The following is a 123621-nucleotide window of genomic DNA, read 5'->3' as shown; positions in this document are numbered from 1 at the left end:
GTAATTCCAGATCTTTCTCACTCAGTCTTTGTGGCTCAGCCTAGCCTCTGGGTTGGGATGCAATGTATTATTGGCTTATTGCCAGCTAGAAATTAGGAGAACGTCAGAAGACCCCATGTTCGACTTCTGCTTCTAAACCACAGACTGGCTGTGTCCTCTTGGGCAACTCACATTACAGGTGAGCCATCATTTTTTCTCTGTGAAGCCTGATTACCTCTCCCTTAAGTGCCAATAAGGCTGTTGTGAAGGTCAAATGGAAATGGTGGGTGTGAAAACACTTCTTAAACTACAGAGATCTCTGTCGACTGTTAATAGTGGGTCATTTCACTCTCAACAGTTCGCGGAAACTTTGTGTCCTGGTACTATGCCAGGCACCTGGCAAGAAGTGGAGTGGGACATAGCCCCAGAAATCAACAAAACGTACGTTCCTCATCACATGGCTTACATAGAGCCCCCTCAACAAAGCTGAAGTCCATTTATTTATGTTTTTAAAAAGTGACTAGGAAGGGATTAAGGTTCTATTTCCAGGAGGTATTTCCCCCAAACGAATGTGCTGATGAATTATATCCACCTGGCTTCATTTCTCTAAATAAATGTTTTATTTACCTTGAAAATGTATTTCCCCTGTGAGTATTGCTGTGAACCTCTTGTAACAAAGGGGGTGTCTTCTTCCCCCCTTTGCACCTCAGTGTTGTGCTGAAGTGAAAGGGCACTGAGTCCATGAAATCACCAGCAGCCTTTCAACTCTGGAGACATCCCTGGCTTCTAAACACACAGCTGGCAGGTGCATATGAAACATTGCTCCTGCTAACTTTTCCTCATCCTGCACACTGCATAGGCAGCTTTCACCTTTAAGAATCATTCCTAATTTTGACAGATTCATCATATTTGCATGCAAAATTTTGCCAATTTCCTCACAATTTTATTTTATTTTTTTACGACTTTCCCAGTTTTTCAGAATTCCTCTGACTCTAAGGTTCTCCCTTCTTCTCACTTTCTTTCTACCTGAAAAAAAAAAAAAAAGATAGGAATATTTCTTATATCTAAATATCACCCAACCTCACGTTCAAAGCTGCCAAACTCTGCTGTCCTAACTTGCCAAAAAGTTAGGAGAAATTTTTTTTGTTGTTTCATTTTTAAACAAAGAAACAAAACTAACTGCAATACCATAATTATTTTTGATAGACCTATGAGTATTCATACATGTGGGCTCCTATGTGCATTGCCTCGTGGATGTACAGCAAGGAGGATATGGCAGAATATGGAGTGTCTGATCCATAAATATTTATTTTCTAGTTTTTATTTATCATTTTAAATCATTTTTTAATTTTTCGATTACAGTTGACATACAATATTATATTAGTTTCAGGTGTACAACATAGTGATTAGACATTTATATACCTTACGAAGTGATCACCCCAATACATCTAGTACCCATCTGACACCATACATAGTTTTTTTAAGCTTGAATTTTACACACACACACACACACACACACACACACACACGAAGTCAGACAATTAAGTTCGAGAACTCATCCTAGAAAAAGTGCCACACACCTCATTGCTGAATATCACTACAGACCTTCGAAGTACTCCCCTTGGGAAGCTATGCACCGACGCCAGCGCCTAGTCCACCCTTCAGAGCAATTCTGAAACTCTTTCTGGAATGGCCATCAGAGCCATTGTCGTATTACCCTTGATGTCCTGACTGTCATCAAAATGACTTCCTTTCACTATTTCCTTTATCTTCGGGTAAAGAAAGAAATCATTGGGGGCCAGATCAGGTGAGTAGGGAGGGTGTTCCAATACAGTTATTTGTTTACTAGCTAAAAACTCCCTCACAGACAGGGCCGTGTGAGTTCGTGCATTGTCGTGATGCAAAAACCATGAATTGTTGGAGAAAAGTTCAGATCGTCTCACTTTTTCACGCAGCCTTTTCAGCACTTCCAAATAGTAAACTTGGTTAACTGTTTGTCCAGTTGGTACAAATTCATAACAAATAATCCCTCTGAAATAAAAAAAAAGTTTAGCAACATCGTTGTAACAAGTTCACAAACTTAATTGTCAGACCTCGTATGCAGAGGGTGACAAAAAATGTATACACATTTTAAGAAAGGAAAAGAACTATATTAAAATAACCACTATGAGCACCTCTTGTAATTGCAGAAGTCAAACGTGAGTTGTATTCTTCTTTTGTTATCGGTATATGTTGAGTACAACAATTTTAATACAGGTTTTCCTTTCTTAAAATGTGTCTACATTTTTGGCCATATATATATAGCATAACTTGAAGCTGGTTAGGTGGCAGAAGAGAGGAGCCCAGAGCTTAACCCCTCTGCTACCAGCCACCTAGGGGGAGGGACGGGGGAGGGGCACTCAACCAAGCCCCATCACGTTTAGTCCCTAAGGGCTATGGCTAAAGACACCCCTAGGTTTGAAGGGTGTGGAGTCAGGAGGATGGGGATCCCAGAACCTGGGGTGCAGTCAGAGGCAAATGTCCTGGGGGGTGGTCAGGCTATTTCTCAGAGGCCCACAGTCCACCTAGCATCCACATGAGGACCCCCTGCCCCCAAAAGGCTCTGCAGAGGCCAGGCCCAGCCAAGGGCCACTGGGGGACAAATCTTGGCACCTGTCCCCAGCGAGTCCAGTTCCTCCCTGAAGGGGGTGGACAGGCTGCCCACTTTAGATGCCCGGTCTCTTCACTCTGTCTTCCGCTCCCTGGGGCTGCGAGGTGTGGGGCAGGCTGGCAGCGCACTGCCTGGCCCTGGCGAGGCCTTTACTGGAAGGCCTGTGACATGGGGTTCTCTGATTCGCTTTCTTGGCTGGATGGAGACTTGCTGCTCCAGGGGCTATTGGTACCCAGGGCGGGGGAGCCGTTAAAGCTGTCCTCGTGGTCAACACCTGTGGGTGCAGCAAACCGGGTCTTCTCCAGCCGCGCAATGAGCCTCTGGTTCTGGTCCCCACACTCCCCGCCCATTAGGCTGGGCTCCCCCACCACCTCGACATCTTGGCTGGAGAGGGCGATGGTGCTGGCTCGGCTTTTCTTCTTGCTGTTGTTGGTGGGGGTGCTTCCGCGCGCCTCCCCCTCCCCCCCTGGTGCTGTCCCCTAACATCCGTTTCTGCGGTTCGCTGGGCTGCTGCCCGCGGGCTCCAACAGGGGACGCTACCATCCGCGGCCACTCGGGGAAAAGCCGGGTCTCGAGGCAGCGTGGAGGGCTGAGGCTGTGCGACCGGAGGCGGGACGTGAGCTCCTGCGTGGCTCCTGTCGGACAGCCCACACCAGGTGATTTTTGGGAGAGGTGATCTAACATCGGGGTCCTAGGCACGCGTGGCAAGGATGCTGCGGGATGAGCTCCGCGTGCTCCAGATGCTGACGGGCCACGTCTGTATCCACGTCATGCCGTTAAACGTGAACTCCAGATACAACCGGCCCTCCATACACACCCGGGTGAACAAGCGTTGGCCATACCGGGTCGCCATGCTGTCCTGGTTACAGTCGAGGGTTACGTGTTGCTGTGGAATGCCTCCTTGGGGAGCCGTAGCACCCCAAGATGCTGCGGAAGTAGCCCTGGATGAGGGTGTGGCCAGGGTCACCGTCCTCAAAGCATTCAGTTGTGAAAGCGTCCCAGCAGGGACTGTCACAGGCCTCTCTCCGGTTTTGAAGCCGCTGGTAAGCTCTCATATTCTGTAATCAGTTTGGTTGCCATATGGCGCGTGCCTTCCAACCCTGGACTCCAGGGTACATGGGCGGGTGGTTACCTGGGAGGGTGGGTACCTGGGAGGGTGGGTACCTGGGAGGGTGGGTACCTGGGAGTCGCCCCCCACCAGGATCTAGCCTGGGGCCGGATGGGAGGGGGAAGGCTTTGTCCTTCGGGGGCTCCTTTGCAAGTACAGTTTGGGTGACTTTGAAGAACAACCTGGGGGAACAGAGGGGGGTCAGGAGAGGTGAGGGTGGGGGGCAGCTGCAAGCCCAGTAGGGCCCTGGCAGGGGTGAGGGCTGAGGGGGCCAACCTCAGCTGCTCATGTCCCGAGTGGGACAGGCAGGTGTGGCTGGGAGCTCCACTCCCGGCTGCACAAAGACTCAGGTGCACAGCCTCCCCGCCCGCCCGTCTCCTCAACCCCCCACCTCAACCCAGGCAGGCACATCACGAAGCAGTGGGGGAAGTTGCAATGGCCACTGGGTCTGGGTGAGGCCAGGAGCCAGCCTGGGGAGTGGTGGGGTGTGGGGAACCAGGAGCCTTCTTTGTTTGCAAGTTCTCTCAATGATGGCTGCTCCACTGTTTCCTCTCTCCTCCTCCTTCTGGGCTCTCCTGGTCACCGCCTCTTGCTACCTCTGCCTCCAAGCAGCCTGCCACCCCTTCCCCGATCTCCAAGCTCCTCTGCCAGGGCACCAGGCTAGGCAGGGCCTGGCACTCACACTCACACTCGCACACACACAGAAACAGGTAGCGCCGGCCTGCTCCCTGCCTTTTCTCTGTTTCTCTGTCTCCTTTCCTCCCCACTGGCTCTCAGAGTCTCTCTCAGAATGAGGCCCTGGGGCAGGCAGAGGGTGGACCTGCCACCCTGCCTCCCCCCTCCCCTGTAAATAGTTGTTACAATATTACTGACTATATTCTCTATGCTGTGATTTATATCCCCATCACTATTTTGTGACTGCCAATTTGTACTTTTAATCCCTTCACCTTTTTCACCCTGCCCCCAAAACCCCCTCATCTGACAACCAACAAATTATTCTCTGTAACTCTGAGTTTGTTTCTATTTTCTTTGTTCATTTGTGTTTTTAAATTACACATTTAAGTGACATCATATGATATTTGTATTTTTCTGTCTTTCTCCACAATACCCTCTAGGTCCATCCATGTTGTTGCAGATGGCAAGATTTCATTCCTTTTTATGGCTGAGCACTATTTCACTGTACATATGTATCACTTCTTTATCCATTCATCTCTTGATGGGCACCCTTAGGTTGCTTCCATATCTTGACTATTGTAAACAATGCTGCAATGGACTTATGGATACATATGTTTTTTTGAATTAATGTTTTGGATTTCTTCGGATAAATACCCAGAAGTAGAATTACAAGGTCCTTCTTTGTCTCTTGTTATAGGCTTTGTTTTAAAGTCTGTTTTGTCTGGTATAAGTATTGCTACCCCAACTTTTTGTTTGTTTCAATATTCATGAAATATCTTTTTCCATCCCTTAACTTTCAGTCTGTGTGTATCTTTCGATCTGAACTGAGTCTCTTGTAGGCAACATATGTAAGGGTTTTGTTTTCTTATCCATTCAGCCCTCCTATGTTTTTTGACTGGAGTATTTAATCCATTTATAATGAAAGCACTTGTTGATAAATATGTAGTTATTGACATTTTATTACTCTTTTTTTTTTTTAAAGTGGTGAAAGAGTAGTTTATTAGAAGAGATAGTACACTTCAAAGAAATACGGACCTGAGCAGTAGAGACTGGATCAGGGCCCTGACTAATCTTTATTACTCATTTTTTAAATCTTTTTTCTACTTCTTTAAGAAGAAGAAGAAACATTTAACATTTAAAGTAATTGTTGATAGATATGTAGTTACTGACATTTTATTATTTACATTTTTTATTTTATTTTCTTCTTAAATAATTCTATTTAACATTCTTTGTAATATTGGTTTCGTGATGATGAGCTCCTTTATCTGTTTCTTATCTGGGGAGATCTTTATCTGTCCTTCAATTCTAATAATCTTGGTTGTAGGTCCTGACTTTTCATCACTGAATATTTCCTGCCAATCCCTTCTGGCCTGCAGAGTTTCTGTTGAGTCTTATGGGAGCTCCCTTGTAGGTAACTAACTGCTTTTCTCCTGCTGCTTTTAAGATTCTCTCTTTGTCTTTCACTTTGGACATTTTAATTATAATGTGTCATGGTGTGGGCCTCTTTGGGTTCACCTTGTCTGTGATTCTCTGTGCTTCCTGGCCTTGTATGTCTATTTCCTTCACTGGTTAGGGAAGTTTTCTGTCATTATTTCTTCAAATAAGTTTTCAATTCCTTCCCCTCTCTCTTCTCTGTTGTTATGCTTGATATTGTCCCTGAGGCCCCTTAAACTGTCCTCACTTTTTTGGATTCTCTTTTCTTTGTGCTGTTCTGATTGGATATTTTCTTCTACTTTATCTTCTAAATTGCTGATTCAGTCCTCTTCTTCATCTAATCTACTGTCAATTCCTTCTAGTGTCTTCTTCATTTCAGTTATCGTAGTCTTCATTTCTGACTGGTTCTATTTTTATGTTTCCTGTCTCTTTGCTGACGTTCTCACTGAGGTAATGAGCATCCTTATAACCAGTGTTTTGAACTCTGCGTCTGGTTGATTGCTTGTCTCCATTTTATTTAGTTTTTTTTCTCTTTTTTTCCTGGAGCTTTGTTCTGTTCTTTCATTTGGGACATGTTTCCTTGTCTTCTCCTTTTGGCTGCCTTCCTGCATTTGTATCTGTGTATTAGGTAGGGCTGCTATGTCTCCCAGTCTTAGTAGAGTGGCCTTATGTAGTAGGTGTGCTGTGGGGCCCAGTGGCGCAGTCTCCCTGGTCACCAGAACCAGGTGCTCCAGGTGTGTCCCTTGTTATAGTTGATCCATGGTTGTTGTTTGCACATCAGTGGGAGGGACTGACCCTCAGGCTAACTGGCTGTGAGGACTGGTCATGACTACAGTGGTGCAGGGGCTGATCCTACGGAACAGGATTCACTTTAGCAGGGCTCTGGTGCCTGTCCAGTGTGCCCTTTGGGTGTGTCATTTGTGAGGTGGTTGGGTGCTCTGGTGTGGTCTGAAGCTAGCCACCTGGTGTGTTGGTTCTGGGGCCTCTCAGGAGGGCCTCTGTTGCAGGCCCAGTATAGCTGCTTCCTATGCCCTGCCCAGGGCCACTGGTATGATGTACAAAGTGATCTGCAGACAGTTGCCACTTGTGCTGGGCTCGGAGGCACCTGAGAGAGAGACTAAGCTGTGCATTGAGACCAGCTGCTGCTAATGCCAGGCTGGAGCTGCTCAGCCAGGAGCACGGGACACGCCAAGGGCAGATGCTGCTTGTTTGGGGTTTGTGAACCTTTGGGAGACTTTCGGAAAGTCCACAGCATGAGCCCAGACAGGACATTTGTGTGGAAAAGCCACTGGAAGGAGTTTGGGTGTACCCGAAAGCTGGGTGGGGTGTGGTCTCAGAATCACCAGGGCTGGGCCAATGATCATTAACCAGGTTGATGGAGACTCAGATATGGCGGCCGCCTGCTCGAGTATGCTGGGAATGGGGAGGGCCAGCAAAGAAACAGTGGCTTCCGTGCGCTCCTGCTTCCGGGACAAAGCTGCCTCTCCATTCCTCACTCTGAGACCAGACAACTCGGTTCCTCCCCATATGTCCCTGGTGCCTTTCTAGCTGCTGCCCCAGCGCTGGAGCTCGGAGCGAGTGAGTCCATCAGTGGGTAAGTCCATGCTCGGGCCTTTTAAGAGGAACAGCTGGGAGTGTAGCTGCCCTTCATCTCACTCAGCCACAATCTCTGCTGGTTTTCACAGCCAGAAGTTATGGGGGCTTCTCTCCTCAGCACTGGAACCCTGGGTTGGGGAGCCTGGTGGGGGGCTGAGACCCCTTGTTCCTCCAGAGAGGACCTCCGCAGCCAAGATGTCCCTCCTGAATTTTAACCGTAATAGGCAGGTATCTCTCACAATTGTATTTTGTTATCTTTTCTTTAGTCCCCATCATAGTGATAACTATTTTCTTGTTCCTAACTTTAAAACGTTCCCTAGCGATGTATTGATGAGATACAATGAGTTTTATCTATTTTTAAATGCTTCGAGTCTGAGCGCCACAGCCCACGTACACCAGGCTGCATTGCTAGAAGGGGGCCCGGCCCCAATCCTGGCTGACTTCTGCTGCTCCCGCTGCAGGTGCTGCAGAGTACGTGCCGCTTGGCTCTGGAGGAGACAGCTCAGCCAGTCTCAGAAAGGCCTTAAACTGCAGAACTGTGAGTAGAAAACAATACTCTTGCTCATTTCCATGAAGAGTTTGCAATCATGAATGGATGTTTAATGTGCTCAAATAGGTTTTCCACACGTACGGCAAAGATTACACATGTTTTCCCTTCAGTCTGCTCAGATGGAGGATTGTGTTGGTAGGTTGTCACTTGCTCGTATCGCTAGCTAGCCTTTGAGTGGGCCATGGGTCATGCTTGCCAATGTGTGTTAAGGAATTGAGTAGAGTTATTTTTAAGTGCAGTTGGCCCACGGTTCTTGGTTGGGTTTGAGTTTTATGTTTTGCCAGCTTTACAAAATGATTTGGAAATTTTTCTTCCTTGTCTACCTCCTTCTTCTGATCAGAAACCTTTAATATTATTTAAGCATCTCTCAAATTGTTAGAAATCTGCTGTGAAAATGACGGGGCCAGGGGCTCCTTTGCAGGAAACCGGTGAATTCTCTGAAGACTTCATTTGTTCCATGTTACCTGGCCTATTTGGAATGTTTCCTTTCTACAGGAGTCAGTTGGGTGATGCACGTTCTCCTCCAGACTCTCCATTTATTTGCATAAAGTTCAGGAAAGCTTGTCCTTACCTAGTTTTTACTCCCCTCGTATCTGTAGTCGCTCCTTCCTTACTATTTTCTATTATTAATAGTTTGTTGCTTTTATGGTTATTGTTGGTCTTTGATGTTGAAAACCCAACTGTTGAATTTATTAATTAGCTCTATTTTTTTCTGTTTCTAAGTAAATGATTTCTGCCTTTATTAATTTTTTGTTCTGCTTTCCTTAATTTTATTTTTTTAATTTCTTGGGTTGAATAATTAAATGATGCATTTCCACTTATAGTTGCTAATCAGTGTATTGGCAGAGGAATTTCTTCTGAATGCTTTTATAGTCGAATTCTGTGGATTCTGGTATTTCGTTTTCATTGTTATCATGTTTAGGTATTTTGGACGTGCAGTATTGTGGTTTTGATTTATTCTTTGACCAAAGTGTTGTTAAATGGAAGTTTCTTAAATTTTCTTGTGACATGTTTTTATAATTGGTTTTACTTTCTAATTTTGGTTTTTAATTTCTGAGTTTTTCTAATGCTGTCTGTAGCATTTCTACTCATTTGGTATTTAGTGAGGCTTTACTTGTGGCCTAAGAAAAGGTCAATTTTTAAGGACTGTTACATGAACACTTGAGAATGTTTGCATATATTCTGTTTCCACGGCGTATAATTAGACATATATTAATTAAATTCACCTTATTAAGTATTTAAGTCTTCAAGATTGTGATGTATTTTGTCTACTTTTATCTCTTATGTAATGAGTGCGGTGAATTAAGATTCTGCTGCCAGTATGCTTCTATTTGTCCCTGTCAGTTTTAGCTTCATAAATGTTGCTTCCAAAGTATTTGGTGCATAAACCTGACGTTTGTTCTGGCTTAAGTTCAAATCCTGGCTCTATCAGCTATTAAGAGTTCGACGTTGGTTGAGTTACTCTATTGAGCTGAGCTGCCCTTGTCTGGAAAATGGGATAATGATTCATACACTGCGGAATCATGAGGAAGCTTGGGAATAATGCCCGTGAAGCGCCAGGTCCGTAGGCCACGCCAGTGACCTGGTGCGGCTCTCGTTGTCCTGTCATTGGTCTTGTGCTTCTACTCTGTGAGCAAACATAGTGGTTGGCTTTCATTGCGAACGTGCGATCAGCAGTGCACTTTTTGAATGGTTTCTCTACCTCTCTGGGGGTTATTTGTGTAAATACGTCCACCACACATACTAGTTTGCGTTACTCATGCTAATTTAATGCTGTTCCCTGAGTACCACTGCTAGTTCTCAAGCTGTCATTACTGTTACTACTGCTGCTGGTATTGCTACCCTGCGATAATTCTACTTTTCTGCTATTTCTACTCTAATACGACTTCTAATACAACTGCTTCTGGTGTTCTTACTGTGTTGTATCACGACTGCAATCATGGCTCGTGAATAACAATTATGTATGAGCTTTTTAGTATAAAGGAACGTGGGACCGGAAGCTGGAAGATCCGGCGTGATTCCAGTTTTGCCACATATTCAGAATAACTTGCTTGCTGTCTCCAAGCACGGTTCCTCATCCGATGGGTGAGGCTGTCAGTGCTTCCAGGGTTTCCTCACAGAGTTGCATGACGTTCAAGTGAGATAACATTTGTGAAAGCCCTACGAAGACTCTAAGGCTCTTGAGGTCCTCTGAGATTGTAAAATCCCTGTGTCTGTCTTTGTTTGCCCCAGAAAGGCCTGGCAGGGTGTGTGTGTGGGGATGGAGGTGGGGAGGAGGTTAACATTGATAGAAGAGCATAGGACTGAGCTCCTCCATTTGCACCTCTAGTCCCAGACCAAATGCATTTATGCAGAGAGAGGATCACGACGGCCTTGAAATTCTGGAGCCACGTTGATTCTCTGCTGCTCCTGAAGGGAGAAATTAGGTACATAGAGGCCAAAATATGAGTAACACTCTGCCCTTTAGTATATTGAGTCTCAAATTTCCAGTTGAGTCCAAACTAAATCCAAGATAAAAATATATATCTATAGATACAATAATTAGTTTAGGTTCCAAAATTTATTATTTCATACGTGAGGACAAGAAGATGGCTTCTGCCAGGTTTCCAGGAGAGCCGCTACACACCAGAATGATACTTTTTTGTAAGAAGGAGTTACGTGTGGTTTTCATTAGGGTTGCCAGTTCTTCCGTCCGCGACAAGCCTGTTATTTCCCAGGGAAGTTTGCATTTACAGTCGCCGAGCCTTCCAACTACAGGACAGAAGTGGTCCTGTGTCTGCAGGACAGAAGTGATGTCATAAATGAGTTGTGAACCTCCAATTCTGGGTGGATTACTGACAGCTGGGTGGGTTGGCCCAGGGATGCCCTATCTGAGCTTTCATTATTCTCATATTTATTACATGAGAGAGTCATTCCTAGCATTTGTGTATTGTATTAAATGAGATCTTGCATGCAAAAATGTTTGAAACCATGAATGCACATAGTAAACATACAACAAATGTTGTTATGATTAAAATGAAGATAATCTGTATCCTGCAGGGGGCTTGGCTATTAAAGGGAGGGACCACATGCCTGGCACATTTTGGGTGTTTTGGAAATGTTACCATTTTCTCTTAGATGTTCCATTGTAAAAGATGATGTACGTGGTGCTAATGAGAGCCAACCACACATTAGGATTTTGGGGGAGTAATTAGGAGAGAGAGTTAGGCAGCTTAATTTACGTACAAACACTCGTATGAGTGAGTTCCCACACGTGAACATGGCTATAATATTGAGTGTGACATAAGAGCAAACAGAAGTGAGCTCCGGATCAAAGCATGCTGGACAGGTCATGCCCTGTCACAGACAGGCGCTCAGCTTGCTGCTGGGCTTGGACACAGGTGCCTCATCTGGAGCAGGAGTCCAGGGAGTGACCTCGCCTCCCTGCTACGATGCGTCTCGTCAGTGGACCTGATCTAAGGCAGCTTGTTTCAGAGGGCTTCAGTGGCCAGGTAGAATGTTCCGGGTTGTCAGCAGTGGGAAGGATTAGTGTTCAGTGGGGTGGGAGGCCAGGTGAGTAAAAGAGAGTCTAAAGTCTGAGGTGGCAGGTGGGCAAACTGACCTGGAGAAATTTCCGAGCTCAGGTGTGTGTTGCTAATCCAGGATTTTATCAGGAGAGCACGTATTGTGTTGGGTTAGGGGGTCACTGCCTCGTGATCAGTCTGCACAGAGGCCAGGAGGCTGCATGGACCGGGGTAAGAGGAGCCATGGTTCCCTGGAGAAGGCACTTTACCACTGCATGTCTGGGAGGCGACTGCTGGAGGGTGGCCGGGCTGTCCACGTCAGCCCGAGCAAAGGGAGTGACAGCTGAGTGGTGGCTCAGGCGACATGAGCACCTTTGTCCCTGGCGGGAGCACTCCAGAGCAGAGAAGGGTGTCTCTGGATGACTGATGAGGAAAGTGAGTGCTGGCACATGAGAGGTCCACCGTGAAATGAGAACAGAGTCACCTGGACAGATGAGGGGTGGGGACAGCTACGGGGACTTTATCTTGTCTTCTGTGAACCTCGGTCACTTAAAAATTGTCCCTAGGGCTCGCCTGTATTACAAAATCATATTTTTACGGCTCTGCAAGTCCACGAATCGATTTTATAGGTATATGTAATATTTGATCCTCAAATTCCACAGAGGAGGATATGGAGCCTGGACAGGCAGAATTTGCTCAGGTTCATGCGGCTCGTGAGAGGGGACACCTGGTGTGATGGGCTTCAGCGATGGGGCTCTTTTTCTCTAAATCTCTTGGCCTGAATGTCCTAAATTTATCCAGCCTTCCAGGGGTCATCAAGGGGTTGATTCTTTTTTGAAGCTCATTTATGACCATATGTTTATTCAACTGTTGCCTGCAGGCAGCGTCTGGCGCTGTGTGGCTGTGTGTGCACACGTACCGGCTGAAGCAGGTGTGTGTGTGTGAGTGTGTGATGTTTGCCTGAGCGTGCACCTGATCCTACTCCAGCCAACCAGGGGCTGTTACCACTGAGCTTATCCAAACACCCAGCACAGACGTTTGGCTGTAATGCGTGTGACTGAGGCAGGGCTGGGATGTGTGGTATGAGGGGGCATAATTCCCTTTCATTAAGCCCTGGAAACATCTGTTTCTCTTCAGCCTGTTTAAAGGTTTCACTTTATTAGATATTGGTTAATGATCACAAAGCCATTTGCCATTAAAACCAGGTGTTCCTCCCTGTGCTGAAAGCTGCTGAGTGGGGCTAATGGCAGAGTGACAGGCCGTGCAAAAGTGTGGGCGTCCCAGAGCGAAGCCCAAAAGCACTGAGGCAGCAGAGCATTCAGCTGAGGGCCCCTTGGCTTCCAGTGTCCTGACCCCAGTCCTGCCAAGTCAGGGTCATTCGTGTTTCATTGGGTGGGGGTAGTGTCCAGTGTGGTGGAATGTCACATTTGGACACATAAAGCACATGCATGCTGGAGTCAGTGTGGGACATCTGCGGTGGCCCTCTGGTCTCCTTAGTGCCAACACAATGGACCGCTTGCCCTTGGCTGCTGAGAAAGGTGGTGAACTTGGATAGCTGCCTACCTGGTTCTCCAGGAGTAGAAAACCCCGACTTTGCTGGAGCCAGGCCCTGGGAGGAGCATTGGAGTGAAGTTGCAACCACCAGCACCACCGCGCTCTCGGGAGCTCTGGTGCCGTGCAGCGCCGTGAGGTCCTACCCAGGCCCCCGCTGCTGGCTATGACGACGGGCAGCTTACGGCTTCTTCATGGTTGAGGTTAACGCCAGAGATTTTACAGGGAGTCTGGGACGGAAATGTAAGAAGTCACGATTCTTTATCCTGTTTCATTTCAGTCCTGCAAATGTTTAATGCGTCCCTTCCTATATGTGTACAGGGTCCTGAGCAGCACAGTGATGGAATGAAAGGCTGGGATGTAATCCTTTGAGAAGCTTAAAAAAATATTTTTGATCATCTAATCAAAAATTCCGTTCGTATCTGCTTGACTTTAATGACTTGAGTTATTTCTACTCAGTACCTATTATAAGCAGAAAGTTCACTTTTCTTCCCTCAGTGTGTCCAGAAGGGAACGGATGGACTATGGCAGATGGCCTGTCGTTCAGGCAAGGACTGTGCACCCTCTCGCTCAGTGGCCCTGCATGTTGGTTGCGCATTAGAACCAGGGGAACTTTAAAGCATACCAACCCCAAGGTCAGCCATACCCCAGAGAGTTAAGTCAAAACCCCTGGGGCTGAGATGGAGGCGTCATATTCTTTAGTTCCTGGTGGTATCAGTGTGCAGCTCCCCTTGAGAACCAGTGCCCCAGGGCTCAGAGAAAACAACAGGTGTGTCATATTAGAGAGACCAATTTTACTCCAAACAGCCAAGTGATTTATTTTTCAACAGCTTGGTTTGGCTATAGAGTGTTGTTTTTGGATCTTCAACATGCAGCAGTGAAAAAAAAAAGTCCTTGAACTTGAGGGACCCAGAGCACTCAGCAATGTTCTGTTTCAAATATCCACTCACTTGCCATTTATTCAGTCAGGTTGGGTGAGAGCTCATTCTGTGCTGGCATCGTGCTGGACAGAAGGACGGTACGGCTAGTTCTCCTCCACATAAAAATGTCATAATCTAGTGAATGGGAGAAACAGGGAAACCAGTGACTCCAATCCAGATATACACAGAACCCCAGCCTCAGACGATGGCACCTGCTGTAGGTAATGGCTCCTCTCAACACTGCTCTGACCCTGGGGCTGTTTTCTACGTGAACATGAGCTAGCTGCCTCTGTCCTTGGCACTGAGACACATTTCAGGCCCCTTCTGTTGGACAGTTCACGCACCTGACCCATTGTTATGCTCTTTTGCACTCATGTAAAAAATCTAAACCTCTGTGTGGTAGATATGACTGTAAATGTATTTCACTGAGAAGAAAGGTTGGTTTGTTAGTGATTTGTCCGTTCCTGGGTAGCAGCTTTCTTCATGGCCCTGCTTTGGGTGAAGAGGCCGCCTCTCCCACAGCGACTCTGCTGGGCCCCGGCAGCCACAGCCCATCTGGCTTCCTTATTGCAGAAGAGAAGGGTGTGTGGCAGGCACTGACTCGAGTCCAGGTTTTCATAGAGCGGTAGTGCGATGGGCCACACAGGAGAGCTGGGGTACAGAACATCCTAAAGGCTGCACCCGGTGTGTAGGGGGCCTTTCCCTCATCCCCTTAGACTCCAGCCTCCGGTGATTGATTTGTTGGCAGCAATGGAGTATCTTCTTCCACTGATGTGCCAGAAACCCTGGCCTCCTCCTAACGTTCCATTCCAACCTCTCTAAATCTGGATATTTATGCAGTGATTTTCGAGCCTCAGGTTCTGCAACTCTCCTTTGCACTTAAAAATTAAAGTCTGTGTATTCATCCCAGTCAATTCATCTTTCTTCCTTTGACATTTCATCCAATGGACAGCTAACCTAGGTAGGTCTTTAAATCATGACTCCTGGCCCACAGGGTCATATCAAAGACCTGGGGCACTTATGCTGTATATCTGACACACCATTAATGTTTTTTCCTTGGGTGACGTTACCTTCAAAAGAAAAGAAAAATTACAGCAAGTGTGCGGGTATTTATTGGGAGATTGAGTACGGCTTTGTGCTCCCCTCAAAGTTACTGGGTGAGGTTGGTCCAGCTTCTTGGAATTCCAAGGCCTTGATCTTCTCACATGTGAAATGAGAGGTTGGAGTTGTATTCCAGACCAAATTTGAGTTTTTGCACTATAGCTGCACAGGATGTGATGTGAGACCATAAAAAAATCCATCAGTCAGAGACAATCAAAACACTGACACTTGGATGGCTCATCTGCCTAAAACACTGACACTAGGAAGGCTTGCAGGCTGTTCTTCAGTTCGAGGTAGTTGTAGAGCTACCTTTCAAAAATGGCGCGCTGGCCCCAGTGGCGAGCATCTCTGACAGGCCAGTGTAGCACGATGCTCCATGCTCCTTAACCTCCTAGCGCCCAAATGTCACTTGGTGACGTCATGTAGAAACCTGTGGCACAGTCCAGCTCATAGTGCACGCACAGTAAACGTGACTCCTGCCTTCCAGCCGTTCTTAGTCTCCAAGGATTGGACTTGTCTGATGGCATCCACACGGGCTGTTGTCATCTGGCCACAAGGTGTCAGCTTCCCAACGGTTGTGAGTGACAGATATTTGTGCTAGTTTAGTGGCCAGGTGTGTGTTGGCTTTAAGAAAAAAAAAACAGAGAGAGAGAGAGAGAGAGAGAGAGAGAGAGAGAGAGAGAGAGAGACAGACCGACCGACCGAGACAGCAGTTAGGCTTTTTCTCTAGCTTTTTTGGCTGGCTGCTTCCTGCTTCATAAATCTGGGGAGGGAGGTGGGGGTGCGGGTGAGCTGCTGGGGTCCCCAGCCTGTGGCGGGGTCGGCCGCAGTGCCTCTCAGGCCAGCTGCTGGCCCATCTGCAGCTGGGGCTGGCTCCGCGATCAACGGCCAGAACACTGCGCTGGAGCCCTTTACTGCTTCACAGCAGCTGGTGTGAATGGCAGTGGAAAATAAACCCTTCTCTTCCCCAACAGCAGGAAAACGCTCCCTAAGACAAACAGCCTCCCCCACCCCCCACCCCTGCCAGCTCTTCCATTCTGCTTGAAATCTCAGGCCTGTGGGATGGAGCCCCATGGCTTGAGGTTTTCACTTTTCACCATCTGCCTTTTCACTTGGGAGTCTGTTGGATCCCCAGGATGCATCCATGTTGTTTGGCATTCAAGTTCCTTGCCTCCTAAGGACTTAGGAGCCCAGGAGAAAGGAGTGGAGTTGAATTAAGAGGGAAAGAAACCTGTTCATTTTCATTTCCTTTGGATTTTAATTTGAAAAACATTGTTTGAAATGACAGAGCACAGACAGCTATTCTGTGAGCTGTTAGAAGCTGTGTGTTTGCCTGGATCAGCTCGGTAACTCAGGGACTGGGGACAGGCCGTGGGTCTGTGCGCCTTCAGCTCACCTGCTGCCCTCAGGTAACTCAGGGACTGGGGACAGGCCGTGGGTCTGTGCGCCTTCAGCTCACCTGCTGCCTGCAGGCCCAGCACACAGCAGGCCCCCTGGATCTCACTGAAACACCCCTTTGTTAAACTTGTCTCTACACCCCTGAAATTCTGGAACATCAGTTAAACAGCACAGGGATTCTGATACGAGCTTAGCTAAAGAGCCAGAACAAGGATGTACTTGTTCTTTCACTCGGCAAGTATTTTTAATAGATGCTAATAAGTGCCAACCACTCTGCAGTCTTCAGTTAAGACAAACCCCAAACCCTGAAGGGGTTCAGAGCCCTGCGAGAGGAAATAGAACTCTGGGCAGTGGTGCTGTGGTGTCAGGACAAATGTGTGGAGGGTCCTGGGGTGCAGGGGAGGAAGCTGCCAGACCTGCCGCTGGGGAGGGACATCAGGGAGGACAGGCCTTCCACACGGTGGCCATGTGGGGGTGGGACTGAAATTCCCAGTTCATTGCCGCCTAGATCTCCAGGAAGCATCTCTTGACATTTTAGCCCAAAGGGATTTTTTCCTTCCTCTGGGTTCTAATAGTTTAGTTTCTAAAGCTTGGTCACTCATTCTGAATAGATGTCTCAGTTCTGTCCCTAGAGGTTCTGTGGGTAAAGATCATATGTGACACATCTGGTGTCCCTAGTTTGTATGCTTGGCAGGTAGGTAAGTGGTACGTGCTTCTTCTTTGCCTGCATAAACTCCTGGGCAGGTATCCACCTCAGTCAAGTGCTGTGTCAGGGCCTGGCCAGCTCAGGACCAGTCTGGACAGATGGGGGACGGGGGAGCGGGGCCTGAGTCCACTGCTTGCAAAGCATCCTTAGTCATGGTGGCCGTCCCGATGGAGTTAGTATTCACCAAGGTCCTTATCCTGATAATGTTGAGCTGGGAAGGTGAGCGCTCACATGAAGAGCATATGTTCGAGCTAAATGGAGCCTAAATTGAGGAAGCTGGGCAGACGAAAGAGGAGATATCATATGAGAAGGTCATGGTTCATGGGCTTCCTTATTCTACCGCCATCGTGTGCCACCTGGTTTCTCCAGACTTTGGCATCTTCATAATTAGTGGCATTTGTGAATAGCATTTTTATTGAGTAGAGAGGAATTAATAGTACACATATGAGTATGTAAAAATACCTAGCACAATTACTGTCAGAGAGAGAGCTAGGTTAGGATTCATTATATAAAGACATTTGTAGAAAGGGAGCCCATTGATTTTTTTCTTTTTTCTTTCTTTTTAAAAAATCATAGCAACAAGTGTACATGGTTTTTAAAAAATCAGAGCTCAGGACAGATGTGTAGACCCCTGTCATACCCCTCCCGAGGCCCCAGGGTCAATTACTCGAGATTGTTTCAGCTATTTCTTTTGGTTTAAAACTTCAGGTTTCTAAATAACATATATTTGTTCTGGTTTTTTTTAAAATTGAAAAATTCTCATTGATTCCAACGATGAGCGATGACGGTTCAGATGTCCTACCATATGTTTACCACACGTAGCTTATATAAAATAATTGATTTTTGTTCTATGCACCTATCAATAATGCTTTTTTGAAAAGATGTTTACGATCCCACCCAATATCATCCAATACATGGAAAGTATGTTGATTCCATTGTGTCACTGTTGTTGAGACATGCTTCTGAGGTCTTCCTTCCTGCCCTAGCCCAGAAGCCATGTTAACCTCAGAAGGCTAGGTTCTGCAGATACCAGCAATCATGGTTACGATTCTTATCTGAGTCCTGGCACTTTGAAGATACTTGCTTCTTCTCTCCGAAAGCTTCTCTCTCTTATCTTTATGATTGATATTCTGAAACTCTGCCATGATGCTTCTTGCTATCTTTTTTCTCCCCATTTATTAAGTAGGTCACTTTATTGCTTTCCTGTGGCAGCAACAATGAGCACAAACTGGGTGGCTTAAACAACGGAAATGCACCCTTCAAGGCCAGCAGCCTGACATCAGTTTCACTGGACTGAGACCGCGATGTGGGTAACCCCGGGCTGCTTGCAGAGGCTCAGGGGAGACCCGTTTCTGGCCTCTTCCCACTCCTGGTCGCTGTAAGCATTCCTTGGCTTGTGGCTGCATTGTTCCAGCCTCTGCCTTTGTGGTCACTGTGCCATCTCCTCGGTGAGTCAAATCTTCTTCCTCCTTCTTATAAATAACATATACAAGTCACTGCATTTAGGACCCACTTGGATAATCCAGAATAAGCGCCTCATCTCAATATATTTAACTTAATCACATTTTCAAAGATTAAAGAAAACAAACAAACCATATAACTTTCACCGGTTCCAGGGGCTAGAACACAGACATCATTTGGGGGCCAACATCCAGCCCTCCACAGTCACGCAGTAGGGAACTGGAGTTCTTTGGCTCTAAGATGTTTTCTCTTATGATTTCTTTACTAATTCTTCCCTTCCATTTACTCTGCTTGTGTTTTCTGAAACTCCTATTATTGAGACATTTGATTTCCTAGATGAACCCTCTTAATTTCTTAACTTCTCCTACTTCGCATTTTCTATTAATATAATTTTTATTCCAATTGCCAGGAGGTTTTCTCAAATGTAGTTTCTAGCCCTTTTGTTGTTTTTTTAGTTTTATGTATTAAAGTTTTCATTTCTCAGAGCGCTGTTGTTCTGTGTTCGTACTGAGCAGTATTCTGCTCCTGTTTCATTGGTGTACTGTCTCTGAAGATGTTAATGAAATGGGTGTTTACAGTTTTCTTCTGTTCATTGTGCTGCCTCAGTTTCCTTTTCTCCTTGTCCTTAAGTTCCGATGTGTCTGTCCTGCAGGAGGACACGCTCAGGTGTCTCGTGTTCTTGGTGTTCTGCTCATGTTTAAGAGTCAAGTACGAAAAAGCTCGTCAGAAGGGCTGTGCTACGTGACTGGGAAGCTTCACTTAGTAATTGTGCCTGGGGTGAATATGACTGCGTACTCGGACCCATGTCTTTCCTCTCGGGCTCATCCATTCTCAGGAAATCCATTGTCCATCTCCTGCCGAGGGTGTGCTGGGAGCCCAGGAGAGAAGCAGCTCGGGAGGACTTTCTCTTGCCTCGGTGGCCTCATCCATCCCCTGTGTCTTCAGCCTCATGCTTTACCTTCTCTCTTTTCCCTACTCCTGTGTCTGGAGACTCTGGTTTGATTTCTCCATCAAGTAAACACCCAGCATGACCCAGAAGGAGGACGGCACAGCGCAGGGTGGAGCGGTTCTGGAGGCCGCGTTCTCTGTACGGGTGTCCAATCAGTGCTTCTGTTCTAGGCTTTCCTTCCTCCTCTCGCTTCTAGAAGTAAGTGGAGCCTTCACTTTCTGAGAGTTTCCTGTGGAATGTGTCATTAATAAACTATTGACTTTTACTTAGCATAACACTTAGCTAAGTGAATAAGTCAGACTGAGGACGACAAACACCATCTGATCTCACTTATAGGTGCAACCTAAGGAACAGAATAAATGAGCAACCCAAGCAGAAATAGACAGATACAGAGAACAAACTGATGGTTGTCAGAGGGGAGAGCAGGAAGGGGCTGGGTATAAAAGGGGAAGAGTGAAGAAGTACAGTTTGTTGTTGCAACGTAGTTTGGGGATTTAGGGTACAGCATAAGGAATATAGTCAATAATATTGTAATAACTATGTGTGGTGTCAGATGGGTCTAGATTTACCTACAAATTGGTAGTTACAAAATAATCATGGGGACGTAAAGTAAAGCACAGGGAATATAGTCAATGATATGGTAATAACTATGTATAGTGCCAGGTAGATATTATACTAGTCAGGGGGATCACTTCTTAAATTATATAAATGTTTAACCACTATGCTGTATACTTGAAACTAATATAAACTAATACTGAATGTCAACTGTAACTGAAGAAAAAGAGTTTAAAAAAAAAACAAACCTACTGACTTTTAAATACAATAATGTTAGTTTTCTTGTTTGGATAAACAGCAGACACTGAGTGCATACAGTGTGCCAGTGAGCAGGCGGGGCATAATCTGAGACCTATGGACGTTGGTGAGATAGAATCAGTGGAGGAGACATACAGGGAATTATTAAGAACTGAGTTGGGGAGAGTCAGGGCAGACTAATCAGAAAGGTCTCTGTGTGCTGCACGGGACAGACTGAGTTCATCTGGGGGCGACGAGGCACGTACGAAGGGACTGAAACAGAGAAGTGGGCTGTCTGGGAGAAAGTTGAACGCAGGCGTGGTCACCACCTCCCTCCCTCTTATTCTCATTTCTTTCCCTCTTTGCGCCCTGCTTCTCTCACAGTCTTTCTGATAATAAACACTTTCATTTATAAATCTCCTAAGTGGATGTCTTTCCTTTGAAGTATTTAAGATCCTTTAACTAATTTAGCTACTCCTGCTTTATGCCATTTGTTTTTTTAGTAACAAGTGCAGAGTTTGATTTGTTTGAGGCAGATTTTTTTTTATTATTAAAATGAACAGTTCACACCAATCAAAAGAAGTCAGTGCTTTGAGTAGCTGAAAATAGACATCGAGCTTTGGAACATATTTTGATAACTGAACAGGAGGACAGCTTCAAGATTTGTGACTAAAGGTTGTCCAAGATTCCCATATTTTAAAGATTTGCAGGCAAGCTCAAAACCTGTTTAAAATAAGGAACTCCCGTCTCAAATGCCGGTTGCACTTGTGCTATGTATAGACAGTGCTTATTTTATAAATGTCATCCAAGGGAAGGTCAGAGCTACCCACCTGGTCCTTATCTGTCCCAGCTATGAAAAGAGAACGTTGTGAAAAGAGAGCTTCCAAAAAATTCACGTCTCTGGCCATGTATGAAAAAAAAAGAAAAGAAAAAAGAACAGCAGGAAAGGACGCCCAATATATGGAACTGTGTTCCAGGTGCTGTGCCCAGTACCATCCCCGGCAGTAACCTCACTTCATGCGATGGGGACGAGAGGCGTGTCACTTTATTACCGTCTTCAAAGGCAAAACCCCGGCTCAGAGGCTGGAAGGTCCAGATCACAGGGCGGAACAGGGTGCGTGTCTGGGGGAGGCGCAGAGTCTGCACCCCAGGGCCGCCTGGGGTTCCGCAGCTGCATTTCGGGTTCCAAGGGAGTCAGCATGAACCCAGCGGTTCCCGTGGTGCACTCCCGAGAGGAAAGGGCCCTGGGAGACGCTGTGGTTGGACGGGAAGGCGGGTCCCTCTCGTGCTTCCTTGTGGGCAGCGGGGTCTGCCTCCCTCCAGCCTGGAGCACAGGGTCAATTGAAACCCCGTGACGTGCCAGGAGCCCCATCTGCTCCTCCGTCTGAAATGGGAATATTTTGTTCTCTCTCTTTCTGGAATCTTGATTTGGTCTTTCAGTGTTTGCGTGGCAGCCTTCTGCCCAGAGGCCAATAACGAGGAAAACGTATTAAGCGATAAGGGGGAAATCAGTGAGACTGACATGAACGAGGGAGGAAAGTGGCAAACGGGAAACAGAAAACCCAAAATCTTGCTGAAATGTCCAGTCCAGGTGTGATGGGGAATGAAAGCCCATTCCTGAGTGATTCCAACAGAACTGACGAAGCCCCCACGTGCGGGCCGAGGGCTGCAGCCGCCCCGGAAGACGCGCGGGGCTGGAGACGCCGCCGGGCGCCAGGTCCCGCTGTGGCGTGTTAGGGACGCTCAGATGTTATGCGAGCCGGCCTGACAGCGGCTGCTGCCCCGCACGCACCGTGTGGGCGTCTGCACATTGTTGGTTCAAGTCCATGGGCAGAGCTGCACCTCTCCATTATAAGAATGGGAGGAAAACGTTTCAGAGAATCATAAAATTAGAGCTTGAAGCTATGGGCGTGGTTACGGGGTGGGGGTGGGGCGGCGCGGCGATGGACCAGGAAACACCGCATGGAGAGGCGAGAGTCACCCCTGGAATGTGCTGCTGGTTGACCTCCAGAGTCTCCCTGAAGCTGCTTCCTCAGCTGGAAAATGGAGCCAGGGCTGGTTCCACGGAGAGTGGATGCAAAGAGCAAACGAAGCGGCAGGTTTAGTATGCTGGTGGGGGAGAAAGGTGCTAGTGGTCACCTACTATGAGCTCTCATTTTAGAGCTGGGGAAGGGAGGCCTAAGGAAGTAAGCTGAGAATTTTCCTTTTTTTAAAAAAGCAATAATTGTATAGCTCTTTGCATTAATTAAAGTGTTTTCAGATGAGTTGTCACCCGTGGTTCTCATGGTGACCCCTGGATGTGTGACAGGCTGAGCCAGCCTCGTGTTGCACCTGGGAATGCAGGTGTGTGGCTCTGGCCTTGGCATTTCTTGCAGGAGTGTGGCCGTCGCCTGTGGGCCACGGACTCCCTGGGCTGGACAGGAGTCAAGGCAGGTCATCTTGTGCTTGACAACCTGCCCCGTGGGGGTCTCAGCGCTGCCAAGGAGTCTTCCCAGGCTGCTTGGGGGGAAGTCAGCACCCCACTTCTTCCACGTTTAAAATCAGACTTTGATGCAGATTTTTTCGGATATGCAGAGGGCTAAATTGATTTCTTTAAAACTTTGAAACTCTTGAGTTATGCTCTGGTTCCCTGATTTGGCACAAGGGGAACTGTGAGTCGGAAAGGTGGGGCCACCACTGAAGACACTCGTCCTCGAAGCGGCTTCTAACTCTTCAGACAGCACTCCTGCCCCAAAACAGAAACTCATCCCTTGTGGGTCGTTTATGGATTCCCCGCGGTGTCAAAATAAAGGCTGAACTTCATATCCAGGTAGGAGACAACACATGTTTGGAGTGTGGTTGTGAAAGTATTTACACAATGACAGCAGGTCATTTAAAAATCTCTGTTGTTTTTTAACATCAGGTAAGAAGTTGAAGCACCATACACATTTCCAATCCTATCTTAATTTTAAAAGTTAAGGCACATTAAAATCAGTAGTACCACAATTATTCCTTACGATTAAAGGCAAATGGGAAATGGGCTAATACATGTCTCCTGTTACAATTTCTCGGGTTTCAAAGACATGGGGAGACTGTGTCTTTGAACATGAGGGCACTGTGTGCAGCAGCAAGCACTCACTTCCCCACGCTGGGAAGACAGAAGAAAGAGAACGTTCCTCCTCACCCCTATGCCAAGGGGTGTGGAAAACGCACCAGGGCTGTTCTTGGCTTCAGAAAGTGCATGAGAGAAGTCGGGTCCTTGCTGGGCCAGGGTCTGCCCTGAGGGAGGCCGGGCTTGGCGTCCACCACGCAAGCAGGGCTCTCCATTCCAGAGCAGGTGCTCGCCGATCGCTGCACCTTCGCAGAATTCCCGATGCCAAGTTCAGCCTTTGCTGGCAGAGCAGCTCCCTGGCCAGGGGGCTTCATACCATGTCAGAAGCGGCTTTCATTTCTTTGTTTTCCAACTCAGAAAACATTTTCTTTCCTCTTTGTTTTGCTCTCCCTGTCCCTTGCCTCTCATTTGAGTTTGCTTGTTCAGCACAGCAGTCCTCCTTCCCGACAAAATAACCCACGTGTCCTTCCAGATGTTGGAAATCTGAAAGCAGTCTTGGCTCACCGAGAATTTTCTCTGAGAAATCACCAACTTTGTCCTGAACAGCAGGTGTCACTGTTGCAGCAGAAAACCCGGAGGGCCCCGGGCCAGCCCACAGATATTTTTACCCAAAGGAGAAAAGGCCCAACAGGAGACACAAACTTGGCAAAAGGAACTCCAAAATGAATGAGAAGCCTCATCAAAGGCTATAAATTATCAGCATGTCTTTAAAGGCTGAGCTGTCGGCTTTGAGCACCCGTCCTTCTGGGAGAGGCAGTGGTACTGGGCCCAGTGGGTAACTGCTAATGACCTCACAAAAATCGGCAGCAGCAATCAGGTCCTTCATGCCAGGAGGAAAATCATTTTCCTTGCTCAGGAGGGAGAGAAAGGAGCTGGGACGAAACCCCCTTGTCTCCTGGACCACAGACCTCAGGGGGACAAGAGGCAGGTTTGCGGTGCTGTGCTGCTGTCTGGAGCCCAAGTCCTAGATTTCTGATGACGATGTCATTGAGAAGCTGTACTCTGGACTGCACAGTGTACCTGATTCACCCAGGATGCCCAGGGGGACGCAAAGCCATGCTGGATCCTACTGGCCCTTTGGCAGCTCAGGCTGGCATAGACTGAATGCAAGAACAGCAAAGCACTTGTCACCCCAGCTTCTCCTGAGTTTCTGTGCACAGGAGTGTGTAAGACCAGTCACTCACAAAGGTGCTAAGGCACACACAACTCAAAACCATACCTTTGCATGAAAATGTGCTTTGTTCTTTGCAGACGTGGCCGTTCATCTAAAGCCAAACATCATGAAATATAAATAAGAAGGGTACCTGCCTTCCTGCACCCATGCAAACTACCTGTTTCAGGAAATGGGACTTTGAAATGCTAGCATGCAGCCTTGCAGCATTGCATAGCACGTAAATAAGCCATGTTCCCCTCATTAATAGAGAAAACAAAGGAAATGAAGAAAAATTGGGAGAGACTGAGGCTGGGACCAGATGCCGACAGAGTGTGATCCCTCAGCTTCCCAAACAGGACCCATCTTGCCGTGGAGGCCAGCGCCGGGGGCGGGCTGGGACCTGCACTTGCTAGTCAGTGGAAGCCAAGCTCCCCAAGGACACGAGCGGCGTCTGCAGCACGTGGAGACAGAGGGATCGTGTGGTGTTGGCTTCGGGGAAGAGAGATCAGAATGTTTGTCAACTCAAAAGTACTAGGTTCTGGGGACAGCTCAGCGGGAACACATACAGCTGTCCTGAGAGAGGGACGCAGTATTGTGTCAATGCTCAGATTCAGCTCACAGACCGGGGGTGCTGGTTGTTTTCGTAACACATCCAATGACATTTTTCATTTAAAAAAATTGCCTTTAAAATCTGTTTTTTTTAAATATTAAGCCATTTCTATTAATGTTATATATGTTGTATTAATTTAAGAAGTCACGTTGCCATATCCCTATTCCTTTCTTCTCTAGTGAATTCTTCTATTTACCTGTAGGTTTCTCATTATCAAGTTATACCATTATTTCACGCTTTTAAAAATTAATAGACTTGGTATTTTCGAGCAGTTTTAATTTTATAGAAAGTTGGGCTGCAGAGGTGGTCCGTAGAGTGCTCATGTACCCCCTCCATCCTCTGTCACAGTTTCCATGTTATTAACATATTTCTTTACTGTGGTGCTTTTGTTACCATGGAACCAATATTAAGCAGTCTTAACCCAAGTCCATAGTTTACATTAGGGCTCGCTCTTCGTGTTGTACATCCGATGGGTTTTGGCAAATGCATAACGTCATGTAGCCACCTGGACACACCATACGGAACAGTAACACTGTCCTTATCGTTCTCTGTGTCTGCAGATTCATGCCTACCCTGAAACTGGGTTTTAATCCTGGACCTGAACTAGACAGCTGTGTAGCCCTAAGTTAGCCATGTGATCTCTCCGAGCCTCAAGTTCCAAATCTGTGAAATGGGATTTATAATACTGTCTGCTTTATGGGGTTGTTGTCACAAGGAGCAAGGGAGAAAAAGACTATAAACACACTGAGCATAAACCCTTACGTATGGCAAATGCATGTTAACTATTGATTAATGCTACATAACGTGGGTCAGCGCTTCGTCCTCCTTCCGCATTACAGAGTTGGATGGCTGGAGGACTCTGACTTCAGAGGTGACAGGGAGTTCCATCTCCTGCCCCCCTGTGAGAGGTGACAAGGGTTGTCTGAGGGCTGCTTCGTGCAGGGTGCTGAAGCTGGGTGTCACTTACCTAGGGCAGAGTTTTGATCTTCATTATTACAGCCTGTCTAGGGCAGAGAGAAGTGATGTACGAGGCCTGCATACTTGCCTCATTTCAGACAAGACCAGAGTGGTCAGGAAACTTTATCCTCAGGTGACACAGCTCATTTTATGCCCGGTCAGGTACAGCCCTCAGTCTCCTGGGCTTCACTGAGGCAATTTCCTGTTCAACCATGCAGCTACCACTGCTGATAACCTCGGTTTGAAATACAGAGAGCCTTGTACAAGAAGGTGGTGTTAGTGGTAAATCTCAAATGCGTGCCCTCAGGCCTCTGGATAGGATCAGGGGTTTAACTCTTCAACTCCAGAGTAGAATTTCTGTAATGACTCTGCCTCGTCTCTATTCCCAGGGTAGGCTAAGAATTATGAATTTTCCTCCGTGTCCATCAGAAAGAAACGAGAGCAGTGCCATTGGACAGAGTCCCTGTGGAGACCCTGCCCTGCTCTGGCAAGGTGACCGGTGGGCCCAAATGTCCAGACACTGACCTGCAGCCCTGCGGGTAGATGTGACCAGTGCACAAATGGCATATTTGAAAGTAAATGTCATAGAGCTGGAGATGACCCTATGGTTTGGGGCCAGCATTCACTCTAAATGGCATATCCCTTTCTCCTCTCCCTCTGTGCTTCCCCTTCCCCGGGACCCCGGGTCCCTGCACCCAGCCTGAAGTTGGTGCAGAGAGAACAGCGTCGGTGTTCACACACGGCTCCTCCAACGCCGTCAGAAAAGCTGCGATGGGCTTCACCTGTCCCCGCCTGTGGTTTGGAGCATGCAGAGGGCTGGACTGGCTCCCGAGTGACCATCCCCCTTCACGTGCTGTGATGAGGTGACTTGATCCTGCCATCTAGCGGTCGTGTGAGGCAGAGTGAGCACGTGGCATGGAGGTGGCCCAGTGCTCACAGCCCAACAGGGGAATCTCAGCGCCACCCCAGTGGCGCCTGGTCCTGGCTGCGGCCTACGTGGGCTGCTCACCTAAGCTGTCTGTCTTCACCTACTACCAGAACTTTGACTGCAGTGGTCCAAAGTTCATGGCTAGCAGATCACATATCTATTTCTAACAATACCCAGAGCTGCTTTAACTCTGTGTGAGAATTGCAAGAGAATTAGTTGAGAAGGGCCAAACCCACACTGTGGAATGAGAAGAGAACTACCATGTTTCCCTGAAAATAAGACCTAGCTGGACCATCAGCTCCAATGTGTCTTTTGGAGCAAAAATTAATATAAGACCCGGTCTTATTTTACTATGATATAAGACCGGATATAATATAATATATAATATAATATAATATAATATAATATAATATAATATAATATAATACCAGGTCTTATATTAATTTTGCTCCAAAAGACGCATTAGAGCTGATTGTCTGGCTAGGTCTTCTTTTCAGGGAAACACGGCACACATTTTATTAGGCGTCTTTCTTCATGCACAAGTTTAAGTACCATCTAATACAGTGGCTCTAAGATTCGCATCCTCAGCCAAGTGTGACCAAGGTAGTCATTTCTATGGAGTCTCTTCTAAGTTTACCTGGTTCCCGTAGCCAGACCCTGCCAGTCAGCTTCTGTTGGTGCTTTCTGGCCCCATGTCAATAGATGCTAGGATGCTTCTTCCCTCTATTGTGTTCTTAAATAATTTTCAGAAAGTCCTTGGTTTCTCATTTCAGTTGCTAAAAGAATGGTGAGAATACCTCACTCTTATCAACTGCATTTCTACGAGTATAAAGGCTTCCTTTCCCCCATCTGCTTTGCCCACCTCAGCAATTGACTTGATAGAGTGGGGGTTGGGGTGGGGGGTAATTATTTCCCTTTCTGTTTGAGTGATTTCTAGCACAGTTTGTGTCCATGTGGCTTTCACCAAATGGCCTGACCTGTCCCACTATAAACACTCTGTGTTTCCTTAAATATTGGAAGTGTTCTTTAAAAATCTGTGGAGTTTGCTTTATTTGTATTGCTGTTAGAAGGATAACTTCGCGATCTAATTTGGAGGTAATAAGAGATCCCCATCCTTCCATCTTTGGACATTCACCATCTTCCTTGGTACAAGCAGCTGAGGGCTCCAATATCTAATCAGTTCCTGTGTTTGTACTGACAGAGGAGCAGGGAGTCCCCTGGTTGGCCACCCCGTGTTTCTCGTACTCCGGGGCGCACAGCACACTTCACACACTCCCGGTCCTCCGACACAGGCTTTCTTCACCCACCTAGTTTGCTGATTGGTGATGCTGAGGCTGACCTTAGAGCCCCACCTTGTCTGTGAGCCTCACGCCACGAGCTTGTTTCCACCCCAGGTACCCGTGGTTCTCCCAACTCTGTCAGGGCAAGCATCCTTGTACAGGTGAGGGAAATGTCTCCCCTTCAGCCCTCACGTCATCTTCTGGGAAATGAGTGCATTTTATTGAAATCACCAACTGAACATTTTAAATGGATAATCACTAACAGGAGATAAAAACAGGCAAACATTCCAAATAAAATTGCCACCAAGGGCCGCTGGCTGTGGACGTTGCTTTTGGCTCCGCACTGTTCAGTCTGGAGAACCCTGGGTGCCCGAAACTAGGGTGTTTTTCCTGGGACTTGTACGAGGCGGGGGCTCTGGGACCCCCTCTGTTGCCTTGGCTCTGCTGTTCCCGGGGTTCTGAGCACAGAGGTAGCCAGGAAACTCCCAGTTCTCCGGCTATATTCTCTAGGTTCTTTTTGAAGTAGGTGTTGGGCATTTGGAAGGGAGAGTGAGGCAGAAAACGGGGAGGAACTTGGAAAGAAAACATGTAAAGAAATAGTATATAAAAAAGTCTAGAATAATGTCCAAATACCCTGAAGTTTTGTGCTGGATTTTGTATGTGTGTTGACTATAGCTTAAAAGGGGTGGGATGTGCTAGGAGAAAACTGGGCTCCTGTTTTTTTGTGCTACTGAGACAGGCAGTGATTAAATAGAATGGAAATACACAGTGTTGAAGGGGGGAGAAGGGTGTGGCGTCCTGGTGCACAGCTTGTGTGAAAATAAGCTGTTGTAACCTCTCTGTAGACGACATCAAAAGCTTTAAAAGTGCCCGTTGCTGTGAACTGCTCTGAGGGATTTATATTAAGGAAATTATTAGTCAAGTGCCAAAATATGCATACAAAAAGATGTTCATCAATGTGTTTTTTAAAACAAAAATGACCAAGTTAATCAACTATACTCTTAATAATTTAAGGCAGTGTAGCAAATAATAGCATCACATGCATGTGGAGCCACTGAAATAACACTGACCATTATATGAACATTATAATGAGCACATGATGAACATAACAATGGAATTATTAATGTGAAAACCGGATAATAGATCACAGCATACGCAGTGTGATTTCATTGTGTAACATAAATATGTGTATTATAAATCTATAGAAAGTAAAAGGGCAAACTCCAGAAAAGTTAAAGGAGATTAAAAAAAGACACTCCCTCCACCAGTGGGTTAACATGAACCACAGCACGTTGACTTTAATACCCCCCTTATCTCTGAAGAGTTTATACAGAATTATTTTCCTGTTCTCCCCTTTTTGCTTTGTATTTTCTACTTTTGCAAAGAAGCATGCTTTACCTCTATACTAAAAGTAATGGGAGTTAAAATAAAAATGAGGAAAATGTCAACCTGAATTTAAACATCCTTCCCTTCAAAGAAGAAATCAACGGTTATTTGACTGGCCTGTGTTTTAAAAATGATTTCTTCATAAATTTAAGGGTTTTTGGTTTAGGACCCGTTGAGTCCCCCAATTCTTTCCAATCTGCAGTTTGGAAATGCCAGCTGCCATCTGTCCAAGTGTTGACCACAATCATTGAGAAAGTAAAATTGTGCTTAAAAAAGAAATACAGAAGAGAATTCTGAGACTTAAAATACAGAGAAAGCCCAAAAGCCATTGCTCTTCCTGAAAGAAGACCCAGGGAGCTCATGCTGTCTGTTGGTTCCTGTTACCGCCCAGCATTATCTTGTGTATCACTTTCAACAGAGACGTAGTTAAGGGGCAAATGGGATATTTGCCCCCATGTCCCCAATGATATTCTCTTGTCTCTGTGGGAAACACTCGAAGGTGCAGTTCCTGTTCTTCTGGATTCAATATGTTTACTCGTTGGTTCACCCCTGAGTGTGAACTAAGCAGAATGAACAACTCCCCGCCCCCCAAAAAAGTAGTTGTGACCACATGTGCGTGCTGGCTGAATATCAGGGGCGCTCTTGGTGTTCACGTAACTTCCAGTTAAACCACTGGGTTTGGTAGAGCATCTTTTGCAGCAGAAAGGTCTGTAGCAATGCAGGACCCGCTCAGAGGATCAGCCTGGACTTCAGGCTGATTTCTACTTCTCTTCCGAGTGGACCTTCTTTAGCTTGATGATGATGGTGTGGTTGGGTCCCGAGTCCTTGGATTCCGACGGAAGAGGACTTGAACCTCATCAACTACATGTCCTTGGGCAAGTTCTTCCACCTTTTGCGGCGCGGCCCCCTACGTCACAGAATGGTGGTGACGTGATTTATCTTGCCCAATGGGAGATCCTATAAGGCACACAGGATGCCTACGTGTTCTAGCAAACACATATGCAGTCAACCGTCATTCTTACAAATATCATTAATAAAACAAAGTTAATCTTGGCCTTTAGATAAAAACCTGCTTCGTGTGAAGGCAGTTTTTGAATATGAAATAGTCTAAACAAAAGCTCATTCAGAAGCCAGTGCAAATATTAATTAGCAGTCTAGCAAGAAGCAGGTCACAATGCTGAAAGCCAATATGCTCAAGTGTCTCCTAGTTACAAGACAGTAGCACCTTGCTAATTTGTCATTATTCAAGGGCCCCTGGCGCTGAGAGAGATGACAAAAATCTGTATGAAGAAGAAATTCTCACTGACTAAATCAGGCTTCTGCAGTTTTGTAAAAATGTGCGACTTTTGTTAGCTTTTCTTTGGCGTTTTTAATGATGTTTGTATAATTGACAGTGTCTTCTGCAGGTGAGCACTTTCTTCTTCAAATCGAGTGCGACAAAATGTTTTTATCTTAAGTGACAAAATCTCATTGTGGACCTGGGACTAGAGACTTGTCCAAATTTTATTTTTTTAGTTCAACTACCTAGATATTTTGCAACAGGCCCTGTCTTCAAAATGAACTCATTATTGCATTGTCGTCAGGAAAACGTCAAGATTATTTGGCATTTCCTTGTGACTATGGGAGAGTTGAGCAGATTGAACCCAATGAGAAAGGAAGCGTGAATTCAGATGAGTTTGTATTTGACGTCTGATTGCAAACGGAGTGAGTGACCTTGGGACATACAGATAAAATGGGGACAGCTTTTCCTGGCTGACAAGGTTGATGGAGGGAAAGTATGCGATGTTCTGGAACATTGCAGCACCCGCACACGGAGATACGCAACTTCTCTTGTCACATAGATGCTTGTTAAGTATATAGTGTTGGAAAGAAGAAAGGCTCAGGGGCCAATTCTATTCTCGATTGCAGCCTCTTTGCCCACAACAAATATTTAGAGAAACTGAGAGCTCCCAAATGTTTTCTGTAGGACCTACTGAAGACAGACAGGTACTCATTTTTAACACAGTGACTCAGTGAAAATTCAATTTACCAATGATTTGTGCAGCAGCCCTTCCAGGTGGCCTAGTGTGCCAGTCTCATCGTAACCGTGAGCTCTGCTGTTAGGGGTTTTGGACTGAAGTTTCCTTCAGATTGTTTGGCCACTCCACATGTGTGTGGCAATCCAGAATTAAAATCCCGGAGAGCGGCCAGCATCCTACACCATTTGCTTCTTTGTTAACAGAGGAACTAGTTCTTAGAGGCCACGTTTCCGGCCGGACGTAGGCCTGAGTGATTCCTATACGTGACCTGCGGTGTAAATCAGCCCGTTCTGAGGACTGGGGCCCGGGATCTGCCTCAGTTCTATGTGCACGGAGCCACGGAATGTTGAGCAAGACCCTCTTCCTCTCTGGTCCACTTCCTCGTCTGCAGGTCCCATGTGAGGTCCCACACTGGTCATCCATCTGGCTGTTTAGGAAGTGACATGTGCCCAAGTCTAGGTTTGCATCAGAAAGTCGCTTGCTCAGGAAAGAAATCGCAAGGGAAGAAGTAGTTGTAGACACTCCTGCACAAGAGCTTTTAGTAATTAGCATAGTGTGACAGGGCTCATATATATGCTCTACCGGAGGGACAAAACTCAGCCGAGAGTTTGGGCAGTGGGAGAGTCTTGTGCTCCATGCATTTACAGGCAATTTACCTCTTCCCCCATTTTTAGCAGATAGTAGAATTCCTCAACTGACATACTTATATTCCCTAACATTGTTTCATATTCTTTTGTCATAAGTAATATTAAGAAGCTCTGCTGGTCTTCCAAAAGGTTAACGCATGATTATGTGTACTTAATAGTTTGTCTTTCCCTATGAACTTGTGCTTATAGGGATCCACCATAATGAAAAAGCCTCTTTTTAGCAGCCCACCTCTTGGTTCTCATGAAATCATATTTATAACCCAGAGGTATAAGACATAATAATAAGCCAACATTTTATGGTGCACATTTTGTGTCTGGCTTTGCTTTCAGATATTTAGCTCATTTAATCCTCATGAAAAATTCTACAGGCTTGGGAAGGCAGTATTATTGTCTCCATTTTATAGATGGAAACACCGAGGCACTGAGAGATTATCATGCCCAAAGTCATAAAGCTTGTCCCTAGTGGCAGCTGGAGGGGAACCAAAGCAGGTCAATTCCAGTATGTGTAGAACCACTACATCGTATTGTCCTCATGAAAAGTAGAGTTAATTTGGTTTAAACACACAGGCTTGGGAGCCAAGAGCCCCAGACTCTAACTCTCTTCTCTGTGTTGGCACAGCCCAGCCCCCCCCCGTCCTCAGACCTCCCCCTTGCTGTGGCTACACTACTCTGGTGTTTCCCTCCAGTCTTCTGGCTTTAAATAGCATGTATGCCCCGCAGTGCATATCTGAGACCCTCCCCCAAACTCCAGCTTTCTGTGACTAGCCATCTATGTGATATCTCTTGTTGGATATTTCACTGGGTCGCCACTTAACATGTTCAAAAGCAAACGCCTCCTTCCTCCCCCCTCCCCACCCCAGGGAACTGCCTCCCCATCTCAAATGACTACCATTCTTACAGATGCCCAGTCAAAGCACCAGGAAGCCAGTCGTCTTGGGCTTCTCTCTTTCTCTCACGGTTCAGCTAGAGATTCCTATTGGATCTATCTTCAAAATAAATCCAGAATCTAAGCCCTATTTCCAATTCGACTTGCTGATCCAAACTAACTTCATCTCTCACTTGTATTATGATTGCTCCCAATTTGTCCAGGCTTCTTTTGCATCCATAACATGGCCTATTGTTGCCATGGGAACCAGAATGATCCCTCTCTGTGGAAGTCCCCTCATCTCAGCCCTCTGCTCACAACCTTCTGATGGTCTCCATATCGCACTAAGTGACAGCTTTCTGACCTGACTCCCCTCCACTCCCCTGGCCAGCGTCCCCCCGCCTCTCCTTCCATATCACTGGGGCCGCCCTGCTCCTTGGACATGACGAGCTGGTACCATCCAGGGTCTCTCCCTTCGGTTCCTTCTTTTGGACACTCTGCCATCAGATCTTCCCCTGCCTCCCTCGCTCCTTCCCTCGCTCCTTCCCTCCCTCCCTCCCTCCCTCCCTCCCTCCCTCCCTCCCTCCCTCCCTCCCTCCCTCCTCCCCTCCCTCCTTCCCTCACTTCCTCTCTGCTAAAACAACACTATATTATGGAGGCCCATCCTTGGACACTCAAATATAGTGACCTCCCTCCCTCACCACACCTGGAAATTCCCTCTTCCTCATCTTGCTTTGTTATTCTGAGTGGCATTTAATAGCATCTGAAGTGCTCCATCGTTTTGATTGTTTCCTGCCTGCCCCTTCCCGTCCAAGCCCTACCAGAATGCTAACACACAAGGACCGGGTTTTATGATTATTGTTGCAGAATCTGTAGAGCCCACTGTAGTCAGGTAAAAGTACTTACTGAAGAAGATAATGAGTTAGTCTCCCCCACACCTCCAGGTTTCATGGAACACAGCCACCTCGGCTCAGCAGCAGGGCACAGAGACCACGGGGGCTTGAGCTGAGCTGTCAGGGGAGGAAGTTGGAACCAGGTCAGACCTGGCGCTGGGCTGACTCCTGACCCTAAGAACCAGGAGTCTTAGTAACCTTGTCCCCGTGTGGTCAGGGGGACAAGTGTGGGGACAACTTTTGTTTGATCTGTGCGAGTGTCAAAATCCAGGGCGACCTAGTCTGAAAAGGGGGATGCAGGGGTGACATTTGCAGTAACGATATCAAAAAGTTCAGTCTGTTTGGATTGAAGGGAAGTCTGTGAGTGGGGTCCGGGCAGTGCACAGAGCTTGGAAGGGAGTCGGGACCAAGCAAAGTGGCGGGGATGGAGCGAGTCAGCACTGTGGGGCCCCGTGGAAAGTGTGTGGGGGTGTGCTGGGTCCCCACAGACTGTGTGTCTCGTCTGGGCCAACACCTCTGTTGCTAAGCCCAGACTTCACCGGAGCCCACCTAGAGCGTCTTGCCCAGGTGCGGGGGTGGGATTTCGCAGGAGCTGTAGGCAGCACCCACACCTATCCCTCCAGCATAACAGATTACCTTTCTGGAGGTTTCTCCAGCTTATGTTTATGGTATTTACCTTCTGTTGCTTTCGGTTTGTTTGTTTATTTAAAGGAAGATTAAATAACCTCATACAACATCATGACTCTTGAAAATAGAATGAGTCTTGAGATTGTTTTTACACGGCGGTAATGAGGTAAACAAACACCTCTGTCTCCTGCCCACCTCTCAGGTGGGCCTGCTGTCGGCGTTCTCCTGTTCCATCAGCCTTACCACGGCGTACACCTCAGTCTTTCTCGTAGGCACATGTTGTTTGTAAATCTCAGGGGCCCCTCCAGGCCTCCTCCTCCAAGAAGCTTCTTTGTGCATCTCAGGTAATGTTCACTCAGCCCCAGCTGGAAATGTGAAATATCGTTTTCCTTCCTATTGTTGTCCCAAATCACTCCAGTTCTGTTTGTGGCCCAGATGTTGGCCGTGGGCCCAGGCCCACTGCCTAGTTGACTTCTCCACTTCGATATCTCAAAACAAAGCATCTCCCACTTTAAGCTGAAGTTTCCTCTCTTCAATGCTGGTTTATTTCAGAGAGTGACACCAGTATCCATCGTGGGCTCTCTCATTTGGGATGGCAACTGTTTACTCCTGAAAATGGCATCAAAGCCAGGGGCGGCCTTATTCCCAAACAACACGTGCAAGCACAGTCTCTACCTGACACGTTCAATAACAAAACACAAAATGTCCTGCTAACCTGGCACCTGGGGGAAGGGCAGCGGAAGGTCCCAGTCTCTGCTCTGCCACATCCCTCTGCTGTCCCCACCCGTGACATGTGGGGTGCGGCTACAGGAGGGATGTGTTTCCAGCAGCACCAGGAACCATGTCCCCCAAATGACTTTGTGCATGAAAACAATGAAAATGCCATTGCTTTACAATTTTCAGAGATATTGTCCTAGAAATACGGAGAAATCATCTTTTTAATTGCATCAGTCGTCCCTTAGGAAGTGTCGGAGGCCAAACCCAAACCCAGTGTGCTAGAGGAATCTCAGAGACACAAGCAGAGCAGCACCGTGCACTGTCACCTTGGGGACACTTGCTGGCAGGTATCTAGGAGCTTCAGAATTCCAGGCCACGCAAAGCCCAAGCCCCACCCACGGTGGGGGAGCCGGGCGACCTCCCCACCGCACTTGTGACTTCAGCGGCCTCACGTGTAGCATAAGCACATGTGGAATACATTCAGTCCCTGCTTAACTGTAAGGAACATGACCTGTCTCAAGCCTTTGTTCTGGGTGGGAGGTGACAGCCGCGAGCTGAGCCTCACAGAGGAGCAGAGCTCAAGTCCGCACTCCTTGTATGGGGTGAGAAACGTGGGGCCAGGGCTGAGTCCCCAGGCTCCTGACACAAGTAAATATAATTACTCTCCCAGGGAACTTGTTAGCAACGTAGACCCTGGGACCCGCCCCAGACCTACCTACTCGGTTCAAATGTGTGAACGTGTGCATGTCCGGAAACCCCACAGAGAAAGTTCCAACCAGCAGGAACTCACAGTAAGTCACAGAACACAGGGAATGCACCACGAGCAAACTTGAGCAGGAGCAGGAAGCGATGGGATCACTCCACAGAGGTACCAGATATATCGCCATGATCAGGGACCAAGTGTCCTAATGCTGCTTCCGGAAATGTCTGAGTCGCCCGGTGATGTTTGGATCTATTCTTATAAAATGAAATTCTACCTCAGTGAGCCTGTTAGTGGGCCCTGCTGTTTTGCATTTCCCACACTCTCCCAGGTGTCGCCATTGAGGCCCATCTGTGGACCATGAGTTAAGTAGGAAAATTTTGCTATTGTGTTTAATACGCTGTATTTAGTTTTCTATTGTTGCTATAAAAAAATTATCACAATTTGGGGTCTGGGCACAACCAGGTTTATCACGCCCCAACTCTTAGGTGAGAAGCCCGAATCCTCTCAGCTGAGTTCCGTGTGTGCTCCAGGTCTCAGGAATCCAAAATTAAGGTGTGGGCCAGCCAGGCACCGGTGAGGAGGCCCCGCCCGGGAAGAACCCACTTCCAAGCTCAGTCAGGGTTCTTTGTAGTTGTAAGACTAAGGTCCATTTCCTTGCCGAGTGGTACCTGGGGCCACCATGAAGTCACTTTTTGGGAGCGCTACCTCTCAGAGCCACCAAACATTTGTTGAATCCTCCTTACCCCGGAACTGCTCTCATTTCCTCTCTCCTGCATATTTCTGCTGCTTTTTTGCCCCCTGGTTTATTGGTCAGTTTGTTTAACTGATATTCTCTTTATAAATCACAAGTGCTGTTACCTAGGTGATGAGGTTATCAACCAGATTTTACCTTAAACTGAAAAAAATCCAATAATATCTCAGACCCAGAACTCATAGCATTATTGAACATATACTGGGGGTGCCGAAAAAATGTATACAAATAGCTGTGTTCATCTTTTGTTATCAGTGTATATTATTACAATTTTAATACACACCTTCTTAAAGTGTGTATACATTTTTGGGGTACCCCCTGTATACATAATGGGGACTTTTATAGATTGCAATACCCACTATACCTAAATAAAACAAAAAATAACTATAACCTTGTTTAAAGTTTCTCAATAAAGTTTTACAATTTTTCTCAGAAAGGTTTTATAAAAATTTTACTTGATTTGCTTCCATTATTTTATAAATGATATATACATTGTACTTTTTAATTTAAGTATAGTTGGTGCACAATCTTATATTGGTTATATTAGTTTCAGGTGCGCAATGTCGCGATTTGACATTTTTATACCTCACAATGTGATCACCCCACTAATTCTAGTAGCCATCTGTCACCACACAAACCACAATCTTATAGGAGAAATTCTCCCCTTTTAAAACTGCACGAGGTTAGATTGGCCCCACCTGGATAATTTAGGCTGCTCTCCCCACCAGAAAGCCTGTAATCTCAATTACACCTGCAAAGTCACTTGGCCAGTTAAAGTGATATGTTTATAAATACCAGGGATTATGGCATTGACATCTTTGGGGACCAGCTCTCTACATCATGTATCTTAACAGATACTAGGAAAGCTTGATAATATCTTTAAAAGCAAGACAGTCAAAAATAATGTTTATTAGAAAAATAAGTGAAATATTTAAAAATGAAAGAAATATAACAATTGCAGTTAGAGTCTATTGGGGAAAATGGAGGGAAGCTTGGACACAGTGGAAGAATTAGTGAAATCACATGGAATGTGGCAGAGAGAGAAATGGATGGCACAGAGCAGAGTGAAGCTGAAACACATGCAGAAGAGAGTAAAATGGGTGACTTGAATCAAACTGGAGTCCCTGAAGGAGAAAATACAGAGGCCGAGAGAAGAAGCAATAATAAAGGATATAATGACTTACAATTTTTTTCAGAATTGTTAAAAAATATCAGTCCTTAGAACCTGAAATCTCATTAAATCTCAGGCAGGTTAAGGAAAAACGAATCCTCGCCTAGCACCAGCGCAGTGACACTGGACAAAACAAAAACTAAGAAAAAGATATTTAAAACAGAAAGAAAAGAAAGGCTACATTTACAAATGTGGCAATTTGATGGGTATCTGCTTTCTCAAAGGCCACAGTCAAAACTGAAAAATAGCAAGGTTTTCAATGTACAGGCAAAATAAAAATAAGGAATACATTCACTTCTGGACAAATAGATGCAGAGAGAAACTGTGGTCAGCAGAATGATACTTCAAACATTGCTGAAGGAAATTCTTTCAGACGGAGCAAAACGATTGCACAAAACTACGGGAAGAAAAGCAAGTGACTGAAAGAGAAATACAGAGGTCAGTCATCTCTTGTGTTTGTTGATAATTCTGCCACATTCATTTTTATTCCTAAAAAATAATGCTTGATTACACAAAATTTTGGATTTTATAGAAATAAAATTATATTACAAGTATTCTTCAGCCACTTGCTTTTTCTATTTAAAAATCTGATCCTCAGATTCATTGATTCTTTGAGTATAGCTGCAAATTCATTTCCATCACTGCCTAATATTCAATTTTATGAAGATTGAAAATAAGAGAGAGAAAACGAAGAGAGAAAATCAATGATAAGGTAAGATTATAATTACTGTGTAATACCCATGTGAACACTAAGAACAAATAATTTTAAAAAGAGACAAGCTTTGAATATGCGCTTCACAGAAAAAGACATTCAAATCGCCAATAAAGTATGAAAAAAAGCTCAATTGCATTAATCAGGGGAATGGAAATTAAATACACAATGCCACTGGACATTGGCGGTAATTCTAAAGACTGACGATATCAAGTGTTGGCAAAAGTGTGGACTAACTGGGTCACTTGTATACTGCTAGTGGTAGTCTAAACTGGTAAAACCATTTTGGGAAATAATTAGCATTATCGAGTATAGTCAGAGGAAACCAACCTATGGCCCAGCAGTTGTGAGCCTACATGTGTGCCTTCACACACAGCACATGGTACGTGCAAAATGTATGAGAACACGGTAGGACATTGAAACTAACCCAAATGGCCTACAGAAGGACAGACTAATGCAATTTGGTATCTCGTAAAATTGAATATTAGGCAGTGACGGAAATAAATTACAGCTATACTAAAAAAAATCAATGAATCTGAGGATCAAATCTTTAAATAGAAAAAGCAAGTGGCTGAAGAATACTTGTAATATAATTTTATTTCTATAAAATCCAAAATTTTGTGTAATCAAGCATTATTTTTTAGGAATAAAAATGAATGTGGCAGAATTATCAACAAACACGAGAGATGACTGACCTCTGTATTTCTCTTTCAGTCACTTGCTTTTCTTCCTGTAGTTTTGTGCTTCGTTTTGCAATTGTTTTGCTTCCTCTGAAAGAATTTCCTTCAGCAATGTTTGAAGTATCATTCTGCTGACCACAGTTTCTCTCTGCATCTATTTGTCCAGAAGTGAATGTATTTCTTATTTTTATTTTGCCTGTATTTAAAGGCCTATTTTTGTTGGGTATAGGATTTTATATATATATATATATTTTTTTCTTTTTTCTTTTTTGCACTGTAAAATGCAGTCCTGTTATCTTTTGGTTTTTCAGGGTAACTCAAAAATTTCCATTGTTGCTCCCTTGAATATAGTAGAATGCTTTTCTCTAGCTGTTTTTAAGAAATTCTTATTGTCTAGTTTTTAGCAGTTTGATCATATGAGCTCGGTTTTGTTAGCTGCAATTTTCTCTGTATTTTCCCTGATTTGAGTTTGTTGAGCTTATTGAATCTGTGAGTTTATATCTTTGGACACAAGGTTTGAAAACAAGTTCATTATCTTTTCACGTATTTTTCTGTTGTGTTCATTTTCTCTTTTTCTTGGACCCCAATTACACACAGAGCAGACGCTCTACATTTGTTTTGCACCTTTTATGCTCTCTTCTCTTAATATCGTGATTTTTCTTCCACTCTGCTCTAGCCTGGCTTTTCTTTTATCCAATGTGCTGTGTGACATTGTGCGAGTGACACTGAAGTCCTCCCTCTCAAACCCGAACACTCCACAGATATTTCTGAAATCGGGTTCTGTCTTCCACTGCTGTAAAAACCAAAGTTGGCAGCTACCTTGCTGATAAAAAGGTTGCCTTTGTACAGGCAAAACTAAGCCACATGTAAACAGTATCTGGTTGTTGAGTTGTCTTCTTGAGTAAGTTACATGCTTTGGTAGCACATGTGGTTGAATTTTAATTTAAATTTGAATCTCTACTTGTTTCATAAAGTATTGTTTAAAAGTTGTCATCATGACACATAGTTGAAAAGACAGAAAGTTATTTGTATACAAGATATGGCAAGTTTACAAACTATATGACAACAGCAGACAATAAATATTGGCAAATATATTGAACAGTACACTTAACATTTGAAACTAGGCAAGACTAATATGCCTTGTATGGGCATGTCACACACGTAGGTAATTTTTGATCATCAAATCCTTCCAGTTGAATTTGAAGAGAAGTTGCTTGACTTTGAAAAATAACGTGATTATTTTAATCCAGTATCGAACACAAACAAGACCCTGTTATGCCTCTGGTCAACATCATAATGTGGCTGTTAAACAGGTTAAAGGGTTGCTGTCACCCACCCAGGTCAATAAAATGCACTGTGTCGTCTGGTAATCTACGAAATAACCTGAGACCCCTGCGGACTTGGAAGGCTCTGCACAGAACTTTCCTAGGCTCAAATCCCCATTCCGAGTGTAATTCTGAAGAAGAAACTGGTATGTCGGTAGAATCCCTTGGCTCTTGTAACACAGCTTGTTACCCTGCCTACTCGCTCTATTTCTGATGCAGGTTCATTGTCTTTAATCCAGACACTAAATCATGTAGTTCCTTAAAGGTCAGCCCCAAACCCTGTCCTCTTCCCGTTCTGTCTCATTTCTCCTCAGGCACTTTCAGCTATGTCCCCGGTTTTGTTACCAGCAGTCACCGACGATGTCCAACGATGTGTTACCCCAGATTTCTCTTGAGCGCTAGTTCCATATATCCAAACGACAACATGATATCTCCATCTGGGATTTCCAAGGCAGCTCAAGTTCAACATTAAAAACATTGGTTTCACCATGTGTTTACTTCAGACCATATCAACTGCATGGAACGGCGCCGGCGTTTCTTGTCTTAGGAAAGCCAGAATCACCTACGTCACCAGGCAGATCCAGCCTGTGGCCTGTATGGCCCATGAGCTAAGAATGGTCATAAATGTTTATTTAAAAAAATTTTAAAAAAACAGAATAAAATAAAACAAGAGGAATATGCAACAGAGTCTATGTGTGACTGGCCTTCAAAGAGCGATATTTGACACTTGCCGTTCGTTGACGTGCCATATCGAATCCATGACATAATTTTACCAGTTTGTCTTAGGAGTTTTCAGAAGTCCTTTCAGTTCTGTTTATCACCACTGCCCCACTACAACAGGCAATCTGATAATCTCTTACCTCAACCACAGTCGGTGCCTAATTATGGTGTTTTTGCCCTGAGTCCGCTCAGAGAGAGGAACTTTGGTCCTATGCCTCCCGAAAATCATTCAGTAGCTTTGCTTTGGTCCCCAAATAAAGACGAACCCTTAACATGGTTTATGAGACACACGGAAGTCACTGTCGTATTCTGCGCTTCAGCCTTCTTGGCCCTATTTCAGTTACAAAACACGCCCTTCTTCCTGCCACAGGACATTGGCACAGATGCACTTCCTATGTCTGGAACGCCCTTTGCTCCTCACCCCTGCCCCAGTCAGACAGCATTGCTCCTGCATAGCTCACTTCCGTTCTATCGTCTCTACACCGTCTGACCAGGCTGATTTTCATTCTTCCATGTTTTCTCTTGTAGCTCTTATAACAGATGTGGTTACAGAGCTGTCTTCTGATTCCTGGTATAATTCTTTACTTTTTTTGCTTTTATTTTTATTTAAATTTACATACAGTAAAATCTACTTTTGGATGTAGAGTTCTATGAGTTTGGACAAACACAGAGACCTCTGTAGCCAGCAGTAAAGTTACAGAGTAAACCCTCTCGTGCTGGCCCTTCCGCCCACACTTCCATCACAGCCTGTTCTCTAACCCTGTACTGTTGCCTTTTCCAGAATGTCGCATAAATGAAATATTACAGAACGTAGCACTTGCAGTCATTTCTTTCACTTATCATGATGCATTTGGGATTTATCTGTACTATGGCATGTATCAATAATTTGTTCATTTTTATTGCTGGGTGCTGTTGATGCACCGTATTTTATTTGTCCCCTCACTGTTAAAGATCATGTGGATTTTTTTCCGTTTTCGGTGATTAGTAGTAAAGCTTCTGTAAATTTTTCGTGGCTTCTTGTGTGAACTCGGTTTTTCATTTCTTTTGAGTAAACACCTGACGAGTGGGATTGCCTGGTCATGGAGTCAGTACATGTTTCAATTTATAAAAAAACTGACAAACTGTTTTCCAAAGTGGCTCACCATTTTGCCTTCCCCCTTGAGACAAGTCCTCAATAAGACTTAATATTGTAAATTATCATTATTAATTTTTCAGTAGTTCTAATAGTGTGTAGTGATATTTCTTTGTGGTTTTAATGTGTTTTTCTCTGATCATTAATGATGTTGAAGACCTTTGTATGTGCTGGTTTGCCACACACATATCAGGTTTACTAAAATGTCTGGTAAAATCTTCTGCCCATTTTTAAAATTGGCATGTTTGTTTTTTAATTGTTGAGTTTTCTAAGTTCATCTATATTGTGGAAAAAAGTCCTTTGTCAGATGTGCAAATATTGTCTCCCAATCTATGGTTTTTCTATTTATTCTCTTAGCAATGCCTTTTGAAGAGCAGAAATTTTTAATTTAGATAAAATCCAATTTATCATCTTCTCTGTCATGGATCATGCTTAGTTAAGAAACTTTTGCCTAATCCAACATCATAAAGGCTTTTCTCTGATGTTGTCTTCTGACAATTTTATAATTGTATATTCTGTATTTAGATCTTTAATCCATTTTGAGCTAATTTTTGGATAAGGTATAGGTTGATATTTGTTTTGTTGTGTTGTGTTTCTTTGCTTTTTGCTTGTGTTTGTCTGTTTTGCATATGGAAGTTCCCTTGGTCCAGCACCATTTCTTCAAAGCATAATTTGTTTTTCACGTAATTCCTTTTACATATTTGACGAAAGTATATTCTGTTACATTAATTCAGACAAACACCACACGGTTTTGATTACTGTAGCCCTATAGAAATTCTTGAAAAAAAATTTTTTTTTTATTTCCAGGTTTCCGTTCCTAAAAAAAGGCAATTGACTTTTGTGTTCTGATCTTGTGTCCTGCAACTATTTTAAACGCACTCATTAGTTCAAAGACTCTCTTTGTAGGTCTTGTAGTGTGTTTTAATTATGTCACCTTCCAGTAGAGAGAGTGTCTCTCTTCTTTTTCAGTCTGTGGACTTTCCGCCTTGTGTCCTTCCTTGTCCCCTGAGATGTGATGGGCAGTGGCCAGAATGCTCATCTGTGCCTAGGTCATGATCTCAGGGGGGAAAGCACGACTTTTCAAGATTAAATCCTAAGTTAGCCCTAAGTATTTTCTAGAAACCCTTTATCAGGTTAGGGAAGCTCCATATTATATGTAGTTTGCTGATATTTTGAATCATGAATAGATGTTGAATTTTGTCAAAGACTTTATACGTCAGTGGAAATGATCATGTGATCTATTTCTTTAGTCTATTGATATGGTAAATTACATTGATTTTTCAGTTGTGCAATCAGCCTTTTTATAGTCAGTGACATCTGCAGAATTCTGCAATTGGTTCACCTTTGGGAAGACAAAGGAGAAAAAAACAAATTTATGAGAACGCACTCTGGCTATGAGTCGTTACTCAGGTTTTATGTTCAGTTCCCAGTCTATCTGATACTGCTGACTTTCAGAGACCTCAAGTAGATTTTTGTTTTATTCTGTCCGGAGTTTTCAGCTGTGGTCATTGGGGAGATAGGCTGCGGTCAGCGAACTGCATCTTGGCTGGCAGTGAAAGTCTGTGTGCTGCCTTGTTGAAGATTCTGTCCTCCTCCTGCAAATTCACTGAGGTCAGGAGGCCTGAATTTCCCCCATTTTAGTCTCTCGTCTGTGTTTCTAAAGCACCTGATACATTACTAGGTGGCAGGTAGACAGTGTACACGACACCTCTTTTCCGTGTCTATCTATGCAGCGTTCCGAGTTTCCCATAGGGGTATCACTACACTGACTTTATATCTTATAAGATGGACTCTTAGGATCAAAGATAATTTAGTTTTCTATTACCGCATAACAAAGTATTACCAACACAGTGTCTTACAACAGCATGCGTGTTATCTCACAGTTTCTGTGACTCAGAAGTTCCCGCGTGACTTACTGAGTCTTCTGGTCAAGGTCTCACCAAGCGGTGATCAAGGTGTTAGCTGGGCTGTGCTCTCACCTGAAGGTTAGTCAGGGCATTGGCCATTTCATGCTCATTCAGGTTGTCGGCAAACTCACTTCTTCCTGGCTGTGTGACTGAGGCCCTCGGCGTCTTCCTGCTTGCCCACAGGTCTTAGAGGCCAGGGCCCTTCCCTGCCAACTGGCCCTGTCAGTGAGCACTTCATAGCGTGGGTGTTTGCTTCTTCCAGGCCAGCAGGAAAACCTCTCTCCAGTCCTCTAAATCATAACCTTCTTTAATGTGGTGTGATCATGGTTGATATTCTCCACCCTCTTGTACAATATAACCTACTCAATAGAGTCACATCCTTTGCCATAGTCTACTGTTTAGAAGAAGTCACAGGTCCTGTCCATACTGGGGAAAGCGTATTCTACGAGAGTGTGACATTTTATGCATCACCTCAGGGGTGTCCAGCATAAAGGAAGTACATAATATTTCTTTATTTCATGGGATTATGTGGAAAACATTTGTAAAATGGACTTGGGTTGAGAATGGAAGTAGGTGTGCCTCTCCTTTCACTTACTGTCATGCTCCTAGTTCCAAGTGCACATAACCCAGAGGAGATGCACAGGGGATAGCCCTTAGGTGAGCAGTTGGATTAATGAGTGAACACTTGGGACTTAACGTTTGGTAGGATCGAGCTCTGCTCGCCAATCTCTGGCTAGAGAACATCCAGAATAAAGTCCACTGATAATGTGACTTCGTCTTAAACTCTTCTAAAGATTCCCAAAAAAAAAACAAAGTGTACCACGTCCAAAAGTTTCCCAGTGTGTAACACAGCTTATGTTTGTAATTCCAGAGTGATACTTTCCATCCTGGCCCCTGAGTGATGCTTTTCAGCCTGGCACAACTGGGTCTCCCAGAGCAAGGACCCAGTTTGTAATGAGACGTAGCACAAATAACTAGTGTATTCATCCATTCCACTGTTACTTCAGCGAAACCCCTTCCGTCGATTCCCTGCAATATCTTGCATTTTCTAGTGAAGATCAAATAAAATTGAAATGGGCTCAACTTATTGAAAATTACATGTTAAGTGATATTTTGATGTGCTCGTTGTCAGCTGGGGAGACTGTGGGAAGCTGAAACGTGCAATCATAGCTTCGGTCTGTGAATTCTGAGCTCAAAGCATAATTCTCCATTTCATTTTGTTGACAGCATCCAGAACCTGGAAGTCATGTCCACACATTGTCTATGCAACACTTGTGTTTTCCTAAGGTTTCCCACCACGTAAATGATACACGCCCATTCAGGGAAGGTCAGCCTTCCTGAATTTATATTGACATTTTTCTAGTTCAAATCAGATTTCCACTGCTGCTCCTAAATGCTCTTACCAACTACAGTCACGTAAACTTTAAACATGTCTTCAGGATTCATTGATTTCCTTCCCCTGATAAGGGGTTTACTTGGGATTATGGAGGACCAGGGGCAACGTGCTGCTTTCTGTTACTGTGGGTCAAGGTAGTAGTGTTGGATTCTGTGAGAGTGTCCAAGGTCAAATAAGAAATAATAGATCTGAAATGTAGAATGATTAAGGGATTTGGTGGAGAAGGGGTCATGCTGTAGAGACTAGAAGGTGGGGGTAAGTGCAAGGGTGGGAGAGCAGGTCACAGTTGGGCAGAGTGAGGAGGACCAGACAAACTGGAGGTCATCCATTCTAATGGGCCAGAAGGAGGTAGAAAAGGATCGTGTGAAATCTCCTTACCTTGACATGCAGGCCTTCTTGTTCCTTGGCCTTCCCATCTCTTGGTACTTGACTCTATGGCCACACTGAGTAAATATCTCACCACTCCCTTAACGCGAAACCCTGTGTGTGCTTACTGGCCTTTGCACACTTTATTTCTAGCTCTGCCCCTAATATACTCTCCTTTAATTTCTCCGATTGAAGATCATAATCACCCTTGAGAACGGAGTTTGAAGATGACCTTCTCTGAGAAGCACTGGGTTGCACTGCTCAGCACACTCATCATCAAAGCATGGACGACCGCTATGGGGCCATGTCTTCCCCCAACTCAGTGGGAGAGCCCTGCCATCAAGGCTGCAGGCTAGGACCAGACATACTAGGTTCTTCTTTAAGTGTGTGTTTATTTCATTCATCTGAAAAGTGAGGGACCTTGTAGGAGTAGGGGCTGTGGAGGACAAAATGTCCCAGCTCCTGTAGTCAAGAAATTTACTTTCATTGACAAGTTGACATGTCCACGTATGGATAGTTGTTGGAAAGCGATGAAAACCAGCATTTGTAGAGCACTTTACAGACCACAATCATCCCTCGTTTGCTGCTCACAAGACGTAGGGATCAGATCATACTGTCATCACTTCACGAATGAGGAAGCTGACATACAAACAGGGTCAGAGGCTCTTTCCAAGGACCACAGTTATGGTTCAATAGTCACACTGAGGAATTTAATATTGCCTCTCCCACTCCAGGTGTTACGTGTTTCCCCTCCAACGTGTGATGGCTTTGACCAAAACAAACGATGCAAATGATGTTGGCAGTTTTGAGGGATGCGTGCTTGCTTCTGCTGCGTTGGTTACGGAAGGCTTCACGGACAGTGTGCCATGTCGAGATATGCCTGGAAGAACAGAAAACCATTTGATCAGTGAAGTGATAGAAGCCATTCTATAGAATGAGGACAGAGGGAGCACGTTGCCTTTGGGACATAAAATTTCTGGCAGGAGATAATTTCAGAAAGCATTACGTGCTTGTTAGGGTTCTCACTGGTCTCAATGGCAACAGGTATGTGAATGGCTTTAGGGCAAGAAAATAAAATGATGAATGTGGGACATCCAGGGTCCCGATTTGGAGGTGATGCTAAGTGGTATGGATTAGTGGAGCTTCCCGAAGGCATGATGACCAGACAGGAGACCTGCACACACTTGGGTATGACCACCTCTGACAATAGGATGCAATAGCAGTGCATTGTATCAGCACATTTTACAGTGAACCAGCCGTTATAGTGTCCAGAGAACTCTTAATCCACCTCTCATATTTAACCAGCGATTATATTTATATTATTAATATGTGAATATCTTTGTTTATAACAGAGAATGTGGTCTGGTGTTCATCAATCACAGCAAATAATGTGTGAGCACCGACTCCATACCCAGTTATCGTTCCGACTGTTGCTGATGCCACAATGAACAATACACAGTTACCTTGATGGAGCTTCTTTTCTAGTGTTAATGTGCTCCAGTGCAGATGCCACGCCACGCACGGCGTGGGAGGGGTGAGGGGGTGAGAGGGTGGGGTGACGGGCAAAAAGAGAAGCTGGTCGTGAAAAGGAAAAGCCCTGTTTTAGCCATTTATGCCTGAGTGAACGGGGATGAAGCCATCAAAGACTTCATACTTGAAACTACGTGAAGAAACTCCATTGCATGAAAAAACATCTTGTTTCTGTGGGCAGCTGGATGGAAAGTTTGAGGCATTGTTGTTTGGAACACTGGTCATTCTCATCAAGTTATTCCGAATATTCTGGTCTCCCAAGGTAATAACCAAGCAGGATGCAGGTATGGAGCAATTTTTCTTTTTCTAAATTTAAAATAAATCCAGAGGGTTGTGTGCCAGATACTCACCAGCTGCTGTGAGATCAATGTGTGTGGAATTATTAACAGGAAGCAAATTACTAACTACAACCTATGGAGAAAATTTGTCTCAGGCAAGAACTTTCTTTGAAGGATTGCACCCAGCATGAAAGCATTTATTTCCCCACAGTTGCTCCACAGGGATCCACCAAGGGTGCCATTGGTAATAAACAAGAAGATTCTGGCTGCAGAGCTCTGGAATTACTAACCTGAAATACAGAGCGGGGCGCGTAGGGGAGAAAAAGTACGTCCCGTCAACAACAGCTTCACGCCTTTGCACAAGAACTCCAGATTCAGAGTTTTGTGACCAGATCCCTGTCATTGACCCTTGTGCTTAGAAGGTCCTCAGTAAGTGCTTGCTGTCATTGGCTGGATGACCCCTATTATTACGCCCATGCAGTGTGATTTCTACAAGGGACCATCTAAGTGAAGTTTGTTTTTCATCCACACAGATTTATGACCTTGGTCCCAAACCAGTTACTGGCCAAGGACGAAACCGGAACATAGATCTCCAGAGATAGGTCCATTGCTCACTGTACTTCATAAAAACTGGTTTAAGAGCCCCCCTCCCCCCAGTGGCATGCCCAATCAATCTCGAATGAATGAGGAAATTAGGACATAAATCCACAGAACCTTACTGAAGAGGAATGAGGTCTCTGTTGTCCATTTCCTGATTCCTTCCTGCTTCTCTGGATCGTACAGACCCTGTTACTGAATCAGCTGGTAACACATGAGGAGCCACTGAGAAAGAGGAAGGTTCCTGAGCCCCAGGCGTCTCTGGTACCTCAGCCATTGCTGCGACTTCCTGCTTGGACATACAGCCTGCAGAGTGGATACTGGTGAAGAGTGACACGGTCTAGGACACAGGTGTCCAGGTAGAGGAAGGCGACGTGTATAAAGAGGTGGGCGGGCTGGAGAGTCTGTTTCAGCTCGTGCTCCTCTAGCTTACTCACTGCTCAGCCTTACACAAGCTGTGTTTTCATTGGGCTTCACTGTTCTCACAATTCGTTTAAGGAACTCACATTCTGAGTAGAGAGAGAGAAGTACACAAACAGTTGCTAAACCCAAACACCGAATCCAATATTAGCGCTGTACTTAGGAGACCGCGATGGCGGCGGTGGTGACTGTAGCATGAAGACCAGGAGAGCCTGACTGAATTGAAGTGTCTGCGCTGAGTTGAGTAGAATGGGTCACGCTTTACAGGAGCGCTGTCAAAGATCTGTCCTCGGTGCAGGACACTTCATGACCCCAATCAGAAAACACGAAAGAATGGCCGCAGTCCAGGTGTTTGCGAGAGGCTTGATGCGAGAGCTGGTGGTGTGGGGAGGTGAGTGTAAGGCCCCCTGGTAGGCGGGTGGCAGATCGGGGCTGACTTTGTTCTCTACGTGGTAGGCTTTTTTTTTTCCTTAATTTCTTTTTTTTAAATTAAAGGTTATTGGGATGACAATTGTTAATAAAGTTACATAGATTTCAGGTGTACAATTCTGTATTACATCATCTATAAATCCCATTGTGTGTTCACCACCCAGAGTCAGTTCTCCTTCCATCACCATATATTTGATCCCCTTTACCCTCATCTCCCACCCTCTCCCCTCTTACCCTCTGGTAACCACTAAACTATTGTCTGTGTCTATGAGTTTTTGTTTCTCATTTGTTTGTCTTGTTCTTTTGTTGTTTTTGGTTTATATACCACATATCAGTGAAATCATATGGTTCTCTGCTTTTTCTGACTTATTTCACTTAGCATTATACTCGCAAGATCCATCCATGTTGTCACAAATGTCCCTATATCATCTTTTCTTACTGCCGAATAGTATTCTATTGTGTATATATACCACAACTTCTTTATCCATTCATCTATCGAAGGACATTTTGGTTGTTTCCATGTCTTGGCTGCGTGGTGAGTTTTGACTTCACACTGTATGTCATAGAACGATGTTAACACGGCAGGAGAAGATTTGGATTTTATAAGGTTTACACGCGCACCAGTGTAGGTGATGACTTTGACAAAGCGAGAGCAGAGATGTGGCACGTACTTGGGCAGTTGTTGCTGTCTTCGGGGGTAGGTATGAAAGTCAGTGGTAAAGCAGGTCAGTTAGGATAGGCTGGTTGTACCACGGTAGCAATGGGACCTCACATCCCACAGGTTTATTGCTCACTCATACCCGATGCTCATCTCAGGTCAGCTGAGAGCTCTGGTCTGTCTGCAGGCTGGCAGCTCCACCTCTCTCTGTAATAGTGCTGATCACAGGGAAAGGAAAAGAGGATGCATGCACAGTGCACACGCCTCTGAAAGTTTCTGCCAGCCCACACGCCGTTCCTCACACTTCGTGGGCTGAAACACACCACGTGGGCTCGGTGTGGTGGGGACATATACTCCTCCAAAAAGCATGGAAACTGGATATTGGTGAAGAGTGACACAGTCTACTCCTAAGATGGTGACACGGAGGAGACTTAGTTGTGAGTATTACCTAGGCAAGTGTAAATAGAGAGTCACAGATCTTACACACCTGGTACTGTATGTAGCGTTTCAATTTTGGGTGAGTCTTGTCGTTAATACAAGTATTGGGCCATGTCTGCTGCTCTCAACATGTTGTGGATGTTAAAACACAGATCATCAAAATCAGAAGGTCGATTTCCTCCCCTTTATCTGTCAACATTCCAGTTTGATTCCAATTAAGAGGAAAGCTGGCAATAGACCTTGATTGTCTTTATTAAATAGAGATTTCCCACCCATTTTGTTGGTGGCAGAGAGTTTTTTTGCACATCTGTTGATTCTAAATAAGTTTGGCCTCAATCCTTGGATTTGGTTTTTGTACTTTTCTGACTACTTGATAAAATCTGTAGTTGAAAAAATCTGGAGAGCAGGATGACTTTTCTGGAGTGTCTGGAAGCTCCAAGGGCTGGCTGATCTGTGGACAAGTCCTGCCCATAGCGACTGAGGACGAAGGTGCTTTTCAGGAGGCTGACATCCAGGTCTCCTTGCCTGTGGGATAGGTTACATGGAAGCAGTATTTTCCCGTCTTTACCTGAGTGAGAATAAGTCCTGAAATACAAGTTGAGGCACAATCAGACCCTCAGCCTCCAGCTTCTGTACGACACATGCCGCTTCATCAGCAGTGCGAGTGTCACCGGTACCTCGTCACTTGCGTGTTCCATGAACAGCTGCCATTTGGAGCAGTGGTTATAATTGTGTGTGCAGCTCACTAATTAGGCAACTTTTTCTTTTTTTTTTTTTTTTTATCTATCCAAACTTACCTTTGTATAAGTGAGAAATGGAGAGTATTGTTTTATACCTGGGGAGGGGGGTGGCACGTTGAATGTCTGAGTCAGGTTGTAAAGGGCTCTGGGATAGAAATTCCATAATTTGGATCAGAGTTAGTGACTATACTATATTAAATTAAAGATAAATAAGTCAGAAAAAAACTAGGCCAGAATTTCAGACAGAGACAGAATATGTAACACCCTGGAGACAAAGTATACTAGACCTCAGACGCTAGTTGCTAAGTCCAGTCTAAGAAAGCCTGACATAAACTTAACTTTGTTTTCCCTTCCTGAACTCTACAAATTTTTAAATTATTGCAATGATGCCCACTCAATTTATTTAAATTTTTTAAATGCAATTTTACTGTTTGCAATTGAAAGGGTCTGGAGTAGATAGATGAGCGAGGCAAGGACTCCCCAGGCCTCGGTGGCTTCTTCAGTAGGAGGACGTGGTGTGGCCTTTACAGATGCAAACACCAATTATTTCCCTCCGGTTTGGGGGTGAACATGGGAAATTGATAATGCTATGGCTACTGTTACATGCAGTACTGCTTATTCATTTTCATATTCGGTTTAATAATTTATTCTACATGTATCTTTTAGCAGAGCTTTGCTAAAATAGTTTTCAGAAATGAGTATGCCTGGACGTCTTTGAAAAACTGAAAAAAAAAATTTGTGGGTCTCTGTGAATATACATGAATATCATTAGGTTTTACATGATGTGTTGGTGTCATTGTTCATTTGCTTAAGTACGGTAATGATGATTACTTCCGTGAGATTCTCACTATCGTATTTGGGGTGAAGTATTATGATGCCTGAAACTTAGACATGGCTCAGGAAGAAAAAAGCTGAGTAAAGGAAACCGTACGACAATGTTAAACACACACACACACAGTTTGAGATGGTTGGGTAGATGAATGGCTATATTAGGTTTTCTATGTTGTGTAATGAATACCACACATTCTGTGGATTAATAGAAACCCCCCACATTTATCATTTCACAGTTTCGGTGGGTCAGGGGTCTGGGCTCAGCTTCGCTTGGGTCCTCTGCTTGGGGTTTTCCGCTTGCTGTGAAGGTGACGGCTGGGCTGTGTTTTCATCAGAAAGCCCGGCTGCCACACTCATTGAGGCTGTTGGCAGGGTCCTGGTCCTTGCAGCTGTGTTCATGTCACCTTCTTCTTCAGAGCTAGAAACAGAAACAGACCGTAACAGAACAGGCACCACATTCTTCCAAAACCATGTGCACACAATCAGGTGTGTCAGTGTCGCCACATGCCATTGGTTGGAAGCAAGTCACAGGTCCTGCCCACACTCAAGGGGGAGGAGTCACTCCAGGTGATTCCCGGAGTGGGTGGGCATCACGGGGTCTGCCTTAGCGTCTGGCAGCCACAGTGTTCACGAAAGGCAGACGATCTCATCTGGCCCTTTTCTGGCCACATTGGAAATGGATACCTGGGGAATTTTATAAGTAGCTAGAGGATGCTTTGGGGGAGATTACACTTCATTGTTTATTCTCCAGCTTCCTCTCTCTCTTTCGATACATATATATGTGCAAATATTAAGAATGCCAGCTCTGATTTCAATTTATATATTTATATTGAACACATATATATTTATATTGAACACATATATAATTTATATATTAAAAGACAGCAATTGTCATGTTGGAATAAAACACAAGACCCAAGTAGATACTGCAGTAGTTTTCAGAACCATGATGCACTTTAAATGTAAAGACACTAATATATCCAAATGATGAGGTTGGAAACAGTTATAAAACAAAGCTGGAGTGACCATATTATCAATCAAATTATATTCTAGGAGGAAAAAGTGTTACCGTGTTTCCCCAAAAAGAAGACTTACCCTGAAAATAAGCCCCAGTTAAGATCATTAGCCATATGGACGCATTTAGTACGTTATGTCGATGTTCCAGAAGAAGATGACATGACTGTATTTTAATAAATGTAGATTGTTGTACATGGAAAAATAAGACTTCCACTGAAAATACGTCCTAATGCATGTTTTGGAACAAAAATTAACATAAGACCCAGTCTTACTTTTGGGGAAATACGGTATAAGACTGGGTCTTATTTTTGGGGAAACACGGTAGCAGAGATCAAGAACTTTTCAGATGATAAAGGAGTGACTTAACCAAGAGGACATAATTCTAAGGGTTAATTCACCTAACAATGAAGCTTTAGAAACATGAAGCTTTGAAAAGCTTCAAAGATAAATGAACTCATCAACAATTATAGTTGGATTTCAATGTTTCTCCCTCGAAAACTGACAGAAGTAAATATAAAATTAGCAAGAATAGGTTCATCTTCCGAAATATCTGATTCATAGAAGAAATCTCACGCGTATTAAGATTTTCTAGATCAACTGGCATTCACTTCCACTGTGGAGGCGTCAGAATCACGTGTGTGCTCGCCTGGTTCCAACACAGACGTTTGTGGAGGACGCGTGTTGGGAACCAAGCCTCCTCAGGGGCCCGTGCCGTTCACTGGCACATCAAGTAGCCTCGGCTTGCATTCTGTCACACTCAAAAACCTGTTGCTAATTAAAGATTTAAGAAATACAGCTGGATAGTTACATCAGCCCAGATGGCATTTCAAGGAACCTGGTGAGGCTTGAGGCCGACAGTAATTCCACGTGATTTATCAGCCAGGCGGGGTCTGGGATGACCGGACCCAAACACGTCAGGTGGGAAAGGACCTGAGACCCGAGGCAGACAGAGACCCTACCTTCCTGAAATCACCTGGGAACAAGACAGCCTTCAGCCCTAACGGCCCTTGTGTCTGTCAGGGGCTGTTTGCTACAATTAATAACCAAGGAATGAGGAGGCTTTTATTCACTAAGTGTCATGGAGATTTCTGTCTCGGTTCCTTACCTCTTTCTAGAATTCAATAATCAAATTAATTAAATGCATGCTTTAAGTCCTTCTGTGTAAAGAGCACGATGCTAGATTTGTAGGGGGTACAGTGGTGGGGTATTTCCCAGAATGTGTTCCTCAGAACACTAATTCCATCAGCAAAATGCTGAGTAACACGTTAAAAAGGAAACATGGCAGGTTTGTAGCCAAATAAAATCAGGAAGGATTGGTTCAACAATATCACTAAGGGTTGTTGTTTTTTTTTGTTGTGGTTTAAACTTGCAGAAGTTCTCAGAACTTGTGATAATTTGAGGAATGAAATGATTGTCGCTCCAGCCCTGGAAAACTTGACTTTACCACTCGATTCCCCAAACACACCTTTGGGTTCTATGTTTGATCACTTGGCAGAGAGAGAGAGGAATGGAACAGGCTAGGAATACTGTCGTGTCATTTTGACATTGATGAGCTGCCTTGGGAGCTTAACTTGTTCATATCAATTAGCCTGTGGTCAACCTGGTTTCTTTATAAGACGTTGCACCGCAGTGCCCGGAACCTATCGCTGAGTTAAGGGAGGACTTCCCGTGCCCACCCTCATCTCTGGTCACCGCTGGAAAGTTGCGTTTGGCTGATACTGGGCTTTGGGGAACCTATAGCGTCATCAGCTCAACAAAGATGGGGTCACATTATGTGACCAAATCTTAGACAATTTGGGTGGACTTTGTTGAGAAAAAATTATAAAATTATAAATACAAAATCATGATAGAAATGGAATAGGCATTTAGAATGAAATATAGGTAATAACAAATTGCTAGAACATTGGAGATTTAGATCCCAATCTTTCTGAGTTGTCTTCCGGCAATTGACCAGATATACTTCCATAGAAATGCTTCCCCATTGCAGATTATCCCCTAACTCTCTCTCTCTCTCTCTCTCTCTCTCTCTCTCTCTCTCTCTCTCTCTCTCTCTCTCTCTCTCACACACACACACACACACACACACACACACACACATGCACATGAAAATATTCCCAGCCACTGTGACCACTGCTGGGGAGGAAGGGTGGTGTCTTCATCAGCTTGGGCTGTTATAACAACATGCTGGAAACTGGGTGGCTTATAAACACCAAACACTTATTTCTCATAGTTCTGGGTGCTGGAAGTTCAAGATCAAGGTGCTGGCAGATCCGGTTTGTGGTGAGAACCTGTTTCCCAGTTCACAGGCTGCCGTCGTCTTGCTGTGTCCTCATATGGCAGAAGGGGTTAGGGAGCTGTCTCAGGCAGCTTTCGTAAGGACACTCATCCCATCATGGGAGCCCCACCCCCTGCCCTCATCCCTCCCAAAGACCCCACCTCCTAATATCATGACCCTTGGCGCTAGGTTTCTGCATATGAATTTTGGAGGGAGACAGACATTCAGACCGTAGATTGGGACAAGAAACTGAGGGGCCCTCAGGCTTCAATGGCTTCAGGCCAAATGGCTGTTGGTCTGTTATTCTGACCGGGCTCCTTCCCATGGGGCTGAGAACAAGTACCCGCATTCCCATTTTACAAACCCAAGGATCACAGTTTGTTGAATTTTTCCTTTGAGGGTGTCTAATATCAAAATATAAACCTTTAAAATTATTGAAATATATCTTTAAGTTTGTAATGGTTTCCAGAAATACCTTATTTAAAATAAATCATAACTTATTTTATTAAAAAATTTCGACCCGCCTAGACAAACATGGAAGCATACACATGGTTAAAAAAATTGGTCCACCTCCAACCAGGCCACTTTGTTGCCTGGAAGTGGTTGATTTCCCTCCTGCTGTACTGAGGAAGTATGTGGACTTGGGGTTTAACGCCATGAAAAGCCATGTGTGGGTCTCTTTCGCACAATGTTGGACTACGTAAGTCAAGGGTGTCTAAACTTTTTTCAACGGTTTTCACCAAGGGCCATATGCGGTAAAATACACAAACAGCCGGGCCACTCACTCGAGGTGAAGTACATAGTGCCTCACCTGGTTTATTTAAGTAAACTAAATATATTTTTGGAATTTGCTGCGGGCCAATTAACGATGAATTGCGAGCCGCAGTTTGGACACCCCTGAGTAAGTGTTAAAAAAATTACAGAAGGACTTGCTGTTGCCCCAAGAGTGTATTAAATACGTGTTATAGAGTTCTGAGATAAACGGAATACTGAGTATTTAGTTATATTTTTGCTGAAATCGGTCTGCTGTTAACTGACAACAAATCGAATGACTATCTCGGAAGAAAGTCAATGAGAACAACTGAGGAAGCGTGAGAACTGGCTTTATGAGAGGAGGTTCAAGCATCTAAACTCACGCCTTACATGGCTAGCAGATGAGAACACCCTCTAAGTACTGGGCAGTGGGGAGCACATCCATGGGAGCGTATCTGGGAGAGACAGACTAAAATTAAGGGAAGGAAAATTGAGCAAAGGGAAATTAAAGCAGTCTGAACAGCGAGGGCTATTAAACCATTGAAAAGTCTCCCGAGGGAAGTGATGGAAACCTCCTTGCTTGAGTTATTTCAAAATCAACAAAGCAACGGAAAATGTACTGCAGGGAACAGCCCTCTGCCAGCAGGGAGCGGAAACGATGATTTAATACTTCTTTTCTGTCTCTCATTTCCACGTTCTGTGAAATTGTACCGCAGCTAGGAAACAAGATATCCCTCACTCCGACTGTGTTTACAGAGGCCTCATCTGAAGCACCAAGTTGAAAAGAAAGAAAAAAGTGCATTTAAAAATTCTCTCAGTCCACATTCTTTTCATGTAGGGTTTCACGTAGGGTTTCACATTGGGATTTAAGTTGAGCTTTGCCTTCCTTTCACTTTAATGTGTAACAACGTCTAGAACTTTAATTAATGAATACTTCTGAAGTTCAACTTGTTTTCATCCCAATGTGTAGATGAAAAGTAGAATGAGTGAAGTTTAGTATCTTTTTGAGCTGCCATGTCAATATCAACCGATGTACAGCTTAGAAAATACACATTAACAAAAACTAATTTTAGCATAAAAGGAAAAGAGGAATACAATGTGAGTATCAGGGGTTTTTTTGTACCTGGCAATCTCAAAGACAAGTATATTATTTTGAAAAGGGGGCCCTTGAATTTTATTGGTGTTTAATTCTTGCTTAGACCTGATTGTGACAGTGGAGAGAATAGTTATGGGAAGAAACCTACATATGATCCGTACACTGAAGACACAGAAAGTTTCACCAAAATCAATATTGGGTTCTATCTTGAAAGCGTTTATGATGACGAGCTTGGTGTGATTGCTGACCATGGGCAATTTCTTATTGTTACCTTTTTAATTGTTACCTTAAGCTCTCATATTACTGATTACTTACTGTGTTCCAGACATGCTCAGCCATTTCTCTGTATATGTAGATCCATAATTCTTCCCCTCAACAATATTTATTGACTCCCTATCATGGGCTAAAAACTGCACAATAAGAATATTTTTTAAAGTGAACTTTCTAGGTGAGTGATTTCTGATTTAGAGAAGTCGTAGAGAGTCCCCCTCCATCCCTTGTCCAGGGTCACTTTCTCCTAGTGTGACATGACCACGAGATGTTTGTCGAAACTAAGAAATCAGTATTGGTACCTTCCTGGTACACAAACTCCACTCTTTATTGGGATTTTGCAAGTTTTTCATGGATGCCCATTTTCTGTTCCAGGATACCACAGTGCTTTTCACTGTCGTATCTTCTTGGCCTCCTCTGGTCTGTGAGGGTCTCTCCGTTTGTCTTGTGTTTGATGACCTTGACAGTTTTAAGGTCATGGTCAGGAACTTTGCAGAATGTGGATGGAATCTCTCCTGATTAGACTTGACGAGGGGTTTTGGAAAAGAATACGATGTGCCCTCTGATCACATCACACTGGGGCTGCACGTAACATCTGTGGCACATGAGTATTTACCTGATCCCTTGGTTAAGGAGTGCGGGCCAGGTGCCTCCAGTGTGGAGTCAATTATTTTTTCCTCTCCATTCTCTGTTCTGGGAAATGAGTCACTGAATTCAGACTACTCTCTAGGGGGTGGGAGATGGATTAAGCTGGACCTCCTATGGGGGAGAGTATCTACATAGGCTGTTTGAGATTTTTCTGTAAGAAAGGTTTGCCTTCTCTCGTTTATTGATTTGTACACACAACCATTTATTTATATGACCACATATTAATTTTATCCTGTGGATTATAATCCAATACCACAGTACTTATATTGTTGCTCAAATGGGTGTAGCTTTTGGCAGCTCTTCCAGGCTGGTCCCTGTGTTCCTCTGATATATATCCGTGCTCTTACTTGTTTCAACACTTCCTTACTTTGTGGAATGAGGAGATGCTCCAGGCTCACCTGGGATCCCCTGTCATTGTTCCAGAAGATGTTTCTCCAAGGAGCCCTTATATTTTCTACACGAATGATATTTAGAAACCAAGTTATGGGTGTCGGTACCCAGTTGCCAAGACTGCCTCAGTGGACAGGACTAGATCACATACATGTGTGAACTAACCAACGTGTTCCCCGCGTGTCTGTGTCTACCCGTGTGTATGTGCGTATGCACATTTACACACACAACCCATTATTACGTACATGTGTACATTAAATCCAATTGTATTTGAAAGATTTCTGTATGCAGCATATATGTGTATATATGTGTTATGTGTAGTCACGCAACAGCCTAGTCAGCTGTCCCCGTGTCTTTCCTTAAGGAAAGAAGAGTCTGTGAGACTGTGCCTTTCTGGGACTCTGTTCCATCCTTGTGTTTTCACCTTATGTCTCTCTGTCTGGTCCCCAAAAGATGGTTTGCAGCCAAAGACAGGTAAGATATCTCACGGGAGATACAACCTAAGCCAGGCGGTACCGAGTAGGGACCCCCAATGAGCTGCCTTAGAAAAATATGGGAAGGAGCCTTGCCTCCCCTTCCCCCTGCCTGGGAAAAGCCATTGCTGTCTCTGGCTTTTCCCTGGCACCTGTTTGTGAGAGAAGTCATGAGGACAATAAAGGTCAATTCTCTCCACTCATCTCAACGGAGCTGTTACAATATGAGAGACTTGACCCTGAGAGGGTACATACCGTAGTTAAGACATCATGGGACCTTGTGCTTCGGCTGTTGGCAGACAAAGGGTGATTGGAATAAACGTTTTTCTGCTATGATGTATGAGTCTCACAGACCGTGTAAGAAACAACGTTACTTTCTTGTATTTGTATACCTGTCAGTAAAAACCTTCAGTCGGCCTTATTCTGGGCTCCAGTCCTCTGAGACTGAGAGACCCCTGGACTTTGGAGAGATTTAACTACATTAAGTCTCTGTTTGTTTCTTTCTTAAAAACTTAACCCAAACCGCCCCTTCTCGCACCCTCACTGCCCGTGTTGCGCTGGATGCGACAGTTATGTGTACATAGGTATAAGTACTCCTATATACATAGATATATATAGTACTATATATTTATTTATACATACCTACATACAACTGATATGTGTAACATTTATACCCACGCGTATAAAAATACTAGTTTTAACATGTGTTTCTAGATAAAGAATGATGGCTGCAACAAAGAGCATGCACTTCCTGGTCTTTTGACACACGCTCTCTCCCCCATCTCTCCTTCTGTTATGTAGAGACCCCTCTATCCCCTCCCCTTTCTATGTATCTATTTTTTCTGACAGTACTTAAAAAGGTTATATAAATTTATGTCCCCAATGGTTACAATTGGGAAAGGTTGTCTCATCGCACCCTTTCGAAAATGATTTATTCTTTCAGAGTCAAGGATATTCTTAAATTCACCTTCCGTATACCTTTATTCAAAGAAGATGTATTATTCTTTCTGCTTTGTTCTCCTGCTAGCTGCGGGGTTTGAAAAGCTGGTAACTGCATTTTGAAAAGCTGACCTCTGATTTTCTGATTTCCTATCTTTCTTTCCTTCCTCTTACATGAGAACAGATAATAGGGGAGCCCTGTTGGCAGACCATTCAGGTCCAATAATATGGCCCCACCATAGTGTTCTGAGGCTGTTGTGTTTGAATAGACTTTTTAAACTCATGGTTCTAGAAATATTAATCAAATGAATATTCATAGTTTAAAAACCATAACCGTGTGAAATTTAACAGGAGGGTGCTTGACCTGAGGGAAACCTTTCCACAATATGAAATACAGCATGACACTTTCAAAAGCAATTTGAACACCCCCCACCCCCAACTCATTTCACTCATTTAAAATTGGTGAAGAGAATTGAAGGAACTGTCATTTACTCTCCGGGCTGTGACTAATGCCCAATTTTAGAGCTGTGACTCCCCTTCTATCTTTCTTCGACTTCAAAGGATTCTGGAAGCAAATAAAAGGCTCTCTTAGACATGAATCCTAACACTCCTTGTCGGTCTCTGTACAAATACATACCAATTCTCTTAAACACAGTGCTATCAAGGTCATCGATAGCCTTGAGGACCAATGAAGTCAGGAACGAACGAATGTCAAGCATATGACTGAGTTATCTGTAAGGAAAGGCTGGGAAGCCCATGAGAGGCTGTTTCCACTCACGTATGAGGAAACTGAGGCTCCATGTCACACAACTGGTTGGTGGTAGAGATAGAATTGGAAATAAACTATCCCAACTCACTCCAACACCATTTCCATTATCCGTGAGATAATGGCCTTATTCTCTACTCAGGGTCATTAATAACTTGGATCTAATAATATGAAACTCAGTGTAGGGGAAGTTGTCTATTTTGTAAGGTGTGAATATGCAAACACACACAGGCCTGCACTTGATGGGATAAGCTGCTTTGAGACTCCTTCATGTCCAGTCATCTGCCTCTGTCTAATAAAGAAGGGACAGTACCATTTTTAGGAAAAGCCAAGTTCCTGGGGTCGCTTTACCTCCTGAAGGTCACCGCTCTGAGACTTGCCATGTAAACCTGAGCTTTATGCATCAAGGTCCATTTTTGTTTAATGAAAGTTGCTGCAGGGTCGTACCCCAGAAATCTCAATACAGTAACTCCAAGTCCAAAGCTTATAATTATTATTATTTTTAATCTGATTGCTTTCATTCTTCTACCCATCCATCTTGGCATTTGGTCTTGTTCCTCTAATTTTTTTCCCTTATGGAGCTCACTGCTGTGTACCCCACCTATGAATACCATCCCTCCCCCCATTTTCTTTACTGAGCAATATCCTATTGCATGAGCTGACATCTGTCCTTGACTCTGTAGAGAAGAGACCTGACTATAAAGTGTCTTGCCTGTGTGAGAAGGTCTAAAGGTGTCAGAGAAAGACTGGTGCCTTTTCACACTACTCCCAACACCCAAAACCTTGAGCACACATAATCAATGCATGCCCTTCCATTTTAAATGCAGATTTGTCACTTTCCAACTAAGTGTATGTAAAAACACATCATTAGATGCAGAATGCTTTGTTTTATTGGGGAGTTGTAATGTAATGTAATGACTACAGCTAACATTTATTAGGAGCTTACTATAGATAGACGAGTGAGAGGTGGTGATAGAAGGATGGATAGAGAGCTACATAGATAGATACAGATAGATACTATATGGTAAGAACTTTTTATTTTACTTGAACTTCTTATCCCGTTTGCAGAAGAAGAAACAGGCCAGAGAATCCGTGTAACTTGCCCAAAGTCACACTAGAGAGTGGCACAGCTAGAGTTTTAATTCCCGAACTGCCCTTCACATGCTGTGCTGCCCACTGTTGTGGCCAATGAAAGGAAACAACCGACCTGATCGCACTAATCGGAAGTTCAGCTCCATCAGTGGGTCAGTGGCCCGGAATCAGTTTGACCTAAATGGGTTTAACTGTTAGTTCATTTCTTTTATCAATAAAAATACAGGTGCGTTTGGAGACTGTTTCTCTCCCTTTACTTTACGCTTTATACTATTCCATTTGGAAGTATCAGCGTTTTGCTTTGCATGAGAGGAAACAGAAATAACCTGCCAGGTCTCCTGGTTTTACTTTCCTACTAGTTAAAGTCACAGAGGAAGACTGAGCGTGCAGAAATAAGCCCCGAAAGTTGGAACAGAAGGAGGGAGAAGGATTCCCCTGAAATACGTAGATGATAGATAGATAGACAGACAGACAGACAGACAGACAAGTGATAGGCAGATGACAGATGGATAGATAGATGATAGATGAGTGATAGGTGGAAGATAGACAGACAGACAGACAGACAGACAGACAGACAGACAAGTGATAGGCAGATGACAGATGGATAGATAGATGATAGATGAGTGATAGGTGGATGACAGATGGATAGATAGATGATAGATGAGTGATAGGTGGATGACAGATGGATAGATAGATGATAGATGAGTGATAGGTGGATGACAGATGGATAGATAGATGATAGATGAGTGATAGGTGGATGACAGATGGATAGATAGATGATAGATGGATGATAGACAGACAGACAGACAGACAGACAAGTGATAGGCAGATGACAGATGGATAGATAGATGATAGATGAGTGATAGGTGGATGACAGATGGATAGATAGATGATAGATGAGTGATAGGTGGATGACAGATGGATAGATAGATGATAGATGAGTGATAGGTGGATGATAGACAGACGGATAGATAGATAGACAGACTGACAGATAGGTAATGATGCCTCCAGTTGGGGCAAAGAACAGTGCCTTCCAGCCTCTTACCAGTGGGCCTCAGAGCTGCTCCCTGGTGGTGCCCTAGGGAGCCTGCAAGGCCCCAGGAAGGGCTGGCTCGCAGAGTATAATGTGGTAAAGAGTTGGGACAAGATCTACAGAGGTTTTGAAGCTTCTAGAAGATTCCCAAAGAGCTGCTGGACTGGTGGGCCACGTAAACTGGGACAGTGGCTACCTCAGTCGTCCTGTGGGGACATTAATAAATGACCTGAGGTACCCCTTATGAGAGGCTGGGCACTGTGGGAGGGCGGGGGGAGGAAATCCGCAAGAATGGCTGAAAGTGACCTTCCTGCCAGCCAATCAGAATAGAATTTGGAATTAAAACTCGGTCATGTATTTACCATAAGTTATTCATCATAGATATGTATTAAATACTTAACACTTCTCAGCTACTAGGAACTCAGAGCTAATTAAATGTGCACTAAAATACAGGGTGTGGCCCATGGTAGCTACAGATGCATTCTTGTCATTGACATGTAAAGTAATTAATTTTGTGTTTAATTATTTTCATTACTTTCATTTGATGGCAAAGCTACCCTGTAACCATGAAAACTAAGAAAAAACAATCACAGGGCACAATACCGACGGTGGTTTTTGGACTGACTCCCGACTTGCTTCCCCTGGGTAGTGTGATAAATCTTGAGTGTCGGGAACCACAAGCAGGGACAGCAAATGAACAGAAGGCAGCAGGTGTCATGGCAGAAAGGGCATAGTTTCCAGCAGACTCTCTGTGCCCTAAAGATGCCAACAGGTGTTTATGCAATTCTATCCCTTGCCTCTGACGCTGTAAACAACATAGATGTAGATTTTCTGGATCCACCACCCCTAGAATTTTGGAAGAAGTGTGTCGTCATGTCAGGACACAAGCATCCTAGGCCGAGGACCTCACAATACAGCTTCGCACAGGTTCTCCCTCCAGGGGGCGGTGTTGTGGCTTCAAACCATCCGTTTATCGATATCCTGTACGTTTCCCTGCCCAGTCAAATTCACTGCGTGTGTCCATTCTTATTCATGTACCTCTAAACAAGATAGAATGTATATTAAAAGCATAGAGTAAAAATACTAAAATAAAACTGGTGTTAGTCCAAGAAGGTGAGTGAGCTGGAGGAAGCGGATGGCAACAGAAAAGGCAACTTTTGCTTCTTCATGATTCAAATAAAAACACAAAAAAATCCGCATACCTACCCCTGGGTTCTTACTTTTCAAGGTACGTCTGCGTGCTGGGCAGGACAGGTGTTACTTATCATGAAACTATGTTTCTCAGACATTTTTAAAGCAACACATGCTTTGAGCGGCAGAATCTTTCTCTGTAGCTTGATGTGACCGGAAAAAGCAGAGCTGTTTTTCTGAAGCAGGGGTAGGGGGTCCCAGGTGCCACTGATCCCTCATTCACTCGTCCCCAGCAGTCCCCAGTGTACACCTTGGAATATTTAGGGCTCGTTGAGCACCCCAACTTACCACACTAGACCACTGTTGTCTCTCCGATGCTTATTTACTGAAGAGACTGTAAAAGTCAGCAGCAAAACTAAAGCTAGAACGCAGGTGTCCTGATTCCCAGCCCCAGACTTTTCCTCACTCCACCAGAAATGTATCTATGGGTTTTCACTTCTGCATACCAAGGATTGTATGGATTTGTGAAGCTGAAAGTTACACATGTTGAATAAAAAACCCAGTACAACTGAAAATCTGAGGGTTATTTTCTAGTTATTTCCAAAATCTCCTAAGCATTCTGTAGGAAAATATATTTACCACAGCTAATAAGACCCTGTCTCTCCTCTATCATTACGTTTCTTCAAAGCCTTTCCAATAAGAACACTCCAAATTATCCCCCTTCAGCTAGTTCATCTGTTCAGTCAATAAGCAACATTTTATTGCTTTTATGAATTAAGCCCACTTTGCATCCAATCATTTTGCAAACATCTGTAGCAGAAGCAGTCGAGGGAGCTTTTGAAAAATCAATCAAAGGGGGAACAGCTTTCACTTCACGTGTTGTTTTTTTTAAAATTTTATTTTAATAAAGTATTTACACATGTTTGCTCTGCCTGAAATGGAAACACGATGGAGGCGGCTCATCGCAGAAAAAGGGCGGCTGAGCTGAGGCAGCCGCAGGGCCCCTTCCTGGCTCAGTCCAGGTAGGAAGGCGCCCCTGGCTGTTGCTGCCTTTTAGGGAAACACCACAGCCCAGTGACTCTCACCCAGCGTGAGGTGGGGGCACTTCACAAATGCATCTCGCTGATTGGTTGACGAGCCCCATGCCTTATTAACAAGAGAAACCTGACTTAAAAACAGTGAGATGATTTTGAAGACTAAGAGGATCCAGGACAAACTAGGGTTTGTGATTTGCCGGCCTTACCAAGGCCATAAAATCGTCGTGCTTCAGAACTGGACCAAGTGGCGCTGGGGCCCTGAGAGGGGTGGGGATAGAACTGAAGGGACTCCGAGAGGAGGCGTTCCAGCCACCCACGCAGGGAGCACAGGCCTGGCACCAGCTCCGGACACGGTGCTCATTCTCAGGTCACTGGGACCCTCCTTCCTGGTTGATGGCTGACCTGTGAGCCTCCCCAGCCACTGGCAGCAGAGGGCGCCCAACAGGGTGGAGATGCATTTGTCCCCTGGTTGGACAGGGGTGGTTTGGGAGGCGAAACCCTAGAGCAGAAATGGAGACAGAGTTCAATCTTTTATCCAAAGCGAGTTTTCAGAAAAGTCTGTAGCTGCCACCTGGCAGTTCAGAAACAGCTGTGAATCAAGAAAGCACCCTTTGCTCAAGAGACTCTTCTTGCATGGAGGCAAAGTTTAATACGCTTGTACCCCGCCCCCCAGCCATTCCTGAATTACTGACTAAAAGGATTTATGCAGAGAAGCACGCTTCCCTGACCCCTAAAGTCACCCCTCAAGCAAATACACTTCCAAGTTCCTTTTAAAAAGCTGTAATCTACTTTGCACTGAAATGAAGCTCAGAAAACTTGAATTTGTAAGAACCCTAGCTGCGTTCCTTAGTCATTGAAAGCTAAGCTTTATCACCAAAGTCTTGATGGATGTTTACCTACAGTTTTCTCAGGGATGTTGGCATATTTATCAGAAATACGTATCTGCCTATTTTCACATCCTTTGTGACAAATAGGAGCTCCTGCAAGCACAGGGTTTAAATACACTATCTTTTAAAAAATTATGTAATGCAACCTTACTTTGGCTAATACAAAACAATTATTTTTGTAGCAAGAGGGTGCTTGAAAATCCCTGTGCCAACACTACTGGTGCACATGTGTCGATTTCCAGTGCTGCCCTGAGAAGGGGCAAACGTGGGAGAGTGGTTATATTCCAGTCTGTTTCTTGCTTACTCCCTGTGGCTTTTTAGGAACATTGCTGGTTTCAATAGTGGTCCTTCGATTGCCCCCTGAACACAGAATGCGCAGGAAGTCCAGCTCCTTTCCAAAGCTTCACTGCAAACCTCAGATAAATGTCAAGTGAGGTCCTCATTCCACTTTAGTCTGCCTTCTCCCAGCTCAGTGCCCATCGCATCCTGGTGACCTTGAGTTTCTTCCACTTGGGACATTTAGGGTGTGTTTTCGGCCACACGCTGTGGACCAGGGAAGAGGATTATTCCCGTGTCATCCTCTGTCCTCTGGGACCAAGGCCTGTCGTATAAGCAAGATGTCTTCCTTTTTCTTGGCTTGGTTGAAAGGGATGTTTCTGATTCACCCTTGTGTGGGTGGCCCAACGTGATCACAAAGGTCCTTATGAGTGAAAGATGGAGGCCGGGGAGTCAGGGTGGGAGGGGTATGTGAGGATAGAAGCAGAGGCTGGAGCCATGCGATGCACGTGATGACACTTGACAGGTGTCTATTGCACGGACGAGTTATAGATTCTGTCCGTCAGATGTGAGGCTCCTTCATTCATGCTCGAATCCACTAATTACCTAGAAACTGGTAAGCTCTGGCTCTGTGCCCAGGGCACGACTCCTGGTGTGCCATCTTCTTATTTCTTCTTCTTTCCTGAGTGCCTCCTTCATTGTTTGCTGCCCCCTTCACCTTGAAACGCTTTCTCCACGCGGCTCCCAGGACTCCATTTCTCCTGGATTTTCTGTGTCTTACTGACAGCACCTCCTCCGTCTCCTTTGCTGGATCCTCTCATCGTCCTGAATTCCAAATGCTCGCGTGCTCAGGGCCCAGCCCTTGGCCCTGTATTTCCCCTGCCTACACACTCTCCCTTCGTGAGGTCCTGCAGTCACATGCCTTAATTATTACCTACCTAGGAATGACCTTCAAACTAGCATCGCCTACGTGGACTTGTTCTCTGAGCTCCACATTTGTGTATTCAGTTGCCTACCTAACAGCAATCGCCGCAAAAACATATGTTGAAATCCTAAGCCCGGTACCTCTGAATAGGACTTATTTGGAAATAGAGTTTTTGCAGATGTAATCATGTTAAGATGAGGTCACACTGGCTTAGGGCGGGCCCTGAATCCAATATGACTGTGTCCTTATATGAAGAGGAGAAGCAACACAGATGTAGACACACAGGGAAGATGCTGTGTGAAGACAGAGGAACAGACAGAAGTGATAGAGCTGCAAATCAAGGACCCCAAGGACTGGGGCCTCCACCGGAAGCTGGAGGATGTGAGGAGGGCCGGTCCCTGGAGCATTTGGAGGAGCTCAGCTCTGCCGGCTCCTGGATCATAGACTTGAAGCCTCCAGAAATGAGACAGCATATTTCAGTAGTGATAAGACACGTGATTGCGGGCATTGTTGTGGCGGCCCTGGGAACTTCATACAGTGTCCAAAATTGCAAGTGAATGATACTTGACACACTGTGATTTGGGGCCAGGCTTCCTTTCACAGCATTTGGATGTCTCTGCTTTGCTCGAAAGGGCATCCAGTACAGTTTATACAAAATAAAACCTGAAAACAACACCTGGTCTTCTTTTCCACTTTTCTGCAATTCAATACACAGTCAGGAAAGCTGGTCAGTGGGTAAGTGGATGTTCTTTGCGCAGCTCTGGTCATGTGGATGTATACTTTAATAGTAAATATGAAATGGCTTTGTCAGCCCATTTGGAAGGGAAATTCATTGCCAGTGCATCACGTAGTGAGGCTTACAACTTTGCTTCATTAAAGCTTTTGGGGAGAGCGCTGAATTGTAAGTGCTGAACACTGGATACCAGTAACAGCCGTGTGCAAACTGTGTTGCATGCGGGGCCATGGATGAGTAGCAAACCTAACAGTTATTCAGTGCTCACCACTTCTCCTGAGTTTGTTTTTCTCATCCCCACTTTATAGATGAAGACCGATGCCCAGACAGGTGAGTTAATGTAGTTGAGGACACTCCAGGACTCGACCCAGGTCTGGCGACCTGCACAGCCTGCTCCCCCTTTGCTACGATACACCGCCCTTCAGCATCTATTTGTGGACTGTACAGCTGCTTCTGGTTTTACTTGCCCAGTAGTGAGGCAGAGTATGGCAGTCCTTTCCCTCCTACATTTGATTGTGTAGGTGTGTGCACTGCACACAGACCCACGGACATAATTAAACACCATGCAGTTCCGAGCGTTATGGACGATAAAGCCACATTCTTTGTAATTGGCCCTTCTCTCTTGGAGTTTTATCAATTACCATGCCCTTCCATTTAAAGAGCCTGGCCTGCTAGATATAGACAGGGACTTGGTAACTTGCCTCAGTGGCCTTCATTTGCGTCGTGAGAAATGAGTCGTCTTATTGGGACACTTTCTTCTAATCATCTAAAAAATCTGAAGTTAGGCTCAGAAGACAAAATGAGCTTACATTCTGGAATTATTCTTATGGGTAAAGAGTTGGACATTAAATATTCAGTCGTGTGTATTTTTGTACATGCTGTCAGGAATTCTGAATATCTTCCTCTAAAATCTTAGAGAACAAAGATCACAAAACCAAAGACAAAATACCCTAGTGTGGTTAAACCTCGGCGGGCATTGTTCTGCTTTTCCTTTGCTCTCCCTGGAGCCCTGTCGGAGATGGAAGGTTTCCTCAGACAGCGATCCCTCAGCACAGGTTGGAAAAACAAAGTCCCTAGGACATTAGGCCACATCATTGACTCAGGAAAAAGGACTTTAAACTGTCTTTTTTAGTTTGGGTAAAAAAAAAAATCACAGGAGCAGTTGCTTCCATTTCCTTTAAAATTGTAATGGTGGAAACACTGATGGACATTAAGTTTCATCAGCGGGCAGTGGGGTTGCTAAGTAAGACCCTTTATAGTCTCTCTCTCTCCATCACTGCTTCCGTAATTCTTCTTGAACTTGCCCACACTTTAAGCTTACCTTTTCCCTGGTTCCAATGCATCCATCAGACGGGCACAGAAGTACAAGGCGAGGAAAGAGCTTAAGGTAGAATTTTTAGAAGTCATATTACAGAGCCCAGAAATCCATGCCGAGGCCACAGTTCCTGACTTACTCTGGGTCCTGAGGCCGTGGCCTCCCCTGTGGATTTCTCTCTCCTTCCCAGGACCCCTGCTGTAGGCAGCACCTTCATAGCCGTGTTCTGGGTAGGAGTCCACACACTAACCCCCGTAACGGCAGGAGGCTGCTTCGGTATAAGAAAGAACTCGGCTTTTTTTTTTTTTTTTTAGATCGCAAAAGGAACACTCATGTCAGAGCCAACAGCCGGTTTGGGCTCTGGAAGTGACTGGGGCGGAACCTGGGTTTAGCATACAGTGCTATACAGAATCTGAAAGGTAGGCGAGACTGGGCAAATGCTTGAATTCTGTAACATTTTAAATAGAAATTTAGGCAGAAACCCAAGTGCACCATTTTTTTCCCCCTTGGCCTCTTGTTTGCGGGAAAAAGATTCATGATTTCAGGAGGAATAATGCCAACGAGGACTCAGGTGTACACACAGCGAGTCTTCAGGGAGTCTGGACTGTGGGGGCTGGAAGAGCAGGCCTCTTTCCTCCTTGTTGGACACAACAGGACACGCAGATGGAAACTTCCGATGGCTTGCTGAGGTCGCGGTGAGGATAGAATGAGAATCAAGATAGTCTGAACCCAAATGGTTCTCTTTTCACCACACGTGCTGCCTCCTGTTTGGGGATTTTCTTTCCTTAAGAGAAAATAATATAAGGCAAAATGGAAGGGAAGAGAAACACTTGGGAGGCAACGTACTGGGCATGAAGAGCATGGGTTTGGGGCTAAGACGGAGTCGGCCTTGAATTTGTACTCTGCTATTTAGATGTCTCTAAGTCTTAGTTTCCTCACCTGTGCAATGGGGTCGATAATATGTACCTTGCAAGGCTGTATTCAAGGTGAGGGGAATATGCGTGAGGCCGTGCTGGGATACAGCTGGCGATCAGCAAACACGTTCCCGCACCCCCAGCGCAGGGAATCACCCCCTTCCTTGCAGGGAATCTTGGACCAGCTTCATCTTGGTCATTGCCAAGCGGAAAAGGCTTCTCTGGGGGAGCCGCATAAAGTGAAGTGCTGTGACTTCATGCGGCGTGTGTCCCAGGCGCGCCGCTGGGATCTGACATGTGGCTAGAGCCCCCTGCTATCATATTAACCACGTGTGCTTGTAGCTGACTTGGGTGAGGGTCATGCAGACTTTAGTGCTTCTCTTTGCTTCAGACAATGTTGGCTCTTGATACGGATTATGCTCAACTCTACACTTCTTAAAAATCATGTGAAAGGGGACACATCTTTTGAAGAATGTGTCACTTATGGGTTTCAGGGAACAGCCTAAAAGGAATGGATGCTGAATTTTCATTTTCTGGGGGACTTGATAGTGTGTAGGAGGAAAAAGTGAGATGTCCCCAAACTCGTTGTGTCCCCATTTGTGCCAAAAACTAGGGGTTCCTTTCACTTTCCCCTTTTAACCCCACCTGTGTGCCTCTTATGTTATTCATGAGTCCCAGGGTTTAATAGACTGTGAGCTGGGAATGGCACTTCTGTTGCAACCCCCCTGTAATCAAACCGTTTTTCCGAGAGAGGCTATTGGTCCGATCCACTCTAAGCCAGCGGGGTGAGGTCATCCCCATGACTTATGATGTAAAGTATGTTTGCTGCAAACACACCAATTTCATGGAGGTGGCACTTCCTCTTAGCTAGCGTTGTCCCCTCTTCAAATACACTATCTCGGAATGTTTTTTCTGCAGACACCAAATTGTTTATAAATACTCATTTTGTAGATAGAGATGGGCTTTTTTTTTTTTTTTTTTTTTTTTAACTACCATTTTTTTAACGCTGAATTTTAAACTTTTGTTTGCTTGTTTTACCTTTTGTCCCGTTCGGTCCATGGTGGCTGGCTGCCCTCCCGCTTGTTCTTACCTGCGAGATGCCCACAAGGTCTGTGTGGTGGATAGAAGTTATTCCACCCTCCTCTGTCTGGTCCGAACACAGTTTACTTCTCCTCCTGTTCTCCTGGACATCTTCCTCCGTCGTGGAAGCCATCGCGGCCGCCTTTGAGAGTTGTTGTTTGGTTTTCATTTCTTCCTAGGCAGATTCTCCCATACAGGGACTGTGTGCCCTTCGGTGCTTGACACATTTCTGGGGCGTGGGGGTGTCTTTTGCTCCTGAATGAGAGGTCACAGAGTGTAAGGGAAGGAATGGGGATGGGATTAGCTTTTCCTGGGACCCATTGTTAGCTGGGTCTGACTTGCCCGTGTCCCTGCAGGCATTTTCTGTCTTTCTCTGTCCCTCTCTTCTTCTTAGTTGCTCATTAAGGTGTCGTCCTTCCTTCAAGTGTGTGTCTGCTTTGCCCTGTGGTCCCTCTTGGGATTTTTCCTCTTTCTGCACATTGGCTTTGCAGTGTCAAGGCCACAACCTCTCCACATCCACGTGAGGAGTTCACCAGGCTGAGTCGGGCAGATCTGGGACGTCCCGGCCCTGGTGTGTCTTGGCCCTGCCGAGAGGCCGGGTCTATGCGGGCTTTTCCCGAGCCCCAGGCACCGTAAGGAACACAGAGTACAACCTGCTGCTCAGTTTTCGGCTCTGAGCTCCGTGTATTTTGCAGCGTTTTCTCTAGTCTCCCTCTTCACCTTGAGCTTTATGGTTTCGCTGTATCATTTAGAGGTTGAGTTGCTTCTTTCGCTCTCTCTGTTGTTGATTAACTTTAAAAATGTCCTCCTATAACTCTCATCCAAAAGTACTGCTTAAAGATCCAGACGGTTACATATGGAAATCTGTACTGATTTGTGACCTAGTCTGTCATGTCCAGGAATTCCCCTGGGGGTCGCAACCCTGCTGCCCACTCCCTCTGGGCTTCGTCCATTCCCTGTCTCACGTCCTCGTGTTTTCAGTGGTACTTCCTGGGATCACCTTTTACATAAACTCTTTGCAGTCACATCTTTGTCTCGGAGTCTGTTTCTGGGGAAACCCAATGTAAGACAAACTCTGTACATTGCTTTGCCTATTTTGTATAATCCCCGAACATTTTCTTTTCCCAAATAGCAGTATGCAAGCAGAAGTGTGATGTCAGCCTTCAAAAAGCCTTTCATACCAACAGCATCTAGAAACGATGACTGTCGCATATGTAGATCATGTCACTGCAACCACGTGAAGTAGGGGTCCGCCATGACCAGCGTGCATCAAAGCTGCTGGGGCCACTCACACTTCGTCATGCACATTCCCCACTGTGATCAATAATTGTTCTCATATTGTTAGCGTGTCTAGGTCACAAGGAGAGGTGGGGGCCTGATGAAGACAAAGCATCCATCCCTCACGTTAGAACTAAGGGCTTGTGAGTGAGACCATGTACGTGCTGTAATTACCTTGTTGGCTGTTTCGTAACTTTCCAGTGTTTTTCTCATCGTAACTAAGCTCTTAGTGAAACAGGTCTATGAGGTGGTTTTCAGACCAGGAGGAAACGGGGAAAGCTATCCTGCAGCCACATGTGGGGAGGTGGCCTTTAGATACATCAAGGGTGGTGACAGCCCCGAGAGTGGAGACGGCAGTGTGAGTCCTGGGCGTTTCACAGACAGAGGGCAGTGCGGGCAGCGTGTGGGTCTGACACGGGCGCTCGGGCTGAGCGGGAGAAGCCCCCCCTCGAGCCCACACACATACGTCATGACCTCTTTGTGACCCTACAAACCCACGTCCCCACCTTGTTGAGTAAGAGCATTGATTACAAAGTAAGCTATTGATAAAACAAATAATCTGTCACTCTTTAAATCCTACTTACGAACCCAATCATAAAACATGCCTATGCAGTGAAATTTTCATTTTAATGATCTCAAAACAGCAAACAGCGTTTCAGGGAGTGAAGCTGCACATGACAGAGTTACGGGGTTGGCCCCAGGTACTTGTATGACTGATCGAGCAGAAGAGACCTGTTGGGAATCATTGTGGGAACAGGAAAACAGCTTCCCCAAAGCAAAGGGTTTTGTGAAGTATAACAGGGACGAGAGTCACCTTGAATGAAACGAGCCTGTGGAGTGAGTGTGCTTTCTGACGAGATGGTTAAAAGCAGAGACTGAGAGGAAATGTTGAATGTGAACATGGTGGTAAGGTTTGACTTGTGCCGAAAATGCAGCCGTCAGAGCAATCATTTGATAAGGACGCCTGAGAGTAGCGTTCGTGCCACAGGAAGAGCAGAATTCCTCAGGGTATCGGACTGTCTTCAACGTCTGTCTTTACTCTGGAAGTGCACTCCTAGGACCTGTCAGCTCATTAGGGCCTGTCCCACTCAAGACTCGCAGAGTTGCCTGAGTCACCACTGAGAAACTTTGCGGTTATCATCAATGTGCGTGAATCACAATACCTATTTTCTCTGCTGTCACAGTGGAGAGGCTGGGGGGCATGCACTTTCCATTGCTTTCCGTATGGCACCCCAGCCTCTGCGGGCCCCTGTGAAGCATCAGGTGGCCTGCTGTCATTGGTCAGGCTGACCCGCAGGACAGGATGGTGGCAAGTGCTGACAAAGAGCTCAGACTGGATCAGTGACAGCACCTGAAATGAAGTCGAGGGGACTTACCCACCAGTGCAAAGGGGAAGAGAGATGTGTTGAGAATCGGAGATGATAAATTTGTCCGTTTGTTCACTCGCTCGCTCACTCACTCACTCACTCACTCACTCACTCACTCATAGCCTGTGTACTGGGCACAATGCTGCCCGTGGATGTTTTAGGGAAAGGCTGTGAAGCACTCCTGGAAGCTTCCTCACAATCTGCTCATGTATTATAATCGTTACAATTGTCCTTTATTTGACAGATGACACAATTGTAACTTGAAGGTGTCGTGTTAGCTGACTTCCTCTGAATTATGCAATATTAGTAGGATTTGGGGTACTGTGAGAAGTAAGTGGGTATTAGACCTCTAGCTGTTTTTGTTGTTTTCAATGGTGTGGAAAGTCATCCACCATGAAGAGTAGCAAAGCTTATCTAATGCAGGCTTTCCACAATTATTTCATTGTGACAGCAATTCAGTATATATGTGTTGTATTTGCTTTAAATTCAGGAATCAGGCTTAGGTTCTTAAGATAGCTGCTTCCTGGACCAAGGTCATGAGGTTTTGGAAGGCCTCTTTTTCTTCCTTGGTTAAAGCCGTGGGTTGTTCCTCTAGGCAGAGGCTCACTGAAGAGAGAGGCCCTTGTGTAGCCAGGAAAGGCTGTGGTTTTAATAGACCCAAGGCCTTTGGCACAGGTGAAGCAGTGAGAGAGCTGCCCTCCAGAAATTCTGAACCTGGGAGAGAGCAGGGCTAAGTAACGTCTTTCCCTGCAGTTGATGGGCTTGCAGGAAACTGGCCTCTGGGGCTTTTCAAGGCGTGTATGGGTCATTGTGGACTGAAAAGTGGTGAGCTCAGCTTTCTGTAAGGAAGGCTGCTGGTGATGGAGGCCACCAGCTGGGGTGCTCACCAACTCAGGCCCGCCCTGCCTCTTTGAAGGCGGCAGTGGCCAGGAGGTAGACCCACCTGCAGTCCATCTGAGCTACATACACTGCTCGCTGGGTGAGAAGTTCTGGTTGTGCCTTCTTAGGATCCTCACATGAGAAGCAAGTAACGTGAGATGTGACTTCCTGACTCACTCACATTCAACTCATTTAACTTATTCTACCAACATTTATTAAACATCTAGCAGGTGTTGGGTTTCATGTGAGCTGCTGAGCTGACAAAGACACGTGATAACTCAAACCTCGTTCTCCAGAAGGTTGAAATTAAGTAGGAGAGGCAGACGCAGGAAAACAAATTCGACAATGGTCCCATGATGCAGATGTGTGTGTGGCACACCTGGGATCACAGGAGAGAGCTGTCCTCAAAGGAAGTGCTCTTTTGGAGGAGGTCTTTCTTCATGTCACCTGACGAAAGGCTGGTCTGGTGTAAGGGGTCTTCCATGGGTACACACTGGATAACTCATGTCGGGAGGGTGTTTTTAGCTGTTGCTGTCACGATTCGATTCTAGGTGTGTGCTTAACAAATACTGTGTGTGTATTCTGTGCTGGGTGCTTTTAGACATTGAAGAGATAGCCTGCCATTCAGAGACCCACAATTTCCTGGTAGAGGCAGGCAGCACACAACTGCAGGAAATGTGTACCTCAATTCTATCAGTGTTTCTTGGGTCAGGGAGGTGTCCTAAAGGGAGGAGCCATTAGATCTGAATGTCCCACACTTAAGTGGCGTGACAATTGGACATCTGTCTGGCGTTTCTCCCAACCTTGGAAAAGTGGTTGACAATAACAAGCTGAAATGCAGGTCGGCATCTCCTTTCAAACCGTTCAACATAACTACCATGGCAACCCTCGCCTGCCATCACTGGTGACCGCCACCCCCTCATGTGATGGCCGCCGTAGCGTGCGTCCTTCCTGCACAGACACTGGCCTCCAGAGCCACGTGCCTGTGAATGCCTCTGCTTCATCCTCGGGGACCAAATACTCCTTACGAGTCAGGACCATTCCGTGCACTTGCATTTTGCCCTTTTCTTAGCACCTGGTACGTGCTGCATACCCCGGGCTGGGCATCTAGACTGGTCTTCATTTACACTTTCACTATTTAACCTAGTCACCCACATCTAGTGACACCGACCATATGCCACTGGAGTGGATACTAGGGACACAGTGGTGACAAGACGAAGCAGTTCCTGCCCTCACGGAGTTTGCAGTACAGCAGGGAGGACGAGCAATTCAATACACAATTAGAATCCAGCGTGGTGAGTGTCTGAAGAATGTAAAGATGAGAGGAAGTGACTTCCTGCATGTAATATTTTAAGAGATTTTACCACACTATGAATTGTTAGCAAGTTAATTAGAACAAAGAATAAATTATATGTCACAACTGAAGAATTGTGAATTAAAACCTGGCTTTTATGAAGTATTCAAAATATACTATGGTCAGAGTTGGTTTCAATGAATAATAGTCAAAAGAAATTTGCTGGAAAGCCCAAGTTACATCTTTTCTTCTGACGCCACATCTTATCATGTCTCCAAGAAATGGTAGCATTCCTAGTTGGCTACGTAAATGTTCTGTGCCTGGGAAGACTGACATTAGTTCCAGTCAGGAGAAGGGGCTGCCAAGGTGGGAACCAGAGCTCCCGAGCCTGTGACACGTGGAGTGGATGTGGATCAAGAGGCGGGCGAAGTTAGGTTTGAATAAAACCGACACAGAAGACGGGCAGTGAGTGTCAAGTTCTCCCACGTGAATTCTCCCAGACCTCTTTGCTCCGTGCTTATCTGTTGTGCTTCTGTACCTGTGGGGGTTTTGCCGGCACCCCCTTACGATACTGCTGGCTTCTGCATTGATTGTTTATTTACAATGTTCTAACACCTGAGGAAGCCATCACAGGGGGTGGAAAGATGGTGTTTATCCTACACATTCCGGTCTGCTGTTACCAGAGATACGGGCTACCCAGTAAGGCAGAAAATACATTATCTTAAAATTTGTGTAAATTGCCAGTTGCTGTATGTGACATTCTATGTCACTTCAGAATTTTTGGCACCAACTATGGGAGCAGAGAGAACTATTGTGGCACCCGGATCAATCCCCAGGAAGGAAGATTTTAATCCCTGTTACGCTGTCCATGAAAAATTAAAAAATAGAAATAGAATATATGCAGATTTTCTCTATTTTCCTCACACTCTGTTTTCTTCCATTGCTGTTTCTTCCTGTTCCATTTTTCAGGAAGGGCAGCCGCATTGCAAAGTGTGCACCAGGAAGCCTTAGCCTTCAGTCCACGCCGTCTGCTTCAGTGCTAAAGCCTTCCTTGTATTTTTTCTGCAGTGTCTAAATAGAAGCCATTCATTCAAATCTTATTCAACTTCCTAGAAATAAAATATGAAAGTGGGTGAGAGCTACAGTGCTCTCTGCTATCCAATGCAAATGTATGCAAATTTCTTCATATTAGAATCATTGTCTGGTTGTCATCCTCGCACGGGGCACATCAAAGCCATATGACCTGATTTTTGCACCTGCTGTTTAATTAAATTTACAAGGCAGACACACTCTCCACTCCTGGTGATATACAAATCCGTTTTTACAGCCCCAGCTTCTAATTTACAAGGTAGCTGACTGCTGTGCTTCACCATCAAGAGCGGCCCAACTGCTCTTTGTTACACCGAAGATTAAAAAAGGAAGACGTGGCCGTCATGTGGGCAGAGGAATTAACAAAAATATTAGAAATCATTTCCCTCTCCCACCCAAGCCCCAATTTTTGCTGTAGCAACGCAAAGGAAGGATCGGAGAATTTCACAGCAATGGGAATAGCATTTGGGTTCCTCTAATTGTCACAAAGGGGACAAAGCTCCACGCTTCTCTGACATACCCAGTTACTCTGTGTGGCGGGAGTCAGGGCTTCTCAGAACAGCAGGGCCGGTGTGGTCTGGGGAAAGATCAGGGTCCCGGGGCTGTCATAAGCTCCAAGTGCTGTCTTAAAGATATGGATTGTGTGACAGTAATACCTATGGCATTTTCCCTTGGCTTCTACCTACAAGGAATTTTCAGTCTTTAAATTGTATGTATCTCTTCATAATGGTGGAAGAAAATAGCCGCGCGTGATTCTTACTGTCTTGTGATAGGTGATTGTTTGTTCTTGGGCCGACGTGGTGTTCTTTGTTTATTAAGAGCTGGCAAACAGACATGGCTTTGGTTTTCCTGAGAGATGGCTCAGAAAGAAAAGCCAAGGCAAATGTTTTAAGAGAAGGTTAGGGTAGATGAAAAATAATACATACTTCTTTGTCTTTTGGTACTGTCACCCGGCCCAAGGGCTTAAGTGGAAGCATAATGCCTTTTCAGTGATTGTAGAGAAAATACATATGCTCTGAAATCTTGAAGGTCCTCACAAAACATAATTTTTGTGAAATACATGAAACATTACCTTCTGATAAAGGGAAGTGAACTTCTGAGAGTCAGCCAATAGGTGGCACCACATATTCACCGAACCAAATTACACGGCAGTCAACTTTGGAACAAGTCACATAAATGAAAGCCTAGAGCTGCAACTAACTGTGAGACATATGGGTTGAGTCCCAGGCCTGCCCAAGAATAACTTTGAAGAAATTTTGTTTTCTGGCAATACAGATGCTAACACACCACAGAACCTTTAAAAAGAATAAATATGTAGATGGTTCATAGCTTTCAGAATAATTTAACCTTCCCCCCAAAATTAAGATAGCATCGCAAGAATAAAATAATATAAACTCTGTTTTTCTGCTTTGGGAGAAATAAAACTCGGTGACTGTGATACTCTCAGGAAGTATCTGTCCATTAGCTTCTATTTACTAACATTTTATTATTTCAGCCTCAAGTATAGAGCAAAGAGTGAATTCATCTTAAACTGAGCTATGAGAAGTAAATAATATTTAAGCACAGAGTTCCATGCAGGAAAATGTCATTGCCTGAATTTAGAATGTTTGGCTTCTTTGTTCTGTAGTATGAAATGCAGTCAAAGTGTTCCCGTTTGAGGACCAAATGTACTCCTTACAAAATTCTTTGTTCCGCCGTGGGAGCGCCTAATCGTTGTGCTAGAACAGGTGGGGAGCAGTTTCTGAAAAACGGGATTTGCAACGCTATCAATTTTAACTGAAAGATGAAGCGATAGCTTTGAGATATGTAAGCCTTTCACCTTAAAACTCGCGTTTTATTTCAACGATGACTGTTGACAAAAGACTGAATCTGTGTGAGTTTGTTGGATCAGATGCTGGTTGAAGTTACCCTTGTCGAGTGGACCTGCTCGGATGGGTGGACTCCTAGGGAAATGCAAGCGTGACACGCAGAGGGGTTGACAAGAGCCACGACTGATAGAAGGGTCAGGGCCCTTTGACTAATACAGTGCTTCTGCGATGGACGGTGCTAGCAAGGACTTGATTCCCTAAGCTCCTAAACATATGTTTTGTTGTTGCCTCTGGAAGGTAGAGAAGGGCAGCAAAATTAGTGTTCAGTTACCATTAAAGCCAATATGATTAGACCATTTTGCTCGTTGCCACCTGGACAGTCTGGGTAAATCATTTCTAATATGTCTCAGTATATAAATGAGTAGCATTTCTGCAAGGAAAACACATGTAAAAGTGACTTATATGATGGAGTCAAACTACTGTAGTTTGTTGTTTATATTTTAATATCTTCTCAAATGTAAAGGGAAAAAGGCAGACTAGAATTTAATGCCTGATCCATGCCAGGTTTGGTATTAGTCATTGGTTAATGCCTATGTATGTGTATATGCGTATGTATATTATATACATACACATATAATATGTATATACATAACACACACACACACACACACACACACACACACACATCGCATTGATGAAAGGTTAAAAGATCTTTAAACCTGAATCCCAAAGCTGGGATAACCAATATAAAACACTTTTGACTCCTTAATTATTAAAATTAACTCCAAAATTAACACCTTACCTCGATCTCCTTAACAACAGAGGACGTATCTTATTCCATTTTCTGTCTTTGTCCAGCACAGAGCCTGAACCACACTGAAGGGTTATTAGCTGTTCACTGTTGCTGCTGTTATTTTAGTTGTGTTTCTATATTGTGTGTTGATTGATTAATCAAATGATGTGACATCTAGGAGCTGGACCCCGTGGGGGGTGCTGGGGGGGTGCAGGTGTGAGAACCAGTCCTTTGTTCTTAGGGAGGCATTAGTGGAATTGCAGAGAGACACTTACGCATGTGTAACAGTAATAAAGCCAAGTGTCTTTAGCTTTTCTCAACATCCTCGTCTTCCTTTGCTTAGTGAGGCTAAAATAATCTTCTTCACAAAGTTGGGAGTGTCAAGGAAGGGGCGCTCTCCCAGTCTGGGTTCCTGGCCCCGTACAGGGCTGTCCTGGGGCTCTGCCTGACCATCACATGACCGCCATCGACTACCAATGCACCCGAGGGAGCTGCCACACCAGCCCCTCTTACAGATGAGCATGTGGGAGTCCCTCTCTAAATGTCCTTTTCTTTCATTCCGTGTAAGTTCTGCCAGTGGTGTTCATCAGCCCCCACACCCCTTAGCATTCCCAGCCCCTTCCCATGGCCGACCTGGCCTGAGACCATAGCCCACCTCATGGCTGTCACGGACCTCTTGCAGGTCCCAGCTATGGGACCATCTCCCGGTTCCCATGGGCTATGCTCTCCCACACTTTCAGGACACGCTCTTCCTTCAGGCGAGGACTCTCAGGGGTATTAGTCCCTCTGTCTCACTGATTAAGACGAGGTGGGAAGTGAAGTGATATCCAAGGTGACAGAGCTGGCAAGTGGGGAGCTGGGATTGGGCCCCAGTGTGTCCCCGTTGAAAACCTGGGGCCCCCTGGGGTGGGGTACGCAGGAAAGGTTTCTCAGTGCCAGCTGGCATAGGATTTACTGTGAAGACAGACATGGATTTTGAGGGGCCAAGGGTGGGGGGCAGACCACGACGGGGAGGGCGGAGGTCAGCATGAGGCAGGCTCAGAGACGAGTATTCCGTATTGTAGTTTCATATTGCTTTCAGTAAAAGAAAGCTTTTCTGCTCGCTCCATCTTGACAATTTTCCAAAAATAATTATATGGACTAACTACACAATTGAACAAATATAAAGCACCTACTATTGTTACCTAATCTGACACATTCAGTACGAGCGACCCATCTTGTTAAAATGCAAAAGCTGGTTAGTACACCTTTGTCCAGATTCCCAAGGAAAAGATTCTCGCAGTTCGGAGGTCTGAATCCTAGAATTCCAAGACCCTTGGCCTTTCCCACAAAGGAACCTCAACGTCAGCCAGACACATCTTACACTCATGTCCCCAGGGCCACTCAGAGGAGAGCCCCTTCGTACTCCAGAGAAGCAAACTCCGAAAATAATAATTAAATCACTGGGACCAACCAGCCTGATTGGAAGGGACAGGCTGGCCTCTCAAGTAAAGGTTCCTAAAAGGAATGCTTTAGGGTTGTAACCTGGTGACCCCTGACACCGAGATCCCCTTCAGCTTGAAGGCCCCTTGCAGATAGTTCTGCAAAGGCATCAGAATGCAGGGCCTGTCCCCGGTGGCGTCCCTGGTCTGGTGCAGGGGGCAGTGCTGCTCTGAGCGGTCGAGGGAGAGGACATCGCCCCATGTTTGTCATTTGTCAGGAAGGGAGGCGACGGGGCAGAAAAATCCAGTGACGGCCGGGCTGTGGGAGGCGTGGGGGCCCGTGATGCATGGCCAGGACAACTGATAGAGTCATCTGATGGAGACACCAGAAGAGCTGTGCTGCCTGCACCAGCAACAAAGGAGGGCAGGGCAGAGAGGACCACCAGTGACAAGGGGAAGGGTGGACCTTCTTCTGCCCTGCTGAAGTCATCTTTATAACCAAATTGAGCCAATGCTTAAATAGAATAATTTGAAGTTTGGGACATTTGGAAACAATAGAAAAGAAGGCAGTGGAAAACCTGCTTTGGTGTTTCTTTAGCATGAAGCGTGACTGATGACCTGGCATTTGGTATGAAGCGTAAGAAAAGGCTTGTGACTTCAGGCGTCAACATGCGAGACGAACTCCTCTCTCTTAACAGTAAGCACGTCACTTGCCGCTTGAGTACACCAATGTCCCTTGCCTCAACCATGAAGTGAGGTGACAGCTGTCCATCTTGCCTGCGAGGGCGTTGGGAACTCCAACAAGGTGAAAGCTTTGAAAGCTCTTTGTGTACAAATAGGAACAGTTGTGATACGTCCACCTTAGATTCCATTCAGGCCTTGAAGGCGGTCCTAACAGTTTCTCAAATGACACTCGGCTGCGAACACATTATAGTGATTCTCAGAAAGTACCTGCTTAGTTTTCTAAGCAGAAGTCTCCCCCACTCACATCTTTCTTTCTTCTCTTGACTTACGTGTGCATCTGGGGTGAGATTCTAGCTCAAGACCGAGACGCAAATCTTGGCCCCACTCGTTAGTTAGATCCTATCACATCAAGATGCAGGTTTTGAGCTTCAGTCCCTCCACATCGAAAATGGGTAATAATATCTACACGGTGGACAAGCTTTGAAGGTTGACTCGGCCTCCAGATAAGTCCCGGCCCAGCGTTTGGCACACAAGCGTGCTCTCTGAAGTTTCCCCCATGCCGATGGGCTAGTGTGAGGGCAAGGAGCCTCCTTATACATTTTCACAAAGCACTCACTTCTACATAAGACCTCTGCTGATGCTCGATGCCCATACGTCCTTATTAAAGAACGGCATTCCATCCCACGTAAGAAGCTTTGGCTGCTTCTGTGTTAGGCAGGTGATAGGTCAAAGGACCCTACAAATGACTGTTTAGTGTGTAGTTAAAGGATGTTTCCACTGGGCTGTGTGGGTGCGTAAGACAGTGCAGGTTTGGGAGTCGTACAGCTTGAGTTCACTCCCACGCCTTCTGCTTGCTAGTTCTCTAGCTTCCAAAAGGCTAACTAGCTGTCCGTGGGCCACAGTTTCCAGGAGAGGATGACAACGTATTTTAAATGCTCAGCATAAGGAGCGACACAGAGTAAGGGCTTCACAAATGCTGGCTCTTTCTTTCCTGTGCCTCTTATGAATTAGCATGTTACAAATAATGCGAAACTGACAGGCGTGTGTTCCAAGTACCGTCCAGTATATCAGGCCCTGTGTCCTCAAGGTCTGCTCTCCATTCACTTCCACATGGTGTCACCATCCCGGACCCGTAGAGGAGGTGAGACTGTACTCAATTTTGAGTTCAATGCTCAACTCAACCCTGGAGTCCTGTCTGCAGGGCCCGTAAAGACAACAGCCATCACCACACGGGTTATTTAACCCAGTGAAACTTCGCGGGAGCAGTGATGATTTTTTTTTTTTTTTTTTAATAAAGAGACCTTCCTTATCATGTCTCCAAATTAGTCCTTGTGACGACTTCTATGGAAAAACAGAATTCTCCTCTGCCACGTGAGAAACTTTTAGTAGCTCATAATGTTCCTATTGTTAAAGATAATTTGGGGGGATTTAGTGTATTTTATTTTCATTATTTCATCTCTGCAGAATGCTCGTCTCCCTCTCCCTTCCCAGGAACATGTATTTAGAAACAGAAAACTCTTAAATATGAAAAACAAACAAAAACCACACAAACAATAGCAGGTAAACGTTGGCTTTGCAATCTCAGCTTGGCGGCTGCTTGATTTCAGCCAGTTCCTTCCATTTTCTGTTGTGTCAGGAGTTTCATTTGCTGACAGCCAGGGAGGCCACGACAGCAACTCTTAAGTCTTCCTCCCCCACCCCCACCACCTACTTACTCAAAATTGTCCCTAGAAGGAGTGAGATGCCTGCAAACTCTAGGACAGGCAGACCTTGCTGGCTGAGGCACATGAATGCATCCGTCATGAACACACTGCTGGCTGTCACTAAAGAATCCCCTTTCAGAAAGGTGTAGACACGTTGGCTGTCAGAGGAAACCATAAATCTTCCCGTGCACGTAGCAGTAGAGTTTCCCTGGACGGGAAGCGCTGGTGCCAGTGAGTCCTCGCAGGGCCATGGCCATCGGTGCTCAGACAGGAAGTCGTGCTTCCAAACCATACGACCCCATAGCAAAGCTGCCGCCCCCTGAAGCCTTCTGAGGCCAGGCACTTTTCCAGGGCGCTATTTTCCAGTATGCCATAATGGCAGCTACTCCTCCCCTTCTCTTCCCCCAAACTTAGCCTCAGAGCCTTGCTATGCCCTGTTCTTATGTGAATAATGACAGCTTGGTGTGCTGGAAACTGTGCCTGAATGAGAAAGTCCCCTCGTTTCTTGCCGGGAGTGTAGGTGTTAGAAGTGAGAAGACTTGGGTTGGATGGAGATGCTGGGGTGCAGCTGTCCAGCACGGGGCTGTCTCTGAGCTTCAAATAAACGATAGTTCCACCGCATCATGGCAGCTTCAGACCCTGGCGAAACTTGACTGGTTAAGTGAATTCAGGATCATTCCTTGATGAGGCAGGCTCTGGCGTGCTGAGGAAATTGCGAGAGTGTGATGGTATCGTCGTATATTCAGTGTCGGGAACTCTTTATTCCCGTCTCGAGCCCGAGAGGGCGCCTGGGTGGGGCTGCAGGACTCCGAAGCACCGCTTGCCCATAGTTGTCCAGAGCAGCTGCCGTGAGCAACTTCCCGCCAGGGCTGCTGGAGGCACAGCTTCAAAAGATTGTTGTGGACTTCGATGGAAGACAGCAGGTATAAAACATAGTGGTTCACTCAGCCTCCCACACGACTTTCTGAAGCCCACAACTGCAACGTGCCAAATACACGCTAGTTGTGCGGGGGTTTCCAGAGGACCATCCAGAAGCTTCAGTTCCAGTGGTCTAGTTGGACTGCGCACATCGGATCGGAGAAACCACGTAAGGTGGGGCTTGTAGCAGTGGGACGACTAGTACAGAACCACTGCTCGGAGTTCAGAGGGCGGAGAGCGGCCCCTGAGCTCAGGGATCAGGGAAGGGGGCCTTCTGAACAAGTGCTAAGGGCAGGCTTTGCAGAGGCAGGAGGGAGACGTCCCCAGGGTGGAGCTGGGCTCCTCTGCTCTGCGTTCCAGAACCTGCTGAGCTGAGGGAGGGAACCTTGGCCTTAGCCTTAGCTGCTTCTCTGCAGCCGCCTGGTTTCAGCTGCAAGTGCTTGAAGATTAAGCTAATGAGCTTTCCTGCTGGGGACGGTGGGGAGCCGGTGCCTCGCCCTGGCACCCAGCCCTAGTTATTTTTCTTTTAAATAAAGAAACAGGCTGTGTAACATCAGGTGGAGACCTGGGTGCCACGCACAGCCTCAGGGTGGGGAACATCTTTGCCTCGGGTGACAGATGGCCCATCACTCTCCATCCCCCAGACCTCTGGCCCCAGCGACACTGCACACATGACACCCGCAAGCTGATCCTCTGTCATCCATCCCCATTAACGTGTCATAGGACACAGTCAGCCCAGCTGCCAGGCCAGCTTCAGAGCAATGTTGCCGGAAGCAAATACGCTTGGACCCGGCACGGGCCTGCTTGCTTTCCTGCCCAGCTGAACTTTACGAAGCTTTTCTCGGCAGCATCACTGGTGTTTTGAATCCATAGTTGATTTGGGGGCTTTGAGTTGAGTCAGGTCCCGGCGTGCACCACATTGACTTGGAATCTCAGGGAAGCAGGATTTTGTTTTTGTTTGTTGCTGCTAGATTTGAAGGAGGTGTGTTTGTTGGTGAGGGCAGGTTCTACAGGGAAGGGTTTCCTCTCTTCCTGGGATTCTGAATGTCAGGTGTGCATTCGCCATTCTGTTGTTTTTTTGTGCTCTTCATTTTCATTTCTTTTCACTCCGTTTTGCTCCTTGTAGCAGAGCGGTTGAGAGTGGTGTGGATCTGGGGGCTCCAGAATCCCGCCTTCATTGTAGCCTTGCAGAAAAGTATCACAAGTTGTTGGTTTAGGAAGTTGTTACAGCAGCAGAAAACCACTGAAGGACAATACAACACCTATTGTTCCAGCTGAAACACCACGTTTCCCAGTCTCTCTCTCAGCCTGGTGTGGCCACGTGATTCAGCTCTGACTAATGGAATAGAAATGTATGTGTGTGCGACTTTGGGGGCCTCCTCCCTGCCCTCTGTCCTGTACCCATATATGAATGTGCCGCCTAGACCATCAGGATGTGGATGGAAGTCTTTGTTCCAATTGGAATGGTTTCCTTAAAAGTTCTTGAAGAAATTGTGTTCAGGTGACCTGACTTTGTCTTGAACATTGTCTAAAGGGGAGTGGTCAACAGAGAGAATTCCAATAAATCCATGAACAAAACCAACCTCGAAGACTGAGAAGTTTCCGGTTTTGTCAGGCCACTGACACACTTTGCCTCGCGCTGCCACCTGAAAATGGCAGAGTGTCTATTTTTCCTCCATCCTGTCTGCATTCCCGAGAGTTGATTTAAAAGATTAAATCTCCAAAACTTCCTCTGCTAAGAAAGGCAGACTGTGGTCTTAAATGGCTGACTTCTGGTCCACTGGTCTGAAACATGAGGCTCTGAGGACACAGTCACCCCGCTGTCAGCAGCGCTCACCTGATGATCTTGTCTTACCTGTGAGCCAGGCTGGATGCACATGTCATGAAATGGCACAATTTCATCATTAGACTTTCAACAAGGGGAACCTTGTTGACATGTCCAAATTGTCCATCTTATGAATGCTTCAGAGCAAGAAGGCAGGGCAATTCCTGATATTTAATGATTTGTCTTTATCAGTTGGCATGAGAAATATTCTAAGAGAAATGTAGGTTCAAAAATAGCTTCTTTAAAGGGTGCTGTTAGGGAGAATTTAGCTCCCTACTTTCAATTCTTCTGTTTAAAATCTAAGGGGAATTGTAATTAACTGTTGGGGGCCCAATTCTTTTTTTCTAATAGGTACACCAGTGCTCAAGTTTTAATAACAAGTCATACGCCTGGGTCCATCCTCTTCCTTAGAGTCAGTGAATGGTTCAAGCGGTGGGCATCTCCCCCAGGCTCAGGTGGCCTCTCCTTTCCAGCTGACAGTGGTTGCCTGGGCCCTGCTGATGGAGGAGAGGCTTTCTCGTTTCCGATACCCACCGTTCAACAGCACTGGGAAGCTTTGTCAGCAAAAAGAGTTGCTAGAGTAAATGCCTCTTGTTAGATCTCTTCCTTGAAACTCCTGGGTTTCCCTCTATTTATACTTAGGTAGCTAACGGATAAAGGATACTTACCGGTATCCTTCTGCTGAAATCAGACCCAAACTTGAATAAGGTGGTAGGAAGATCAGAGTTTAGTCTATAAAGTGGGAATAATAACAGTACTGTAACCAGAGGCCAAATGAGTCCGTGACTCGAGCTGCCTGCTCCGCTCAGCCAATAGGCTGACACAGGAGCTGGGTCATAGAATAAGCGTTTATTATCAGAGCACCGGTGGTCTGAGAGGGCAGCGGGTTAACACCTCCACAAACTGCCCTCCATTCTCAGACCGGCTGGGGGTATTGGAGGGAAAACCAGGGCACTCTCCCAGAGGCTGCATGACATCCCGGAGGTCTGTTCTCCTTCCACGATGTCCCCCTCTGTCATCGCATCTCTTGTGGCGCTAGTGGTCCAGGAACGGTGGGGGAGTAACCTGGGAAAATGCTAAGCGATAGTTTGTAATTAGCAAGTGTCTACAAGGTGATCTTCTAAGATGAGGAGCGGGAACCGGGACAGGGCATCCTGGAGACATTCTGAGTACAGGGGGCCCAGCTGGGCCCTGCTTCAGTACCAACTGAACAAGATCCCAGTGAAAAGCACTAAACCATGTGTGGCACCCAACACACTCATCGTCATCGTCATCGTCATCAGGATGAAAGCGGGTGTTGACTGTAAATCACTCGAGGATCAGAAAGTCCATGCTGATGGGAGTGGCACCAACTGATTCAGTCACAGACGCTGTTCCTCCCGGACGTTGAATGACACCATTTTTCTTCGCAAGCCAGGTGTTGAAATTCTTCCTATTGAACTGTGGAAATTGCTCAGATCACATTGTATCTTGTTTCCAGTAACTAGACTTGAAGAGACACGTAAACAACTCCTCTGCTATCATTATTTGAAACAAACACTCCCGATTTCTCTTTAAAATGTATGTATCTCTGTTACAGAGTCACAAATCTGATTCCCTCTAGGAATTGAAAATTAGGAAATGAAATTTGCTGGAAAAATGTCCCTCATATGTCCAAAGGCATATAGAAATCATTTGGATGTGTGTCATATGAGAAATCACCCAGTTTTAGTAATCAAGAGCATTTTGTTCTTGTTTTTGCTTTGTTAGCCAATTAGCTAGATAAACTTGATCTATTCTCTCTACTTCGCTGGGCCTCAGTTTCCTCATCTGTAAACCGAGGAGATTAGAGATAAGTGACTCTAGGGTGTCAGGCAGTCCCATTATTATGAAATTCTGTAATTCCGTGAAACTTGCTCACAGTCTCTAACCTCCAGTGGAGTCACAGCGTGTTCTAGTGCCATAGTAACCCAGGTGCACTTCACTGCAATTAACTCAGAGAGTGCTCAAACAATGCCCAGCCAGCAAAGCTGGGTACCAACCTAACAGGTGGCTTTTATTAAGACGATTCGAGATTCTACATTTAAAGCTACAGGTGCATTAAAAATAAAAGGGAAAACATAAAAAGGCAACCCCTCTGCAGAACCAGTGACCTAAGAATGCAAGGATGAAATGTCATTTTCATCATGAGTAAATTTGACAGTATATATCACAGCTCTATCTGAGGCTTTAGGGTTGGGAACCAAAGATGACCCTTTTATAGTAAAATAAAGCCATTTGTGGCAAGAGACCTCATGCTCCTGAATCTCTTCTCAGCTCCATACCTGACACTGAGACGCTGATTAAAGAATAGCTGTTATTTCCTTTGAGCTGGAGAAGTGCAGTGCTTTGCAGGAAGCTGCTACCTTGATTAATGTATAGGGCTCATCATTGAAGAGCAGCAAAAACATATATTATGCTTTTCTTGATTCTAAATATATGTACTTTTAATCTCTGTATTCAGTCTGTGTAACAGCCTGCCAGGGAAGAAAATCAAATTACATACTGTACACATAAACCTCAGAACATACTGATTACTGATTAGAGAAAGAAAAAAAAAGCAGGATAGAATTGCAAACGGAACCACGAAAAGGCAAGGATCTGAATGGTTAAGAACTAATTACCATCCTGCTGCTCTCAGGGAAATGAAACACATCAATATATATTTTAATTAAAGTATGAAGGATTCACACACAGTCCATAAAGTTCTTAGTCAGCACCTTTTAAAAACCCTCGTATTTTATCTTTGTTGGAGCCAAATGCAATGTGATTTATTTGCCTGGAAATTTATGATTTGTGAGGCTGTATAAATCAACCATTCGAGGGTAATTGTTTCAAGTGGCAACATATTTGTACTTGGTAAAGCAAGTTAGGATTTTGGAAGAAATTCATTAGCTCTAGAAGAAACGAAAAGGCTTATCGACAAATGAAATTAAATGTGTGGTCTGAAGCTCTTTTTCTGCAATGAGGCATTTGAGGAGTTGTAATGCTACTTGAGATGCAGTAAAGAAAATGCACATATCCTGTATCTTTAAAAGCAACTTAAATGGCTGTAGTGACAGCAACTCTCTCATTCTTACTGATCAAATAGGTATCCTTCAAAACTGCATTTTACTGAGGATTAGATACAATATTTTACAGGCCTAAATTATTCTCCTAATTAATTCCTGAGTTCAAGCTGAATCAAATAAAGCCTGGTCAAGTCTCTGTCTTTTGAAATAAGGTATGGACAACTGTCACAGTTTTCTGGGATTCATCTCATCAAAGAGATCTGCTCCCCGCCACCCCCCACCCCCCCACTGCCAAAAATAAGAGACATGCCTCAAAACCGATCTGAGTATTTCAACAGAGTAAAGATTGAATGTGATGACTATTGGGGAGCATCTTGTGAGTCTGAGTGAATTTACATCATTTGGCTAATCTGAAAGTTTGTCTTTGCAAAGTCACAAGTGCAGATGACGTCCCATTATTGCTGTGTATACTGCAAGAGCACATTAAGTGCAGGCATTGTCCAGCGCTCCGGGACTGGGAGACTGCAGAGCCAGAGGAGACGGTCTCTGAGAACTGCTTCCTTGCTGGGCAGATACATTAATTCATTCGGGGAACACATGCGGGGAGCCCCCCACAGGCTAAGTGGGCTGTATTCATGTATGAAGCATTATAAGCAAATCCCACAGAATTGCCAGCATAGTTTTTATCTGTTTTTTCATCCTTGTTTCGTGATACCAAATGCAGATTCACCAGAAGTTCTAGGAAGTTCAGTGTTGTCTGAGACATGGCTGGCCCAAGGGGTCTTTCTGTTGGCATCCTGGGAGGTGAGCAGGCTAAGCTGTTTTCAGTGCGTACTCAATGTCTGCGCGTCAGTGCGGCTGGGATCTGTTGAGCCTGGGGACCCTCTCGTGTTTATACTCTCAGAGCTAGAGAACCTCCCAAAATGATGTCTACTTCTCGAACTTTTCCATACCAAAGGTTTCTGAGGGGAAAATTTGATGATCGTATGTAAAAACGTTACTCACTCACCCAAACGTGGTTTTAATTTGTGTGTTCATCTTGAATGCTAGAAACTTCAAAAATGTAAACAAATATATCTTGTTTATTATCCTAAGTTTACTTTGGCTTATTATGTTCTTGTTTTATGCCAAGTTTGGAATATTCCGTGGCTTAAACTTCGAAATGCAGCACACCTGTGTTTGTTTCAGTTTCATATAATAGAAGCTCGCTGAGCTGTGCCACAGCGGACACTTAGCCTGGGTGCTAGGGGAAGGCAGGCGGTCAGTCCCAGCCCCGGGAAACCTTGCGGTCGAAGAGGGGACGCAGACTGTACGTAAACAGAGTCAGGAGTCGGCTTAGGTCAGGACAAACAACTGACGAAGTGGAGAGAAAGTTGGCAAATTCTGATTTGGGGAAATGGAACTCAGAGTAACCAGAACTGAGAACGTAGCTTTTGATCTACATCCTGAAGAATGCTTTTTAAAGTGGGGCGAGAGGGGGGTTGATGGTGTTATATCTGATATAACCAAACCATATTGTATTTGGTTTTTGTTCTGGGAGTTACAACAAACTGCCTGTGAGCGAAAGAATGAAAATATTCACCCTGATTAGGTATCGTCACCATCATCATTAAAATATAGGACATGTGTGAAGTAAGCAGCCAGTTGGGTAGTGTAGGATGCTTTGCAAGAAGAGGAATGCTCGGATCTTAATATTGTGAAATCTAAGAAAACAGCTACAGTTTCAGCACACAGCCCTTTCGTACAATAAAAGAAAAAGATGTTTCTATCAATATTTTAAAATTATACCCAGTTCTGACTCACCAATCCCATCTTTACAAATTTGTCTACAAACAAAAATTATATGAAATGATAGCTGTACAAGAATATTTATTATAGCATTGTTTATAATAAGATGATGGGAAACAGCTTGAATTTCCAATAAGGGATCAACTGTATTAACTTATATCAACTAAGGGAAAACCAACTTTCTTATCCTGATTAGAACTCATTTTTCTTTCTCAAAAAAAAAAAAAAAATCTCATATTTCATGAATTCTGGAAAATTCACAGCATTGTCTATTATCATTTCCCCTCCTTGCATATCTCTAATAACTTCTGACACTCCCATCAGTCAGAAATCGAGATCTTTCCATGTATCCACTGTAATCTGTTGTATTTTCCGTTACGTTTTGCTCCTTTCGGGGTAGTTTTTGCAGGTTTACTTTCTAGTTCACTAATTTTCTCTTTGCTAAGTGTTCAGTCTGCTGTTTGAGCCATGCATCAGTGTATTTATTTTTAATTACTATACCTCTGATTACTGTGTGTTGTATTTGGTTCTTTTTTCACATTTACTTATCCATTTTGCATATTGCCTCATTCTTTCTGGATGTTTTCTAAACTTTCTTTTATTCTCTTACCATGTAAACTTACTTAGTTCATGACCTCCTTCAGCATCTTGCTGTCTTAGTTCAAACACCTGAGATGCTAGTACCCGTTTTTGTTGTGTCTGCTGATTGTACTCTTGATAGAATGTCTCATCTTGTAATTTTATTTGTAAACGCATCTTTGGTCGGTCTTGGTCGTTGCCTTCCCCTTCCCATGGGAACTCCATGAGGCGGGAGTTGTGGAATAATTTTTAATTGGTTTCTGTTCGAGGTATCGCCATCCTGGGCTACCTTTTCTATTTTAAAGCGTTAATTCATATTTTGAGTTTTCCCTCTTGATGAAGAAGGTGGAGTCTCAGAGTCCAGATCCATGTGAAGTGCGTGGTTTAGTCTCTAGTGGACGTTTCTAATGGCGTCCATTGTTTTTCCACTGAGGGTTAAACAGTCTTCTCTTTTTTCCCTAGGCCGTTGGATACATTTTTATTAATTTGCATTTCTCTGATTTAGTGGCACTTTGGGAGTTGTGGCTTTACATAAGGCTATCACTTCGCATCCCGCACACTTATGGGCTTGAGGCCCTGTCTCCTGTGCGTGTGTTCGAGAACACTCCAGCAGCAGCACGGCCCTGCAAACCGGCCAGGGCTTCCGTGGCGACAACCTCGCTCTCTGGCCTTCAGCTGCTCCCTCACTGTGGGAACAGAGGCTTTTGTTGTCATCGTGTTGCGATCCCAACTCGTCATTAAAAATATTGGGGACATCTTTAAGAGTGGGAAAAGAAACCCCTAGTTGCGGGTCTATGTTGGCACTACACATGCTTATCCAGGGACCCACATCTAGAATACTTAAAAACTCCTGTGTTTGAGGAAGCCGGGAGCCCAGCTGGCTAACTGGGAGAGAGCGATGGGAGAGCAGAAGGAGATGCCAGAGGAGTCCAGGGCCACGGCACTGGAACCTTTACGGGTCTGAAAAGTTTGGCTTTATTCTGAGTGAGATGGGAAACCAGTTGGTGGTTTTGAACAGGCGGGCAACCAGATCTGACTTAAGTTTTAAGGCTCACTCACTGTACTGGGACAAGGGCTGACCAGGGCAGTCAGCTCGGAGCCATGGCAATGGCCAAGTGAGGTGAAGGTGCTTGGCCCAGAGTGTTTGGTGTGGATTCTGGATGGAGCTCAAAAGACAGGATCTTCTGACAGATAGAACGAATATTCTGAGAGAAACAGAGGATCAACGTAATTTCTAGGTCTTTGGTTCGAGCAACTGAAAGGCTAGAGCTGCCAGCAACCAAGACAGGGGATGAGTTCAGGGGGAGCAGGTTTGGAGAAGCACAGAGATTTGGGTTTGGATATGTTATGTGAGAGAAAGAAACGGGAATACTGAACAGGCAGTCTGATAGACGTGCCTGGAATTCAAATGTCACCCGTGGGCTGGTTATATAAATCTGAGAGTAGTCTAGCTTTTGATTGGTATTTAAAGCCTTTGAGTGGCTGATACCATTAAGGCATATGGATAGCTATGGAGGAAATCTAAGGATTATGCCTGGGCATTGAATAATTAAGAGATTAGGGAGATAAAGAATAAGCTGAGTAACCCAGTCAGGTGGGAGGAAAACCCTTGCAATATCGTGCCTACGGGAAGAGGACTGATCAGCCGTGTGCGGTGCTGTGGGTCTGTCGAGAGTGAGAACTGACCTTTGAACTAGCAGTGCAGAGGCTGTTGGTGTGCTTTGTAAGAGACATTTCAGTGGAGTGGGTCCCAAAGAGGGTGAGAGCTTAAGCACTGAAGAGAATAAGTGTTGCTCGTTACCCCCGGACAGTGTTTACTGAGCTGTGGTGGCCGTATCTAAGCAGGGCAGTGAAACGGAAAGTTCAGGGTTGCTTAACTGAGCCGTTAAAGGCCCACAAGTGGATGCCCAGGCAACATGAAAAGCCGCTAACAGCAGATTACGACAGTGAATAGAGAAAACTTTTTCAGTAAGTTCTTCTATATGAGGGAGCAGACAAGGGGAAGAAGTTTGGTCAAGAGAAGGTTTTCTTTCTGTTTATGAAATAGAAAAAAAAATAGCATATTTGTATCAATGGGTACGATCCAGTAGGGAAAACATGATGCGGGAAAGAGGAAGAGGAGACTTGCTTAAGCAGTTGTTCATGGGTGTGAGACGGTGAGAGACGTGTGTAAGTGGAGGGGTTTGCCTTCATTAAGGACCTGGGAAGATTTCATCCACAGTAATAAGAGGGGAGAGGGGAGTCAGAGGAGAAAGATGCAGCTGTAGGCTGATTGGTAGATTTGCTAATGGCCATGGAAATTCCCTTCTGAGAGCTGCAACTGTATCAGTAAAATACTAAACAAAGTCATTCGTTGATAGTGAGGATGAAAATGAAAGTATTGGAGGTATGAGGAAAATGGAAAGTGTATGAAATAGTCATCCAGAAGTGGCCAGGAGAATAGACTAGGAAAATATATGATGATGGGCAGACAGCATATGAATTTGAATTTGACCGTATTCAGCATGACTGCGTGCTTTTCTCTAGCATCGATTCGATGTGTGAGCATGGGGCAGAGTAAGGAGAGTTAGATTCACCCCATTGTTGTTTTGCCAAATGAGGATGAGGAACAAGAGGGGTGAGGGGGTTGAAGATGAATGAATACAAGGGGGTTACTGTAATGAGTGATCATATAGTTTTAGATGGTGAGTAAGGAAGACCAGACACCAAGGGGCTGAGGCAGAGTGGAAAGACGGTAGGCCCTGTGGGTTGGTGGAAATACTGGGATGGAAAGACTGTTGGTGTTGGAGTGCTGGAGAAAGTGAGCTGGAAAGATGAGAGCAGCAGTCAAAGAATAGGACCCTTGAAACTGAGCGTGGGAAGGAGTCGTGCCTATTGTTAGCAGCACGTTCTGGGGTATTAACCGTAGGAGTGGGTGGCTGGGGTCCAGTGGATGACAAAACTGTTGGGTGACAGGAGGTCAAGGAACTGATTGGCCAGGGTTTTGAGAGAATCACCTCCAAATCACCAACAATTAAGCCAAAGTTATTGTAGGAGAGAGCGGATCAGAAGCCCAAACCATGAAGGAGTGAAGACCATCCAGTAAGCAACCCAGCCCATGAATTTGATCCTGTTGCTTAATCTGCTTTGCTTTCCATCTCACCTACTTCAGTGCTCAGTCATCTCTCCATTCTAGGGTATTATATGTAACTGCCTTCTAACTGGATTCGGTCTCCTGCAGCCAGACGGTCCTTTCCCAAATCCATTCTTCAAGTAGCCATCACAGTAATTAACCTGAAATACAGGTCTGATCACCCTACTGCTTCACAACCCTTTCATTACTCCCTGTCACCTATAGGAGATGTCTAAATTCCTCAGTCGGGAGTTCAAGTTCTTCCATGACCCACAGACTTCCTACCTTCTCACCTTCCACTCTTGGACATTACATTTCAACAATGGAAAACTACTAGTGCATTTCTGCTTGTAGTAGGTTATCTGTCGCATGATTTGGCCTTTCCTCAGCTGGGCCTGTGCCTCCTCCCTCATCACTGCTCCTAATTGTTTGTCTAGCAACATTCAACTCATCATTTAAGTCCCCACTCAAGAATCACGTTTTCCAGGAGGCTCTCAAAGATCTCATGGTGGACACATTACACCTTGGGCTTACTTTTTCTAAACATGCCAGCAGTTCATGAATATTTGTGGAATGGAGGTATAATTGAATGATTGACCTTTTTTTTTTTTTCTTTTTAAACACTCTGGGGCATTTAGAGTGTTTTATTTAGAGTGCAAATAAGACCTTTAAGCCACATCTCACTTTTATGTTTGACGTACATGTGTTCTATAGCTGAAAGCAATGGAGAAGGACATGAGATTAAAATCGTGTTTTAGAAAACGCACCTTAGTCTGGAAGCAGCCACGCAGGCAAGTCCTGAGGGTTTAAACGGGCAACCTGGTCCAAAGCTACTAAGTGTCCACCAGCTCACAGACTGCTGTCAGGTCTGAATGGTGTGACTCCTGCCGCAGTGGGATGAGGAGCTCGCAGCAGACTGCGAATCAAACCCATGCAAAGCACACTGCTTAGTTCAGCGGAAATGATTTTTGTAACCAGGCTTTGTTGTGATGCCGCGATTCTCCATGTGTTGATTTGCATCCTGGCACAAACTCCTTACCTTGGCATTTTGAATGGCAGCAGCCACTGCTTTTAAATCATCAGTGGGGAGACTGAGGCACAGTTTGAGCAAAGTGACTTGCTTAAGTCCCATAGCCGTGCACTACTTAAGTCTGCGACTCCTGGCTCCCGTACACCCGTGCTTTCTACGGCTCTGTGCTGCCCCTAGAACTAGTTTCAGATCCATCTTTGCTTTTAATCATTTGACATTCAGCTGCGTTTCAAGAAGATTAAGTTCATTCCTACTGCATCATATTCTTCAGGTCTGTCTTTCTCAGAAATGTGTTCGGTCTTCTCCCCTTCCTGGTGGAGAGGAATCAGCACGTGTTGTAGTATTATTACTTAAATGTTTATAGTCTGCCGTTTTCCACACACTGAGTTCCCAACATTGCCGAGTCAGACGGCCCCATACAGGTATTGTCTGCTCCATCTGGTTCCCGTCTTGCTGCCGGCAGGCCCCTGTATGGTGCGGCAGCTGAAGGCCCATCTGGTCTCAGGTGTAGCCCCAGGTAGAGCATATTGCGGCGCGCCAGTCTGCAGGCCTGGAGGCAGGCATAACTGCCGGGAGGCACACATCTGAGCCGAGCGGCCACCGCTGTGCCAGAATCAGAGGGCACATGGTGTTCTTGGCCTCCAGGACGCACTGGCTTTCCAGGACCAGTCGGGGACCACGGAGCCATACTGCATTGCAAATGTCAGTGCTGAAGCCACATCCAGAAAACTTACTCTTCTCTTTACCTGATCTCGGCCCTACTGAGCCAGGTGAAGAATTCTGAATTGGCATGGCAATAGAAAACAGACGTGATGGGAAACCATGTGCCTGAATCTCAAAGTGCGTTAGTGTGAGTTTAGCTTCTCCTCAAATTTGGCATTTTGTTGTAGGTGTTTGTTCTTTGTTTCATTTCTAAGGCAATAGTATTCCTAAAGGAAATTTGCATTGGAACTTATAGTTCTTTTCCTTATTTCACTCTGGACTTAAGCAATTAAAGCGTACACATAATGAGTTGTACTCATGAATCTTTGAAAAATAAGAATTCCACCTAAAATGTTAAAATTTTTGATCAATGACCGGGAAAGATATATAAAAAAGATACTTTACGGTGATTTTCAGTGGGAGGTGGATTCTGCCTTCTCAGGGGCCCCCCGATTCTCCCACTGCTCATGTTCATCAGAGACGTCACCTATGGACCTCTGTTCAATGGCATTTCTTTGTTTTTTCTTTTTTAAATTAAAGTTTATTGGGTTGACAATTGTTAACAAAGTTACATAGATTTCAGGTCTGCCATAAGAATAGATGAAATACTCCCATTTGCGACAACATGGATGGATCTTGAGATTATAATGCTAAGCGAAATAAGTCATACAGAAAAAGTAGAGAACTGTATGATTGATATGTGGTCTATAAAACTGAAAGGCCCTACTCAACATCAGACTTTACTGGTCCAGAGAAACCTCTGAATTTTTAAAAGTAATTTTAAAAAGCCATAAGACGCAAGGACAACTTTATAATGAAGCTTCCAAGGGGACTCAAGGAATTACATTCATTTTTGGTGTGAAATTGGCTAGTGATTTTAAGAATGCTTTAGAATTTAGTTGAATCCCTAAGGCAAAGAAAATATTAATGCACACCTGTTTGTGAGCCCTGAAAAATGGACAAATCAAAGACTTTTAGAGAGCCCTAATTTTTATATCTGTATCAAAAATATACTGAAGCGTGTATTTTATTTCCCAGCATCCATAAATTGCTGCAGTTTCACAGAGACATATCCATTTGTTTTATGACACTGCACCAGTCCAGACTACCAATAGCCAATAGCCACTAGCCAGGTGTATTGACAGGATCTTTTGACTTGCTTTCACTTCCTGTATGCCGCAATGGACAGACAAGTTGCGGATGGAACCACCCAAATATTTAGTGGAGACATAATGGGAGGGTTTAACTCAAGGAGCAAGGAGCAGAGATGGAATGTTGAAAATGTTTTACGAGGAATTTGCACTGTTAGAAGGGAGAAGTAATCTTTAAGTCTGTAAATGGTGTAGGATTATGAAAGGTTATAGAAGTGCATAATCAGAAACAGAGCAAAACATAACAGAGACAACGACATGAGAAAGAATAACCACCATTTTTAATAATTATACCTCAATTTATAGATGGGGAGACAGGTTCAGAGAAGATACTTTATTTGTCGGAGGCCACACAACCAGCCAGCAGGGACAAGGACGTGAAGCCAAGTCTGTCTGTAAACCCTGAGGTCACCACCACCACCACACACACTAACTGCCTCCCCCAGAGAAAGAGAAAGCTACCTTGTCCATATCATGAAGAAAAGGGTCCTCAAGGTCCATCAGCACATTCAAATGAATGTTGGGCTCTTGAGGCCACTGGTTGGATACGAGCTAGCCACAGAGGGTAAAGTCTTCACAGAAAATTAAAGTGGAACTAACACAAAGATGTATAAATTGTGTTTTGAAACTAGTTTTTAAAATGAATATCCTGCAACTAAATGAAATTTGAAAACATTTGATGTGGCTGGGGCTCTCCGGCCACTCTGTCCCTCACAGGTACTGATGAGGTTTGTGGGTATCAGAGCGGGCAGTGCCCACCCTGTACTTGGCAGCTGGAGGCTTCGGGTTGCAGAGGTGGACACGGCCCATTCTGTACGCAGGGCATGTTTCCATGGTCAGAGTGAGTTTTCCAAGCGAGGGATCAAACTCTGGGGTCCCGGTCACTGAGCAGCTCCTTGTGTACACTGACCAGCACGAGGGGCTACTCTCCTGCCCTGGGAACTGACCCCTCTGGATTCCTCTATTTCTTTGTGTCTCTGGGTCCCCTTCAATCTCCATTCTGGAATCTGGGAAAGGATGACTCAGACTCCTGCACAGGTGGCGCTTTGTGTCCCCTCCCGGGCCCGTCCCACAGCCAGTCTGAGTGGTGCACAGAGAGAGAAGTTCTCTTCTCCACTGGCCCTACAGCCTGGTGAGGGGCAGCAGGTCCAGCGGTGCCCACAGAAATGGAGGACATGACACAAACAAGGGGTTCAGCGCAAAGCGGAAAAGCCTGCAGCCCCAGGAGGGACCCTAATGTGAACGATGGGCTGGGGTGGCCACGACCAGTCAGTGCAGGTGTGTCAGCTGTAACAAATGCCGTAGTGTTGCGTGGATGTGGACACTGGAGGGGGCTGTACATGTGGGGGACCTCTGCCCAGTTTTACTGTGAGCCTAAAACTGCTCTAAAGTAATTGTCTTAAAAAAAAAAAAGCCCGGGAGTAATTGTATAATCATGGTATTTGAATCTACGGCTAGAAGGTACTGTGCTTAACAGTAGTTATGTAGTTTTGCTGATATTACTGAGATTAAATGGGAATTAAGGTGATTTGAAAGAAAGAAAAAATTAAGGTTAAATATCAGAATATAATCCTCTGTAAGGGGTTTTCTCATGTGAAAGGAATACTGAGGACATCTGAGGAATGACCTTCGAGAAGCTTTTCAGAATGGTCTAGGTGACTCAGTTTGAATGGCAACTTGCCATCCTGGTGAGGTGGGTATTCAGCTTTTTATCATGTTCGGAGTCTATGACAGTGCGATACTAGACCATCCAGGACTGTGAACACATTCAAGTAAGGAATTTCTTTTTCTTCCTGTGAGTTATTTGCCTGTGAGATGGGTATTATTAAACCCTGGGGCATCAATGCACTGAAGATGCCGTATGTTATTGCTTTTCTCTGCTTCTCCCCGTTCAACAGTGGAGAACGTCCAGATTTCAAATCCTTCCACCGACCAGTTATCTGTGACCTTCAGTAGTGGGAAGCTTTCTCTGTCGAGCCTTTACTCTCCCACTTTATTAAGGGCCTAATTCTGGGGTCCTTTCCACTCTGGGTCCTTAGCTACATGTATCCCCCATCTTCTCACGCTTCCCCACACATCGCTATTGCCACATGGGCCTTCCTTGGCCAGAATCAGCCATGCTAGTCCCAGTATTTGTAGTACAGCCCAGTCTGCTACTAAAATATTCTTTACAATGCCAAAATAATAATAATAATAATGATAATAATACTGATAATAATACTGATAATACTAACCTCTGCTTTCCAAGAAGCGTGTGTGTTTGAGACCCACCTGAAAACGTATTTGCCTTTGTGCTTCTGTGGCCTGTGTTTACACCGTGGATATATTAGCTCACTCCTTGTGGGGTGTTGTTACAGAAGAAGGTGTTTGGGGACCCCGTTCACTCAGGACATGCTCCTGGAGACCCAGTCGCTTTATAATCCCTCTCGACACCGACACGAGTCCCGCCAGCCTAAGGCGTCTTTGGCTCCCCGGTGCTGTGGTTGTTTAGAGAGCTGTGCGCTGCTGTTCAGCCCTTCAAACAAAGGACTGGCTTGGAAACAATGTTATCAAAAGTTTGCAGACAGGGATGGTGGCAGGGATCCTACCTGGGGGCATGGACAGAAGTGGCCGCAGCCAGGGGTTTGGGCTGGTCAGCACTGGACGCCTGATAACATTTGCTTCTGTGCGAGTCCTCAGCCAGGGAGAACACCAGAGAGTGATGGTATAGGAAGGGAACATTCTGGAATGGGAGCAAAAAGCAGAAAGAGAGGAGGAGCTTCTAGGGAAAGTAAGGCCTGAAAAAAGGGACACGTAGGTGCTCAGTCTTCTTGGAAATCGGCAAAGGCTCAGGAGTAGGAATTTCCTTTTCCAAGCGGAGGTGCAAAGTTACCTTCATGAACAGAGCTGTGTAATTACAGGTGACCTCATGCTTTTGCCTTTCCTGACTTCTTCTCCAAGTTGAACTTAATTAGGTCACCTGCTCCAATTCTCGCGTCAAAAATGGAGAAGTCACTCTCCTGTCCTCACCCAAAGCAAGGACTGCTCCTCCGGGAAGGCTCTTCTGTCCCTCAGAGCACGTGTGTTTCCTACACCTGGGTGGGGCCACTCTTCTGTTTACCTTGGACTCCAAGCCAGAATAGGTACCGCTGTGTACAAACAGGTGCTCAGAAAGTGTCCCGTTGATTTTTACATGGATATTTTGAACGCAAGTGATGGAAGAGCTTTTGGAGGTACTGTGTTTCCTGTCCCCCCGGGGACTTGAGAGGACCAACGAGAAGGAGGACTGGGCCAGTGCGTGACATGCATTTCGAAGTAGGGAAACACAGAAATGCAACGAGCAGTTTATAAATGTCCCAAATGCAATAAGAAAGGCAACCCAAAAGTCCTCACACAGAACTACAGATGGAACAAGAGAGGCAAAGGGAGGTGGGTTCACACGTCAGTCTCTGCAAAGTGGGGGCAACATTAACAGTCCGATGCAAGGAATTGAAGAGCAGAATACTGAACAATGAATCTTGACATGAGATACAGGTATTTCTTTTTCTATTGATAATTATTGCTAGCTCTTCCTAAAATCCTCTTGCAGGGGATAAAAACAGATGCTTGAGTAATAGATACTCCTTGTGTCTTTTACAAGGTTGTGAGCTCCAGGTCAGGAGCTCACCTGCCCGCCTTTGCAGAGCTCCCCCAGTGGCCAGCTGTGCCCGCCACACACAAGGCGCGTATCTGTGGGTGCACATACGTGCCCATGCCCCGTACAACACAGGTGCTCAGTAAATGTCTAAATGGAAGGAATTACTCAGTCACTTGACAAATGTTGAGAAGTTTGTCCAGGACAGCACTTTGCTGGTGTTCTCACATTAAGATGAGATGTTTGCCCTCCAGGACTTCATAACACAGGGGATGAGATTCCTTTCCTGTTTGTGAATTTCAGTGAAGTGCAATAGTTAAATAGCATGAGGGCTTCTCCAAGGGAGAGTTGGCTAATCTACCCAGAAAGACCAGAATCCGCACAGATGAAGCACTCTAACTAAATTCGAATTTCTAGAAGTGAGATATTTCCAGGTAGAGCAGGGGCACAGTGTCACCCACTGTGGAGGGACCAGCATGAGGCATATTATGGGGACAGAATATAGAACCCGCCCCACTGTCCTAATGGCTGCTCTGCATTCCCCTCAACTCCGGGAGGTCAGGGACCATGGAGCCCCCATTCGTCTCCATCGCCCAGAACTTAGAACACGCCTGGCAAACAGCTAGTAAATGCCTCCTGGAATGTGCAGCAACAAATGAATGGCCACAAGGAGTCTCCATAATTCTTGTGACCTTATTTTAAATACCTGGTATTTACCCCAATCTCCCTACGTATGGGTTGTCAGTAGTTGGGGGTAATAATAAAAACATTGTGCTTAAGTTACTTAAATTTCCAGGCGGACATCAGGTGGTGATTTGACAGAGTATGGGGGGAAGTTAATGGGAAGTCGACAATGGCAAGAAGAACCCATGCTTCGTCTGTGGGTATAAATCTGGGCGAGGTCGTCAGAGGGACTTGCTCCACTTTGGACCCACTCTCTCCCTGCAGTCCACCCACCAGCGGCAGCCAAGGACTGTGACACTCGGTGACATTCACGCCAACTGGCAGAGACTGTGACAAGCAGGCCTATTTTTAAGCGGCAGTTGAATTGAATTCATGTCAAGAAAAGAAAAGCGTTGGGGGATGGTGAGAGAATGAAAGCGAGAGAAGCTTTTGAGGGGCCCTGCTGCGAAGAGCCCCTCAAAGTGTGCTGGAGAGCCAGCTTCTCCTTGTTTGGGACACCGACCAGGCAGGAGTGGAGGGGACATTCAGTGGAGGGGTCTTTGGAAGACGCAGCGCTTTCTGTCCTCCACTTGTCCACAGCGTCGCACTCGTCACCTGTTTTGATTTCTTCAAAGTGGGCAGGGCCAGGCAGCCGGGCCGTTCTGGACGACCTGAGATGCTGTGCGGCCATCGTGAGGCCTCAGGGATGCCTGCAGATGGCTCAGAGACCCTCAGCTCATGGCTACTTTCACACCTTGGAGGACAGTCCTTGCTCCACAACATGACTGTTTGCCTGTTTGCAGGAGAGAGGGGGTGGAGAAGGCAGAGGTGAGGCCCCAGGGGAAACGTCTGAGCACAGCCCTTGCCCCTGGCAGCTTGTCTGGACTGAGCTCTGCGTAGGGATGAGCTAAGAGTGACATTTAAAACCTTAACATTTCTCTAGTCTGGAGAAATTCCAAAAGTTCAGGGGAAGAAACAGTAAACCAAAATAACAGATAAAATTCAAATTTATTTTAACAGGTTTGAGAGATATATGAGGAAAAAAAACATGCAACCCTGTCGTAGAGTTCACATTAGTTTTGAATTAAAAAAAATAATCACAAGAAAACTGCAGAATAGCAGGCAGAATGATAAAGTCAGGGTGTTCACCAGTCTTCCCGCTGTGTCCAGTCTCCTCAGGGAGACAAGACACATAGTTTCCTTGCGTGTGGACTGGAATGAGCTTCTGGAACCTTCCGGCTAAAGCCTTGGTTTACAGGAGAGTGTGGAGGCTGAGGAAGTGGCGGGGGGTCCAGGGGGTCCCTCTTCAGGACATCAGGATGTCTTGGCTCCTACTTCCGGTTTCTGGAGTTTTTTTTCAGAGACCCCCAGTCTTGGTTTGTGGGTTTAGCAGGGGTGAAAATAGGCTAATTGGGTATGGTGGTCAATTTAATGTGTTGGTGTCATCACTGGCTTACAGGATGCACAGAGAGCCGGCAAGCGTGATTTCTGGATGTGTCTGTGAGGCCGTCATCAGGTTGGCATGAGAAGCGATAGACTGAGGAAAGATGAGCCTCCCTGATCTGGGTGGGCACCATCCATCTGTTGAAGGCCTGACTAGAACAAAAAAATGGAAGGAAGGGTGAACTCTGTGATTGATGTGGGACATCCGTCTCCTGCCCTCGGACACCTGCAGCCCTGGCCTCAGAGTCTCCTGCCTTCACACACAGACAGGCTCCCCTGGGAACTGAGTTACACTCGCTCTCCTGGGTCTCCAGCCTGCAGATGAAAGATCGCGGGACTTTTCAGCCTCTGTAATTGCATGAGCTTCTTTCTGTAATGACTCTTACTATGTATCCATACCAGCTGGTATCCACACCAATACATCAGCAACATCTGTAATACCTATTGCATCTCTGTATCTCTCGCTATATCCTGTTGCTTCTGTTTCGTGACAGGTAGAGCCAGGGTGGCTGTCACTGTCCTGACGAGGCCACGGGCTGCCTCCTTTGGCATTCCAGAGCTGCCTGTGCCCCCTGCTTCAATGATCCGTGGCACTCCATGTTCCTGTACGAGAGACACAGGCCGGACACCTGGCCAGGGCGCCCAGGGGCCTCCGGGGAGACCGGGCACTCGGGCATCTCGGCAGAAGTCACACACGGGATGCTTCTCTCTTCCGCCAGGCTCTGGGAGGCAGCTGCAGCCCTCTGAGCCCAGAGGGAAGTGCAGGGCTTTGGTTCTCCTGGATTTGGTTTCCTCGTGCTGTACTCGGGCAGGCATAAGGTGTGTGGCTGTCGTCCCTGCAGACCACACATCTCCTCGAGTCTCCTTGTTCCACACACAGGAATCAGGGCTTTCGATATACTTCCCATGCATGTGCCCAGGGTGGTGCACGTTACACAGCTGCACCTTGACAATTGACCTCCCTGTAGTCACCGGGCAGTGACACAGGGCATGGAGGCAGGTGTACCGACAGGCCCCTCAACACCTGTTTCATGTGGGAGCGCCCTGCAGGCTCCCTGGGGTGTGCAGGCATCTTCATCCTGCCCCCTCTTGGGACGAAGAGGAAGGCAAGCCCTGACCCCCTCGGGTGACACTCAGTGTGCTGCGTTTGCCAAAGGCTTGTTCTAAAATGTGTAGTTCCAGCGTTTTGTACCTCAGTAGTGTTATTGGTATTTCAGCAACTTTAGAATTCACAGACATTCTGAGATGTGACAAGCAATCCTCTTTCTCTTTGTCTCTCTCCATCTGCCGTGACTTGACAGGTCACCTTGGTCATAGCAGACTCAGGCGCTTTTTCTATAGCGCTCACATGTGGGTTTCCGTGAATCGGGCTGACACTGGGGAGGGCCCGCTTTTCACTGCAGTGAAGCAGGACACTCCGAGGCACACTCCAACCGCATTTACGTAAAACAAAGATCCACCTGGCTGGAATTGCAGGTCCCCTGCCGGAAGTCCTGTGCCTCGCAGGGAGTAGGGGGCAGGCGGGATGAGGGGCTGTCAGCTGTGCCTCTAAGTCTCGACGAATCTCATGGGGGCCCCTTTTCCTGAGTAATGTAAAACTCCGGCCAGATAACCGTTACCGGTGTGTATAGACTTCCTCTTCTTACGTTTGTGACTGCCGTTCAGAGAAAATGAGATATGATCTCAAGGTTCCCTCCAGGTGTTTCCATTTCTTTTCATGCCCCCCTCGAGAGGAAGGGGTGTGGGGGACCAGGAGGCTGGGGTCAGGTGCCAGCGTACTGTGATTGGACGGCTTGTCATTTCTCTGGGTTTGTTTCCTCCTCTGTGATGGGGGCTTGGATGCGGCATTCCCTAAGACCCCTCCTGGCTTGCAGGGTTGGCCTCAGTGTTCTAGTTCAGAGGGGGAACATGGGGACCAGGCCCCAGTGTGCCTTCTCACAGCTCAAGGGGAGTTTTGCGTTACTCAGGGAAAGGGGCCCCGGTGAGGTCCCGCAAGATTGAGTACCCACTCCCTTCCATTTTGCATTTAGGATAAACCCAAATGTATACGTAAATCCACGATAATGAAGGCATCTCATTGCTGTTGTTATTGATTTTTTAAGTGTGTTCACTACTCAGCTTCTAAATCCATTACGAAGAACAAATACATTTTTAAATATTTATTATTATCCGAGATTGTGGTCAGACACTTCCTTATCCTCCCACTGCCACCTGCTCTGTGATTGACTGAACAGATGGGTGTCGCACCCAGTTCTAAAAGCCAGAATACAAGGGCTCTGTGTTTCTACGAAGGGAAACTATGCAGCAAAGGCAGAGAAAGCATACAGTTAGATCATTTCTTCTCTTAGGTCTTTTCCTTATTAGTGAGCAGGGATTCTGTAGTGCTTTTGAAAGCCACAACTTCAGTACATGAAAGGTCCAGTAAAGACAGTGACAATTGAATTATTTAGGGCTTCTCCTGGGTTTCTTTGCTCCATTGGGCAGTCTTCCAAATGAGAAATCTGTTGCTACCTCAAACTGCCTTGCTTCTCATCCAGCTTGGTAACTTGCTTATCAAATTGTAAACACTTTAACTCTGCAGTAGGACTTGAATCAATTCCCCTCTTACCATCTTCACTGCGTCTGCCATGTAGTCCTGCCCTGCAGCTCTTCTCTGCAGCATATCTTCCCAATCTCTACTGGTCTGTAGAACAGCTAGAGGTAAGCAGAAATGCTCTGGGAGCACAGCCGGAGCATACGTCAATGCATGGACACCGTCTTGGTTCACAGGGCAGAGTCTGGTCGCCTTCTAATGTCCTGCTTGCAGTTTGGACTGAATGCAATAGGCTAATGGGCTCCATCAGAGGTTTATTGAGACGACAGGAATCACGTGATCGTGTCTCTGTCATAGAAAGATGATTCTACTGAGGAAGCAGAGAAAGGACCGGAGGGAGGAGACTATTGGTCACACATGTGCTGAGCCATCCTAGAGCCTGGTGGCACAGAGCAAAGGGGATGAGTAAGCGGTCCCCCTATGGTGGCATCAACAGGAAATAGTTATCAGAGATGGAGTGAAAGCAGGCAGGAGAGTTAGGTGTATGTCCAGGTCTCTCCCTTGCCTGACTAGGTCAGTGCTGGTGCCAGAAGAGAGAGAAGGAAGACGCGTGTGCAAGAAGAGGAGATGGAAAGCAAAAGGAGGAATGGTCACTGGTTTTAAAATGGTTGGGATTGAATTACCCGTGGAATTACCCAACCAAAAATGCTGAGTAAGCAATAGATAATTGATATAAGTGTTATGGATTAAGAAGTAGTCTTATTTACTAAAGTTAAACAGGCGCATAATTATTACCCAGGGAACTATTACCTCTAGGCAATCTACCCTTGAGAAATACTCTCCCATGGGCAGAAGAAGGAATGTACGCTGACTTTATGGAAATGCTGTTATAATCTCATTGTACATGAACAGAGCAGTGAGTGAATAAAAAGTAAAATTTGGCCCATGAATCTGATTAAATGCCATATACAGTGAAAAGGAACACAGTGGTTGGCTGGTAAACACTTTCCAATCAGATCTCAGGGGCGGGGTTGGGGGTGGGTCCTGATCTGTAGCCTTTGCTGACTTCAGCCCCGTAAGTATCCCCATCACAGCCAGCTTCAGCCCACCAAGGCGACACCACAGAGGTGGAATGGGGAGAAAATGCACCAAAGAGGCCTCCCCGGCCAGTGTGACCCAGCTCCCGCCACCACCAGGAATGAACCTTGTCTATTTATATCACCACAGATGATTCTCAAATATTAACGTGAAGTGAAAAATGCAAGTTGTGGAATGATGATTATAGTATGGTAACATCTCCGGTAAAAAAAGTAGAAAATCAATATTATATGTTCTTAAAGGACATTGTATATGGAAGTATTCTTGATTGAAAAACCCTGGAAAGAGAAACCTTAGATTTCATCACAAATTTCCTCTGGTGCAGAGGAGGGAGGGAAGGTCAAGAGTAGAAACAGGATCAGGAATCATACCCTGGGAGACTGAAAGCTTTATCTGGAATGTTCTAATATTTGAAGGAATGTACATTTATGAATTATTTTATTAAAATTAATTTTTAAAGTGCATAAATAATTAAATAAACACCACCAAACCAAAAGTATAGGCAGTATTGCTTTTGCATTTTATTTTTTCCAGAAATTTGAGGAGCGAACAACTCTCTGTGGTCTCCAGCATAGGGGGCAGTGATGAGTGGATGGGATTCATGGGTGATAGTTTAAGATTAGATAGAGGAGCCCAGTTTCAGTTGTTCACATTTGATCCTTTTAAACTAAAGTGCTACCTTCTGGACCTCAAGTTCTGGCTATACAGTACAGCCCGAGGCGTTCTGGCTTTATTTGTCTGCTGTCCAGAACCAGAGACTTTCTCATTTGCCTAGGAAAAATAAAATGCGGTGGGGTGCTTTCAAAATTGAAATGTCCTTTCAAAGGCATGGTATTATGGACTGAATGATCGCCCTTCCACCTCCATTCGTAAGTTGAAGCCTAACCTGCAATGTAATGGTTTTTGGAAGTGGGGCCTTCGGAAGGTAATTAGGTATCGATGAGTCATGAGGTTGCAGCCCCAACATGGGATCTTTACAAGAAGCTACCAGAGAGCTTCCTTCGTCTCCCTCTTCCTCTCCACCACGTGAGGACGCCAAAAGAAGGTGGGCATCTGTAAGCCAGGAAGACGGCTCTCCCGAAGGGAGAGAAGGAAGAGAAACTGGAGTAGCATCGTTGAAATCCAGAATATTGGACCACAACTGCTGGAAAAAGTTACCCTGTAGTTGGGCAAATTCGAACATTTCCTTGGAAGACAACTCTGTCTTCCCCTTCATGGGAAGCCTGAAGTGTCAGTCAGCTATTCAGGTGACGCAGCAGTGTAGTAACAGAAGCAGGGCTTCCATTTGCAACAGCCAATTATGGTAGAAGGGCTGGAAAGAAGGAAATTGGATTTTTAAAAAATGTGAAATGACTACAAGGCCTGACAATTAAGTTCATGAACTCATCCTAGAAAAAGTGCTGCATACGTCATTGCTAAATATCCCTATGGTCACCTTCGAAGTAATCCCCTTGGGAAGCTATGCCAGCTTGGGACTGATGCCAGCACCTAGTCCACCCTTCAAAGCAATTTTGGAACTCTTTTTCTGGAATGGCCAGCAGAGCTGTCATCGTATTACCCTTGATGTCTTGAATATCATCAAAAAGTCTTCCTTTCAATATTTCCTTTATCTTTGGGTACAGAAAGAAGTCATTGGGGGCCAGATCAGGTGAGAAGGGAGGGTGTTTCAATACAGTTATCTGTTTACTGGCTAAAAACTCCCTCACAGGCAGTGTCCTGCGAGCTGGTGCATTGTCGTGATGCAAGAGCCATGAATTGTTGGTGAAAAGTTCAGGTCGTCTAACTTTTTCATGCAGCCTTTTCAGCACTTCCAAATAGTAAAGTTGGTTAACTGCCTGTCCAGTTGGTACAAATTCATAATGAATAATCCCTCTGATATCAAAAAAGGTTAGCAACATCGTTGCAACAAGTTCGCGAACTTAATTGTCAGACCTTGTATACTGTGCACCTGAAACTAATATAACGAATATAATATTGTACTACCAACTATACTTAAATAAAAAAATAAGTAAAATAAAATATGAAAAATGGGAAAATGCACGAGGCGATGTCTCAACGTATACCCTCATGGCATCCATACTTGGCCGGATGTTATTCTAGTCAGTGGCCCGTACCCCGTTCCTCAGAGCTGTCCTGTCCTTCCTCCTTTTCTGCTTTGCAGCCACCAGAGCTGTAGGCGATCCTTGTCTGGAGACACTGCGTCTATCTCCTCACTGTCCTTGACTGCTCGCTCCCAAGCAGCAAGTCCAGAGGTCTTTGTCCCCATCGCAGCTGGTGAGCATCAGTTCTGTTGGATTTCCATCCATCCATGTTCCTGGATACGGGACAGGCGGAAGCCCAGGACTTGAGCTTGTGCCGACCAGGAGGTGTGACCAAAACAAAAGAAGGTCCACAAATGTTAGGACAGAGCCAAAGGCGACTCTCTTTTCACAGATAAGCAAAGCACTTCTTTTGGAGGTTATACCAGAGTACAGCAAATGAACTTTGGGAAAAAGTCATTGTAACATGGGGGCTTGGGGACGGCCCCTTGGAAGAAGCAGCCATGGGGCAAACCCAAGAAGATAGGTCAGATTTCATCAGGTGGAGTGGAGGGGAAGTGCATGCCAAGGATTTTATGTAATGTCTCTTTGGAGATGAAGCATTCTTCTTCAACTCACACTTGTACGTTGAAATGACGTAGAGAAAAACACCACTCAATCTTGTCAATTCAGCAGAAAACAACAACAACTGAACCAATCACTTGGCAAGAAGAAGACAAAATAACCAGTCGATTCACCAGACTTCATGCCTTTTTTCAAGTTATTGCATTAATATTGTGCACATTGAGGCATAACCTCACAAGGGCTATTGTTTTGAGGAGTAGGAGATTGATTTCCCTTTGCAGAAATAAAACAAACAGGTCTGTGTTCGTGTGAGATACTATGAAGAAGCCATACAATGTAGAGAAGTTGCCATTCAGAGATGGAATAGGGCTCATTTTTAACTGTGTTTAGTGGAATGGGTGGAAAAGTGTTGGGATTGTCTTCGCCAGCGGGATGCACGTTGGAGGGTCAGTGGTACCACTGTTTACCTGAACCGATGCTGAAAGTCCCACATCATTCAGGCTCTTCGTCTTTCCAACTGAGCAAAATGTTTAGCATGAACTTTTAAATACAGTGACACCTCATGGGTCCAATCAGCTGAAATCTGCAGCGGGAAACCGGTTAACGGGCAATGCTGTCAAGGTTTGCAGTGACTAAATGCTGCCAAGAGACCTCATTTCCTTTGGGAACGTGAAGCTGGTGGTCAACTTGGCAATTGACAATCAGCTATGATGGGATAATTTTTGTGTGTATTACATAACTATACCTGGATCATTTGGACAGCAGAATCAAAGTGAAGGCTTGAAACTGTGAAGTTCCCAGACAAACTGCGTCTCTTAAAAACACTTTTTTCAAATTAATGAGTCTAATCAATATAACTGTAATCATTGCAGTGTAGTAGATGCCCTATTTTAGAATGCTTTACAAGTAGTATGATAAATAAAAAGTGTAACATAATTTATGGATGTAGTCGTAAAGGCCTCTCATTTCTGTCATGCCCATGACCCTTAATAAGACAGGAATCACACACACACACACACACACACACACACACACACACACACACACACGGACACACTCTGATGTGCTATTGTCCTTCTTTCCCTGGGAGACTGAGGTAGATCAGTGATCATAGTGCCCACTTACTGGCAATGTTTCTAGGAGAGAAGCTAGCTCTCTAGAATCAACATTTATGAAGCATCTATGATGAGAAGAAGGATGCAGAAAGAATAAGGTCCTTCAGGATTGTCACAGTGCGGAGGGGGACAGCAGTGATCACGCCTGGTGAGTGAAGTGTGGTAGCTTCCGTGACCAAGTTCTATCTAGGGCTAAGGGCACACACAGTAGGGACAGTGAGACCTGATGGGCCTCCATGAGACATGACGTCCGTGCTGACCCTCGCGCTCCTGCTTCTACACCTGGTGAATCCTCCGGTAAAGTCTGTAGCTAATAAACAATTGTTACATGCATAGGTGGACACGAATCCGTTGTGTGACTGTTACCGCTCTGTCGGTGTCAGTTTTTAGTATAATGAGTGGTGCCACACCTGAGGCTATAAACAGTGCATCTCAATTTACTCACCCTCCTTTCACTCTTGAACTTGATGCTTGCTCTCTGCGACCCAGTTCTCACCTCTGCTCTGTCCTCCCTACACTGTCAACTTTCCATTGGGCCTAGACATATTCACCGATTCTCCTACAAGTTACCTGCTTCTGGCTTGACCCCGCCTTCACCTAACCTGTGCTGGAAGTCACCCCACTGCCACCCCGTGCCAGAGGTCACACACAGATAAAGAAGACAGTGAATGTGATCCAGCTACAAAGAGCCAGCAGCACCTTTTATTTATTATTTCTTAGTTCAGGTTTATTGTGGTAAAGATTGTTTCATGTTTTGCAGAGTAGTTTTGATTCCCCCTGTAATCTGTGAGATGGGCTTACCTGTACCTATTATTTCCACTTCAAAGCTTGAAAAAACCAAGACTTACAAACTCAGTAGAATAGCAGCAAAGGGGGTCTGGGTTTTCTAATTTCCTGTCCAGGTTCTTTCTCCTGTTCTCGTAACAGGAGCTTGTTTAGCAGAGAGAAGCTGGGCACGCGGGTAGGATCAGGCCCTCGCACACGCCCCCTGCGATCAGACCGACTGTCACTCATTTTCCCGGAGATGATCTGGTCTCCAGTTGTACCTTTGTGATGGGAGATGAAGCTTGTACTTCAGAGAAGCAAATAAAGAGATGCAGGGGGTGATTGTGACGTTTTAGAGTATGTGCGAGGAAGGCTGTGACATCTGTGACCTCAATAATTGGAAGGTTTGGCCATGCTGTGAAGGGGCGGGGGGCCAGCAGGCAGCCCCTGTCAGACACCGTGTCAGATTGATAAATGCGTTACTTGGTGCTCTGTCAAAATGCTCATGTTCGCTGGGCGTGATCTCTCACACGCATGGAACACGGGGTGGCACCATCTGCTCTCCCTGGAAGTGTCATCGTAAGCCCATACCCTCTGCTCAAGCCTGGCCTGTGACGTGCCCCAACTTGGAGAGGACTCCTGTGATGGAAGAGATGCCGCGCTCTGATCTCGTGTGCACAAGCCTCAGGCCACCTGGGGACGGAGAGAATTGCTTGTCCCTGCGTGGCCCTGGGTTCTGATAAATCACCATCGCTGGCCCTGCCATTCATTCAGGGACCGCTCTGGTCTCAGCTGAGTGCTAATGTTTTTATAATGTGCTGTTGCTGTGACAGATTGGGATCAGAAAGCAGGCTGTTCAATGTCCTTTGTTTTTCTTCAAACACGGTCTTCTTAGAAATCGTCACTCTCATCAAACCAGGGCCAGCTTCTGCGTGGCAGGGCCAACTGTGGCCAAGGTCCCCGCCGGTTTTCCATCACACTTCTCCTGCTGGGTGGCAGCTGCAGGGGTCCCCAGCATGGTGTCAGGAGGAGGGTGGGACAGGCTCTTGATTAATGTTCAGTTCCCTCTACTACTCTGTCTTTGTGTCGAAGAAGCACCAGGGCATTTCAGGAGAGATGGGCAGAATCCTAGGCCAGAATTAATCTGACCAGGATGGAGGGCTCGGGGCTTGGAGCGGCCTGAGGCCTCCAGAAGCCCGCAGACTGGCTCCCCTGCCCGCTCTGCCACGTACTTCTGGGCGTCTCTGGGCTCCTCACCAAATCTCTGGGCCTGGATATTTTTCTCAGTGAAGAAGGATTGCTTGTGATTTGTGAAATAATAGACCCAATATGAACTTCTCTTTGCTGACACTGCCTCCTCTTAATTAATGCTGGTTTCCTTTGACATTCAGATTCCTTCACAGCAGAGAGTTCCGGTGTAGTAGCCACTATAAGCTAAGTTAGGAGGACCAAGTGCCACCCACATGTGTCACATGCATGTCATTGACCCAGCAGCCATGCTTTTCTGAGCGTCAGATCTCAAACTTAGACAATCATTTTGGTCATTGTGGAACAGTAGGGGACCATGGTACGTGTGGGGACAACAGGAGAACATGATTTATAAAAAGATTGAGGACCCGAAATCCTCTTCTTAGAGGCCACCACCTTCTGTGCCGATGTGGGCCTCCTAGTGGCCTCATTCTAAAGGCTGGTGGTCCTCAGGACTAGACACTTCCAGTGACAGGCCACCCGCTACCTTGTCATATCACTGAAGACATCTGTGAATGACTCAGACACCGCGATGGCTTCTTGTAGGTGCTGGCATACTTTTTCCGTGAAGGGCTGGGTGATAAATATTTTCGGCATTTGGGGCCATCCAGGCTCTGTCACAACTGCTTATCTTGATGCTGAAGCCTGAAAGCAGCAGAGATGACACAAGCGCAGCTCATTGGTGGCACTTCACTTTTATTGCGCTCCACAGTTAATTGTGTTGTTTTTGTTTTGTTTTTTTCTCACAAATTGAAGGTTTGCGGCAACACTGCGTTAATTAAGCAAGTCTGTCAGCGCCATCTTTCCAATAGCATTTGCTCACTTCATGTCTCTGCATCACACTTTGGCACTTCTCACAGCATTTCAAACGTTTTCATTCTTATTTGTTCTGGTGCTCTGTGATCAGTGATCTTTGTTGTTACCGTTGCAATTATTTTGGGGTGCCATGAACCACATCCATATTAGAGGGTGAACTTAATCAACAGATGTGGTGTGTGTCCCAACATTGCTCCACTGACAGAGTTCTGTCTGTCTGCCTCTCCTTGGGCCTCCCCATCCCCTGCAACACAACAGTATTGAAATTAAGCCAGTTAATAACCCGACAATGGCTTCTAAGTGTTAAAGTGAAAGGAGGAGTCAGTCAGTCGATGCAGCAAACTTCATTGCTGTCTTATTTTAAGAAATTGCCGTGGCCACCCCAGCCTTCAGCAAGCCCCAGCTTGCTGCCACCATCAGCAGCCATCATCGAGGCAAAACCGTCCACCCGCAAAAGCATCATGACTCGCTGAAGGCTCAGATGATGGTTAGCGTTTTTTTGGCCATAAGGTATTTTTACATTAGGGAACTACTTTTCTATATTTTTTAGACAGTGCTATTGCATACTCAGTAGACTATAGTGTAGTGTAAACATCACTTTTACACGCACTGGGAAACCAACATTTTGTGTGACTGGCTTTATTGTGGTGGTTTGGAACTGATCCCCCAATAAAGGTGCTTTCCTATGATTACAAAGACGAAGATTGAAGCTCTCACTTCATGTTAAGCATCTATCACTTAGAAACTCCATGTTCTATGCTACATGCTGCAAATTATAAGACAAAATGGACCCCTGGTATCAAGCCTTGCACAGTAGGCTCTTAAAATATATTTATCAAATGAATGAATAAATATAAGAAGAAATGCTTTTTTTTTTTTTCAAATTGAGTCATACTGTCCAATTCCTTAGTGGAATAAATTGTGCCATATTTTATCACCCACTATTTCGGTATTATCAACGTCAGCTAAGAAAACCAAATATACCAAACAAAACCCTTTATGCTTTAGCTGGAATCGCGAGAGACTTGGGAACCAAGTGAGAAAGCATGTATGAAAGGCCTATTGAAATGGAAACTATTTTTATCGTTTCTCTTCTGATTTTTGCCCATGTGTCAGGTAATTAATGTTCTCTAAACAGCCATCCAGGTGCCCCCAGAAACACACTATTTAAAGGGACCTCACAGTGAATTCTTTTGTGGAAAGAAGAAAGAAGTCTCCCTCCTTCCCTCCATTGTGTGTGTGTGTGTGTGTGTGTGTGTGTGTGTGTGTGTGTGTGTGTGTGTTTAAATCCCTAACTCTCTCTTCTTTTTCTTGATTCAACCTCTTGTGAGCCCAAAGCAATGTGCTAAGCTTCAGACATTGAGATTAAATGTCAAGGTCTCCACTCCCAGAAGCCTATACAGATAGAGCGAATAAATTGTAAGTGTGTATTTTGAATTTTTGCACAGTGGCATTTCTCAGGGCAGAGCCGGGGGACCCGCCTTGCCTTTGTGCTCGCCACACACCCCCGTTCTGGCTCATGCATTCTTTGTTTCTGGCTCGGAATCGATGCATGTCTCTGTGTGTGTTTCAAAGTGCAGTGAGCTACACAGTGAAATTCTTTTTCTCTGCAGATTTTGTAGGTGTAACATCTCAGCCCACACAGTCCACCTGCTCCAATCTCTGTTTCATCTTTAACAACTGGTGTTTTTAACAGTGGTGCTGACTCTGGATTAGTTATTGAAGCATGAGGCGACCAGATAGAGCTGAGTTACCAGCCTGTTCGGGGGGACTGGGAGCCAGCTGTCCAAGGGATGGCAGCCAGACCCATGCCCAGTCAGAAGGAAAGGGTGTGGATCCCAGCATGGCCACTAGTGGGGAGAGAAGTAAACACAGGAAAATGAGGGGCCGTAGGGGTGCTTACAAAAGGTATAATAAAGTGAAAACCTTCTCAGCATGCAGGTGTGTGGTTAACATTTCAATTTTTCTTTTGCATTTTTTCATAGAAAATTTCAGTGTTGGTTTTTTTCCCCCTCCCAAGTAGTAGTGACCTTACGGGACACTGACACATTCTATGGCTTCTGTGGAACCCCTCTGAGGGACAATCTGGGTGACTCTGAGGTCCAAGAAGGGCTCTCTTAAGTCTGGCAGGTGGGAACACTATTTGACAATGTAGGATTTTACCTCAGCTTGCCAATGTTTGTTTTAAACACTCTAAAATCTATTTCTGGACTAAACCAGAGAACAAGGAACTTTGATTTGTAGATGACAGATTTGCTTTGCAGAATTATTTAACCATTACTGGACCACATTAAAGGATGTTGTAGGAATATCACTGTAGGAAGCATCATTGCATTTGGCTAGGACTGAAGGCATGCCCATGCCTAGCTGCAAGAGAGGCAAGGAAACAAGTAACTGACATTTTCAGAAGCTATTGTGGGAGACGGGTTCGGTCTGAATAGGTAACTGCATTAGCCTGAATAGGGTTGAACAACAAACGTTTATGTCTCCTTCACTCTAATTGTCTATCCTGCTTCTTCAGAGATTTGTTCTCCATCATCCTTGATTTCACTCCTGGGGTGGTGGAGGGTGATTATCTAGAATTTGGCTGATTACCGTGGCAGAAGGGAAAGAGAGTGTGGCAAACTATACACTAGATATTAAAGTCCTTTTCTTCTTCCAGCAGTGATGCCCGTTATCTTGCCTCACTTTCATTGGCTGCGGCAAGTCAGACGGATATGCTAAGTTTTGATGGCATGGGAAATACAAACTTATCCTGAGCCCATAGAGAAAATGAGATAAAATCTTTTTAAACAACACTAATGCTACCACAGCACATTCAGCAGTTGTCCTAAGGGGCTGTAACAGGAATCCGAAGAGGACAGGGGCTCGGCGATGAGGACGATGACACAAAGAGGGGCGACAGGCTGGCTGTGAGGGATTCCTTACTCCCAGGGGAAGAGTGGTGGCCACAATAGGAAGGTGTCAACATGGGCTTCTGACACTTTCAGATTGGCGATTTTCATGAATTTCTTGAGTTTACGAGCTCTCTTTCTGCTAATAACGGGGTATTTAACTCATCAGTCCCAGTACCTATGCCCTTCAGCTTCAAACCCAATTGAATCCTCTTTGGGCACTCTTCAGGCAAGTTCAAGGTCCTTGCCTTCTCCTTTTTTCTTCTAAGAGGATCAGGTACTATCTTGGTTCGGCCTGAGGGCCTGTTGATCAAGCTCATGGTCACCCTAGCCTCCACTTAGACGTCTCCTTGGGCATGCACTTCCGTTTTCACTGTAGACATGACTGCCTCCTTCTCAGAACACTGCCCCCACCCCCACCCCCACCTCTAGTAGTCTAAGATCCATAAGTTCTACTTTTTCTCCAGGGACCATTGCTTCCTTGAGACTACTGGCCAGCTTTCAGGCATTACTGTGCAGAAGGTGAGCGTGGGTGGGTAGAACTCAGCTCCCCAAATGACATGGATTGTGTGCATTGTGGGAGGATGCTCTCAGATCCCATCGCCGAAACCCATTGTTCGTCTGTCACGTGGGCCAAGAAAGGACTTTCTGTAAGAATGTAAGTCTCTTGGGGGTAGCTTGGAAAGCTATTCAGTGTCCTTCTGCTGTGGGAGCCCCACGTTACCTAGGGACTCCATTTGTCCTGCTCCTATGCCCCCTACAGGCCTTGAACAGTGGGGTGGGTGAGGTCCATGAGCTGGGTCAAAGACCCATGGCTTTTCAGTTGCATCGTCTCTGACCTTTCTCCTACCAGGAGGCTGACTATTGAGCTCCATTTCCAGATGTGGCAAAACTTCTTATCACATCAGCCTGTGCTCTTACAGAGAACAGAGTGTCTACACAAATACTCTATGCCCCCATGTTCTGGGTGTATTCTAGGGGTAGACTTTCCTCTTTCCAGTGCCCGGCTCTTAGTATAAAAAAGTTAGACTTTCACAATTATGGTCTCTAAACTGAGAACCAAGAGCCTATTTTGCCAATTTTGGAGTATTGACATCCAATGCTAATAATCTCAGCCCTCCTGAGTCATAGTATATATCTAATTGAAAAAGAAGGGGCCCAGACCCTGCCCTCTAAGAGCCCACAGACTCATGGAGGCAACAGCATCATAAACAGATGGCTCCAATGCCAGAGGAACCTCTAATGAAGACATGTGCACATTGCATCCTGTGATTAAGGCAGACACGCCTCAACCCTGGTCTTTCCTCAACTCCATTTAGGATTTCCTTCTACCCTATTTGGACCCCATATCTCCTTAACCTCCCCCAATTGTAATGTTTTCCCCTATGTTAGTATTACATTGGAAGATAAATTATTTATGAAGAGCTTCTGGCTCGCAAAGCATGGTGCTTGGTACTAAGCGCAACGGAAGATGAATCAGACGTGAGAATGCTGCCACAGAAATACAAGGATGAAAGGACAGTGTGAAGCTTCTATGGTTCAGGATTGATTTCCAAGTGAATGGGGCAGATAATCCATTCTGGGAGCCCAGGCATGGAATAGCCAACTGAGAGGGAGTTTCTGGATGTCCCTATGCAGGGAAACCTGTTATTTCAAAACATTGTCCTTATTCTGCCAAGAAGTCACCAAACCACTCTCAGCTGGGAGCCGGGGTCCCTCAAATACATCCCTAGACTGAGCCATGACGCACCTGTGGCTTCTGTCACTGTTACCTGAGCTTGAACCTCTCCCACATGACCAACTTCTTGCCGACTCAGGTCCATCGCATCTTGGGCTTCAGGGCCATCATGAATTGGGATTTTTTTCCCCTGTTTTTGCCCCCAGCCTGTGACTATCCTCCTTCCCCAACCTCCATGCTGGTTAGACTGCTGTCCTGGGCTTGGCTCTTCCTGGCCCAGCTTCTGGGGCCACAGTCCTCAATTTTTCTCTAAACAGAACCAGTAGCTAAAACCCAGCCTCCCCAGGTCTGCCTCTGTCCCTGGCTTCAGCCCCAGGAAATAAAGTTCTGAAGCCAGGATAACATGTGGGGTTTGGCCTGGAAGAAAACATATTGCTCGAGTCAGCAGATTATGGGTCTTCCTCTGCTCTTCTGTGTGTGTCAGAGGGGATGTCTCAGCATGAGGCTAAAGTCTTCACCTTCTAAGGATGCCCAACATCCAGAAACATCCATAGCAATGTCCCTCCTTTGTTACGAGCCCTGCCATGGAGTCATGATTACTGACTGTTACTATGTTGGAATCCTTTGACTAAATACCTTCACCACCCGCCTCGACACAGAGCGGAAGAGATCAGAACATCTAATAGTACATTTTGCACTTGGAAAAGCACAGGTGAAGTCATGAAATGACTTATCCAGGACAAGAAGTCAATACTGGTTTCCAACTTGGCTATTATATTATAATCACTTGAGAAACATTAAAAAAGGCTGCCTCAAGGGTCCCAACCCCTAGATTCTGATCTAATTGGCCAGGGGAGCTAGCAGGGCAGTGAGAGTTTCAAAGCTCCCTCGGTAATTCTCACGTGCAGACAGAGCTGAGAACCCCCAAGCCAGTTAGTCAGTGGCTAGCCAAGAAATTAAACACAGGTGTTCCATCCAAAAGCCTAGCATGAGCAATTATTGTTTGAAGAGGAGGGACCTGGATTTTTTGCATGTCACAGTGTCATAGAAAATTGGAGGGGGAATCACAGGGCCCACCCCGCGACAGTCTTAATACTTTGTCTATGGTTTTCAGCATCATTTTTAAAGCTTTTTCCACTGCTCAACAATAACTTTTTAACTGCCAGCTTGGGAGTAATTCTCAGTTTCAATAGCCTCTGGAGAAATTAGTTGTGGTTTTTTTCTTTTTTTCTTTTTTTTTTTTTCCACATAGGGTAGAAAATTTAAGGATTTGTTACCAAAAGAAAAGGCATGCTTTTTGTCACCTAACAGGAAGTGTTCATAGACTCCTCGGGTCATTGGGACAGAACATTTTTTTCAACATGCAACACTGTGTACTCGGTGGGGTGAGGGAAACCACGACACACACGCGCTGGCCAGACTGGTTAGTAGTTGTCACAAGCACACATCTCTCCTTTCCTTGACTCCACAAGAGTTTAGACTTCAAGAGGACGCAAAACCAAGCCCTTGAAAAACGTGTCGTCCTTTATAAATTAAAGCTGCTGCTGCTAAACTTTCCTAGCAGAATCTGAATGTATTAGACAATAAGGTAGAGGTGAGACCGAAAAAAAAATTGGTGAAGATCAAAGTATAGCTCATAAAATGTCTGCCTCAAAATAGAGATATATGAGTTTTAGATGAGATTCCAAGAACCAGGTAAACTTGTGTTACTCTTTGTTTTAATTAAGTTGTCATGTAAACACACTTGCACAGTTGTCCAATATTTGTCTTATACCTGAAAAAATAACTGGGGCAATCTATATCAAATCTAGCTATATGACAACAAGGATAAATTAAAGGGCCAATGCCTCATATACATATACAATTCCTGGTTTAGAAACTACTCAACTCACTATATATTTTAAAACATTAAGTAGAAATAATTTAAAAAACGTTTCAATTGGGTAACTGAACTGACCTTTCAAACACCCGCACTTTTTAATAGGGTACCCACAGTTGTCAGTGGGGTGAATATGGAGGGATTCTTTTGTGCTGAAATTTAATAATAGAGTTTTCTTGTCTGGTAGTTCTTCAAAAAGAAACAATCTAACGTGCAAGGATTTGTCACAGCAGCAGAGTAGCTGGGTGTGGGCTACAACCCCTCAGAGGACATGGTCATAAGGTCCCTGTTTGGACCAGGTGACCTCACACTTCTGGCAGTAGCTGATCATTAAGGTGTATGCCCAACACAGATTTTTCTCTGTCAAGCTAAGTGACAAAAAAGACTAAGTCAGATGCTGCTGAGTGCCGGAGTTTTAAGATAAAGCTGAGTCAGTGCCATGGCAACTCAAAGCCACGTATAAACGATTACTATGGAAAACAAGAACAAAGAGACCCCAGGCAAGACTAGGATCCAGAGAGAGAGACAATAACAATAATATAGGACATCCATGAAAAATCATGTCATCTCAGAGGAAGACAGAGTACACGGAGGACTCCGTGCCACAGGACTCTTCTGGAATTACACGGTGGCTCCCTGTCCTTCGCTCTTGATTTAAGCTTGAGTGTGTATCTATGTCTCTTGATAAATATCCCCAAGACAAATATAAATAATAGCCAAAATGAAAAAATATATATATTTCTTGATAGAATTTCTACAAGAAAGAGAAATAAGTGTGGAATTTTGACGGGAGAAGCGACTACGAAGATTGGAAAACATTGCATTAATTTCAGATATGACGTCAGCCACTTAAATATGTAGCATGGAAACGTCAGACATGGGATCAGAGCTATGAGCTCACAAAGTGCTGCTGCTTCTAGACAAATTTGACACTAGATAAAAATCAACAGAGACAAATGCAAATGATCTGTGTTTGGCATATATGTCACAAAAGCCCTCTTACTGCATCTGTAGCTCCATCTTGTCTTTCTGAAGGAAAAGCTCTGGAGGGATACACACGAACCCAGAAAACACTGGATCTGGCCAAAAACAAATCTATAAAACTAGTAATGGGTATTCATTTTGGAGTCGTAGAAGAACGAATTATCCCCTAAAAGAACAATTCTGTAGGGAGAGATATTAAAGGACCATTTTGTACCATAACTAGATCAACAAATTGCAGAAACTGAGACCTGGATTTGCTTCCATTTCTCCCAATTAGCGCATGTTTGTATAATCTTGAACTTGCCCAATATAAACATGGCTTCACTCCTACCTGCTTATGTACTGACTTTCAAGACCCTAATAAAGCTGCTAACACTAACAAGTCATATTTCATGCTGCATCGTATTATTCAGTATTTGAAGTTGTTCCAGGTACAGCAGTTGCTGCTTTACCTAATATCTATGACAGTTATTCACTCATTTATTTACTCATTTAAAAAATTATATTGGCCATCTACTGTGTGCCGAGTAATTGGGTAGGTCCCATAAGAAACAGGGCGAAGTCCTTGCCCCAAGGAAGCTGGTAGAAAGTGGAATACAACCATGACACATGATTTGGTGGGAGCAAGTCCAACACACTGTAAGGAGTCTGAGGAAGGGAATAAAACCAACCCGATTTCAGAGCTGAAAGGACTTCTGGGAAGATGTAACTCTTAACCAAAATCCTAACGGTAAATATACTGTCTAGGGATGAAAACTGGGTAAAAGAAAAATGAAATGAACAAACGATGACTTTTGTTGGTGATTCGTTGTGTACTAGAGACTCTGCAAAGCACTTTCCAAGCATTGTCTTCCTTAATCCTCATTGTAGTCCTAGCAGGTACCCGATATACGATGAACAGAAAATAAAAGGAGGAATATAGGAGGCAATTCATAATTAGAATCCTTCAACAAAATCAGCTGGTTTAGAAATAGTGAGTTCCCACTTTCTGGAAGGACTCAAGCAGTAGCTAAACAAACTCAGAGCCAAAACAGGTGATTGAAGGAAGCATGGAGTCTGGGATTGGCTTCATCAGATGTTTCTAAGGGCCCATCCAACCCTGAAATGATCTGACACTGAAAATTCATCCTGGAAGATTTATATAGCAGTATATTTGTTATGATAATGTACTTGGATGATGACTAATATGGTTATAATGCGCTAACATCTGATTAATATGAAAAATAATAACGTCTTTGACAACAAAATAAGAATGCAGCATTTCTAAACATTTGTTATATTACCAAGAAATTTCTATTTCCTGAGGACAGAGGACCGTAATGATTTTGAGCCATGGAGCCCAGATGGTTATAATGAGCTTACACTCATTATGTATATATTCAGAACAATATATTGATTGATTGATAGCACATTCATTTGGTTTTACTAGTAGTGGTAAAAGCCCCAACTTTGTCCTATGTTGAGGTCCCCCAAACTTGTCCCAACAATAAATTTTTATGTTCCTCTTCCCTGATCATATACTGACAAAAAAAATCAAACTGAGTTCAAAAGTTAAATCTAAATTTCCCACATTTAAAAGCCAAGAAATTAACACATATGTAAAATGATTAAGATATTTATAGTTATTTATCATAGAAAATGTAAACACAGGGTGCGTCATTTAGGCTGTATTTAAAAGAAAGGGCCTAGATTTGTTCTATAAAGTTGTATTCCTTGCTTTAACCCAAGAGAGAGTATATGACTGGGTACGTTTGAAATGCCTACATTCAGAGATTAGAGAAGATGTGTTGAGAGCTAAGGGAATTGCAGTGTGTGGGACAAAGCAGAAATACTATTTTTACCTTGCCCACAATACATAATTACGTGCACACAGAAACACCGTAACTATAAAGATATATAACAGTGCGTGCAATGTTTTCTCTCTGGGATTGCGACACCTTGTCTCACATTCTTCTGTAACTGGCTTTGCACACCTCTGTGTAACCCAGTTAAGCCCCTCCCCAGGCTGACCGTCAGGTGACCGCCTGGTAGCCCACCGTATCCCAGCCCCAGGCCAGAGGCTGTTCTCAGGAGCAGGTTTGCTGTCCCTGGCCTGAAGGGACGGATAATCAGAATGTGCCTCTGTGTCCTTATCTTTACAGCTGAGCCTAATCTCAAGTGCAGTGATAATTTTCTCCAAACCTGACTTGTGGGGAAAATATATGATGACTCTGCATAATGGAAAAATATAAATATAAGGAGAAAAAACCCATATGTTACACCTAGTATGTAAGTTAATACATACAAGAAAAATGTGCTATATTTGGGTACATGTATTTGAACACACAAACACATACGTGCAGCGTTTACAATAGTACCTGGAACACAGTAATGTTATGTTTGCTGTCTCAATTCACACCATTATAATGAAAATATACACCATGTATATTTGTAGCTATTAATAGGGAGGCCGTGTAGTTT

At 45.1% G+C, this 123621-nt stretch overlaps 1 pseudogene; it reads right to left on the bottom strand.

Moving 5' to 3' along the window:
- Positions 1-2778: 2778 nt before the first annotated feature.
- On the bottom strand, positions 2779-71512 carry LOC109461404 (LIM domain-binding protein 1 pseudogene; annotated as a pseudogene).
- Between the last annotated feature and the right edge of the window lie 52109 nt (positions 71513-123621).

This window comes from Rhinolophus sinicus, chromosome 2 (genome assembly GCF_057876585.1).
Source record: "Rhinolophus sinicus isolate RSI-liver-muscle chromosome 2, RSI-T2T, whole genome shotgun sequence".
In the NCBI taxonomy this organism is placed as follows: Eukaryota; Metazoa; Chordata; class Mammalia; order Chiroptera; family Rhinolophidae; genus Rhinolophus; species Rhinolophus sinicus.
Note: the sequence above shows the minus strand (reverse complement) of the source record. Positions and strands in the feature narration are given on the sequence as shown.